The sequence below is a fragment of the Talpa europaea genome, assembly GCF_964194135.1.
Source record: "Talpa europaea genome assembly, chromosome: 9".
In the NCBI taxonomy this organism is placed as follows: Eukaryota; Metazoa; Chordata; class Mammalia; order Eulipotyphla; family Talpidae; genus Talpa; species Talpa europaea.
Window position 1 is genome coordinate 95,584,112 of NC_140076.1, and position 144,179 is coordinate 95,728,290.

At 45.8% G+C, this 144,179-nt stretch overlaps 1 protein-coding gene and 1 pseudogene across 6 annotated transcripts; one reads left to right on the forward strand and one right to left on the reverse strand.

Moving 5' to 3' along the window:
- Positions 1-8,495: 8,495 nt before the first annotated feature.
- Positions 8,496-111,941, reverse strand: BCAR3 (BCAR3 adaptor protein, NSP family member; the record flags this gene model as incomplete). 5 transcript variants are annotated; one of them, XM_084243082.1, is made up of 10 exons in its annotated part: positions 8,496-8,659; positions 10,696-10,908; positions 11,059-11,170; positions 13,263-13,434; positions 17,735-17,850; positions 21,944-22,596; positions 23,494-23,597; positions 26,391-26,833; positions 74,602-74,641; positions 111,625-111,941. In XM_084243082.1, 10 exons carry the CDS (start codon positions 111,939-111,941, stop codon positions 8,496-8,498), a joined length of 2,334 nt encoding a protein of 777 aa, XP_084099208.1. The 5 variants fall into 5 exon arrangements, with proteins under 5 accessions (XP_084099208.1, XP_084099209.1, XP_084099210.1 ...); XM_084243083.1 differs by lacking the exons at positions 74,602-74,641; positions 111,625-111,941 and adding exons at positions 29,445-29,573; positions 50,090-50,173; XM_084243084.1 differs by lacking the exons at positions 74,602-74,641; positions 111,625-111,941 and adding an exon at positions 50,090-50,173.
- LOC311177238 (glyceraldehyde-3-phosphate dehydrogenase-like) lies at positions 109,280-110,202 on the forward strand (annotated as a pseudogene). The gene has a single exon. The product of its transcript is annotated as a glyceraldehyde-3-phosphate dehydrogenase-like (transcript).
- Positions 111,942-144,179: the final 32,238 nt, after the last annotated feature.

The following is a 144,179-nucleotide window of genomic DNA, read 5'->3' on the forward strand; positions in this document are numbered from 1 at the left end:
TGGCATAATAAACACAGAAGATACTCACCACCTCAAGACAAAGGACTGTTGTCAAAAGTCAGCTGCTTCCATTCAAATGCTGCCTTAAACTAGAGTGCCTAAATCTGTTGATTGCCAACACTACCACTACAGTATCCCACAAAGGGCTTTATGTGTCAGCTCAGTGCGACCTCCTTTAACTTGGCAGTGCTGCTGCAGCTGCCGATGTAGCCTCGGTAGGTGGCTTTTAGAGCTCTACCATGTATGATGGTGCATCTTCAAATTTATGCATCAAACTATAAAGACATGTCTGAGTTCATTTTACTTCGTGTTTTTATGGGAAATTTTATGGACCCTCTCTCTTCCCCCCCACGCCTGCCATTGTCTTCTAATTTGGGGTTACCATGTTCTCATTTGATTATTACAATAGTAGTCTGTTTCCAAGTAATGCTTTTGTTTGAACCAGTTAAAATTTAGTGAAACTTTGTAATGATCTTCGTGCACTTTTACTTGTAAAATGGAAATTTCTGTATGTTTATACTTGTAAATATAATTGTCCTTAGTGCCCCTATTGCTCATGTCCTGCCTCACATTTGTGATTCTGTTAATGACTTGTATCTTAACTAATTTCTTAGTGGTGTTTAATAGGGAGAGATGGGTGGGGGGTGGGGGGAATTTGTACCATGGAATCTTCACTAATTTGGTTCTTTACTGTTTTGAGAGGAGAAAGAGAATGTGAAGTGGTCTGTGTATTATTGGATTTTAAGCAATATTTTAGCTGCCGTGTGACCGCTTGACTAAATTTTTCCCAGTGTTATTTGAATCATGCTACCATTTATACTAAAGCTGAATGACAATTGTGTGAAAGTTAATGCCTTCATAAGATCGAGTATGCCCCTGTTACACAGCTGATATGTAGTGTGTTGCCTTTGAGGCTAGTAAACTGTAAAGTTTAGGTTTTGAATCTCGTTACAGGGTTATTTATATAATGTGACATTATTCAGTACTGACAGACTACATAAAGTAGTTTTAAAATCTAGTGCTATTTTTATTTTAAAGGTTAGCAATGAGGAGGAAATGTCATCTGGCTGTGTTTGTCTTCTGTACAAAACCTGAAGTGCTTCTGTTTTTTTGGCTAACAGCCACAGACACAGAGGGCAAAGTTTAAGGCTTTCTTGTAAGGACTAACTGTTCTTTTCAAGCTACTGTTTGTTTTTCTAAAAGCAGGATTTGCTTCCGTAGGAGGCAAGTTCCTTCATGTGGAATAGTGCAACCTGTATATGGGTTATTACAATAGGAAAGACATTTGTACTTGCACAGTTTAAATCATTCTTAAATTTTGAACATGTGAATTGTCCAAAAGAAATCTTTAATTTTTCAGTAATTTTTACTCTTTGTGCACATTTGATTTCTTAATGGTAAATGCTTTGTTTAAGATAGTGTTCTCTGTTGAGAATATTTTCATGGAATAAAATAGTCTTTTCATGGTCAGTTAAGGTGTATAGTGTGTGATCTCTTACTGCTGTGTGAACTAAAGAGATATGGTGATTTTGTTCTTGAATGTGTTCAATTTCAGATAATGCAAAGTAGATGACAAAGTAGTTTCATGAGTGAAAGCATGTGTGTTGGATAACCTTTTTTGCAAAGCAATTTTGGAAATTGCATACTAATTTTCATTTCTCTGTTTTTAAAGGAAAAAAACCTTTATAGTGAATTTAAATTGAGATTAATAATTTGATTTTTTAAATCTTGTTCTACATTAGTTGTACAGATTTTGCTTTTATATCACCCATAAGAATTACTCTCGTATCATGTAGCCTGATAATCTCCATGCTAGCCAGCATTTCCTTTGCTTCTATGTTCCTTTACTTCCTGATGGTCAGAGCACCTGTGTCTGTCCGGCATTTCAAAGCATAGAAGGAGAATGTTTGCCAGAATTACATCTTTTTAGGAATTCTTTGTTCCAAAGATTTACTTTTAAAAAGGCAAGTATGAAACTATGACTAGTAATTTTTAGAAACCTGAAAAGAGACTAAAACTCAGGACTGATCCTGAACAATGAGGGGTTACAGTTGTTCAGATGAACATTTAGACCTCCATGCCAAGCTTGGAAGTAGACACGCACACAAAACAAAATAGCAGGAAAACTGTGTCAACAAAAAACTCAACACAATGAAAAGGGCTTTAACTATCTGAACTAAGATCAGGGAAGTCTAATCCTCCTTGTTAGGGAAAGATAACATACTTAATAAAATAACAAAATTAAAAGGATCTAAAAACTTGTCGAAAAGGATAGTTTTTCTTTGTGAAGAAGGTATTAGTTTGGGTGAAAATATGCTAAAATCATACCAAATCTCTTTCACTGAGCTCATGCTAGGATCTACTACATTCCTGAGTATGGCCACGGTTAGTAATCTCAGAAACTACAGAAAATACAAGAGATGCCAAAAGTGGGAAAACGTAAATTGTGGAGCGTAAATTCTGAGAATTTACTTTTATATCATTTATATGATATAAATGGTAGCTGATTTTATCAATATTTAGAAAATAATGAGCCACTGATCTAGGTCCTATTAAGTCACATCAAATATAGCCTTATTCTTACATTTAGATCAAATGGAGAATACTATAGATGTAATGGTCTTCATTTTAGCATGATTTCAGTATTTGACAAGAAATCTTAACTTTGTTTTGTAAGATGGTGATAGCATTGCTTAAAAAGAATGGGAGCTTGCAATAAATAAACTGATTGGGTTAATCGAGAATTTCAACCCTAGGAACATTTCTTGTGGACAATAAGTGATGAACCATAATAAATATAAGTATATACTCAACTTAAGGAATAGAAAATTACCAGCTCCCTCTCCTTCCCTTATGTTGAATTTTATGTATAGTTATTTCTCTTAGCTGTACCAAGTGGGTATTTTTTCCTACACCTGATTAGCCCCTCTTGTTCTTGAGCTCTGTAAAGATGGTGTTAGACTCTGTGTGAGCAGGACTGGTAACTCAGCTTTTACGCACTGATGTCATCATAGTGAGTGCTAATTGTTGAAATATTTCCATGCTGGTTGGTGAACAGTAACTTAGAAAATCAGTAAAACTCGTGAATCATTTAAGTCCACTATATGTGGTTTTCTCAGAAACCACACTTGACACTCAGACATTTCTGGTTTGTGCACTGGGGACAAAAGTGAAGTAGGCTAACTATATATTTACTATTATTTCAGGTATTGGAATCTTCAGTGGTTTCATAAGCCTTTGGGTGGGAGAGGGATCTGGACCAAGCTGGGGAAGACTTCCTCTGTTCATCCTCCAGAGAAGTGCCTCATCCTACGTAAAGGGAGAAGACACAACTAAGCTCTGGTAGCAGCTGGGGAAGACTGGAAGGGAGTATACGGGGAGACACGGGTGTTTGGGAATATAGTTCTTTGAGGTGGCTGGCTTCTTTTTAAGTTTTGTTTTATTTGACAACTCAGCCTTGGTGGAGGATGACATGGTTTGCACTGAATAGGTGTGAGGAGAGGGACTGTCCAGGACTGTTGACTATCCGGAGGAGTGTGTTCTCCTGAAAGTAATAGCACAACTCTTGCTCAGTCTCCCCTTCCCCCCCGCCCCTCAATCCCCTTTCACACGGCTGGTCGTCAAGCAGGCGTATCACTTTTGTCTGTCCTCTCCACCTCCACAAATTCACCTTTACCCTCACATGCAGAAGCCCTGGGAGACTTGTGCAGTATGTGTGTGCCTCCCTGTTTTCCCCTTCTGCCTTTCCTGGTTGGCCAACGTGGAGGACACATTGGATGTGGGATAAGACAAACATGAAATGCAGGCTCCCAGTTTTGGCAACCAAGTTATCAATCCATGCCCATTTCCCTCCACTTCTCTCTAGATGGGATCGCCTACCACTGGCTCTTTATCTATAGCCAGCACCCAGATGGTACAGTCCTGAGGTAAGATGGGGATTAGCTGTATTTTCTTGAGGTGCTAGACAGTGCTTTAGTAAATTAATGACTATTAATTGAATGAGGGAAGTCATTGTAAGGGTTTGCAGCTCTGTGTCAAATCATGGGCAGGATCTTCAGCTGGTGACAGCTTTGTCAAATAAAAAATTCAACCAGTGGTCAGCAGTTCGTTTAAACAAATGATTTGGGAATGATTAGTGCAGTTCTGTTTAATTAAAGCATTCATAAAGTTTTATTACATGGCTTGTTTAAAGAATAAAAGGGATTAAATATATGATGATTCAACTTTTTTTTGCATTGATTTATATAGTAATTTACTCGTTTGTAGATGATTTATATAGTAGCATCCCATTTGTTAAATGTCTGAAATGCATGGTATCATCTGAGACTTGCTTTTTCACTCAACATTGTTCTAAGATTGATTTATTCGTGCATAGTTCATTTTAGTGTGTATAGCATTCCATTATTTAAGTGTATATAATTTATCCACTTGCTTCTTGATGGGCATGGGGCTATTTCCTGAACTTGGCTAGTATAAACAGTGCTGCTGTGCATATTTGTGTGCATGTTTACACTGCTAGAAGAGCTTCTCTAAGGACTGTACCTGGGAGTAGGATTGTCAGGCTGTGGATTACTTCAACCTTTAGTTATGCCACATTTTCCTGAGTGACTAGCATTTTTGTACTTTTAGGTTCAACACTTATGAGGCAAACATTTTAACTTTTATCAATTCAACAGATGTACAATAACATTTTATTGTAATCTTAATTTGCTTTTCCCTGATTATTGATGAAGTTGAGTATCTTTTCATGTTTACTGTTTGGTTCCACTTCTGTGAAAAGACTATTTTGCCCATTTTTACTTTGGTTGGTTGTCTTTGGAAAAGTTGTGTTAGTTTCTTCTTGCTGTGTAACACAGCTGGTTACTGTGGCTCCTTTTCTCAGGAATTGCAGCTTAGGTATCGGCTAGGGTTGCAATCCTCTCAAGGCTTGGCTGGGGCTGGAGAGTCCACTTCCAAGATCTTTCACGATTGTTGGCAGGATGTGGTCCTTTGCCATGTCGACCTCTTCATAGGGCTGCTCGCTGCCTGGCTTCTTGCTTTCCCAAAGTGAGTGATTCAACAGAGAAAACTCCCAAGAGGGCAGTGCAGTCACTTTATGACCTAGTCTCAGATGTGACAACCATTACTGTCAACTCTGTGTACTTGGTGATGCAGACCAACCCTGGTGCCTGTGTGCAGGGGTATGAATGCCAGGTGACAGAGAACACTTGGACCATCTTGGAGTTTGTGTGCCACACTGATCCTGTCGGTTTTATGTGTTGCTAATAACATTTTTCAGTTCTTTCCAGTTTTCTAGTCTATGCTATCTTTTAATGACTAGAAATTGATTTTAATGTAGATCCATTTTTCATATTTAACCCCTTTTTGGGTCTAGTTTAAGGAATTCTTTAAGTCAAAGTAAAGAGAGATACTCTGTTTTCTTCTAAAAAGTGTTGTAGTTTTTCCTTTCACATGTAGGTTCTTCATTTAGATTTTATGCTGGTGCAAGATAAGTGAACAGTTTCCCCCCCTCCCCTTTCATTTGCTTAAGCAGTTCAAAATTTTATTTAAGAAATCATCCTTTCCCTCAATGATTGGCATTATTTCTGTCATATATCAAATTTCTAATGACAACTTCTTAATCACCATAGCTTAACAAAGAAGTTTCCTATCTGGTAGAATGTATTCCTACATCACACCCCTCCACCTTGTTTTCCTAGAATGGTCTAGACTATTCCTCGCCATGTTAAGTTTTAGGAAAAACATGACAAAAGTTAATTTGAAAAATCATGTTGGATTTTGATTGGGATTGAATTGAGATTATAGGTCAATTTAAAAACTAATCTCTGATGGAATTTTTAAATTTAGAACATGGTGCTTCTGTTTATTTTCCTTAGTGTTTTTCAGGCTTTTAAGTGTTTTAAAACATCTTCAAGTTAGAAAAATTCAGTTAGAAATATTCCTAGATGCTATATATTTAAATGTTTTAATACTTCATTGTAATCCTTCAGAAAAATGCATGAGACATAAGGGTATAGCTTAAGATACTAGAAAGTCAACATCTGAGTCAGGAAATAAAGCATTACTAGCACTCCCAAAATCCACATCCATTTACAAATTACTCCGTTTCCTCTTGAAATTATCCTGACCTTTCTTTATAGTTTTAAATTTTTTTTGTGTGTCTTAATGCTTTATCTGTTTCTTCTGAATAGTAGAAAAGTTTTATCTAGTTGGCCATCTCTGACATGTCGTCTGTTCACATTTATAATGGTTATTAAGAAGTTTGGATTACTCTGATTTTTTGTATCTATTCACTCTCCTGTCTATCTTTATAATTTTTGTTTTCTTCCACTAGTTTGAAATTTTGACTGTTTTTCTTTCTTGTAATATTCACCCTTAACATTTTATATACGCAAAGCTAATCAAGATTTCATCCAAACTCTAGCAAGGGATCCACTAGAATGAGTGTGGTCTCACAAGGTTTGTGCTAGACACTTTGATACACCTGTGAACTTACCAGTTCTGCTCACCAACCTAAGACCTTTTGTGTCAATTTCTTCCCACTTTTTCCTTCTGGAGCTCTGATGAGATGCATTGGGTCATTCTATTTTCAATCCTTTATCTTAATTTCTTGTCTTTTCCTTTCCTATATGTGCTGTATCCTGATACTGGTTTCAGGTATCTCTTCAGGCGAATTAAAACTTCAGTTGTATCTAATCTTCTGTTTATTAGTGCCCATTGAGTTTTTAGTCTCATATACTTCTAAAAGATCTCTACCTGGTTTTTGTTGAAATCTGGCCATTGTTAATACTCAAATTTGTTTTTTCTTCATACACACCAAAGTATGATTGTATTAAAAATGATCGTCCTAGTGCCTGAAGGTTTTGGGCATCTAAATATTTTGTCAGAATTTTATTCATGGTGGTGTTTCTGCTTGTTTGGTATGTTATATATATATATATATATGTGTATAATATATATATAAATTTGTGAGAATATTGGATGCTTTCCTTCAGAGAGTAAATTTCAAGATGGGCTTAGTAAATTTTATTCCAGATTTATTTGAGGACATTTTGTCAAACCCTCCCCAAAGAGAGTTGTCATTATAATTATTTCTTCTTAAAGCTATCATGAAACTACAGGCCTGTTTCCTGGTAACCACTCTTTGCTGGTTAGTGGTTTTCCCTAGCCTGTTATCAGGAACCCTTTAAGGATCCCTACTTAATGGAGGTATTTCATGTTTAGCTTCCCAAGACACTGAGCTCATGTCAGTATTGGCCTCTAGGGCCACCGAGGCTTTTAAATTCTCTTAAAGAGTTGATTTAAATTAGCTGTTCTTTTTGGAGAGTGAGGTGGGAAGGTGAGTATTGTTCCTTGGAGAGGTCCCTTTCATTCTGTGAAAGAATAACCATTAAAAGGTATGCTTGTATTACAAATCTATTCAGGGTTTAGTGTAGTGAGATGGCTTTCTGAGTGCATTGTATGAGACATAAAAAATAAACAGTGTGATGGCAGTCTCCTTTTAAAAAATGTTAATGGGCCTCATGATTCCAGGCCATGTTAATAGAGTTCAGGAACTGAAACTATTACTTCCATTTTATTAAGCAGACAGTGACAGGAAGAAAAGCAAATTGCTAAGTGATGATTGGTGACATAGTAATGAAAGTTTTAAAGTCTTGTGTTGCAAATTTCCTACAACAGTTAAAAAACCCCGAAACATGTCACATACTTACCTAGAGGTATTTTGAAATAAGTGAAACGGTGCATAAAGTATACTATATAACGTGGGTGCTCACTCTGCACACAAGACTGAGGTTAACGTGATCACAAAGTCCAAACTTCCAGTAGCATCACAGCTTGAGTTTGATCATAGGTCTTCTGGAGCCAGCCCCACCCCGTATCACTAGTCAGTTTGTCTCCTAAATTAGAAACCTTAAATTTTCCGTACCACTCATGGATTTTAGTTCACAATGAGGACATAGTGGCTGGGGAAGAGGGTGCTGGGAGGCAGACAGTGGAGTTATGACTATTCCATTCAATTGTTTAATATTAAAGAGTCTGGATGCATTTGTTTCACAAAAAGATATATTTTCATATAACTATTTACATTTCTCAAATATAAAGAATATCATACAACTGATACCTTTTGAAATGGTTCATGCTTTTAAACTTGAAAATTTACATTTATCTGACATAATTAAAAACTAAAGTGGTTAAATACTTCACTACTAGAAAACAACCAACATATCTAGGATGTCTCAAATTTGCTGATCAGCATTAGCAAGTTAACTTAATAAATTACCTTTCATTTAAAAAATCAGTAGTAATTTAAACAACTTATAAATAAGTGTGCTGTGTGCAACTTCCATGTTTAATATCCTGTGGATACTAAAAGCTTGTATGTTGTTGTATTTGCACATTATTATGTCTTTAAATGATAAGCTTTCCCAAAGAAACTGGAGAAGCTTGAAGTATATACCCTACGGTTCTCTGGAGAGTGATCAAAACTCCGCCTGTTATACAGGAAGAGGTTCCAATTTACGTGAGAGGGCAGTTAAAATCTGGTTGAATTTATCATATCTCTCTGCCTGATTGACTTGTGCACCTTTGCTGCCCCATAACAGTCGCATTTGAAATTCAGTCTTGAAAATTTCACTCATTTCTTCATCTGGTTGAAAACCTAATGAAAATAAAACAAAACGTTAACTTCAGTTCTCCCTAAAACCAAACGTTGAAAATAAGATTCAAAATGAAACTGCACTTTCTCTCATAGATGAAAAAATTTCCTCTCCAAGAAAACTATAGGATCTATTTTACATAAAGAAGGTTAGGCTTCCCTCCAAGGGCCTGAGCACCCTGGAGAAAGAACAACTCAAATACAGATTTTGGAGTAAAATTTGTATGCATAAGCTGCTGGCTATAGGAATGAGTGTTCAAAAGCACCTTGTGTGTCTGTTCATAGCTTTATTATCATTTACATGTCATGAGTCACCTGCTTTAACTGCACAATTTGATTTATAATAGTTAACTTAGTTCACTTAGTTCCTTGTAGTCATTCCCTAGTCCTACCCCTGATAGCAGCCAACTGCTGATGTACTCTATCATCATTTGGCCTTATCTGGAAATAAGATAAATTGAAACACAATGTGGACTTTATTGTGTCTAGCTTCTTTCACTAGGATGATGTTTTTGAGAATATTCCATATTGTGTGTTAGCAAGATGTCATTTTTATTGCTGAGTAGTATTCAGTTACATGGACAGTCCACGTTTTATTTATTCACATTCACCAAGTGATACGTAGATTGTTTCCAGTTTCTGGCTGTTGCCAATTTCTATGGATAATTCATTTTACTAACACATTTTCACTTCTCTAAGTGAAATTACTGGGCCGTACGGTAAATATACATTTTTAACAAAACCATCAAACTATTTTCCAAAATTGTTATATACCTCTACATGCTGCTCACTTAGTAATATTTTTCTTTAATTGTGGTATAATTGACATTTTATGTATTAGTTTCAGGTGTACATCGCTATTTCAGTGCACATCTAGCAGTGTATACAGTATTAACTATAGTCATCTACTGTACCTTACATACCGGAGATTGATTTATTGTATAACTTTGTATCTTCTGATCCCCTACCTTCCGGCAATGACTATTCCTGTATTTGAGTTTTGTTCGTTTGATTCCACAGGTAAGTAAAATCATACCGTACTTGTCCAACTTACCATATATTAGCATAACATACTCAGGTCCACCTATATTGTCAAATGGCAAGATTTCACTATTTTTACTGTGAGTGTATCCCACACTGTGCGTGTGTGTCTATATAGCACTAGCCACCAATCATCTCTCGGTGGACACTTACAATTGGTTCAGTATTTTGGCCATTGTAGATAATGTTGCAGCAAACTGTTGGGGTGCCTACATCTTCAGGTTAGCATTTTCATTTTCTTTAGATAACTATCCAGGAGTAGAATCACAGGGTAGTTCTAATTTTCAATTTTTTACACCAATTTCATCATACCATTTTACATTCTCACCAAGTGTGCACAAAGATTTCCTGTACTCTGTATCCTCACCTATACTCATTTTTGTCTTTTTGATAATAGCCATTCTAATAGGTGTGAAATAGTTACTGTGGTTTTGGATTTGCATGTCCCTGACTAGTGATGTTTGCCATTTGCATGTCATTTTTTGAAAAACGTCTATTCAGATTTTCAATCCTTTTCTAAAAATTTTTATTGTGGTAATCCAGTTTTTAATTGGATTGCTTTTCTGCTATTGAGTTCTTTGGATATTAGTCTCATATCATGGTTTGCCAAGTATTTTCTCCTGTTCAATAGGCTGCACTTTCACTTTGTTAATGTGTTTGCTTTGCAGAGCTTTTTTGTTTGATGTGGTCCTACTGGTTTTTGCTTTTGTTATATTTGGGGTCAGATAAAAAAATCACCATGGTAAGTGTCAAGGAGTCTACTGTATTTTCTTCTAGGAGTTTCGTGGTTTCGTTTTCTCTCTTTAATCCATTTGAAGTTAATTTTTGTATGTGGTGTAAGAGAGTGATCAAGCTCCATTCGTTTGCATGTGGCTCTCCTGAGGAGACTGGCCTTTCCCAGCTGGATGTTCTTGCCCACTAATATACATGGTTTGTATATGGTTTATGGGAAGGGAATGTAAGGGAGGTGAGGACCAGCTGAGAAAAGCTGCTCTTACCTTCCAGGATCCTCTCGGCGTTCCTCTGGTAGCTGTCTGCAGCCTCTGCCATGCGGCGGGCTGTGGTCAGGTGGTTCAGCGTAATCTCACAGCTTTCCTCGTTTTTTTCCCACATGTCCGTTCCTTCAAGAGTGACAGCCTGGCGCTCCATTAATGTCACAAGTGGCATCAGCAGCGGAACCGATATATTGTTTGGGGGAACACAGGTGGACTCTGAAAGTAAGGGGTAAAGTTCTTCCAAAATTATGCCTGGAATGAGCGGACTAGTAGCCCACGGCCTGTTATGAGTGGTGCTGTCATGCAATGACAGCTCCAATGGCCAACAATCCCTCCTCCCTTCCCCAGTGTGCCCACAGCCCTCACCTTTGCCCTCATGCAGCAGTTTGCTGAAGGGCTTCAGCTGCTTCTCATACAGGATGGCGCTCTGAGTGTACTGGTGCCGCAGAGCAGTCCACGTTTTTTCTAACCTTGTGATCTGGAAGAAAAAGGTATCTGTTACATTTCCTGTCTGCTTACATGTAAGTTTGGAATGGCTGATAGATGCACCTGGTTAAGAAACAATTCTAAGTAGTTGAAAGGAATGTAGCGAAAAGATGGTAACCCCTCACAACCTTTTAAAATAAATGCATATTATACATCTTTTTCTGTTCCTTGCTTAGAAATCAATATGAATATACACCTACAACCACCTTATTTTGTTGTTTCAGCATAATCCACTATACAGATAAACGCAAATTTAGTATATATGTAAGAATTTTAAACATTTTCCTCAAAGATTTTTCAAACGTACATGTGTGAAACTATCTGGTGAGTGGAACTACTGGACTGGAGTTACATGTATTTTACATTTTGATAGGTGTTGCCAACTGTCTTAAGTGCGTGTGGCTGAGACGATTACCCAGGCCGTGTGATGCCACCACTCATTCATTCTGGGACAGCTGAGTAACACCAGCAGATGCCGCTCCTCTACCCTAAGGGAAATGCTCCTATTTAGAACCAACAAGTCCAAGTATGTGATGTTTTCTACAAGGAACAAGGAAGGGCCCTAATGTTTAGGGGATGAGGGCCATGACTGCATCCGATGCGATGCCCTGCAAAGCAGGCGTTATGGCCTTGTTTTACAGATAAAACAAATTGCCCAAGGTTTCACAGCTGGTAAGGGGCAGAGTTGAGACTCCTTTCCTTGCCTGTAAGAGAGGACGCGCTCCCTATGTAGTCAGGAGAGTGGCAGCAGCAGATTTGCTGAGCAGAAAACGATGTGGGGTTGGTCGTCTTCTGCTCACTCACCATGTTCTCACTTCTCAGTCCCCCCTTCCTGAAGGGCCATCTTTTGGAAAAAAGCCCTTGTCTCTACACCTGTTTTCTGGATGTTCTCGACACTAGCAGCTGAGAAGAAAATGCAGCGTCTGTGACTGAGGTACAGAGCAGGTTTGGATGATGACATGGAAATGTGACTCTAGTCAGAACAACCACATGATCCCACAAGACAGCCCCTTTTCTAGTTGCCTGTGGAAGCTTTGGGCAAGGGGCCATACACGCAGTGGAGCCTATTGGTTAACCCCTCAAAATTATAGCGTTTTGATAAGTGGAACTAAATATGCAAATTTGAAACCTGAATGAAAAATTATAATCCCTGTTGTTATAGACATCAGTATATCATCAAGTACTTTACAAGATTCCACTGCACCTGAAGAATTTTGAAAGCCCCTGGATTATAATTGTTTCCTCCCCCTGCCCTGAAAAAAAAAAAAAAAGTTCTTTCTGGCGAAGGCAATTGTTGCCCTTCGTATTTTTAAGGTGACCTTGCTGTGACACAAGGAAATGACATCCCTAATATGCTGATTTGCTGTGTCCCTCTTCAGCAGTAATGGGGTGTCAGTGAGCACCAGGATTTCAGAGGCCAAATGACCAGTGGCTTTGATGTGACCCTGGCAGATTTGGCTTGCAGGTTTGTAACTTCCTACTCTAAGCCCTCCAAGCTCTGAGGGCTACGAAACAGAAGCAGGAAAGCAGGCTGCGCACAAAGACAACTTTGCTCTAATTTCACATACAGATTCTCAGGTTGGATAATCATCCTAAAAACAGCCCATCAAAGCAGATAAACTCATAAAGTGCCAATTCTGGAAACGAATGGCAGATGGGCCAAGATTCCAAATTTTTTAACAGGAATGTGGTGACTTGGGGAGTATACCCCGAGATAAACTAGTCTAGGAACTCTCAGATATAAGCTCCCCAAACGCCTCAGTGTCCCACTCATAACTCCAGCCTCTCATGAGCCCTGTGACCGGGCTAGAAGCAGCCTCGCTTTCACGAGAACTATCAGCCCAACTGGTTTTTCTTATTGTACATCAAAGAGAAAGTGTGGGCTATCACTAATTATGCACTGTTTTTAAAAACAGCCCAAGTACTTAGGACACTGCTTTTGGTTGCCTCCTAATCAAAGCAGCTTTCACTGAGAGTCATCTTCCTGTTCAAGCTTGCCTAAGTCTGATTTGGTAGCACAGGCTGACAAACCACTGTGCAGAGCACGAAGTACACACAAGGCTGCTCAAAGCGAGGCAATTTACCTGTGGCATCTCCAGAGCCTTCATGATGGCTGAGAAGGCATAGAGGTCCCCCATGGAGTCTTTCAGTTCCACCGCCACCTGGATGATTCTATTGAGGGTGGCTGCTCGCTCCTCCAAGGTGCCCGTGCAGCCCAGAATGTCCACTGCAATGCCGATGGCCATTGTGTGGTGTCTGCAGGGAAGGACAGCAGTGGTCAGATCAAGAGCCAACCTGACAAGGAGGACCCGAAACCAAATCGGCCAGGAAAAGACTGTGTTCACACCACTTGCTGTTGCCCTGCAACCTGCTGGCAGCTCAGTTTCATCACTTATTTCAGCAGAGACCACCCGCACCTAGACTGAGTGCAGAGGGCCTAGGGGAGAAATCAGAGGGGCAAGTGCACAGAATCAAAGCCAGATGTCCCAGAAAAGAGCCATATAGTCCTGGACCCGGGGGGCACAAAGGGCCCTCCTGGGTGAGGCTACTCAGTGCCTGTGGCTCCTTACACCTTCTACGTGGAGGGGTCCAAGAACACCAGGGCCCTCCAACGCATGCACACTAAGAAACCCCAGGCCACCTCCAGAGAGCCCCTGGGGCTGGGGAACGCAAGGAACAGGAAAATGAGACCACATGCTTGCTCCAGGAAGACGACGCGGCTGTTCAAACAAAGGGAAGGAATGAGAGGCTAAGCACGGAGAGCCCGCTCTCAAGAGGCCAGAAAGTAAATGAGACGCGGACAAAGAATGAATAGCTGACGGGGCAGGACTTCCTGTAAGGCCAGACCCTAATAAAATCGCAAACTTCTATCTGCCAACAATCCTCCTTTTTCTACTCCTGAACTACACGGTCAGCCTCACAGCCCCAGAACAGGAAGCAGAGATCTTTTCTCTCCACAATGGGACTGATGTCAACGGGGTCGCCCCGGCAGTCTAGGTGGTGGCCGGCGGCGCAGGCTGCAAGCCTTCTCTTTCCTTCGGTACATCAGGACCAGGGAGGTGCCAGACTTGGGCTAGAACTGCCTGAGTTACATTTTTTTCAGTCTAAGTGGTGGTGAAACTTCGATTCATAACCGTGGTTATTAAAATACAACATGCCTCTGGGGCCACCTCCTAAAAGGTCACAGCTTAAGGATGTTGCTCCACGGCCACGCTTCTCTCCTGCCCATGCGTGCTGGTCTCTCTCTCCATGAGCCAAGGGAGGCAGTGCCCAGCATTACCACATTCTCTGATGTTCTTTACACTGGTGAGCTCTGCTGTCTAAGATGGTTTGTACATATATATTTATGGAGCTTACTCACTGTTACCTGCTTGCACCTCCATTTCTTCATCTGTAAAATGGGAACAAGGGTTGCAACAAGGAATACGCACTATCTAGCAGTACAAAAATTAAGTGCCTGGCCGGCCCCTGGCCTATAGCAGCTCTACACCTGCCGGTGTGTGCCATCTCTCCCTCTACGTTTTAATCTATTTACCTGTTTTCTTTTTCTTCTCCATTTACCTGTTAACTATTTTTTTGGCGTTAATGGATTCTAACAGACTTAAATGTTATATTATCTGCTGTATTTATTGAATAGTGTTATGGCTCAAACATTTCAGATGTCTCTTTAACAGTAAACTAACCTCTTACGTGGTCTTCGATCAGTCCTTCATTCAGTGTCTTCTTCCTATGTTTTTTTTTTTTTTTTTTTTTTTTTTTTATAGAGGCATGCTTTATTTATTTCTTTGCTGGTTTGTTTGTTTGTTTTTTTGTTTATACATGCACTGGGTACAGTCAGAAGCACAGGAGGGTGAGAGAATTCACCAGAGCCAGAGCGGGGAGCAGAGCAGACAGAAGGACCAAAGTACACTGCTGAGGGGAGCAGCGGGCGGCAGGAGAGGTCTGCGCGCCATGTGGGACCCTCCTCCAGTGGCCGGGGAGCAGCCGGGGATCGAACCGGCGCCGCAGAGGCCGCGGGCAGCTTTGCAACCCAGCGCTCAACCGCTGCGCCACCGGGGAGGCCCTTCTTCCTATGTTTTAAAGGCCCTCAATAAAAGACAAGTCCTCTACTTCTGTGAGACCTGATGTAGAGCAACCGTCAACTGGGTTAGTGGTTTCCATTATTTCAGCCAGCATTTGCCTGAAACGTGTGTATGCAACTCCGCGTTGGAAGGTCTGCCGCAGGGGCGCTAAGTGTCATGCAGAAGGACATTACCACTCAGGCCCGGGATGGGCGAGGCAGGGAGTTAAAAATAAAGGGTGGTTTTTGCACTTGATTCTCAAATGCAAGATGACGTCACCTAACTTCAGGATAGCTGTATTTAGTAAACACATGGTAATGAAAACCACTCCCCGGGCTCTAGCAAGTAGGTCCCACAGTCGATCCCTTGGCAGGACACCAGCTGAAGAGCAACAAATCAGGAGAAAGAGAAATGGATGTAGACAAGGGAGAGTCAGAAAACAGTCTCCAGAGACTCCCAAACTTGTCCACCTCAGCCTGGGCCCAGCACACACATTCTAGAACGGAAGGCCTGGAACCTGGGGAGTTTTCAGGCTGGAAGGATCACATGAGAAACGGGGGAATGCGGTGGCGATGCGGCAGCCCAGCTCCTCTTGTTGAATCAGTGACCACTGGGCCCAGACCACACCAGAAGGGAAGTGAAAACGAGAAGCCAGCCCCGGGCTCCCGAGGAAGGAAGGGGATGCCGGGGAGAAGTTAGAATCTAGCAAAGCAGGACAATTCAGAAGTCAGACCTATCTACAGCTGCCCAAGTGCTGGAAACAGCAGCCATGCCCACCCAGAGTCAGCCCAGACCACTGCCGGGGCGCCCTCAGGCTAACATTCGGCTTCGGGCTGCTTCTATGGAGTGGCTGTGAAGCCACAGCAGCAGTGGCCAAGGAGCAGCACGGCAGCCCCTGTAGCCAGGGAACCATGGGAATAGCTGGACTGGCCTCCCCAGGCTGACGGGCCCACATGACTTTTTCGGGGCTGACATCCTGGGACTGCACTGTCCACTAGCCACATGTGGCTGTCTACACTTAATAGAGGGAATGGGAATAGAATTTTTTCCTCCTTGGTAGCTGTATTTCAGGTGCTCAACAGCCACGGGGGGGGCTAGTGACTGCAGTGGTAAGAACATTTCAGCCATCACAGAAAGCCGTATGGACAGCGCTGGACACTACTGGACAGCCGAGGTGTGAGGTGGGCACATAAAGCCATGGGCTGCTAGTCATGGTGTAACAGGGAGGTCCCCAGAGAAAGGCAAAGTTCCAGGTTCTCTGCCCCATTCAAAGAAGGGTGGAGCTGAGCAGGGAGGAGAAGCTGGAGAAGACGGGGTGAAGGAACAGAGGAGATCGAGAAGAGAACCTGGAGGAGGCACATGCAGCAGAGACATGAAAAAGCTACACTTGCTTCTCGGCCTTAGACTTTGCACCAGGGACTTGGGGGACATGGAAAGACACACCTGAAAGAGACAGAGATGTGGGGGAGGCTGACAATGGCAGCCTTTATTTTGACTTGTACTTTTGTTTTGCTCCTGTCCCCGAGGTGCCTTAGACGTGTGGCAGACTTTTAGGTCTGCTTTGGGCCAACCCTGTTTGGACATTACCCACGAGGGGCTGGGTAACGCTGGGTGTTTAACTGGGAACTCTTTTAATTATATTCTTTTCTCTTTATTACTCACTCATTGTATTAAAGTTATTTTCTATTTAATGTCTTACACGCTACAGTATGTTTTATCTTGATGCCGCGGATGGCAGAACCTATTTAGAACAGGCAGGTTGGGGAGCCCAGGGTGCCCCTCCTTCTGCCCGACAACAATGGCAACTGCAAAATCGGTTGGAAAACAGTGAACTTAAGATAACAAGAGAGTCTTGCCCAAATCAACTTGTGTGTGTGTGAGAAAGAAAAAGATCAACTTCTACAGTAATAGGAGAGTCTAATGTTTCTTACAACATGCGTCATTATTGCTACCTTTATAATTTCTGATTTATCACTATGTATCCTATATAATTTCTCAACACCCAGCACTCCCGGGTGTGAGTTTTAATGGCCCGCCAGAGCCCCAGCTTTTCATGAGAAGAGGGCAGTGATGCCGTGGAGGCTGGGGGCCGTCACCCCCTGATCTCTGACTCCCGTTTCGTCTACCCCTCAATGAAAACACTGTTCAGACTCTGATCTTACCAAACTTCCCCACAAGGCCCCACTTAATTCCAAAAGCAATCTCTGACTCCAAAGAGACAAAAGGGCCACAGCTGAATGAGGCCCTAGGTGACAGGAGGGCATCTCGCACCCCCCCTGCTCCCAGGCCGGTCAACTGCCCTCTCCTCCGGCCCCTCCAGAAGCAGGGACATGAACGGCCCTGACTTCCTCTGTCCTGTCTCCGTGCACCTCCAGGAATCCCTTGGGGACTTCTGGGAAACGCTGCATGGGGCCGTGCAAATGAGGCGGCGGCTGGGGTGAGAGTCGCCCGCGGGGAGTAGCAAGGGACGGAAAGGCAGGGACAGTGCGACTCACCTTTCAATTATGTCCAAGCGCAACTGGTGACCGTAGGGCAGGGTAATGAGCTCCAAGCCTGAGCTCACGCCCATGTTCCTCCTCATCTCGTCAGAGACTTCAAGTATCCGAGTGACCTGGCGAGAACACAACACACAACCTCAGGAGGTGGCGTGACGCAGGTGTGACCGGAGCAGGGAGGAAGAGACCCACAGAGCCAGGCGGCGTGGACGCACACTTGATGCGCGGGGCATGGCTTTCTGAGCAGCAGCATCTGAAAGTACAGCTTGTGTATTTGGAGGGTTTTCATACACACACTGGAATAGTAAAGCTGGGGGGTGGGGGACACTGAAACTGTCCTAGAGTCTACAGAGTTGGGGTTTCTTTCCCACCAGAGGGTGCTTTGGTTCTCCGAGGGGATCCCGCTGCAGCACCCTGATGCCAGCAGGTCGGTGGGCGCAGAGCTGACCGAGCCCCTAAGCGAAGGAGCAGCATCCCGCCCAAGGGCTCCTCGGCTGCGGCCTGCCATGCCCGTTCTCATTTAGCGGCAGGGCTGGCTGCTATGATCCCTCACGAAGCCTCTCCTGGCTCAGGAAATGTACCACCCGTCTGGAAACTATTAGAACTTGTATGGAGATTTAAAAACCGAGGTCTCACACCCCCACTGCTGCTCCTGAGAGGCTTCCTCAAAGGAGATCTTTCTTTGTCCCCAGTGGCTCTCCCCACTTCAGTGCTAGCATGTAATCAACAGTTCATCAGAACTAGGAATTAGTTGGCCATTTATAGTTATTACATGTTGCCTCGAAATGTTACAACTACGTCAGCGTGTCTCTAAAATGGGGCTAGTGAGGCCTCAGCCCTAGCAGAGACAGGCCCAGGAAACCCCGGACTCTCGGCAGGCACAGACAATCCCTCTCCTGGATCTGGCGACGCCATCCTCGACTGTAATTATCCAGACTCATAAACAGACCAGACGTCTCCCGAATAGGTGAAAAAATAATGAAACATCTGGAACGTTAGCTGACATGATTAATCCCGATCCTTAACTTCTGTGGTGGAGCAAAGGAACCACTGTCAACCCCAAGGAAATGAGCCTGTGGGAATTCGCTGTCCAGAGGCAGAACTCATGGGCCTCAGTTTCCCTTCTAAACACAGCCGTTAAGTTCATCTTTCTCAAGGACTTTGCAAAGGATCAGCTGCCCTTAAAAGCCCCAAAATCAATCTGAACATACAAGCTGTGACTCTTGGGCCACGTAGAGGGGGAGAATGCTGACCTGCTCTCTGCAAAGATTTACTCCTCGACCCCGGCAAGGCAGCCCACCCCCGACGCACAGCCCATCACCGTGGGCACGCACACTTTGCCTATTCAGCCACCTGCCCCGTCGGAAGCTCCAGACCCAGCTCATCTGTGGGGCGTCCCCCAATCCATGCACCCCCTATGTGATGAGATTCAGGGCTCAGCACTGGGTTTTGTTCGGAAGCGTCACCTTCAGAGTGACCCCTGTAAACGTGCAGTCCTGCGGCCGCTTCCGGCTGACTCACAGTGCAAGGGGCTCCTAACCTCACCCCGCAGGGCCCAAACCGGGGCCACACAGCTCATATGCCGGGGAGGAGGAGAAGCATTTCTAGGGCATTTACCATGAGCATGGCCCGTCAGGGCAGGCGCCCTCCGCCCTGCCATCTTCTACATCTGCATCCTCGCCCCACTGCAGTGACTGGGGGAGCCATGACGGGGCCCTGGCCCAGCTCTCCCCCCACCTGTCAAGGGATCTTTTAAGTTGCGATGCGAGTGCCATCTCTGCGGCCCTCCACAGGGCCTCGGATCTGTCTGGATCCTGTCCCCCCAGATTTGAAGGGCACAACTGGCCTCTCTCACTCCAGCCCCCCCTCCACCTGCCCCCACAAAGCGAATTCTCTGTACTCCAAAGCTCCGTCGCCATTTGCGACGTCTCAGTCTGCACATGTGCGCTGCTTGACGCCTGCAAGATGCTTTTCCGCGATCCTCCTCGGGCCCAGTCCTGCTCAGCCTTCAAGGCCCCAGACATCCTGCTCCGCTCAAGACCCTGCCCCTGAGGCCCCACGACTCTGCGCCTGCCCCCACACAGCACTGCCCACCTGCTGTGCTCCAAGCATCATCCCCTCCTCCCCCCACCAGGCAGCCGGCACTGCCACAGCAGACACCATGATACCATGATCTGGTCTCGCCTGGCACGCAGTAGGCACTCAATCAGGCTGTGTAATAATACAAATAAACACTTGTCCAGCTCACTCTGGCCAGGCCCGGTGCAGAGGCCTCCACGTGTCAACTTACTGAGTCCTCACACCGCCCGGGTAGTCAGACTCACTTCTGTTTTGCAGGTGGGGAGGATCCCCCAGAGGCTGCGCGGCAGGTGTGTGGGCAGCACTAGACTCAGAGACCTCATCCCCTAGCAGGGCTCTCAGCTGCCAGGCCTCACCTCTTGCTAGGGCCAGCACAAGCGATGGGAGGGTGGCCCTATGTGGACCAGGCGGGCTGGGTGAGGCCAAGGCGATGCTCATTTGCAGGGTGGGGGGAACCGCAGTGTCTCCTCACCCCACCCTGGCACTGAGCTCTGGGGAGGGGTCCGCAGGACCACCCAGTTGTTCTGATGGCCTTTCTGGGCGTTAGCCCCAGGCTTGCTGCTCAGGGTGGGATTCCGCATGCGGGCCCCAGATGCTGCCCGGCGCCTGCTCCCGGCTTCCGGGTGGCCCTGTCTGGCTGCCACTGCATTTGGCGAGGATGACAATGGCCCTAATTTTATTTCCTTCTTAGATATACTAGTTGTGCCTGCGTAGGTGGCAAAGCCCTGAAGTCAGTGGCTCCCGGAAGAGAGTAAGGAAATGGTGGCAGGCGCAGGAAGGGAGAAGGAGACGAAGCAGTCCTGCCCTTGGGGGCTGGGGACGGCAGAGTCCAGCCAGGTCCCCGCTCCAGGTTCTGCCTTGCTGCCTGGGGCCCAGCAGTTCCTCTTCCAGGGGTGTCTGAAGGCAGACAGGAGTGTGGGTCTCTTTGTGTGTGGATCTCACAGGAGTGTGGATCTCACAGGAGTGTGGATCTCACAGGAGTGTGGGTCTCCCCAGGAGATCCAAGTGCAGTGAGAGAAACAGCAAGAGCGAGGGGAGGCGGCCCGACCCTTTGGCGAGAACAGATTTGGGCTCTAGCTCCATGGCTGCCACGGTGGTGGGACAGGCCCTGCAGAGGTGCTCAGGCGCCTCACCTCCTGGACAGCATCAGGCCGCAGGGAGAAGTTCCAGCCCCTCCTGGGACTGCGGCTGCTCTGTGCACCCAGAGCCAGGTTTCCACAAGGAGCTTCCTACGGAGGCCCCAGATGGGGTCACCCCCAGGCTCCCGGCCTGTCGCTGTGGTTCTGGTTTTCCAGAAGGATGTTGTTCATCCCAGGACAGCCAGGGCTTGCCTTACTATCCTCGAGGTTGTTTTGGGAGGGCCCAGGCCCCTCTGTGCAGCCTCCATCAACTGAAGCCCTTCCGGGAGAGTCTTCAGAGACGAGAATTCCTGCCATGATTCATGACCCTGGGCGTTTATTTAAGAAAACCCAGTTCCTATATGAATCCTGACTCTTTGCCTCAGGACTAAACCGATGGACGGAGCTACCCGATGACACTGAGCTCCAAAAGGAACAGGGCTGTGACTCACGCAGGCCTCCCCGGCTACTCAAACACTGATCAGTCTCCTGTCACTGTGGGGGGTGGGTCGAGTCCACGTCACCCTCTAGCGACTTTACAAACATTCACCCTGAGGGCCAGTTTAGGAATAATGAAGTAAATACGTAAACGTGCACACCTGTACTATATAATGAGCTAGAAATCGCCCAGGCTCTGCGACTCCAGAGACGACATTTTCCTCTATCATTAATCTACTCTCCTTCGGGTTTTACCGGCTCTGACAGAGCGGAGGTCGGGGAGAATTTTAAAATCAGCACCAGGCAGGAGGACCCTGCAGGGGAGATGCCAGCAGGGATGGGGTGGGGTGAGCCGCGGCCCGCCAGCCCTCTGTCCAAGGTGAGTTTTACAAGCTTCCTGCCTGAGCAAAGGTTGTCCTGACCTGTGGTTCCCACCCCTTAAATAAATCAGCACCCAGGTTATCTTCAGGCTTCTGTGAGTAAAGCTCCCCAAGGGCGAGGCAGAGCAAGGCCCAGACAGATCCCCTTCCAAGGGCTCAGAAGCCAGAACAAAACCCGCTTCCCAGGCACTGACCTTGCAGTCCACGCTCAGGATGTGCTGGGCGATGACCCGGGGGTGGCTGCTGGTGAAGAGTTCTTTGGCGCGTTTCAGCATCGCTGTTTCCAAGGGCTTGTTTTCGGGGGGCAGGAGCTTCGACACAAAGTCATTGGGCCTGAAGGAGGAGGCCGTCTCCAGGAGGGGCAGCGCAAACGTGCCTTTGTCCTCCTGCCCCTTGTCCATCTGTGGGGCCAGGGGCCCCCAAGGCCTTGTCCCATCATCGTCATCAAGAATCAAGTAGTTGGTGCCAGAGTTCCGGGGCGCCGGGGCCCCGTTCTGCTTGGCTGTCAGCAGCTCCACGTAGCTGTCCTGGGCCAGGAAGGGCGGCCGTGCCCCCCGGTCACCGGCCGCGCTGCAGGACGGGTTGAGTTCACAGTAGTTGGCCTCTGAGCGGAGCCAGGCGGATGGGGATGGGGGAACCTTGAGGAAGGGTGCCTTGCAGGGCTTGGGAGGCGGCTTGGGGCACAGCTGACTGTCTGAGCCCCTCAGAGCCTCCCCGGCCCTAGTGTCCGAGGACACCCTCCGGACCACGGCCGGGCTCAGCGTGGGCTCGCTGCCCGTCCTGAAAACGGGGGAGTTTGGGCAGGGGCTTGTGTCCACACCGGGGGACTGAGGGGGTGGTTTACAGCCTGTGGGAGATAAGTGAGGGTCAGAACACACTTCGTTGTCTGGAGAACTCAAAACAAAACTACTGTAGCTCCTGGTCCTCAGGTCACGCCCTTGGGTTTTGATCTCTCCCAAAAGCAAATTCGCCCCTCCTCGAGAAGTCTCGAGCATTTCAAGGGCTAAGCCGGCCCCACCCCACTTCTGGGGGCCATTGTAAATTCCATCCAATGTCATTACATGGTCACAGGCGGTTGGTACAGTCAGAACAGGAAAACACCTTGTGCTAGGCAGGCAGTGAGTGATCTAATCGCTCCCTGGGACAGACAAGTCTTTAGCCATGTACATGAAGGGCCCTGAGTCACTCCAAGCCAGAGTGGATCCCTTCAAGGGGGGAAAAGGCATAGAGATAAGCAGTTTACAAAGGGGTTTTGCTGCTAGGTTTGCCCACACTGCACACCTTCCCGCCTCCTGGCTGTGAGGGCAATGGAGAGGATCCGCTCTCCTGGGTGCCTCAGCACCAGCCACTCACCCTCTGCCTAGGCAGGGGGCAGAGGAGCAAGCTCGCCTGCCATAAAGACGACTTGTTACAAATGGGCTTTCTGAGGACCACCAGGATCAGAAAATCTGGGTTCAAATTCTGGCTTCCCCACCTACCAGATGGATGACTGGACAGGTTACTTAACCTCTGTGCCTCAGTTTCCTCAGCTGCACAGAGGGGACAACTGTGCCCATCCTGAAGGCTGCTGTGAAGTTTGAAAGCTAAGGAAAGGCACGCAGCTCAGTGACCCCTATTCTGCGACAGACCCCGCCCCCCCCGCCCCATGTCTGCCCCAGTAGGTGACCAGATGGAGCCAGGAAAACCTTGAAGGAAATCAGAGTAACACGGTCAGCCTCCTCCCCGAAACTTCCCAAACACCTACCAATTGGCAGGAAACTTTCTGACTGGTGGGCTTTGAGGGACAAGGCTCTCCTTTCCTGCATGTGATCCAGGCAGGCGGGCTGGCTGCCACTCTTCTCTCTGTTTCTGAGGCAAAAGACAAGCGGGGCAGAAACGTGTCATTAAATCGTAAAAACCTTTATGTAGCGTCATGGAAAGTTTTAAAAGAAAAAACGCGCAGAACGGGAGTGCTGGCTGGAGCACCCCCCATCGGAACAGGAATGTCGCCTGGAGGAGGAAGTGCCTGATGGGTGAGGGCTGCAGGCAGGCCCACCACCACCCACGGCCCACGACCAGCCCTGTCCAGCCCCCCGAGGCCACCTCTGAGCCTTCCCACCCCCTGCACAGGGCAAGGGAAAGGCTCCGTGACGCCCTCAGGAAACGCTGATGAGCTGGAATGTGTACTTTTAACAGTCAAATTACTTACAGACCCAGGAGAAATGACTTGTTGAACGAACATGCGTTTTGACCACGCTTCACACTGTCCCAGGAAGGACGCAGCGGGGCAAGTTCTATTTCCGTGCAAATCTCAGCACCCCCCAAAATAAGCGCCAGGTTCACCCTGAGGCTGTCACAGTCCTCCTGGTTCCCACCCAGGTGGGCGGGGATGAGCAGGCCCCCCCCCCCCCCCAGCAGCCGGAGGCACAGCTCACAGCCACCAGGGAAAAGGTGACAGGTAACTTGCCAATTAGCTGCGTTCCTTCTGTCCCTTTCCAATTCAGACTGGGAATGTCTCTAATTAGCACCAAGGAACAGACTCTCTCTTGCTAAGAGAAAGCTCTGCACCGGCCAGGTTTTAATGCATGTTAACTGGCCCTCCCACAAGCTTATGTTACAGAAATCGAGAAGTTCTTTCCTACCTTTGCAAGCACCAAAGGACAAAATAAATAAACCAAAACCCCCAAACTCCCAGCAACAGAGAAAATTCCAGCAACTCCTCAGAGATAAGGCAGGACAGAGGGCAAATTCCGAAGGCAACGGCGTCTGTGAAGTGACATTTAAGCAGAGCTCACCAGGAGTGGCCAGACTTCATGGCCCAGAACTGGCCTGGAATGCTACCTGGCAGAGCTCACACCTCCGCTGCCAGCCAACCAGCGGGCCTGACGTCAGGGAGGTATGGGGGCCCCACAGGGCAGTGGGCTGGGCACAGTGAGCCTACCCCACCCCCACGTTTAGACTTTTCGGGACCTGATGTCTGTGCCCTGCATGGCTGGCTCACGGACTTCAGAGACATCCTCAGTTTTCACTGTAAAAAATGTATGTATTTAAAATCTGAGTTGCTGAGGGCAGACCTCCTGGCACCCTCCTATGCAGGTCAAACTCACCCTGGCCATCCATAAAATAAACTTCCCGTTCATCAGTTAAACAGCTAAACCCCATTCCCCAAAGAAACAGAAGAAAAGGCGCCCTTTGATATTTGAAAAAGGGTCTCAAGTCCAATCTTATTACCATGAAAGAGAGATTTTCTAGATATCAGTTCCTGCCTCCCTGCCTGCAACTTCCCTGGGTCCTGGGTCTACTGCCCAGTAAACCATAATAATTAACACTTCCCGGCGCTTGCTGCATGCTGGCTCCAAGACGTTGGCTTATCTCATTTACCTGCTGAATCATCACGCTCTGTTGACTCACTCACCCCCATGGCCCCATCATTCAGGTGAAAAAGCGAGGCGCAGAGAAGGAAGCCGCTTGCCCCGGGGAACCAGCCCTGGAGCCCAGGCAGGTGGTGCCGTGGCCGCGTGCTTGCTAACATCTGCCCGAGCGTCCTGGCAGCACAGCTGTGACCCGTGTTACTCAGAGTCTTGTATTTGCTTCCAAATTTTTAAAGTCTAGACATGACAGTTCAGGACATTTCCTCGTGATCCAGGGAGGAAACCAGTGAGTGGAATAAAGCAGGTTTAAGCGTGTGAGCTTAGAAGCCAGGGCGGAGGGGAGCTATGTCGCCAAGAAGCGGGGGGCTGGTCTTCCTTCTACCTGAGCCCCCTCCTCCCTGCTCGCCGCTCCTGCACAGCAGAGGACACGCACAGGGCTCTCAGCTGCCCGCGTGACGTGTACATAGCGTGTCACTGACAGTGACCATCAGGGCCCCACCCGGACACCCCACTCTCGGAACTCTGCACCCCATGCTCCAAGGTTCAGACCACAGCCCCCAGGCTCTCCTGGCTGAGAACTCTGGTCTATTTTCGCTGTGCACCCAGCCCCAATCTAAGCCGCCAGGCCTAACTTCCCTCCTGAACCCCCAAACCGTTACTGGACACTGGCACTCAGCAAGCCCACATCCCATCTGGGAACAGCAGCTGTCTTTCCTCCGAACTCTACCTTCTGTCTGACACCCAGAGTGTCTGACACTCCCCAGAGTCCTGGAACCCCGGCCCCTGGGCCACCTCTCCCCGCCCTGGTCTACCCACGTTCTTGACCTGCGAGCACTCCGTCTTCCAGCACCTCGCTCTCCTCACCCCTCCTGCCCAGCACGCCTGCATTCTGCTCTGAGGGCACCCTGTCGCCATGTCCAGCCTCCAAGGCCCCTCAGACCGTAAGCCTGGCATTAAGGCCACACTCATGTTCATGCTACACCCGCTCCCCGCACTCCCTCCCTTTGCAGCCTCTGGCCAATGTCCCCTGCCCCGCAGACCAGCCGCAGCCCCCCCTCCTTCTCAGAGCCTCTCCCGGCCTGCCAGACCTCTCTCCTACGTCACCACTTGTTTTGGGATCAACTCAATTGGGAACTGGCCCTGCGCTGCCTCGTGACAGCTGATCCACAGCACCGGGTGTTTCCAGTTACCCGTGTTCATCGTCCCCTCTGCTGCCGGGCAAGCTGCCTGAGCCTGGGCACACCCCGGGCGCCCCTCACAGCCCTGCACCCCCGGGGAGGCCCTGACTCACCTGAGGAGGTTTCCCCTGGACGAGCTCTGCTCTCGGGCCTGGGCACTGCCCATGGTGAGGCTCAGCCTCTTGGCGATGTCGGGCCTCCCCTCTGCCAGGCTGCCGTCCCAGGCCCTGCCGGGGGAGGTCCCGTAGCGCTCCTCCAAGCACCGCAGGGGCACCGTCCTGTTGATGGGCTGGAAAATGATGGCTCCGCTCTGCTGGGAGATGGGCCTGCGGTTGCCCACGTAGCAGCGCACCAGGCCGGGGATGGAGTCGAAGCTCTCCATCTCGAACTGGTACTGCACGCGGCTGTAGGCCTCGCTGAGCCGCAGGACCGTCCGGCTGATCTTGAAGTGCTGAGCGAGGTTCTTCCACTGGCAGGTCAGGACAAAGTTTCCGGGGCTGGACAGAGAGTCCCGAACCAGGAAGTCGCCGTCTCGCTGCACGAGGCTTTCTGACACCTTTGGGACAAATGGCAAATGAGGCGTGGAAAGGGCAGGTTTATGTTCCTTTCAAAAGATGCATTTCTCCCTACTTGTCTGGGCCAAGAGAAGACATGTTTCTTCTCCCCGAGTTGGCTCATTATTTTTTCAACATCAAAATCTCAGAAGACCCATTTGCTTATTTAGGAACTATTTTCTGACTGCCTACTATGTGCCAGGGGGCACCAAGCTTACAGCAGTGACAGGCAGATGAGCGTCCCTCCACCATGGAGCTTCTATTTTGAGCAGAGCGTGTCTGCCTGAGTGAGGCTGTGTAAGCAACAAACACGGTACGTCAGGCGTTGTAAAATTAAGGTAAAGTCGGGGAGGGAGATAAGAAATGCTTGAGAGGGCCTCCCTGGTGGTGCGAGGGGTTAAGCACCGCACTATGAAGCAATCTGCGGCCTCTGCAACATGAGTTCAATCCCCGGCTGCCCAGGGAGCAACCCACATGGCAGAGCAGACCTCTCTTGTCTTGCCCGCTGCTCCCCTCAGCAGTGTATTTCAGCCAATCTGCCTGTTCTGTTCCCCACTCTGTCTCTGGTGAATCCTCCCTGCATCTTCTGGCCTGTACCCCAGCTGTTGTATGCACAAATAAATCTTAAAAAAAAAGAAGTGCTTGTGACTGTCTTTTGAATAGGGCGGTTAGAGAATGTTAGGAGAAGATGGTATTTACGCAGGCCTGGAGGATAGAAACTGACAGAAAATAACAGGAAGATTTGTCTTTGGTGGGTCTGAGCCCCGCCCCCCACCTCCAGCTCGAGCAGTCACCATAGTGCTCTCCTGACCAGCAACTCTCCAGGCCTGGTGGGACGGAGGAGGGGCCCACAGCCAGGTGGAGGCCAGACACAAATGTGGGTTCTGGCACAGAGATTACTCTCCAAAGACCTGGGACCAAGTCAGCTGGGTGTCTCATCCCACCAAGTTATCAGGGGGATTAGGCGCTCGCACACATGGCTCTCCAGCGACGCTCAACTACGGCAAAAGGAGATTGTGTACGTGCAGCAGCCAGACAGCCTGGATTTGCATCCTGCTTTGCTGTGTGACTTTGGACAAGTTATATCATCTCTTTGTGGCTTGGTTACGTCATCTGTCAGCAGGGGTAATGATACTACCTACAGAGCCTGCGCTTGAGGTTTAATGGAGGAACGTGTTAGCGCTAATGAGTGTTATGACAGCGTTCAGTCACACAATCTGGGGACGACATCTAGCTGGAAATTTACCCTCATGGCAAGTGGGAAACAAACGCAACGATCACAATAAGAAGAATGGTGGTGACAAGCCATTGGTTTTATAAACTTTGACAATTTTCCCCCCAAATTCCAACATTTGATGAGATAGAACAGTATGCTAAGCATGGTTACTTTAAAATTGCATCTTTGCTTTAAAAATGTTTTCACACAGAAATTCCATTTCTTGGAATTGAGCCTGAGGAAATACTTGCAGGTAAGAACATAGTCGTTATCTTAAAGGATGTTTGTCAGAGTGTCCAAGAAATAGCGGTGTGTGCATGGAATGGACATCCACACAATGTAGGGTGGTGTAGAGGAATATTTTATAAGAGGAGAATATTATTAAGTGAAGAAAGTGGGCTACCAACAGCACATGCAGCACAGTCTCACATTTGATTTCAAAAAGGCTGGGACGGTAGATATCAAATGCTTATAGTGATTATCTCCAGGAGGGAAACTTATGGGCGAGAGTTTAATTTCCTTTTTTTTTTTTTTTTGCTCTCTGTATTTTTTATAACTAAGATTAAACTAATAAAAAGAAGGGAAAAAAAATCAGACTATGGGTTATTTCTTTTGACAGTGCTGGAACATCTGCTACATGAAAAGAAATAATTCACACTATGAAGCCCCCCCCACATCTCCTCTCCCCCCACCATGTTGTCTTGGGTGCATGTCCAGATCAGGTTACCAGAAAAATGTAAGGGAAATTCTGCACCTCCCTTCTGCACTTAGCTATCTTTCCAATTGCTAGACCATTAAATAAGAAACACAGCAGTCACCCAAATGCAATCATCCAAAGTACATTCTAGGCCACGAGCTGGGTCACTGCTTACTTCCTCCTCTTCTCCATCTCAGGCCAGAGGGCCATGGAGGGGGAGGGAAAGAGAATGAATAATCCCCCTCCCCCCAGGCACAGGTGGCCAGGTTGTTCCAGGCATCACCTGCCCTGCTGGCAGCCTCACTTCCCCTGAAATGAAGCCACGGCCTTAAAGGAGAATCAAGGGTGTGGGGCTGCAGCAGCTGGTCCCGAGTTCAGTGACCTGAACTACAGCCTCGTCCTCTGGTTGCCACCCTGCGGCGGCATCTCCTGTCCCTTCTGGGTGCTCAGACCACAACACACTTACTTTCCCTTCTTCCACTCAGTGGCACGTGGAGACATGCTTTGGATGCTTGACTGTGGCTCCTCCCAAGGTCTCCTCAGAGGTAGGCCTATAGGAGGTCACGGCCGGCTACTTGTTAGTGCTTGTTTTTGGCTCAACTAGGACTTGCTCCTATGCAGCCATGGCACGTGAGCCTGCAAGGTCACCCATCTAGGTGTCGCCTGAGAACAGCCAGGTGTGCGGGGAAGGGGCAGGTACCTGTCGGGGGATGCGGCCGTGGTACCAGGCGTGGCTGCGCAGGTCCTCGCTGCTCAGCAGCAGTTCCTCCTCCAGCTCCTTCTTCAGCCTCTCGGGGGTCCGGTCTGCAATATGCCGCTCCTTGGAGAACTGCAACAGAGAAACAGAGACAACAGTCACCTCCACCCAGGCCAGACCTGCCAGCTGGGGCGGATTGTCCTGCAGTTGGCCGCTTTGCTAATCAATCACTGTATGCCAAGACCCATCCAGGGAGGGGAGTCTGGATAATGATTATAATAGACTGTGACCTTACATTTCTCTGGCCCTAACTGTGGAGTAACAATGTCACCTGCACGCGGGAATATGATAGGAGAGTCAGCCAAGCTGCTCCTTTCTTCAGTCTACTCAGGCAGCAGCTGGAAACATGGGGATTGGACAGAAGGTGCCGCAGAGCTGTGCAGGGCAGGAGGCACAGTGAGGTCCCGGGAAGCTTCCTTGACAACTGCAGAACTGTCCTGGGAAGTGAGCATGAACCGCATAGCAGCCCCCAGCTGGGCCTAGGTCGGAGGCCTGTAGGACACTGCTGCCCAGTGCGGTCCCTGGTGGTGGTGGGCCTGGAGCTCCTTGCTACAGACAAACTCAGCCCAGGGAGCTATTTTAAAACAACCAGACAGAGAGATTTTCGGTCTCTTGAACCTGAAAGTAGAAAGTTAAGCAAGAGTATTCTGTATGTCTTTTTTTAGAGGATTTCTTTTTATTTATTTATTTATTTTATTTATTCATTCATTCATTTGTTTGTTTGTTTGTTTTTTGTTTACACATGCACTGGGTACAGTCAGAAGCGCGGGAGGGTGAGAGAATTCACCAGAGCCAGAGCGGGGAGCAGAGCAGGCAGAAGGACCGAAGTACACTGCTGAGGGGAGCAGCAGGCGGCAGGAGAGGTCTGCGCGCCATGTGGGACCCTCCTCCGGTGGCCGGGGAGCAGCCGGGGATTGAACCGGCGCCGCAGAGGCCGCGGGCAGCTTCGCAACCCAGCGCTCAACCGCTGCGCCACCAGGGAGGCCCGTGTATGTCTTTTTAATCTCATTTTTCTCAAAATACTGGTCCATCCCCTCAGGCAGTTTGAGAACCACCGAGCCAGGTCACAGCGTCGGCCAGGCCAGTTCTGGGTGGGCCATGCTGGCCCCGGGTTCAGTAGAGCCCACACCACCACACGTGACCTGAACTTGGATGCCTGCCCGCTTCCCAGCGAAACAGGCTCAGGGACCGTGGCTGAAGGTCACCTGAGCAGGAAAAGGCCCTGTTCTGTGTTTTGCCAAGTTCGCAGCTTGGCCTCAAAAGCCAGTAGGAACCACAAAATCATTCCTGATCACAGCTTTCTGATCACCACAAGGAACAAGCCTCAACTCCTTCTCTACCAAAGAAAACGCACAGATTTTGCAGCTGGAGTCTTAATCCTTGTGTCTTCGGAGATGGTGGCCCTTGCGGGAGCTGCTGCAAGGACTCAGGACTGCTTTCAAGGCGAGGTGCTGACTTTCTAATTGCTGGTTCCCTCCCCACCCCTCTTCTCCTGAGGCACGCACTGGGGAGTGTTTGATGAGCTGACTATCTATCAAAGAGATGCCTTGTTGGCTGCCCAAGATGCCTGCAGACAGTAGCAGCGCTGTCTGACACCATCTGCTCCCGTCATTAATTATGTACAGGTACGTCGGAAGACAGTTCATTGGAAAGACTTGGATAGAGAATGTAGATCGTCAACCAGGCCACATTTGCTGTTAGTATAATTGTCTGTCTTGCCTCATGCTAAATTCTAAGTTTCGTGAGAGCAGAAACCCATCTGCCTTCTTCCTTTCCCACTGTCCCCAAGCAGTGTGTGAACACACAAGTCACTCAGTTTACACCAAGTGAACAAATACCTCAAGATGAGGAATGGAACATGACATTTTTTAGTTATGGAGAGTCTCCTTTTCTCTCTCTAATTCTCCTTTTCCCTCTCAAATAGGCTTCAAATTTGAAGGCTTAGGTTAGCTTGCAACACAGCTAAAGGATGGACACACCTTAATCTCCCTCTCATCCAAGGAGAGGTAGTCACATGACTAAGTTCTGGCCAAGGTACTACAATGTTGGTGGGATGTCTTAGCTGAGATGTGATGTGATAGCTGGAGCTGCAGAATCTATTCTGGACCATGAGGCAGCAGCCACACCACCAGGAATGGGTGAATGGGAGGCCCAGAAGTGCCTGCATTTCTCATTACTGTTATTACTGCCGACACACCCGTCCTAAATTGCCCACCTCCAGGTCTTTCATGTGATCTGACTTATTTAAGCCTTAATTTTGGGTCTTCTAGTCACTGGCCACTGAGCTAAATCCTAACCAATACAGTGACTCTAGTCCCTATCTTGTTACTCTGGCAGTTAGTATACATGTAGCCTAACTCTCTCTGCTATGCCCTGGGTCATTTCTTGGTCTGACCTCTGAAACTACAGAAGTCAGCAGGCCCTATTTTCTGTCCATGGAAACTACTCACATAAATTAAATGAGTTATTCCCCTGTTTCTTTCTGCATTCTCCTTCCTCTCTGATACCCAATATTCAAGACTACTTCTACCACCCTACCTCTTTCTTATAAACTGTAAGGTTTTTTTTTAAAAAATCATTTTATATACAATAATATTTCACTCCAAGTTTGACATAATACTGTTTAGCAAAAATACAGAATCAGTTATCTTGTTACTTCTGTCCTAACTCCTCAGAGGGAAACGCACAATCACTGCTCTCCCCATGTGGACTCTGGAGAGGGGGCCGCAGAGGGAAATACCCAGAGAGGAGAGGAAAGGAGATCAGGAACACATAATATGTGGAAAGTTAGGAGCTACATAATTGCTTAGATTTCTATTTTTAAAGGCGAGAAGGGGAAGACACAGGGAGGAGAAGAAGATGAGAGGGGGCAGAGAAAGGAAGGGGGAGACAGACCCAGAGCCAGCAAGCAGTTGCCAAGTGTGCACCACGTCGAGCCTGAGAGGGCCAGGCTCTACTGCGTCAGAAACAGTTACACTAGCTGCTGGAACTCCTGTCTCAGCAAGTGAGGGGGACGGTGTGTCCCAAAGAGCTGAAGACGGCAATGTGAAAGCCATCCAACGTGTGGTTGCCCTTGTGATTAATTATCTGGGATGGAGCCTTCTAGAACGCTTTTAATGAAACATATCAACACAACTTTTATTTTTTCTTCTCAAGTGCCTGTATTTTATGAGAACTTGAGCTTGTCAACTATGATAATGCTGCTATAGATAATAACTTTAATGGGTTGTCAACCCTGTGGTTGCTGAGGGGTGACTACATAAGAAAATTTGGCAAAACATATTTCTGAGAGCCCCGGAATTGGCATCTGTGTTCCTTAGGGACCAGGAATGAAATTCCTGCTTCTAGGATGGGTCAATGCCGCTCCCATGTGGGACACTGACAGAATTCTGTTGGCTTCCCCCAAAACAACCAAACAGTGCTCACTGTGTAGCTTTCTGCTGCCACATGGGAAGAATTTGAACTCTTCCCTGAAATGCAGTCATTTCAATCACAGCCGAGGCCAGCTTTTAGGTCATGGCTATAAAATTATTTCTAGTAGTTTAAGGACATAACAGCATCTCAGCAAAGGCTTTACTCCATCTTTGCAGTCATCAGTGTCCTCTGAAATCCTGATGGATTCTACTGTTTCCCTAAGAATCCTCTTGCCTTTCCTCAGACTATACTCTGAGGAAAGGTAGAAAAATTCTTACGTAACAGTCACAGGCACTGTTATTTTTGTGCACAGCCCAGAATGAAGTACAAAAAGACACATGTGATCTGTCTTGTCCTTGCACACCCACAGATTCCAATCTTGGGAAAATGAAGAGGCTACAAGGATATCACTCAATCCATTCTAGCTCCTGCAGTCATTGCTCCTAGCTCACATTCGCCAACTCTTTTGCACTTGTTACTGTAGATATCTTCTTAAGTCAATACTCCTGAAAAACTGGCTGGACCAAGTCATTCTCAATGCCTGTGTTGGCAAAGGACAGCGGGCACCTGGGACAGCGGGCATCTGAGACAGAGGTCAGCGTGACCCCCCAAGCATGGAAAACCCACATGTGTTCTGTAAGGAAGTTTACACTGAGTGGAAGCACAGGACTCAAGGGCCCTTTGGATTTTATGTTCTTCAACAGCCAGACAGAGACAGCAAGAAAACTCAAGAATAAGTGATCTCTCACACAAATGCTATGTTAATAGTGACGTTATAGGAATACAACTTTTTCTCTGATTTCAAATTATCTATTCACCCCTGACTTTTGACTTCCTGTTTGTTTCCCAGCCTTCTGGTCTTGGATTGGGGGTGGGAGTGGGGTTGGGGGGTAGGAGAAGCAGGGAAGGCTTAAGATGGAGACAGAGTTGGGTCCGCAGCTCCAGCAGGGGCTCTAGGCTCCAGCCCTCCTGAATGCCACCCCACACAGCAGCTGGGGTGCACCCTTGGAGGAAGGAAAACTGCAAGGCTTTGGACCAAGAACATTCTGCCCACAGGTCTTGCCAGGTACATTCCAGGGACCAAATCCTCCGATGGCCACCAGAAGAGAAAGATGCAGGTAGGACCCACATCTCCTACTGCAAGTCATGAATTTGATGCACCAGAAATCCGGAAGTGGTTCTTTATTTGGGAGTGGGTATAAGGAAAGAACACAGATGTACTTGCATGAGGCAAGGAAGGGTTAGAAAGTACTATGTCATGGTTACCCATTCACGTGGCTTCCCTTCTAACACTTCATCAGCATTGACGTCTGAGATGAGAGGCAGGTAGATTGTTAACTAGGGCAAAGGTAGGGGGTGGAGGAGTCCCACACTTTTCCATCAAATTGAAGTTCAGTTAGAAAATTCATAAGTTACTAAAATTATCACTTTTCTTGAAAATCTGAGTTTAGCTACATCTTTCCTATCACCAGCATTTTAATAACCCTGACTTGTGGCTGTGCCTGAGCCAGGGCCCTGTAGGACCCCTTCCTTCCTTTCTCTTCTAGCAGTTAAGTTTAATGCATGGCCACCTGACACAGGCTGCCCAAGGCTTTAGGCGGTAATTTTGTTCCTTTTGAGGATGTTGATAGCATTAGCGGGCAGTGCCGTTTTAAAATGACAATGAAGAAGATGGCAACTATCCCAGCAAGGTCATCCTTAGCCCCGTGGCTGCCTGCCTGCCTCCTGCTTGGACCTGAGAATGAAGAAATCCACCCCATGCTCCCTGCACTTCTTTTCTAAATAATCTTCCTTTTCTCGCCACGCAGGACATGGACCTTTCGAGAGGTAACTCCTATAGTTCTCCTGAGGGGCTGCCTCTCCCTAATGAAAAGCTTCCTTTGTAAAAACAATTTTGTGGTTCAGGGTTTGGCTTTAGCATCAAGCATAGGACCTGGATAGGTCAGGAATATGATGTCAACAGACGTTAGAGCAGCGTTTAAAGAACACGGGCAGGCCACCTCCCTCGTCCGGTGCTCTGTGCCACAGGTCCCTATGCAACTGCCTAGTGGCAAGGCTGCAAAACAGGACTAATAACATGTGATGCTATTAAGGATGAAACAAATCTGTATCTGTGAAGCACTAAGAACAGACCCCGGCACACAGCACTGGCTTGTTTACTGGTTAACAGAGGCTCAGAATGCTGTTCATCTTGTTTGATAAAACAAACTTCACATTTGGGGTGTTTAAGATCTGATGCTAGGAGGCCTGGGTAGGTGTCTGGGAAGGAAGCAGTTAAGGCAAGCAGCCGGGTGCCTGTGTGGATGCCAGCTGGCCGCCTGGACAGGTTTCCTCAATCTTCTGGAGAAACCTAGCTGCCTGCCCCCATGCCTCGCACCTCTAGTCCAGTTACAAGGACAGGACCAGTCCTAGCTTGCTGAGACAGGCTCCAGAAATCACGCACCTCACTCTGAATCTGGAATGAATGTCTCTGCTGTCCCACACGCCCCTGGCAAGTCTGGTCTTGACAGGCCAGAATAGCCGGAGCCTGGGAGATGGTTGGAAAACACATTCTAGAGGTGCAGAGCCAGCAACACGGACGTGCTGGGAACCTCGATTAACACGGAAACCCACATTTCAACAGTTCTCCGAGAAAGAAAAAGCTGTTCCAGTCCGGGAGGAATGGAAGTCGGGGCCTTGTCTTGAAATGGCTGAGGCATTAAAGCCTGCATTTCAAATCAGGCATAACAATGGGCTGGACCTAAGGAGGTTAGGTTCCTAAATCCAGGGATGAGGGAGGGTGTGCACGCAGGCATCTGTGGGAAAGCCCAGAGGAGGCTGCGGACACTATTTGCATGTAGGAGACAGTAGAGAGGATTAGAAAAAGATGGCATCTGCATTATAATTAATATTTATTTTACTCTGTCCCTGCCTGTAAGAAAAGCTGCCCAGTTTGAATAGAATTTTAAATTGTATAAATCACCAGGAAAGATCTTGTCCCCAGGCCCAAGAGCTGAGGGGGGGAATAGGAGGACTTCAGAGGCGCCAGTTTGTGGCGCAGTTTGCCAACTGTGGGCTGCGAGCCAGGGATGCTGGTCCCGGCCCTAGCCTCAGTTTCCTCCGGACCACACACAGCCAGAGAGGCAGTTTAACAAGCCCCTGATCTCTGGAGACGCCCTGCCTGAGCTCATCCCTGCCTCTCCTGCGCTGTGGTCCGAGCAAGTCACCCCACCTTTGTCCTTTGGTTTTCTCCTGTGCCACGAGAAAGGTCACCATGACCCCATGTGAAGTCTGGAGGAGGAAGAAGAGAACAGGGGTCAGGGTTGGCCCTTGAGGATAGAACTTGAGAACAGGATGGGTATTTCGGGCATTTGAGTTAAGAGTCATTGGTTTGGGTTGGATGAAGGTCTGGTTGGGGAGGCAGGGGCTGAAGCATGCAAGGGTACAAAAGCGGCCTGCAATACATATGGTGTTATATCTACGTGTGTGTGCACAACGCTGCCTTGCTAACTGCTAGCAGAGACTTACAATGCTGCTGACCTGGTTTTATAAAATACACACACTCCCCCTTACCCCTCCTCCCCCAGGGACAGCTTCATCTCCCTCGAAGCACATGGATCAGACTCCACTTTCCTGGCCATTGCTGGCTGATCCAGATAATGTCCCTGACTCACATGGGCCTAATCAGTTCTCCCTGGGAGTTTTCTAGGTGGAATTGTGTGAAGAAAATATTTTGTTCGCTCCGGTGACAGTGTCATGAGACTTGGTATGGAGGCAGCTTCACCTCATGTTTCCTGCCAGGAGGATCAGAGTGGGCTGGGAGAATGAAATCAGCAAGCAAAGGGGAGATGTCAGGAGAGCAAAGTGCCTGGGGCATGCCCATCCCCAGGTGCTGTTGACGTCACCCAGTACACACCCCTGTAACCTCAGCTAGTTCGCACTAGACTCCAGTCCCCTGTGGCCCCAGGGGACCTGATCTTGGAAGGCTGGTTCTGCAGGCTCAGGGGTTAACCCTTCACACTCCAGTTAGTGAGAGTCATTGCAAGTCTCTGCCCTGGAAGGTAACAGGTACAAAAAGATGCTTTTAGACAGATCGATGTGGCTGCAGCGAGCGGAATGGATTGGATGGGGCTGGGGCTGGGGGCACCAGGCCAAGTTCAGCATCTTTTTAAAAATGTGCTGATGGTGCCCGAATCTCCATCTTGTCCTTTGGTGCCACAGTAGGGATATTTACCCGACTCCACTGCAGAGCTTGGATGTCAACACGATTAAGTTGAACTCATCTTCTCTGTGAAGCCTGGTCTTCTCCCCCTTTCTCAGTCACTGGCACCTCCTCTGCCCTCATTACCCAAACAGGAATCCTCGGAATTGGCTGTCACTGACTTAGAAAGTCCTGATTCTACCTCTTACCAATATCTATTCTGACCCCCACCTGAGGTTAACCTGGTTTTGTGTTTCCCTGACCTCTGCAAAAGCCTCTTTTTTTTTTTTTTTAAAGATTTATTTATTTATGCAAACAAGAGCTGGGGTACAGGCCAGAGATGCAGGGGTGAGAGGATTCACCAGAGACAGAGAGGGGAACAGAACAGGCAGACTGACTGAAATACACTGCTGAGGGGAGCAGCGGACAAGACAGGAGAGGTCTGCCGCGCCATGTGGGTTGCTCCCTGGCTGGCTGGGGATCAAACTCGTGCTGCAGAGGCTGTGGATTGCTTCATAGTGCGGTGCTTAAGCCCTTGCACCACCAGGGAGGCCCCTGCAAGAGCCTCTTAATGACTTCTCTATGCCCATTCTTTGGTCCTACAACCCACTACCCACAATGCCACAGACTTAACCCCCCCTGGCCCAAAGCCACTTGTCATGCCGCTGCTAGGGCAGACCTGGGATCCAGCCCCACCCCAAATGGATGGGTTCCTTATGCTTACTTTTCACTTTCAGGCATGCATCAGACCTGGTCACGGGGTGGGGGGTGGGTCCAGAACCCCATTCTGCCCTGCCTCATCCCTGAATTTTGAGCACATTCCTTTAAGTTGCAGAGAGCTGAGCCACCTGCATTGTCATACACTGACACCACCTGCAGGGATCTGGGTCTGAATCTGCCAGAAGGCCCCAATCGCACATGGGCTGTGGACCCTATGTGGGGGATGCCCTGAATCTGCAGAAACAACCTGTAGAGGCTCGGTTGTGGGGAGACAGGCAAGGCCACTGCCATCATACAAGGTGGGGCTTGAGTTCAGCAGATTTGGAGCCCTGGAGTTTCTTAGGACTTTATTTTGGTCCACAGGTAGCTAAGGCCTGGGGAAATATTGATTCTGTTCCCAAGGGCCCACAGTTACCTACAAATAAAGCCCAGACTTCTTAAGATAGGTCTTTTTCCATTGTGGTCCTAAGGCCTTCTTCCTGTACACAGATGGGGAACCTGGTCACATGGTCATGGTTCCCTGTACACAAGGTCCCTTCTGCCCCTCATCCAGGCCTCTGCTGCGTGGCCCCTCAGACAGCATGACCAGTGTGCAGAGATGCCAGACTGTGCATCCTGGCTGGGGGAGGGGGAGAGTTCTGGGAGGAGTTGCAGGAGGCAGGCAGGGGCCTTGAAGTCACGATGAATAGGTCTGATTTTATCTAGAGAGACTAGGACTCACTAATGGATTCTACACAGTGGGGCCAGGCAGTCTACCTGGCACAGGTTCTCCAAGGGCAGAGGATGCCTTATCTGCTTTGGGCTCCCAGAGCCCAGCAACCAGCAGGTACCCCGTCAGCACTAACTGGCCAGGACCAAACTTGCCTTCTTGCCATCCACGTGGTGGATTCCTTATCACTGGTGGGGAGAAGACAGTTGGGAGATTAACCTTGACCACCTTTCTAGACTTCTCCAGTTTGTGCCTGTATGTTCCTGGGGGTTAAAGTCCCACTTCCCAGGACCACCTGACCTCACGCAGGTAAAGCCCAGCGCCATGTCTGGCACACAGTAGGCACTCATTAGAAACAACGTGGGATTTGATTCCTTCTTCAAAGCTGACTTGTTGCCACAAAATGCAAAGTTACTTCACTAAGGAGTTATTTTAGAAATCCATGAGACGTTTCTAGAAATATCTTGAGAAGCTCAAATTTCAAACTACCGATTTCTACTTAAGCATAGGTTTGCTTATTCTGCTTATTTAGTTTCAAGTCAACAGTTCCTGAGGTTCTGAGTAGCGCTAAATGGTTCTACCTATGCAGGTGAAGCCGCCCACCTGACAGAGGGCCCCACCCTGGCAGCAAGCACTCATCTCGCTAATAAAAAGCACAGGCTCCCCCAGGGCCAGAGAACACAAGAAAGTTTCCTGTTTTGCACAGGCTGAGCGGTCCTCGCATAGAGATCACGTGCCCTTCAGGGTCTTGGATGCTTCATCACCTGCACTGTTTAATTTTAAAAATTGCAGTGATTTTCTAGTCCTCCATTCTATGATCAGGATGGCAATTTACATGCTTGAAATTCAAAAAGGGGGGAGGAAATGGAAAGAGGCAGCAGGAGGGAGGGAGAGAGGGTAGAGAGGGAGGGAGCATGCTTGGGGAGACTCTATCCTGGCTAGAGCTCAGGGCACCTCCCCCAGAATGCTACAGGGCTTGCAAACAAATACTTCCTTTCTTCTGCCCTGGACAGGTTTATTCAGTTGCGGGAAAGGTCAAAGCACTTCAGGCTTCTAGTCAAGCTGTGCCAAACAATTCCACAGATCACATTTTTCTAGAAATTATGATTGCAAGCAAAAATATAAGCCTGGCTGGTGTTCTGGACTATCATGTAAAGCTTGTCTAGTTTCTGAGCCAAGCCTGGGTCCTCTGATGAGGTCAGGGTGGGAAGCCTCAGGGGCTCTGCCATGATTTGCCACCAGGTGGCCCAGAAAGAAAACCTGGCATCTCAGATCCACCGTGCTGCAGCACAAAGCCCAGGGCGTCACAGACATGCGAAGACATGGACCCTCTCCCCTGGAAAAGTCATGTTCTCTAAACCAGGACATAACTGTCAAGTCTTGCTGAGGCTGCTGCTTCTAGGATCACCGTGCAAGTAATCCACCCTGCCTTCTGCTGAACTTCAAACAGTGAACAGGTTTATAAGCAAGTTCCAAAGTACATCAAGGACTTCGAGAGAACCAATTGGTAAATTTGCCATTGAAAATCTGCCTTAATGATCATGAACGCACAGAATGAATAAATCTCAGCGACTTCTGCCACTCTTACTCTGCTCACAGGTTGAAAAATAAAAATCCAGTTCCTCACAAGTTTCAAACACAAAAACTTTTAGGAAAACACTCCAATTTTCACTCTGAGACAGAAAGGAAGGAAAGGGGGTGTCACGTGTGTAAATCCTAAAGCTCTGCAATGCAGCAGGAAATGGGTTCTCTGTTCATCTTTTATTGGTACTTGCTGGCTTTGTGTGTGCCTAAAAATATTTTATTATAATCCAAAAATAAATGAAGGCAGGCTTAAAATGATTAATCCAACTTTTCTGGGAGGTGCTAGGCTAGATAAGTGCAGAGTCTTAGGCTGTAACTGTGACTAAAGTCAAAGCCTTTTCTGCAGTAAGCAGTTAGCTTTGTAACTAAAAATCCGGGGCTGGGTGGGTGGGGAATCAAATTTTATAGCTCTTGCTTGGTAGAAAAAGCAAATGGTGGCATATGGACAAGTGGGTACTTCAGCTGGGTGCAGTCAGTGGCGGGCGCACACAGGGTCTGGCCATTGGCTCCAGAATCTACAGCACAGCGGCCCTACAGCTAAGGAGTTGCCCATCACACACAGTGACAATTTCTGTATTGATTATCAGAGTTGCCCGGGGGCAGCCAGTGTGCAAAGGAGAGCGCACAGGGTCTAATTCACTCAAAGGCATGGTACGGGGCCAGAGGCCCTGACTGTTCCTGAGGCCTTGGCCTTTATGTGCTGAGCTTCTGACAAATAGGGACCTTTCAGGAAAGCAGCCTCTGAAGGCCGTTTCCTAACCCACAGTTAGCCAGAGTTCTGCAGCACTAACCAGGGGGTCGATTTAAATTCAAGAGCTTGACCCACACTAGACCATTGTGCCTTCAGCTATGCACAGGGACCCACCCAGAACCTGCTGTGCCAGGCAGCCACAGCCTCCTCCCCCATGAGATCTAAGGGGAGCAACCAGGGGATAAGAAAGATGCCGTGGCCTGATAGAGGCTGCAATCCCGCTGAGAAGACAGAAAGTCTTTCGAATGTACATGTCACAGGTTGTTTTGCTGAAGTTCTCAATCCTACCTGAGGTCAGCAAGGGTTTCTGACTCCTGAGGAAGGAATCAGTAACAGATTTCATAAAAATCCCAGTAAGTTTCAGTGTCTGAAAAACTTCCATCAGTGTGATGTTAATGCTGAAGTACCCAGATGATACAAATCTCTCTTCCAAATCCTAGAAAGAATCTCATCTTCAGCACAGATTCCACAGATGGGTTTTGATGCCATTTTGCCATTCTGTAATTAAATCTGTGTAACTTATCACACTTTATGCCAGATTCTCACTCCAGTGCCATTAAAAACTGCTTTGCAATTTGCTGTTAGATGAAGGTGCCTCTTTTTCCTGTATATGTGATTTTCCATTTCACAGACAGATGATGATACTGTACCTAGTACAGACAGGAAAATGCTATCAACCCCCTCCCCCTACTCAAATCCAAGAGATTTCATTTTACTCATTGAAATGCTTATCAACTGCTTACGAATTAAAAGAGGCTCTGAAACCATCAACAGGAAATATGAAGAGGGTTATCTGTGAAATTTTCTTGCATATCAAGGTTCTGAGAAATTCCCATTAAAATTCTGCCCTATGTGTGTGTAAATGAAAGAGACTACTTTAATTTTAATTTGTGCAGACTGGGGCCTATAGCTGCATACCCTCTAAGCAGGCAACAGTAACTTAATCCTCCATGCCAAACTAATTATATCAGAAGCATTCTGATCGGGACCCACAGCTCCCTTTGATGTTAAACTCCTGTTGCTTTTAATCCCCAATCATTTCCCAGGCAAGGTTTCCTCTACAACATCCCATCCTGCTGGATCAGGAAGCTGTTGCTTTTGAAACTCAGTTTTATTTTGATGAAACACCAGGGACTGAAAATTATTTTCACTGAAGGAGACTGCTTTCGGTCTGAAAACTGCAGGAGGAATTCTAAGTTTGGTAGAATGCAGCACCCCCAGCCCTGACAAATGTGGCTTCTCTCCTTCACAAAGGTAACCCGCATGCAGGGGAAACTGCTCAATGCACTCATTACGCCATAGTCTCCTTCCCCACCTACCTGGCCCCAATGGGTTTGCCTGTCTTGTTTCTTACCTCTGGAGAAAGCATTATTTACCGAGGGGACCACTCAGGGCTCAGCTCCAAAGGGGCCTCCCCTTTCCCTAGTAACAGAGAACTGAGACTTGATGAGATTCGCAATAGTTGTTAACATCTTGCCCTGCTCAAAGCAGGGGTAGATGGCTTCCCCTCTAGATCAAATTTAGATGAGGACTGCCTGGAGCAGCCCGCAGAGGAACAGGCATCCAAATCACCCCCACGAGGCTGCCATCTACTAGGATTCTTCCTGGCGAGAAAGCAGTTGTGCCACACTTCAGCTGAAGGCCGAAGTCACTGGCTGCATTTAATCATTTATTGGACTGGTGAGATGAAAGGCTCCGAATAAGAGCCAAGCACAAGCTTGACCTGTGATACCCCCCTTTGACCACGTCCTCAAGTGACTTCTGATAATACTGCTCTCTCACTGGACTGGAAAGCAGGCTGAAGGAGACAGTGCAAGTGAAATATTAATTGCTGGGTCTTGCAGCGAGATTCCGTTTAGTAATAATAGTGCTTTGTTAACATCTATGGAGAATGAAAAAACAGAGGCTGTCCTGGCTCAGGCAGACCCCAAAGTAAGGGTTTGAATATCAGCTGACCAAAGTTCAGAATGTGCAGAGATCCAAACCAGAAATCCTCACCACGGTAATTCAACCTTGTTTAACATCTTAATTCAAATTGTGAATTCAAATTGTGAGTGATTCCGAACACAACTGGTCACCAAAATAGATGCCCTTGTTGCTATTCAATGAGGAGGTCAGAAAATCAAAATCAACTTAATTCAAATACTATCCTTTTTTAATTCAACCTGAGTGAACAAGGCGTTTCTTAAAAAAATAAGCTGCATCAGGGACAAAAGGCCCTGGGAGATATGATTGGAAGGGAAAACAAGATATGACAAACACACAGAGGAAAATCCAGAATCAGAAAGGCTTCCAGCATGGGATGTGGAATAAATGACTTTCCAGATTCTCTTTCTCCAAAATAGTCCATGACTAACAACTATCTCAGAAATCTGCTTTGGGACAAAGTACATCATATGTCAGGCTCAACTACATAGTAGGTTCTCAGTAAAACAAAATGATTCATCACAAGATGGGTTTTGGCAAAGCATCAGCTTCGCCACTTCAGTATGCAATTCATATGTCACTTTGGAAGGTATATTTCTTCCAAAGGAGCTCAGAGCACTTGACACCCACATACCTCAAACAAGCTTTAAAACCAACCAACCAACCATGTAAGATGTCATGTAGAAACAGGGAGGCAGGAGCGGACTCAGAGGGACGACAATACACCCAATACAGCCCCGATCTCATGGGTCAGTCTGTGTGAAGTAAATACGTAGCAAGAATATTTCTATCTAGCAAGAGAAAATGACCAAGAGCCTGAATTGTCCTGATTTGCTCAGGTTTATGAAGTCAGCGACTGCTTGACATTGGTATTCAAGTCTCTCAAAGTGTATAAAGAATTGGCAATATTTAGTCTGTATTGGGGGGAAAAAGACATTAAAATAAAAAGGACCTAAGGGGAACGTGAGGGTTATGTTGAAATATCTGAAGGCTTGGGCTGTTATTGTGCTAAAACAAGGAGTCAAATGTTCTTGGTTCAACTCCCTGGGGAAACAAATCCAGAATCCTTCCTGTGTTATTTCAAGGCTTCTACTCATACCAGCCAATTTGGCCTCAAAATAGACATGTTCACCATATGGAGGGAAAAACACACGCACCTAAATTGTTGTTACGCTCCTTTAACTGCAGAAGGATGTGCACCCTGTAGGTACTATGGATGCACAGGTTTTAATTCAAGAGGAGGAGGTACCTTCTAGAAATCTGTTGTTCTAGTGTGGGAACACAGTGCCTTAAAGCACAGTACAATCCCCATCTTTGGAAATGTCAAGCACAAAGCTAATGAAATGACCGCCTCTGAAGATTTCAGAGAGGACGCTAGTGCCGAACTCCAGGTAAGAGATACTGATGAGGCCTCAGTTAGCACAGGACTGCTGTAGAGACAGGGAGAAAAAGGCCAAGGACAGAGATGCTCAAGGTGGGTCAGGAAGGTTCCAGGAGAACAAGCGGAGTACCACGTCCTCGAAGCTGACTGAGCAGACTTCCAGGAAGAAATGGCCAATGATGCCAAGCACGGCGGAGTGCCAATAAAATCAGAATTGGGCCACAGCCACTTGACTTGGCAAGGGCAGGTCTCTGGTGGGGCTTGGGGAGAAGGGGGCAGAGTGGCGAATGGGAAGTGAGGAAGTAGACTGGGTCAACCGGCTTCTGGCTGGAGGAAGGACCAGGAAGACACGTGAGTGAGGATTACTGTTAGGATGGCAGAGACTGCACGTTTACACACTAAGAGGAAAGCGTTGGTAGAGACAGGCTGAAGGAGTCCTGGAGGAGGGGGTGGTGATGAGCACAAGTGGCCGGACCAGCCTTGGTCAGGGAGGGGGACGGCTCATCCTCAGAGTCTGGAGGAAGGAAGTAAAAACCATGGAAATGGATATGGCTGTGGCTGCCGTTTGTGGGGGCGGGGGTGGGACAGAAAATATCATGCCTGATGGTCTTTATCTGCTGTGAAGTAAGGAACAATATATACAATGAGCATTTAAACACACAGCTTACAGAGAAGGTGGCAGGAGAAAACAGCAATGACCTAAGCTGATAGAGGCGTCAAAGATGCTGGTGATAGTCCCCAAACTCCTCCGACGCACAAAAGGACTAAACCCCAAACCCTCATCCGACTCCCCATTCAAGTAGTCCTTGGCTACCCGCTGGCCCTAGTACCAGGCCCGCAAGACCTGCTCCCGGCACCTCTCTGGCCTCGTCGTCCCCTCCTTGGCTTCAGCCGGATGTCCTTCCTCCCCCGCAGCGCTGTACCTGCTGTTTCTTCGGGAGCTGCCACGTGTTACCACCTCCAGGAAGCATCCTGACCAGGCTGGGGTGCACAGCTTTTCCTGGGGTCTCACTCATACCGTGGATGCCTCCTGCCTCTGCACCCGCCAGGAACCTCAGAGAGCGCACCTGTGCATCCTGTCCCCTCAACAGACACACAATGGCTCCCTCAGGGCAGAACTTGCCCTCTGTCACCCGGCACCTAGTGGGCCCTCAATACACAAGCTGGGGGTGGGGGTTTGTGGCTGGAGAGATCAACTCTGAGTGGGAGGCTGGCTCACTGATCCCTCAAATCAATTCCATCTTACTGCGACTCTAGGGCCTGGGCCGCACCTCTCTGCTGTTGTCGGAGTACGTACGTATTAGGGTGGACACCAGGCAAAGCTGCGCTCCACAAAAATGAGAAGACTGATCACAGCTCTTTCGTGAGCCAGAAAAATAAGCCGTGACATTTCTAGGCCAGAGACCACAGTAGTTCCCAGGGCTGTGGACACGCACCGGAGACCCCGTGTCCTCTCTCCTCCCCTGCCCTGTCCGCCAGCACAGCCCTCGTCTCCTCTGCTCGACTGGGCACATCCAAAATAGGCATCAGCTAAAGATGCCTTTGACCACCCAGAGCCATGGAGGTCTGGGTCCTCCAGGCATGGCTGCCCCTCTACATGGTCGAGCAGAAGCCCCCGAGCGCCTCAGCTCTCAGAGTGCCCCCAACTCCCCGCCCTGTTTGGCAGGAGCCCATCTCTGCAGTCCTGGAGATGCTGAACCCGTTAACAGAATTTTCCCAGGATCCCAGTCTCGTCTCTGCTTCCCAGCCTCGTCTCTCCAACAAAAACAAGCCTTCGGCCAGGATCCAAGCTCCGGGGTCTATGGGGAAGGGGGTGCTGGGACACAGGCCCTGTCCCTCCCTCTGGGCGTGTCCCTCCCACTGATGCTGAAACCAGAACCCCACTGCGCTCAGAGGCCAATGAATGCATTTAGGTCTTGAAAAACGCTGCCCTGGGCTTTGTTTGGAGGGCTGGAGAGGTAACTGAGCAACTAGCCGCCACAAGGAGGGGCTAGGTCACCTAGAAAGAGGTTTCCCCAAGCAGCTTTTTCCCCCTTGCACAGCCCACGCAGACAGGTGTATCTGCTCTGACACATCCCATCATGCACCAAGGAACAGGCCCCAGGAAGACACTCATTCTGACAGAAAGGCAGATTCAAATGGAAACAGGTTCCAGGACCAGCCTCCTGGACGGGCAGGTGGGACACCGCAGGCTGGGAGTGCATCAGGGGGTTCCAACTATTTCCAGGGGTCTGGGAAGTGATTTCAAGCAAAACAAAACACTACAGCAACAGCACAATAAAAACTCCTCCTACTATAGAGCATTTGTGGCTGCAAAGACAGTCAAATCTAAGTAGAAGAGTGTACAGGCTTAAAGCCATCGTCTTCGAGCCGCAACTTCTTGCTGACCAGACCCTGCCACTGGGCTCAAGGACGGTGAGCCGAGACGTGCTCACTCCTTCATCCACACACTCCATGCTCCAGTCTCTGCCAGAGTCTTTCAGAATGGTGGCTATTCTGCACTGGCAAGATAATTCCCATCTTGGAGGTGGCCCTGAAGTTACCTGAGACACTAATCTTCCTCAGAAGCAGTCACTGCTCAGGTGGCCGGTTTCAACTGCCCACATGTAAGAAAAGTCAAACATAAGGGACAGTGGTGGTGACATTTGTCCCCACAGCCAGCTCCAGCAGTGGAACCCACGGTGCGTCTCACCTAATGCCTTTGGTGGTTCACCAGGGGCATAAAGGTGGTCCTGCCACCCTCTCCCCACTCCCGTGGATGGTTCTTCCCTGCTGTGTCTGGCCCTACCCTGCCCGTGTCTGGCCATCCGAGGTCTCTATGCTTCCACGTGTGCTCCTTCCTCTACCAGAGGAAGGAGCATTATCCCTGCAAAGCATTATCCCTGCTTTGCTGGATAATGTCTAGGGATTCTTCCAGACTCTACTGGGTCTGTTCGCCACCCTCCCCCCCACTGGGTCTAGAATGCCTTCCTTACACCATCCTGTCCTTTTCCCATCCAAATGCTGCATTATTAAGAACTGTTTTAAAAGAGTTGCCTGTCCCACAAAAACCAGTCCTGAGTCCTCCCTGAAATCTTACCTGTAAGCTGAGGTTTACCCTATTTGTTCCCAACTGAGCTGCAAACCTAAGTGTTTATACAGTCATCGTGTTTCGGGTTTCAATTGTCTGGATGTGTTATTGTGGAATGGACACTGGGCTCAAGGCCAGAAAATTGATTTCTCCTCCTGGTTTCCCACTAAATGGTTCGGGGCAAGTTGTTTCTCTGAGCTTCAGTTTCTTATCTGTGGAAAGGCGTGAACTATTGCCCTGCCTGCCTCTTAGAGCTTGTTTCAAGATTCCAGTGAGACAATTTATGGAGGAACTCAGACACTGGAAAGCCTTTTGCAAATGTAATGAAATGACAGTGGGACTTTTCACTCGAGCTGCATAAGCCCCGCGCTAAGTCCTTCAAAGGCAGGACTGCACCTCAGCTGTCATTTATCACCCCATCTCCAACAGGGTGCCTAGGCAAGAAGGAGCTACGATCTTCGACAGCCAGGAACTTCTGAGTGTGAATCCACTCCACTGATGTCATGAATCTGGAATATCTGGACTGCAAACCCTTTTCCATTGGCAGAAACGAAACATCCTTTCCTTTTTTCCACCAGCTGATGTGGTGTTTGTGAAATGACCAGCTACTGTGAACCCTTCTGGGATGTTCACGTCCGGACCCTCAATGTGACTGGAGGGTCAGGGACCCCTCCATGTCTGCGATCCTCTTCTCTATCTTCCGCCTCCCATTTAATTCCTTTGCAGGGCCTTTGTTTACAAGTCCACATGGGGCCCCTAACTACATTCTAAATTCTGCAAAATCTCTGCAAATAAGATCTTATTCCCTCAAAGCACCAGTGTGATTGGTCCCCTACGTAATGAAGGAACTTTTGTATTTTTAGTTTTCTTCCCATACAACAAACACTATTAATAACATTCCACTTTCTCCAGAGATGATATGGATTAGATCAAATGGAAAGTTACCATGGCTACCACAGTGTTATTTTTGGTATGAGAAAATCATGCCAAGGGAAGCAGCATCCATGGTCAAGAACTGGAGCTTTATTTCCGCTTTTGCTATCAGGCAATCAATCCCAATTTAATTTTGAAACTCTAATTGCAGCAGAAACTAATTATGAGAGGCAAAACCTGAAGCTTCTAATTAAAGTGGGAGCCAATAAAGCAATGCAGTGTTATCATTGGGGCAACACCGGAGGGTGAGGGGTTTCAGTGCAGGCGACTGTCCTTCCCAGGTCACTAAGCAAAACAAGACCCGCAAATGCATCTTGAGGGTGTGTGGGCTGCAGGCTTCCTCTTCTGGTAAGCGAGCAGCTCAGCTCCTCTCTGCGTGATGAAGATGGACACACTGGGGTGGGGTAGGAGGCCGGAGTGGAGAGGAAGGTATTTCCACAGGCGGTCACCCACCCAGAGCGACCCCGCTGGAGGGTAGCTGAAGGCCACTGGTTCACACTAACCCACATTTCCCATTTTCAGGCAGGACTTGGGGGGGGGGGCATGACTGCGGAGCAACAGGGCTCTCCAAACAGACGTCATCGCAGACCCAGGTATTTATGGGCTATTTGCTCACATACCAAATGCTGAGTTGCCCTTTTCTGAATTAGGAGAAGTTGGCTCACAGAAGGTCTTCTTTTAGAGTGAAATCCGACTGCCAATCCCTAAAGTGCACCATTCCCTGTGGGACCGCCCTGTCTATCTTTGACAGCTTCAAAACACTGCTAATGGCATGACTTCATCTGCCCCACACTAGAACGATCCATATTTAGGCCAGAGACCACATGGTCCTCACATCACCCCACGGGGCTCCAGAACAGCAGGGGGCTCTTAAGTCAGAGAGGGACCTCTCTTAATTCTCCTACAGATGCTCAGACAGACAGACAGACAGACATGGTCTTTGCCGAATGTTCAGAAAGTTGCTTTAAACTTTCTTCACTAGGGCAGGAAAATCAAAACAGCCCAGCTTCTCATCCTGTGTATTTTTTCTATAGAGGGTTTTTTCCTCCCTTTAATAGGCAATTTCCCTGAGTTTTTCTTTCTTAAGCAGCATGTAAAAGGAGCAGATCATTAGAACCTGCTGCAGCTGTTCAAACGGCACTGAGCAAGCCCGTCCCTCAGGAGACAGCTCTGCAGTCTGGAGGGGAAGAATTCCTTGAGCGCCTTCACACTCCTGTTTCCCATGAATAAATGAGGTCCATGGGCAGGCTGGGCCACCAGGATTTTGCTGGACAAACCTCAGATCAGCGAGAGCCTCTAATTAACCTAATTCTTAGTGTTGTCACAGGCAGGCAACACAGAACACAGGCCTGTCCTCAATCAGTCCAGAGAGGCTCTGATTATTTTTATCAAAACAGTCTATTGACACATGACGCAAAACCTTTGGTATGGATGTCAGAGCAAAGGTTAAAAATGGGAGCAGTAAAGAAAAAGTTCTGAAATAATTTGGAAACTGGCTGTGACTTCAAAGGAGATATTTAGTAGTGGCCGTACATTATACACGTCGCTGATATAAGGGACAGGGAAGGGAGGGTCTCAGATGCCTCACGCTCATCACGGATAGGGCAAGTGACAGAGACAAGAGAAAGAAAGGAAACAGCTCCTTCTTACTTGGATGTAAATTTCAGACCAGGGGGACAAAGTGTCCTGAGAAACAGAGCGTCAGCCCAGAACACAGACAAGGAGCCCACTTGCGCGAGGCTGGGTCCTGCCACGGGCAGGCAGGTCCACGCGCACTTCAAGCTTATGAAGCTCCATCAAAGAAAGCACCTGTGTGTCTAGCTACAGGCTGCCAACTTTTTCTAGTGCCTTTTAGAAAACAAGCACTTTCAAGGCCCCAAACAGAATTTTAGATGTGCTGCCTCTCCAAACTGCACCTACCTTGAGCCCAAGGAAAGACTTGCGATGGTAGAAGCAGCACAGAGCTGCCGAGAGGGCGTGGAAAGCGCTGCACTCCTTCGGCATCTCTATCCCAGGACGAAGCACCTACTCCAGTGTTAAGAGAGCCCAGGTCCCCGCAGCAGCCAGGCTGCTCCCCGCTCTGGTCTGCAGTGCTGAAGGCCAGGGACTGAGGCAGCTCCCTCCCCAGGCCAGGCTGGGACTTTTTCCCTGCGCTGAAGCCAATACGATCCGCTCGCTCAGTTCTGGCAGGCTAATGTCCAGCCTGCCATGCACTCGGTGCCAGAAATTCTCATGTGACCAGACTTGCTTTCTGATGAAATTCTAGCCTCTCTGAGAAGCAGCTTCGGGCTCTAGTTGTCCCCTCACTTTAGAGACCCAGCAGAGATCATCAGTCCCCCCAGGCAGCCTTTCTGTCCCGGGGCACAGGCATCAGGCAGTCTGTTTCTAAGAGGCGCTGTGGGTTCATGGTCACCCCAGCACCTGAGAATGAGGGAAGCACACTCATGTCATCTTGTGATGAGACAGGCTCCTTGGAGATCGGACCCTAAGGTGACCAAGGGATGACTGCAACAATCCTAGGAGCCCCAAAAAACCCAGAAGAATTCTCTCCCCACCCCCATCCCAGCCCACCCACAGAGCTGTTTATTTTTGATTAGGATGCTCCTGGCAGCAAGTTTGCAGCTGATAACACTGGCACAGCCATCACTACTGGCAAAGCAATATTGCCTTTTGGTGTTTAATTAGCAAGTATGTTGGCAAACACTCCACACTCCGAGCACCCCATACCTCCCCACCTGGCCAAGCAGACTGTTGGGAGGACAGGAGACCAGCTTTGTAGCTTCTTCTGACCCAACTGTTGGCCCCGCTCCCCTCCTCCTCTTCAACTGCCCACTCAGCCTACCCCAGCCCCAACCCACCAACCTCCAGTCCAACAACACAGCCAAGCCATTCTCCCTCAGCGAGAGGCCTTTGGCCCTGGCAAGAGCTTCTTAACACCTTTAGGGGAAAGTAATTGCTTTTCTTCTTTCATTCCAGTTAGAGTGGATGCTCAACAATTCTGCTTTTTATCAAACCCACATTTCTGCCTGTAGCTCTTCCTCTCCTACTGCTCCAAATATTAACTTTCTGTGGCTTCAGCAACACAAGAGTGGAATGTGTCCTAAAGCTTTCTAAAACTTCACACAGGCAGAAACTTGTAATGAGGAAGAAACAGAACTATTCAGTCCAGAGGGGAACACCACCAGATGAGGCATGAGGGAGGTATGAGAACTATCCAACAGGATTCATATCAAATCCTAAGAGTCTTAGTCTTTGCACCAGATCAAGACAGGCTGTAAAAATAGGGGCTTGTTTGTTCAATGCCTGGTGAGCTGCTCCTGTACTTGAATAAGGGCTATGGAGGCCCCGGAGCTCACCCCGCCCGCAAGGGGCAGAGGCTCAGGGAATAAGGGATGTGGGGACGGGGCCACAAAGATCTACTACCAGCAGAACAAGGGCTGACTTCCTTCCTGTGCCCTGAGTGGGTTTCCTCCCTCGCTCCTCCCGCATGATCCTGGAAGTCACAAGCTCCTGGTCCTGGGAAGTCCACTTGAGAAGCTGAAAATAAGCACCACGGGTGGGGGACAATCTGGGAGTTTTGAGCTGGAGGGTCCCTGGGAGCTGTCCCAGCCAGTGGGTCAGCAAGGTCCATGTACTGTATCCAGGAGACGCATTTTCTCTTGCCCTCCTCTTGTTAGGTGGGGTCCAAAGGGTAAATTCACATGAGCAACCAGCAACACGGCCCCAGCAGGTTTGTGGGGATGAATCATCAACCAGCCAAGAGCCCTATCGGTAAAGGGGGCCAGTTGTCGCCACTATTCCCCTTCAGCAGGAAGTTCTGTCAAGCTAAGACACCACAAGAGGCTAGAAAAGCTCCATTCCCAGCAGGGATAATGGAGAAAAGTTGTTTCCCAAATCCCAAGCCGAAATTCTGTAAGATTAGCCAACCAGAGACCTGACTCCCAACATCCCATCATCAGAAAGCAGCAGTGCCTTCCAGAAAGAAAATATGCAAATAACCCAGACATGTAAATTACATGGAATTACCCTGTCAAGTGGTTCAGGGTCAAAGAGCCAGGGTAAAAGCAAAACATAAGGCACTTAAGTCACGATGAAATCACAGCCCTTATCACCTGAGGCTTTGCTTACTGAGACCATCTCCAGAATGCCCCAACAATTGGCTGGGTCAGGATTAAAGAATGGCTAATCTTATTAGGTAACTGTTTCCTAAGCACTTTTTTTTTGTTCCACACCAAAAATAATATCCGAAGCAGCACTCAAAGGCTTTAATCAATTTTTTCCCCCTGAAATGGCCAAGGAGAGAGACTAAAATAACGTGTTGTTATTGCAACTAAAGATGATAATTGCATGAATTCACAAAGTGCCCTTCCCTGACTTGTTATGCTTTTAAATGTCTCCCATCTCCACTGATCAATTCCCCCACATTCTCCCCACAGTGATTATTCTATTCTCGGTGCAGAGAAACAGAGGACCAGAACGGCACGTCACTCAGCAGGGAACAAAGGACCGAGGACTCCAGCCTGTGATCACAGAACCTGGTATCTGATCACATGGAAACACTAATAGGATTTTTAAACATCTTATAATTAAACCTGCTATAAACACCAACCTATGGAAAGGCAGGGGGCCCCTAATGATTTGGTGCATATGATTTAGGAGTAAATTTGGATTCAGGGTTTTCTAAACCCACACCCTTCTGGAGACAGGGTGGGGTGACTCGAGTGCAACCCCCAGGGACTGATGGCAGGAGAGAGAGCCTCAGGGAGCATAGGCAGATCTGCAAAAGGGCTTGGGGTGCTCTCCAGAGCCCCCCCTCTTGCCGAGAGGGAGGCTTGCTCTGTGCCAAGGGAAACACCTGTGATAAAAGCCAGGCAGAGCTTCCCTTGAAGGAAATCCCTGTTACCTCAGGCCAAATGTTGCCAACCCCATGTGGGAAGAAGAAAAGCAGGCTGCACCCCCCCACCCCTGGAGAAGCACTGCCCTCAATGCCATTTTTTTCTTTGACAGCCCTAATACTAACCTGCCTATTTAGTTACCATGGAAACAAGAGCTGCCTGCCAGTCGTATTCCACAGACCCATGCTTCCTGTCAGCAGCGGGCCCCAGGGCTGAGAGAGACCTAGAACTGGTAAAGAGACCCTTTCACCAAGTGCTCGTCCCCACTAGAAAACCAGGCTCTCAGGGAAGCCAACCCTTTCTCTCTCCTGTCACAGGGGGAGATGTTGCCGGAGAGGAAGTTGTTCCTACCAGGTATCTGTTTTTCACGGTTTAAGGATAAGGCGAAAATACTGCTTCCATACCCTCTCCCTCCAAAGACTGCCCAGAATCAAGGCCTCAAGCCTTACCAGCCCTGAGGTGTTCTCGATCATTGTCAAGCAGTCCTGCTTGAGGACAGCAGCGTGGACACTGCCACTGGGTGGGCAGGGGCTGTGCCTGGAGGACACTGGTCCAAGGCCACAAGACTGGCCTGGCTCTGCCCACAGGGGACACGCTCAGAACATCCACCAAGGGGTGTTCCGTCATTGTGGAAAAAACAGTTCAAACTCCTGTGGCAACCACTGAGACTCTTCAGGCCCCTGGAAAGATGGATCCTCCCTGGCCACTCAAACCAGCAATCAGGCTCTGGGTGAACAAAGACAGCGTTAAGGAGCTGGGAGTCGGGTGCTAACACCAACTCCATTTCTCCCGGTATCTGGGAAGCCTGCCTGGCCCTGTCTGGCACTAGCCTGGTAGGTCAGTGAGCAAGTAAAGGCCCAGGTTCGCCCTCTGCAGGCTCCTGGAAGTGAGGGGTGGCCTGGGAAGTCCTGGGTCACAAACAGGACCCATTTATTAGAAGCCCTGCTCCCAACACTTCCCAGGCATCTGGCCTGTCCACCTGATTCTGAACACAATGAAGTGGGGTGCGAGGTGGCAGGGAGGAGCTCGTGTGACTCAAAGCACAGAGCCTCACATAACAGCCCCAGGGCTCCAACAGAATTCTCGGGAAACCACTGAGGAAGGTGGAGAGGCCATTGGGGAAGTGATCACTTCCTCCTCACACCAGACTCAGCAGCCACACAAGTTGCCAAAGATGTTCCACACATTTTCCTATATGCAAATGCAATTTATTTATTTTTTTGTTCCAAAAGGGAACGCAAACTGGACTTAGCGGGAGGAGAATGTGAAATGCCAGTCAGCTCTGCGTGCTGCTTGGTATAGTGCTGTGGATAAGACATTCGCTTGTGCTGGCAAACACAGAGGGTACATTTATGAGATTTGCTGTCTACATCTCAGTCTGACGTTTCCCCCCAGATTCCTCAAGGGGATGAAAGAGTATGGCTGTTAACTGGTCTCTGTCCGGAAGTGGTATTGATCTGCTTAGCACAGAAACAAAGAGACTAATGACAGTGTTCACAAACAGATTTCTCTCTATTGGGTCTTAGGTTCCCCCCCGCCCCAACCCTCAGACAATTTCTGCTTCTCTAACTGGCTATTAACTGGTAACCACATTACCAATAATGCAAAGCAAAAGTAGGGGAGCACCTGACCCTGATTTTGCCTTCTTGCACCATCACATACAATTCTGTCCCGTATCTCTCTCCACCGCCACCGCTTATTTCCTTGTATCACTATATTATGCAAGCTCAATTTTCTGTTTTTAGCATTAAGGCAACATTAAAGGAAGATACACAGGGTGTAAGTTCTACCTTTCAAACAGTAGACTCTGACTTTCTGGCAATCACAGCCTTATTTGGGAGTCTATGAAAACCAGGGATCTTCCTCTCAGAACAAAAGGCACATTATTTTGATGTTTTATATATAACTTCAGGGGATTCCTATGTCCCCAGAATCCCATGCACATGACCCTGGGGATCTCACTCATCCAAGATGATCTGCCACCTGCCTCCCAGACTCCCTCCATTACACACACTCTTCAGCCTTCACCCTCAGAACAGCTCCTAGATTTGCTCTGCTGTACACTTCTCTTTCCCTTCTTCCGCTTGGTAGGTGCGAGCTATATAAGCAACTAATAGTGACCACATAAGCCCCTCAGAGGTCCCTCGTGTGCAGAGAGCTGCAGAAACGGCCAAGACCACCTGGAAGGCTCTCTGGGGCACCCGCTCCCATCTCCAACCACTTGTGCAGAACGGCACCTTTCCAACCTGAATGATGAGGTAGATACTTGCATGTCTCAAAAGTGGCGCTGGGAGGTAGGAGAGCAGAGGGTGGGTGACCTCAGGAAATTACTGAACCTCTGATTTTTTTGAGGATCAAATGAGGTAGCACATAAAGAGCAAGGTACCTGGCACACAGTAGGCACTCAGGAAATGGGTGCTTCCCTTCCCCAGCAAAGAAAGGGCCGGCACGCCTGTCTCCTGGTCCTTCCTCCAGCAGGATACACACCCAATTGCACTTAAATCTCTCCCGAACATCAGGCCACAGGAGCCACGCCCCACAGGAAGAGGGTGGATGGCCCCAGCCTGCGCCACTGACTGACCTCACCTGGTATTTAAGTGACTCTTGAGCCTTGAAAGCCAGGGATCAGGGAGGAAAAGACTGTTTTTAGCCCTAAATAGTTTTCAGCCTTTAAGTTTGAAGATCACGCATTAAAACTGCACATATGGTTTCAATCACACTTGCTCAGATGTCTCTCATGATTTTCTGCTTGAGTCTGTCATTGTAGGAGCTGTTAGTTTGAACAGGCAGCACCTAGATCCATAGCATCTACCCACTTGGCACTCACCCAGGAGGACTCTGGGATCTATCCCCAACAAGGAGATCTAGGTGTCCCACCCCATCCCAGGCAACCTGACTGGGGACCCTGGGGACCCTTGTTCCCCACTGCCCCCCACACCGAGCTGGGCTCAGAACTGGGCCTTCAGTCTATGTCCTGCCTGGTCTGATGCTCCTCCAGCCTTGCCCCCTGCCTAGTCTCCCAATTAACATCTTCTGCCTGTCGCCAGTCCCTAGGAGACCACCTCCCACATGCCTGGGTCCTTCATACAGGCCCATATTCTGGGTACTCTGATACCAACCATTTCTAGCATGGGAGCCATGCCTGGTCCAGTCCCTCTGACACTGTGCCTGCTCTGCCCAGCTACCCTCTCAAAGCCTTCTGTGTACAGATTCTGCCTTCTGCCCACACCTCTGCTTCTGGTCCTTAGTGGCAGGAATCACTAGTCACAGTGCATTCTTGCACCACCAACCCCTCTTCCCCCAACCACCTCCCACCTGGAAACGCTGCCAACTGAGTGATGAAGTAGCCAGCAAAGAATGTCTGAGAAGGTTGGGGGCGGGGCCACCCAGGTAAGACGTGGCATCCACATGCCCCCTCATCCTAGCCTTGAGAACAGGCTGAAGTCAGAGAGAAAAATGATCTTATTAATCCCTTCTTTGCTGTCACGCAAAATCCAGCCACATGAACAAAATATTTCAGTGGGAAAATAGAATTTTTCACAGTCATAAACTCAACTGGGTGACTGGCTGCATAATTCTGCATCCTGCTCAAAGAGCTATGAGAAACAGTCAGGACCAGACATTCTCCCCTGGGGGCTGTGGGGTAGGAGCTGCTTCCTCGAGCCACTAGAAATTATACACAACCTGTTGGGTGATTCTTCGTAGAGGTGAGGGGTTCATGGCTTTACCCACATCTCAATGAGTCATATGATCTAAAAATCCCCACTGGTGCAGACTTTCAGTCTCTTAAAAGGGCAGTTTCTGAAGGTCTTAACAGGGTTTTATAGCACTGAGAAGTGAGAATACCCTAGTCAGTATGGACATGAGCAAAGACAGGTACCATCCCACCCCTGCCAGGCACTTTCAACACAGCACGTCGTGGCAGGGCTGTGGCCGCAGGAGGAGACAGGTAAGCAGTGTCACTTCCCTTTCTGCTGCTGGATGAGCTTTATTTAAACACCTGTGAGAGGAGGGGAGCCCCTTCACCCAGCTGGGGTGGGAGGGACCAGATGGCGATACTTAGTGAGTACAGAACAGCTCCTGGTTGGACTCCCAGCAGTCTCCCCCCACTTCCACCCCAACCACAGACTTTAGGGATGTGTTCCCGGGAGATGTGGCAGTCACAGACATACTGCTACCTCTGGGGGTGCCTGGGGGGAGCTCCTCAAAGAAGCCCATCCCTCACCCTGTATGCCAGGCCCCCAAGAGTCAGCATCTATAAAGAAGTTTTTACCATAGGGAGGGTCTCATTTAATATTCACACTAGGAGACAGCAGTAGTAGCTCCATCTCACATGTGACAGGGGACCTAAAGTTAATCATTAAGACAGCGATGACTCAGAATGGCGGGCTCTATCACATGTGATAATGGAAGCATGGACACCACCTGGTTGCCTGGAATACCTTATCTTGGGCAAATCCAAAAGGCGGAAGTGTGGCTGTGGCAACAGCCCTGATCCTCCAATCAAGTCACAGATATTCTTGGCAACACAGATGGCCGGTCTCACCCCCGGTCAATAACCTGGGTAGAGGTCCTAGTCCACTCATAACTGATAGGAAAGGGCAGGACATACACAGATGGATGCTGAGGCCAAAATGTGGGAAGAGCCTGGAAGCAGCAAAGTCCCATGATACAGGCGATGCCAGAGGCCTAAGGGACCACCCTTGTTCTACATGGAGATGTCAGTCAACGGAGCCCATTCTGCTACAGGAAAGAGCCAGCTCAGAGAGGGTGTTCCATGAAGGATGGTACTGATTACCAGTCAGTTTCTTCACTTCCTAGCTGCCAATCATGATGCTGCCCACAAATGTGATATACACTTGTCTCTTCTGGTGCCCAAGGTGGGGGTGGTAGGTTCCCATCCCCAGTGGTCAGAGGCAAATGCATTCCCCAGCCTTCCAGTGTGTAAGCCAGAGGAGCAGGAGGGAGAGCGACCAGGGCAAGCAGCAAGAACCTACCTGCCTCTTCTCTAGGCATGCCACAGCCATCGCGGGTCAGGCTGCCATGACAACAGATTCAGGAATGGATCAAACTACAAAGCACAGGGGACGCTACAGCCCCTTGCCCTCTCCTCCCCCCCGCCCCCGCCACCTATAACTTCTTTGTGATGCTCATGGCTCTGACAAACTGGGAGACCAGGGGTATGCAGCACATAGATAAACCAGGAGGGAGACAAACCAGAGAAAGATGCTGATGGGACTTGAAAAGATCAAAAAGAAAGTAGTTTCGCAAAATCCAGCTTTCATATGCCAACACCCTGAGAAGACAGAGAACAGGAATAAAGCTCAGTGTACTCTGATCCTGAGAATTCAAGGGGGGGGGTGGGGATGATGTAAATAGCAGGTAATAGTTTTGCATTTACTCCACAGGGCCTCCCTGGTGGTGCAAGGAGTTAAGCACAGCACTATGAAGCAATCCGCAGCCACTGCAGCATGAGTTCAATCCATGGCCAGCCAGGGAGCAACCCACATGGCACAGCAGACCTCTCCTGTTTCACCTGCTGCTCCCCTCAGCAGTGTATTTCAGTCAGTCTGCCTGTTCTGTTCCCCACTCTGTCTCTGGTGAATCCTCTCACCCTCCGCATCTCTGGCCTGTACCCCAGCTGTTGTATGCATAAATAAATCTTTTTTTTTTTAAAGAGCTTTCAAAAAAAATTAAAAAAAAAAATTAAAGTTTTACCCCACAGCATGCGTATTCATACTTGTCCTGGATATATGAGCCAATCAGAACACAGAATGTTTCCGAAGTGGACAGGTGACCCAAGTTAGACCAAGCAGAATCCTTCCCTGGGGTTTTCACACTAGAGCAGCAAGAGAGGCTCCCCTTCTCCTGGGCCAAAAACTGTGAGCCAACAGCCACATCCCCCTCTACATGGAGGAGCTGGTCTCAGAGAAAGAACCAGTGTTCTGAGAGCAGCGGATCCAGCCTGGGAGTCCGAAGATGTTTTCCTTCCCCAGAGCAGTCACCCACCCAGGCCACACGAGCCCTGCCCTTCCCAGTGGTCAATTTCCTAATTCACATCATCAGTTCAAGCATTTATATTAGGTAAAACTTAAGCTCAAGACACAACACACTGTGCTGGGCTTCCCTGGAGTGCACATGTCAAAGACATGATCCTTCTATCTGAGAAATGTAAAAACAGGGCCCGACATAAACATACACATGCATGGTTATGTGAAACCATACATGCACATTATAGGACTGTACATTCACGTTTCAGCGATGGGTAAAAATGGTGTTTCAGGGCTAATTCCAAAGACAACTAAAGAACGGAGTTGTCTTGAGCTGTCTTGGATAAGGCTGACATGACAATGCCTGAAGGAAAAGAGGGGGCTTCGTGGGGCTGGAACATTCTGTGCCACTGAATGCAGGTGTGAGTTTTGCTTGCACACCAGGTAGCCCTCTCAGGCTAGCTCACTCACAAACGTCTTGCTCCCCTCCGCTTATGCAGGCAACAGCACCATCTTAAGTTCTTACAGGATATTTCCAAAGGTTATTCTGTTTAGTGGAAATGCAGAGCACTGGATTCAGAGGCACTGGCTGAGGCACTCCCTTGCTAAGACCCAGTGAACATGAGCAGGTACGACTGATTACCTGGCAGGGCAACTCTCGGGACTTCTTTCCAGGTAAAAGGAAATGAAATTTCACCCTCAAATTACTTTCAGATCTTCCCAGGCTTGTTCCGTATGTAGTCTCTTAGTTAATACGGCCTGGAAAGAGGCTCTGAACCTGGGTTCTCAGCCTGTGTGCCCCCTGGAGCTTCTCTCCTACCGTTATGGTCCTTATACCCCAGTGAGGAGCCTAAGCACCAAGCTGACTGTTGTTCAGTGACAGGACACTATGTAAACACTCATGAAAACGACCTGTGTCCTGTCTATCAGTCTCAGGACCCCTGTCGTATTCATGACCCTACCCCAATGCTCATCATAGTTGCTGAGGGGGTAAGGGCAGCTGATGAGCATCTGATGACAGTCTGAGGATTCTCAATCTGGGTCCACACACACCTTGCAATTAAGAGCAAAGTGTGGGGCCTCCCTGGTGGCACAAGGGGTTAAGCACTAGGGGTTAAGCACTGCACTATGAAGCAATTCACAGCCTCTGCAGCACGAGTTCGATCCCCAGACGGCCAGGGAGCAACCCACATGGTGCAGCAGACCTCTCCTGACTCGTCCGTTGCTCCCCTCAGCAGCAAATTTCAGTCAGTCTGCCTGTTCTGTTCCCCACTCTGTCTCTGGTGAATCCGCTCACCCCCCCCCCACATCTCTGGCCTGTACCCCAGCTGTTGTATGCATAAATAATCTTTTTTTAAAAAAGATGCAAAGTATGTTTCTGTGGAGATGGAGTTCTTAGTGTATTTGAAAAGAGGCAGGGTCTGCCCACATCAAACAGATAAGAACAATGAGACATGACCCATGACACAGGGGCATCATCCTCACCACGAGGACCAGCCTTGCAGACCCACCACTAGGCTAGTGCCAGTTCCCAGCTCAGGGCATCTCACTCTCAACTGTGAACTACCCGAGTTTCTAAAAGGGAAGAGGCTTCCATAACACACCTGGGTGACTGATCCTGGGATACTCTGCAGGAGGTTAGGGGATGCGACCCTTTTCTGCCAAGGCCCTTTTTAGTGTATGCCCATGAGGAGACTGACCACAGGGGACACAGCTGGACCACACAGACCCCTTCGAAGAACACCCACCTGGGCCTGAAAAATATAAGAAACCCCCCAGACCGGGGGCCACAGGAAACAGTCCATCAGCTTCATCATTTCTTCAGTACAAAAAGCTCTTTTCAGTGTGTGAATGGGGGCTTTATGCAGCAAGTTCTCATCCACAAACTAATAAATATGTGAAATGGCCTCTCAGACCAGGTTCCTCAGGCCTGGACACTGAGGTCATTCAAGAAACAATTAGATGCCATCTGGAGAGAGCTGGGGCTTGAAAGGAAATTGCCTCGAAGGGCCAAACAGCATGTTCTCGTTCCCAGGGTCTGACACATCCTTATCATCATTGACATAGAGGACAGAATGGAGCTCAGCCAGCTAATCCACGCCTGGAGCGCAGAACCAAGCAAATGCAGCGGCAATTAATAAAAGCTTAAGGATCAGGAGAATGCTCATTTTCAGCCCGCCCCAAGTAAGTTTATCCCTAAATGAATTTATCCCTAAATGAGTTTATCCCTGACTGCATTTTCACGTTCAAGCAGGGCCTCTTTGCCATAAAACAGACTCTGGCTGTACCAAGCCTGGGGTTTTCAAGGTTTTAATATAAAGTGATTAGAGCAGAGCAGCAACTGCCCTGGCCTGGTGCTTCACAGTATACAGTGAGCAATGACTCAGTCGTGTGAAATAGTTGGTATTTACTGAGGCTTCACAATCCACTCCATTATAAAGAGCAGGCCCGTGACTGAGAACCTTTCTAGGACAGTGGCTGTATTTTTGCCTTATATCTAAATTAAAATGTAATGTCATCAGCATCATTAAGTAGAGCAAGCGGAGTTAAAAAAAATTAAAATAGCTAGGAAAAAATATGGACTCGGATAAAGAGATGACTTGAATTTGAAGAGTTTCTGCAGCTTTATAATGGCTGCCAAGTAGCAGGAGTGGGCCCAATTCCTTGATGCTCAAAATGTGGTCTCTGGGCCCCCAGCGGCCTTTCAGGGAGTCTGTGAGGTCAAAACCATTTTCATAATAATACTGAGACCTTTTCTGCCTCTTTCATTGGGTTGACATTTACGCAGAAGTGATGGGGGGAATGCTGGCGCCTTAGCACAAAGCCAGGGAGAAAGCAGCACCTCACTGGATTAGTAGTCATGGCATTTCTTGACTTTATATCTGAAACACATTTTTTAATAAAAAATTTAACAGCCAGTTCCACTTAAGAAATCCGTGCTGAAGCAGCGAGAGATACTGACTTTATTGGATCTTGGCCCTTGAGTCCCCCTGTCTCTTTAACATTCCGTGCAGTGAGACAGCATGCCCACAAGAAGCCTGGCCTAGGGGAAGCGACTGTGCAATTAAACTGTGAGCTCAACTGGCTGCTTTTTCACAGATCACCATTTTGACTTCAAGGAATGTCTTTCTAACTCCGGTTGTTCGGATGTGGGTATTTACTTGGCAGACATTTGCTGCAAAATGAACAAAGTGAGTCCATCACTTAAAGGAAAACAACTGATAGTACTTGTTGGCAATGGAAGATTTGTGTTTGCCACCAAAAATTGGAATTTGGGGGAAGTTGTACTCTCCTCCATGAGTTTGACAGCTTTGCAATATTTTATGATTTTTCCTTATGAGTGGGGATATGAATGATTGTCAGTTTTTGATATTGTGTAGTGAAATACGTTAACATTTGGAAGATCTGCATAAGTCAGTAAATCAGTATTTTTCAAATGACCAAATGCAAAGTCTCACTTGGGGCAAAAGCCATTTGAATGGACAGACAGACCATAGGTTAAGGGAATCGAGTAAAAATCAAGTTCAATTACATTGTCTCAAGATCCTACACTGCAATTAACCTTTAAGGAACTACAAATTTTCAAGTTCTACCATAGTATCAAAAAATCTATCTGAAAAGGCTAATAAAAATACTCCTTCCTTTTGAACTATGCATCTGTGCAAGGCCAGGTTTTCTTCAGACTTCAACCAGAACAACATATCACAACAGACTGAGTGCTGAAGCAGACAGGAGCCTCAAGCTGTGTTCGATTAGGCCAGACAGTAGAGAGATTCACAGAAACATAACACAGTCCCACTTTTCTCACTGCATTTTGCAGTGAAACATTATTCATTAAACAATTCAACAGTAAATGTTCAACAATTCCTTATTAATTCATTAAACATTAAACAATGAAAATGTTTATTTTTCATAAAAATATTATTTATATTCACACTGTGTTTATCATTTTTAATTGAATTAAACACTCAAATCTCCCATATTTTAATTTCTTATGCAATATACTAACAGCTAAAGCTCACATAACAAAACACCTAAGCTTCTTGTTTTATCTAATTTTGAGGGAGCCATAAATTTTCAGTATCCTATCTATGGAGTAAATTAAGGTATACAAATAGATGGGTGTCTTTATTTTTAAAAACACCATAAAAGCAGTAATGCTTCTTATAGACAAGTTGGAAACTGAGAGAAATGTAAAAAAGTAAAAACGCCTTAGTTTCCAGAAGTTTGACCTATTACCCAGCACGCAATCATTTCACTCAGAGGCTGTTATCAGAAATTCTCACCCAGATGCACACCAAGTCACCTTGGTCGAAAGCAACACCATCTTTCTGTGACATTCTACACTCTTCCTTTCTCCATCCAACCTGTCAGGAAATCCTGAGGCTCTATCTTCATGTTATAAGCCCAGAATCCCCGACCTTCACCTCCCCTTCTGCTCTCACAGGTCCAAACCACCATCACCTCTCCTCCGGACAATACAGGGAGACTTCCAACTCATCCTTCTGTGTCCACTCTTGCCCGCTGGCACCGGCTAGCAACATGGAAGCCAGAGTGATCCAGAGATGGCACCCATCTTGCTTCCAAAAAGTGAATATGCACTCCATGTAATCTGCCTCTCCTTCTTCATCACTGTCTCACATGGGCTTCTAGCACTGTCACTCAGTTCACCCCTCCTGCTCCTCTGCCTGGCTGTGGCACCTCAAAAGGAGAGGTAAACTTGGCTCATAGCCCTGTCCTTGTGTCATCATCTCCCCCTTAGACATTACACTTGACTTGCCCCACCGCTCAAAAGTCACCTTCTAGGTTAAAATTCAACATATCACTTCCTGATGAATCTCTTCAGCTTGCAACTCATCACACACATAACATAAAGTTCACAGGGACAGGGACATTGTTTACTGCTGTATCCTTGGCTCCTTGAACAGTGACCAGTAGATGGCAGATACACAATGCATATTTGTTAAATCACTACGTACTGTTTTTAACAGGAGGGCATTAAAAAGAACACAAATTTCAATAGGGCACTGGTTAAATATAGCTGCACTTCACACAACAGAATACCAGACAGCCATTCAAAAGAAGTAAACCCGTATATTTAACATGGCATGATGTCCAACGACAAAAGGCAAGCAGCAAAGCCGTATCCAGTCCTATATTATCTTTGTCAATCATCAACTGAACAATAAATTATCCTGAAACTCAGCCTTCCTGCTCTCCTAACAGTTTGACCACCTCAGAATTTCCAAAGAATACTTTAAGTTTTCTTGCTTGCCCCATTCAAGAAATATGAGAGTAACTTCTCTTCCCCCAAGTCTCCTTCTGCTGCTGCTGCCTCCTGTTTCAGCCAGCCAGGAACATACTGTCCCACCAGTAAGGGATCCTCCCCACTAATCTCAAACATGCTGATATTTATCTTCTGCCTCACCCAATACCAACTTCCTTCCTGCCAAGCCGCCTTTTATTTTTCCAACTGTCAAATCACAATTCAAATACAACTTTTTCCCCAGGAAATTTCTTGGTTACCACAGGTAACACTTCAATCAAAGCTAATCCTCCTCCCTCAAAATCTCAGTGTCTTAAGAGGGCTTTTTTGTTCAACAATGTTACACAATTAATTCTAACATAAAAAGCCCTGACAATTTCAGCCTTTTTAATAGGAATCCAATAAAAACCACTTTCCTTTTTATATGCTTCAAGATTAGCTCTTCATTTTGAAGTTGTAATGTTATGGCACAGTATTTCATTTAATATTAAAAACTCCTAGAATGTGCAGAGATAACGCAGCCAAATGCTGCACTATTATGCCATGTGATTACCACTAGAGGGCAGAATTCAACAGCAAAGGATTCCAATGCAAAAGAGCCTGGCCTCCCAGGGTTTTGGGTATTAAAGCTACTGGGACCCTATAGCTGGTAACAAGATTCCTGAAGAACAGATAGATCTGAGCAACAGAGATTGCCAGAACTACATTTGAAAAAGTATCTATCTCTGCCTAGATGTGTGAGTATTTAAGGTGACAACAATGACCCCACAGGTTTTAGACTGTCCCAGGTAGGCAAGAGAAGGTAAAGTAAAATCATGCAGTGGGAACTCTACCCTACCACCAAATAAAAATACTAAAGATCTTCCGGGAGAATTTCTAGAGATGTGAATGTTATCTGCCATCATTCAGCCCATCAGTCATTAAATATTTACTAACAAACATCAAATTTGCCCTTCCACTTGCCCCTCCACTCAAAGGTCACCTTCTGGAGGAGGCTTTCCCTGGTTACTCATTTAAAATTCAACACCCCCTTTCCCTAGTATTGGGTTGTCGAAAAGTCATGATGTATTTTTGCTTGGAAAAAATGTCATGACTTTTCCGACAACCCCATATTTCATATTTCCTTTCCCTGATGAATCTGTCGTTTATCATAAGAAAAGGTCCTTGCTTCAGAACTCACCTCTAGTGAGAAGCTGTTTTGGGGAGGAGACAGGGCAAGTGCTATGGAGATAATATACAGAGGGCCCGACGGTGACCAGGGAGGTTACTTTTAGCGGAGAGGTCAGGGAAGGTCTCTCAGAGGCAGTGAAATTTGAGTCAAGATGAACCAACCACCCAGAAAACTAGGGTGTTAGCTACGAAACTAGCATCATCACCTCTCTTAGCTGTGGTTTACCTACAACCAACTGTCTAAACTGACTATCAGTAAGCTGCTGTGAGAGAGACCCTATTCAGACCTTTTATTATAGTTTATTGTTACAACTGTTCTACTTTGTTATTAGTTATTGTTGCTAACCTTACTGTGCCCAATTTATAAATTAAACTGTAGGTGAGGCAGGCGTATACAGAGAAACAGTTTACAGAGAGTTCTGTGCTCTGCAGTTTCAGGCATCTACTGGGGCGGGGGCAGTCTTGGAATGTATTCTTGGTGAGTTGCAGGGGGCTGCTGCATTTACAGGGTACTGTCCACATGTCAGCACTGTGCTAACAACTTTACGCATATTAACTCATTTAACCCCCACATGAGCTCATTTACTGCTAAGGAAATTGAGCCCCAGGGAATTTCAGAAATTTGCCCAGAGTCACACAACCAAGAAATGGCTAAGGTGGGTTTTGCAGCTACATGAGTTTCCCAGAGCTGCTGTAACAACTTACAAATTTGGTGGCTTTAAAATAGAAATGAATTCTCTGGCAGTTAAAAGCAAGGTGTCAGCAGGGCCATATGCTCTCTGCAGGCTCCAGGAGAATCCTTCCTGCCTCTTCCTACTCTGTGGTGGTTATGGTAATCCTGGGTGCCCTTGGCTTGTGGAAGGACCTCCCCAGCCTACTTCTGTTATCAGCTGACATCCCTGTGTCTCCATGTCCAAATTCCTCTCTTCCCATAAGGACACCAGGCACTGGATTAGGGTCCTAATCCAGTACAACTTCATCTTAATTTGATTTGATTTGTAAAGACTTTAATTCCAAATGAAGTCACGCTCATGGGGGTGGGGGATTAGGGCTTCAATGTATCTTCTGGGCTGAGGGAGAGGCAAAGACTGAGGGGAAATAGAAGTCAGCATGGAGGATACAGTGACAAGGTGTATGGCAGGAGATGAGGTGAGAGGCAGACAGGTCCCCTGGGAAGAGCTGAGTCCCATCAGAAGCCAAAGCTTTAACTGTTACTTGCATGTTCGTTTTCACATTTTTTGTCACCTTGCATTCTGACTGGGGTCTCAGGAGCCCTCTTCCTGCAGCAGCAAATACAAATGTGGATCTGGCTTTATTCTATTCAAAGGACAGATCAGGCTCCTTAACCATTTCTAGAGGTGGCTCCAGGGTTTGACCCTGACTCAAACTACACAGATCAGGAGGCCCAGGGTTAATCCACTTCTGAGTGGTTTTCTGAGCATCCAGAAGACAAAGAAAACTCACCTCAGGCTGCACTGGTGGAACAATATCTGGCCTAAAGAGTTATGCAGCCAGGTCCTAGGTAAGAACAGTCAGGTCTAACTAGGAGATGAGACGCATCCAAATCATGCAGGGTGGCAAAGTGACATCTCTATGATTGTGCAAGTTCACACATGTGCTCAAGGATGCACTGCTGTGTCATCAGGTAAGAAAGGTGATGATGGTGACACAAGGAAGTGTGTCATTATGGAAGTATCAGCATGAAAAGATGAAAATTTGTTGAAAGCCTACGACACATTATTGGGAAGCCAAACCGGGACAGTGTATGTGCAGACAGCTTACAGCAGGGGTCAGCGAATCTTCTCTGCAAAGGGATTTGCTGCCCATTATTTCACGAATATGCAATTCAACCATTTGGGGATGAGAATGGCAACATGAAAATGAATGGACATGGCTGTGCTGCAATAAAACCTTGTGCACATTGACATTTGAATTTTGTGATTTTTGTACAATTTTTTAAAACTATTACAAAATTCCATTTTTTGCTTGTAGGTGGTATGGTAACAGGTGACAGGCAAGACCTGGCTTCAGGCTGCAGCTTTCTCCCCCACCCTTGGCCCAATGCTATCCCCCAAATGCTCATGAATTAATATTATTGGGGTAACAAAGTCTCCAGTAGGAAATCTCCTTTCTCCTTTCCTCCTCTAAAATATTCACCGTCTTCTGGCAAGAGGCTAGATACTCTCTGAACTCTCAGTGGCCCCTGGCTTCTTCTGCCTCAACTCCTTCATGTAAGTCCTGCCAAGAACTATCAACTCACCCAATAAAATGACTCTTAATTCCTCTCTAAAAAGTTTCCAGCAGAGCCTGTCCTGAGTTTCCCTCCACCGCCACTATCCAGGGTAGCTCTACATCTCCCTTTCTTCCCAGCCACATGACTGGCCTGGGCAATTACTAATTAAAGGTGTATGTCCAAACCCACCTGCTGAAGGAGATAAGGCCAGCACTTTCTCCATCTGATCAGAAGTCCAGTTTCACTGATGAGACTCATCTCAAAACCAAAAATCTCCCCTATTGAGGTGACAGCACTTCTGGGCTAAAGCATGACAAGGTTTTAGCTTGCTTTTTAAAGTCAGGCTTACCGAGGTATAATTTGCAATGTGGTAAGAGTCATCCTTTCCAGTCCAGTTCTCTGAGCTTTGAAACCACCATCATCAGTTAACTACTGCCACAACCAAGGCCCTATCATCTCCCCAAGTTCCCTTTTACAGTCCACCTCTCCCCTTGCCCCTTTTAAAGTGAGTGGTCTGTTTCCTGTCACGGTAAGTTTTTATATGTATCCTGGAGTCCATTTCTTCTCAGTGAAGGTGGCTATACCATTATCCCTTTACCAGCTGAAAGACATTTGGGTTGTCTACAGTCTTTACCAATTAAAAATGCGACTATAGGGCCTCCCTGGTGGCACAAGGCGTTAAGCACTGTACTATGAAGCAATCCGCATCCTCTGCAGCAGGAGTTCAATCCCTGGCCAGCCAGGGAGAAACCCACATGGTGCAGCAGACCTCTCCTGTCTCACCTGCTGCTCCCTCAGCAGTGTACTTCGATCAATCTGCCTGTGCTGTTCCCCACTCTGTCACTGGTGAATCCTCTCACCCTCCGCATCTCTGACCTGTACCCCAGCTCTTAAATGCATAAATAAATAAATCTTAAAAAAAAATAAAAATGTGACTATATACATATGCATTCAGATTCTTAAATAGGCACATGTTACACTCTCAGAAATGACCATTGTCACAGATCTGAAGGATGAGAAGATGCTACTGATGGAGAGAGGGTCTGTCCTCCATTCCTGTTCGAACTTCTGTCTTCACACCCCTCAGCAGTTTGTTTTTTTAAAACTGTAGCAACATCCACCCCACATCCCCCACAAGAACATTACAGAAAACGTTTTGTGGTAGAGTGGGAAAAATCAGATGGGAGCCCTCGTTCCTCCGAATGCACACCCCAGCCAAGCCAAGGCTGTTTCACATTCACGCTGGCAGCCAGATCGCCTGGTCCCAGAGGGACAGCGCCCGCTCTATGGCTGTGCACACTCTCAGGCAGAAACCTGCAGAGCCAGCCAATCACGCCATTATTTGGTTCATATAACTTGTTAAAATCTCACGGAATGTACAGCATACCATTGTTTTTGTAAGTCCCTTTCATGACTTTGTTAGCTGGCTAATTCAGAGCAGACTGGCCTGTTTTCCCTGCTGGAAGAAAAGGCTTTCCCTCAAAGACAGCTATTTTAACCGTGACCATGGCTGCGGCCATCTTGAGCACAAAGGGGAGCTGCAGTCTGCCGCCCCCCTCTCCCACCGTGCTCTCCCACCGCCAGGGCACTTATTCTTGGCGCTGGAATTCGCATAATTACTCCTCTTTTAATCTGCTGGGTGACCTAATGTAGCCCCAGTTGGCTGCAGGAAACGGCCTTGCTGAGTTCTGAGTCTTGGCCAGTGTGTCATGTCTATAACACCCTCACCGAAAGCGCGTTTTCTGAGCATTAACCCCTTAAAGGACCAATTCTAAGTTGCCCTGTGCTCAAGAGCTGCCCAGGCCAGGGGCACTGTGGAGAAAGCAGTCAAAAGCTCCAGTCCTGAGCCTCCCCCTAACCTGCAAAGGGAGCTCAGAAACTGCAAGTCATTTACAAAAGCTCACAAGAGGTTTGTGCAGGGATCCACCAAGGGTGACTGCAAAAGAGGATATTCGTTTGCTGAGAAGCTGGCTAGGAACAAAAGACTGCATTCCACGGGACACTTGCTAGCTGCTCCCTGTGGTCGCCTGGAGAGCAGGCCTTTGTGCCCAGCAGGTTCTGTGAAGCCTACATCTCAGCTAATTTGTAAATCGGCCATTCCGAATTTTCAATTCACTCTTTTCCAGTTTATCTTTCTTAAGGACAACTTACTTTAAAATGGAAGATCTATAAAAACATTTCTTGTAGAAGAAAAATCACCTAGCTGTGCCCTACTCCCTCACTCTTTTACACTGCTGTCAGGAAAGATGCTTTACCAAAATGATTGTAGGGCTGTGTATGAAGAAGTTAAAAAGAATTTGAATCTTTAGTCTATTTTGGAAGATAGGTGTAAGGGGGAAAAGAGACAGGAAATAATGTTAACATTTATTGGGGGGGTGGGGTGAGGGGGATACAACTTCTGAGGATTAAAGAACTAGTCTCAGGAAACAAATGGAGTGAAAGTAGGGTTCAGAGGTTCAAAATGGGGGGTCACAAAATCAAAAGCGTAATGGATCCCGAGAGTGAATGTAGGAATACTGGGATATTTATCTCCAATCTTCTGAGCTAGTGTGGGCAGGGAGGCAATGATCATCTGTCACATCCGTGGTGATAATGTCTGAGTCACATGGTGCAGTACCTCCTCTGTTACAATGAATGTAGCAATTGTATGGTCAACAGTGATGGTAACAAAGCTCCCCTACCACTTGCTAAAAAAAAAAAAAAAAAAAACTTTCCCCTCCAACCTATCTTATACATGGGAAAGTCTAAAAATATTAAGTGAGAAGAGACACTAGCCCACCTGCTAGTGAGGAAGACATGACCCATGAGAGAAGGTGATAAGTCCAAGGTCACACTGCTAATTAGAAACGGGTGGACCAGGCTCCCCTCCCTGGAGATTCTTATGGGTAGTGTAACATGGAGTCTCCTACTGGAACGCTATCTGGGAAGGTTAACATTTAAGCACATTTTAGCACAATTTTTAAAATCAAATGTTCTAAGTAGTTATCTGACAGGTTCAAGAAACTAGACACTGAGTAAATGCATTTTAATGGGACAAAACTATGGCAAAAACCAGATGGGGCAGTAAACAGGTAGAGCAGTCCAGAAGACAAACTCTACTTCATAATTTTGCTGCCCAGGGCTATTCCCTCTGAAAGCTATTTGCTCTGTTGTACTTTTTTTTTAAAGTTGGTTTTATCCAGGGTAAGGTATGCTAAGTACGCAGAGGAAAATTCCAGAGCTATACCCCACTAACCAAATCACTAATGACTAAAAAGGTGGAGTTTTTGCTCTCCCACCTGGAAGAGGTGGTTACTTTTAGACACAGTGAAAGAGAAGCAAATAGATTAAGGGAAAGGATCTCATGATCATACAAAAAAAAAAAAAAAAATCGGACCTTCAAGACGATCAAGTTTTGAGCTAACTTAGAGGGGAAAAAAAGGAGAGGCCTAGGAAAAAAGAGAAAAGAAGAGGAAAAAACCAAAGCTTCCTCTTTAACAGTGAGAATTAAGGAGACAAACAGTGGAAGGGATTCCAAAATCCCTGGGGCTCTTTGGATCTGGTCTAATTTTTTAATTGCCTCCAAGCACGGAATTCAGCCTTTAGGGTCTGGATGCTATTGGGAGGAGGTAAAGGACCTTTCCAGAGTCCTGGGGCTTCCCAGCCCCGGGTGCACAGAAGGGCTACTTGTATCCTAGCAACTACCACAGGGTCCCCTTTCATGCCGCCCTATTAAAGAGCTGCAACCCCAAATGCCGGAGTGTTAGCAGGACACAGAGTACAAAGTGGAAAGGACTGCATTTTGGGGTCACCCTCCACTGGCTCCCTCCTGGCATGCCACTGCAGCCCCATCCTCCCACTAGCCAGTTTCAGCTTCCCCTTCCCCAGACCCAGGGAAGCAGTAGGTGGTATCATACTTGTCAGTGACAGCTGAACCTGAACAACCCCTGGGGGCTAACTCAGAGTGACCCTCTTCCTCCATGGGTTGGGCCTCCACAAATTCCACCAACCATGGGTGTCAGATGTGAATGAGGAACCTATGAAGACAAAAGAATCCCCATGGGTGGATCCACACAGCTCAAACCCCCTGCTGATCAAGATCAACTGTACACGGGCACAGGGAAGCCAGGAAGAGATTGTCAGAAAGTCTCTTTGGGAAGGAGTGCGGCATTTAAAGATAGAACTGAGTGTGCAGTGGGCACACAGCAGGAGGAGACCCAGACAGCCACCAGATCCGCTCATTCTGAGGTTACAATTAAGTCCCTAAAAATAAGGCATTTTGACTTTTTTATTATTATTAAAGATTTATTTATTTACACAAGCACTGGGGTACAGTCAGAAGCGCGGGAGGGTGAGAGAATTCACCAGAGCCAGAGCAGAGAGCAGAACAGGCAGAATGACGAAGTACACTGCTGAGGGGAGCAGCGGGCGGCAGGAGAGGTCTGCGCGCCATGTGGGACCCTCGCCCGGTGGCCGGGGATCAAACCGGCACTGCAGAGGCTGTGGGCAGCTTCGCAACCCAGCGCTCAACCACTGCGCCACCAGGGAGGCCCGACTTTTGTTTTTTAGATTGATAAGTCCTACTCTACCAGAAGGGCCCTACATGATATGACACACTTAACCTACAAGCTCTACCTTTCTCCATACCCAAGAGGTTTTAAATGTGCAGGAGCTTGTAGGGAAGAAAATACTGCAACGGGTGGGGTGAGGGAGGTGATGGTGGCTGCCAAACTGTATCCCTTTTTATCCACAACTCTCTTACCTCCCCCTGATTATCTGCAGCCACCCTCCAGTCAGCTGGTACTAGACTTAAAAGTCTTGGTGGCAGGGTCTCACCAGCCAGGCTTAACAGGGCAGCTAAGTCCTGTGCTGGCCTAAGAAGACAGACAGGTGACTCCATTCAGACCTGTAGGCCAAAGGCCTCTATGAACATGCTTTTAGAGCTTCTGTGTCCGTAGAGACAAATGCAAATACGCCACATTCCCCTAACAAATCCCGAAGCCATCCCTCTTAAATCAAGCGCAAAGTAAGAAAGGAAAAACAGTGACACACCCAGAAGGGACATATCGAGGCTTAATTTATAAAGCTCCGACCAGATTCAGACAAGGTTAGGAGCCAAGAGCACTTTCTGAACAACCCAACAAACCTCTGAAAAGGAGCACCCCGATGGGCACCAGAAGCAGTTCTATCAACTTGCCAGTGCTGGGGAAGGCGGAGAGAGCCCAGCTAAAATAAGAGCCACCTACACTGCAACATCTCTTTACTCCATAGAATTCAACCCACAATGACCCATATTCATGAATGAGATACAACTGTTTAGATCATGCTAAAACAGATCATTCCAAAAACCTGTTTAGCTTTAGAATTCATCTTTGGGCAATCTTAAAAGGTTTGGACTTTGGTAAAAGACTGAGTAACTGGAGTCTGAGGCAGGGATGTACCTGTTGAACACAGCTTTGTGAGTCTGCAACGGGAGACAGACAATTTCTGAAACACCGTACAAAGTGAATTTTAAAAGGCTGCTGTGATTCACTTGCTGTCTAATTCCAGGGCACTTTTTTTTTTTTTTTTTTTTTTTACATGACAGTCAAGTCCAAGCACAGGCTCAGTGAATGGAATCCCCTAAAGTTCTGCACAAATATACATGTGCTGCACCCAGGAAGGATTCAGACACATCACTCAAAGTTCGGACCAGATTCTGATGTGGTGCCCCTGCCGGTTTAGGGTTACACACTTGCTGTGGTTAAACTGCATTCAGACATAATCTGGGCATTAGAGGGAAAAAACATAACTGCCTCAAATGACCAACTTGAGATATGATCAATACTAGTGATTTCTTCCATCCAAAATCTTGTCTAAACAGTGAAGAAACAGCAAAAGCAGGCACAGATATACAAAAATGTTTTGGGGCCAAATATTCCCAAACTGGAACAATGAACCCTTGGAACAATGAAGACGGGTGTGGCTCCAAGGACACAGCCACCTTAAATCCCAGCATGTGCTATGATTTCTCCTAAAAAGTGTTATCCTTAGAGACCCAAGAAGAAACAAAGCATAACAAGCTTAGACTTCTCTTTTCTGTAGTATGAACCAGAGTTACAATTCTTAAAATAAAATAAAGCAAACATATACACCCAAGTAACAGGGAGGAGAGCGAAATGACAATTTTCTTTCTGCCCAGAAAGAAAATGTTATTTAGAAACATGGAGCATTTAGACGCATCAAACGCCAGATCTACCGGAGAGCAGCCTATGGCCACAGCGCAAGCTTCCAGGTGAGCCACTGAGCAAAAGAGTGGCTGCTGGAAAGGGAGGGACAGCTCAGCAAAACTCAGGTACCTTCAGGCCTCCACTGAAGAAAAACACAGGTTTGCAACTCTTCACCTACCAACCCAAAACCCCAAACCTCTGAAAATTGAAAATCTGTAAATAACTTACTTGGCAGCAAACAAATCCAAACTTACTGGGTAGCAAAACAAGTCCAAAATACATGAAATCATTTCTAGTCTATTTTATTCTACTTAGTGTGAGTATCCCCACATTCGCTACTGAGATCATGAATTTGGTTATGGGTGCCGGCCCCAGATCCCTTTGAGGGTGTTAAATATGGACCATATTACCATTCTAAAAAAATTCTGAGTTTAAAAACCCACCTGGTCCAAGAGTTTCAGATAAGGGGAAGAGATTATAGACTTACAAGAGGATGATGTCACATCCCAAGGATGATGTAAGGCCCCTTTCAAAGGCAACCAAAGGCCTAAAAGAGTCAAATTACCTTCTGGTTGTTTCATTCTAAGCAGCTTCCTCCCCCAGACTGCAGCAGTGTTTGGCAGCCTTGCCTTAGAAACAGAAAATCTATTACCCTGGCCCCCAGTGACATGTCAAACCCTGGTTTCCTACCTTCACATACTCTGGCGTCGGATCCAGAAGATGCTGATCCCTGAAAAGAGAAAATATAAATATGAGAACACCCGAAAGCAATGCATTCTTAGCAGAGTAAAATAAAACCAACATTTTTTCACCCTGTTCATTCAAATTTTTTAAGCGGGGCTTACCTCCCTCCCCCCACCAATACTCAGAGCAGACAGTTCAAAAGTTAGAACACACACAAATTCCTTGTATGGTGTATGTTGGGGAGGGGAGGCTGGCACCACAACCTTAGTCTCCACATGCTTTCCCATCACATCCAGGCTCCAACAGTTAGGACGACTTATATATGGTAATTCTAGATACACTTGAGCATAAAAATTAGCTTAGAAGTCTGAAGCAACAAGCTGAGAGGCGGCCAGAGGTGGGAGTGAGGCAGGATGGGATGCCCAAGTCAGGCAGCACTTTGGATCGGGCAGCTGCGTCTCGCCCACTTTAACCAGATACTGGAGACTTCGGTGGGTGGAGCAATTCCCCAAGGTCACCGAGCACACGGGTGAGTGGGAGAACACAGCTCTGTACCCAGTTCTGCTTTAAGCCACAACTTTCCATTTTTTGTCTGGTTCGATCGCCCATCCAGCACTGGTGTCAAGCCAGCAATTCATCCTCATTTTCTCTGGTGCCCCTCCCATGTCTATACATGCCCATCATGATACCGTGACAGGATTAACTAGACAATTAAAAGGAAACAGCAGGAGTTCCTGCTGTTTCAGGAGGTGGCACTGACGAGGCTGACTTATTATAGAAAATGGGAAGAGGGTCTGATGAAGGCAAAGGGCAGGAAGGGGGCCTGAGAGTCATGTTTTCAGTGGCTGCCGAGTTAGCGGGAGGTGCTACTCAACAGAGAATGTGAAAAGGCAGCTGCCTCCAGAGACCCAGACTTCGAAAAATCAGCATCCCCTCAAAGACAGAATAGCTCCAAAGCCTGTGGATATTAGAAATTAAAACAAAATTAAATTAAATAAAATAAAAATTTAAAAATTAAATATTAATTCAATTTAAAAAATAAACCTATTATATGTTGAAGAGGTGACATTCTTATAAAAAGTAGGAATTTTTTCAAGACAAAAATTTAGTGAGGAGAGTGACACTGTCATATATCCCTATGAACCTTTTAATGTTTGCTTTGGTAGAAACAGTGGAATTCTCATATCTGCATTCAATGTTCTGATATGTCTTGGTTGAAATAAATGAAGAAAATCCATCCTCACACAGGTATTAATTGGAAAAGGGAGGGCATTTTAATAGACTTTTCAGATAATTATAGATATTCTCCTTTGACACCATACCCAAACTCCACAAGTGGTAGTTTCTGAAAGGCTAGTTGTAGTTATAACTCGCCTTGTGACGTGGAATCTAAAGTCACATCTATTACTCTTTTGTATCTATCTTGCTCACTGAATGAACCTTTTATTCATATGTGATTTTGTAACCAGTACTCTGGAAAACAATGGTGCATTGAGTTATACAAGTCTTCTAAATTTTGACCCATTTCACTACAATATGAAAAAAAAAATCACATTTGTTAATATCATCACTGACCTCATCAGAAGTTATTAAGTATTGGGAATTATCAAGTTTATGGTAGAAAATACAAGTTTTCTAAAATTTTGATTTTCATTTGAAAGCTTGATTCGTTTCACTGGCAACTAACACTGTCAAATCTTTCCTTGTTCTTAATTTTATTACTTTTAGGGAAAATATCTGCTAAATACCAAGACTATCTAATCATAATTTGCCATTTTTTAAGTCTTTTGTCGGGGGGCAGGCTCCATTTATCATTCTTTAGGAAATTTTATTTGGAATTTTGTACAGGATCTGATCTTGCCACCATATTTAGCAATGAAATCCTTTCATCTTTTGAAATCTGAAACATTGCTCTGTCCTTTAAAATAAACAATCCTCCATGCCCATGTGTTAGCATCTGAGGATTCAATCAAATCTCACAGTTCCACTATGTAGTTAGGTCTATGATGGCCACATCTGTACTATACAGACTTTTTGCCTTGTCATTTTTTCCTAAATAATATAGCATGACCACTAACAATAGCATTTACATTCTATTAGATATTATAAATAATCTAGATCTACATACAGCATGCGGATGTCGGAGGATGTGCCACATTACATTGGGTCATCAGCATCTGGGGAGCGGGTAGATGAACCAACATAGCCAGGCCCTATGCCTGGGTGACTCCTGAGGGAGCTCAGAGACTTGGTATCTAAGAGTCTGGGGTGTTCTCCCGAGATACTCCCCATCCTTGGATGAACCCCCTGTGTTCCTGTTTGATCCTTCACCAGACACACTTCTTTTGGCAGAAGAGAAGGAAACTGAGAAGCAGTAGTTAGGGATAAAACTGAAGTCCCGTTTTGACCTCATCCCCAAATGAACTCTGCCATGCTGCCAAGGGAACCCCTTTCTTTCTGTTACAAGAGCAAAGGGGAACCCAGTGTTGTGAATTCTAGTTCAGGCTCCAAGGGGTGCCCAAGTGGATCCTCGTACCCTTCTGCCCATCCTTTTTAGAGAGGCAGGGAGTGAACCACGGAGATGACAATAAAAAGGAGCGAATGGCATCTCAAATCCAAAAGCTTTAAAAATCATTGCCTTGATCAAATTAAAATCATATTCAAATGTGGATAGCCTGCCTCCCTTCTCAGCCAGCCACCACATCCCACCTAACCAGAGAGAAGACAACTACAGCACAGAGCAGTTGCCCTGCAGGCACAGCCTCTAATTTGAAATAGAATATTCAATTATTCATACAAGGCTGTGCAGCAAACACTTCTTGGACTGCAGATTTATATTCTCCAGCAGAGATCACGAGAAAACAAACAGAGGAACTTGGAAGCATAAATGAAAAGTTTAAAATAATTTTTTTTTTTTTGCCAATTATGAATCCCCACCCATGTGATTCCATGATGAGCATCCGTCTCTCTTTACAACGGGGAGTCTGGCAGGCGCCCACAGCCCCTCCGCCAGGCCTGCTGGCCTGCGGCGCATGGCCCACAGACAGCAAGAAAGCAGGAGGGTGAAACCAGACTCTCCTGTTATTTTGTCCTTAAGTTATTAAGTTTTAAATAACAGCACTGTATTTTACTCTTGTTAAATCATTCTTTCCACTGTCCCACTTTCTTAAGTTCATACCAAGTGATGTCTAATGGGGAATCATGGAAATGCTGTGTTTACTATTTAAGCTTTTCTCATTGGTAATCAGATTAAAAATTTCCTCCATATTAAAAGGATATTTGATTCTTGATCTGTAAGTGCTTGCTATTTTGAGTTAAGGGATTCTCCATCTTGAACACACTAGCAAAATTTCACTAATGCAAGACCTTTTCTGAATGGTCGGGATACAGATAGGGAAGGAAGAGTCCTATGTCTGTCTTAAATTATAGGATGTTTTACAGCTGGGACTACATCAAATTAAAGAGGTTCTGCACAGCAAAAGAGACAATAACAAAAACAAAGAGAAACCCCACCGACTGGGAGAACATTTTTGCACACAACACTAATGATAAAGGACTGATCACAAAAATCTGCAAAGAGCTGATGAGACTCAACAACAACAAAGAAAAAAATCCTGTCAAAAAATGGGCAGAAGAGCTAAAAAGAAACTTCTCTGAAGAGGAAATGCAAATGGCCAACAGGCATATGAAAAAATGTTCAACATCACTTGTAATCAGGGAAATGCAAATCAAAATTACCATGAGATACCATCTTACACCAGTGAGAATGGCACATATTAAAAAAACTAGCAACAACAAATGTTGGCGAGGATGTGGAGAAAAAGGAACTCTCCTGCACTGTTGGTGGGAGTGCAAACTGGTCCAGCCACTATGGAGAACTGTGTGGAGATTTCTGGACCTACTAAACATAGAGCTTCCATATGATCCAGCAATTCCACTCCTAAGTATTTACCCAAAGGACACAGAAACATCAATTCCAAAGAGCACCTGCACCCCTATGTTTATAGCAGCACCGTTTACAATAGCTAAGCTTTGAAAACAACCCAAATGCCCCAAAATAGATGACTGGATCAAGAAGATGTGGTCCATATACACCATGGAATATTACTCAGCATTCAAAAAAGATAAACACATGCAATTTGCAGCAACATGGATGGCGCTGGAAGGGATCATGCTCAGTGAAATAAGGCAAAAAGAAAAAGAAAAATACCAGATGGTCTCACTCATAGCAGGAATCTAGAAAACTTAAATAAGGGACCAGGAAAATGAATAACTATAAGAAAGTGAAAATCAAAATCAACAAAAACTATGAACCAGAGACGCTCTATGGGGAGAGGGGGGCGGGGAGGGGAGGGATTGGGGTCAAAATAAGGGGATTGCAATTGTATGGGGAATATAAAAATAAAATTTATTTTAAAAAATTATAGGATGTTTTAAATGAATGTTTACTTTAAGCATCACAGAATAAATTAATAGCTAACAGTGTCACCAAACAAACATCCTTTTGGATAGAACATAAAAAGAAATAATTTCTGATAAGATGATGATTTCATGCAATGGAGGAATGTGAGAAACTAGATCCAGTTATTCCAGACGGAGGAGGATAAAGGTCCCCCCTTCAATTCCACACACACTAGTCACCTGCAGAGCTGCATACCCTGTGTTCACAGCCACGGTGTCTGTGTCCTGGCTCATGGTGCTGCATACGGCAGACCCTTGAGAAGCACTGGTTTGAACTGCGTGGGTCCACTTATACTCAGATTATTTCCAGCCCTGTTCCTCCTCGGCCTCTGTCTGTTCAATGTGGAGACTGTGAGGATGAAGACCTCTATGATAATCCACCTATGATTTTCTTAACATTTTCTTTTCTCTAGCTTACTTTATTTTAGAATATAGTATGTGATATATGAACAAAATATGTGTTAATCAGTTGTTTATTGGTGAGGCTTCTGATCAAGAGTGGACTACTAAAAGTGAAGTTTTGGAGAAGACAAAAGGTATACATGGATATCTTAATGTGTGGGCAATGAGAGTACGTCAAGATTGTATATATATGTATATACGTGTGTATATATATGTATATACGTAGATATACAAATACATATACATACATATATATCTCGACTCTCCCTCTACAAGGTGAACTCTTCCAAAGTGGTGATAGGTCTACTTCATGCCCAGCATCTCCCAAAGTTCTTACATTCATTCCACAAACATCAAGCATGTACAATATGCCATACACACCAATGCCAGCGCACACCAATGACAAATCAATAGACCCAACACAAGTTAGTGAGAGAGTCACTGAAAGGGAAACACCAGAGGTCCTTTCAGGCAACCAGCTGCGTATTTAGGGCCAAGTGGGCCCTGTCCTGGTGAAGGAGCTGTGCGTAGGTGGGGATGAGTTAATAAACAAGGGCCCAGACAATGAGAGAAACATGCAAACACATGGGGACATGAGAGAACAGGGTACATCTGAGGAGCTCAAGTATTCACAAGTTAATTCTAATCTAGGCTACCACTGTCTCTAGCCTGGACCCCTGCAATCCCCCCCAAGTTCTACTCCAACTTCACAATCTCCGCACAATAGTAAGAGACCCTTAATCAGATGACCCTGCTGCTCAGAATCTAATAGCTCCATCTCATCAGGATAAAATCCTGACGGCCTCGGGACTCCCTGGTGGCTCAAGGGGTTGAGCATGGCGCTGTGAAGCTGTCCGCTGCTTCTGTAGCACAGGGTCAATCCCTGGCCGGCCAAGGGGCTGCCCATATGGTGCAGCAGACCTCTCCTGACTTGACTGCTGCTCCCCTCAGCAGAGTATTTCAGTCAATCTGCCTGTTCTGTTCCCCACTGTGTCTCTGGTGAATCCTCTTACCCCCCACACCTCTGGCCTGTACCCCAGTTCTTTTATGCATAAATAAATAAACATTAAAAAAAAAGAAATCTTGACGTCCTCACTCCCTGTGGCCTTTGAGGGCCTGGTTGATGGAACCCAGCCAGTGCTACAACCTCATTGTGGTAGGGAGAATTCTTAAGATGCCCCGTTCCCAAGATCCCCTTCCTCAGGAGCAGGAAGGGCAGGAGGCTGGGAGATCAGGATGCAGAAGAGGCAGGGCCAGTTCATAAGAGGCTTGGATACCATGTGAACACATTTAGATTTTGTTATGAAATCCAATGGGATTTGTTAAAGGATTTTAAGCTGGTGTATAATCTGAGATGTGTGCTTTAGAAACACCAACCTGCAGCACTGTGGAAAGCAGACAGTGGCAGGGCAGTGGGGTGGAAAAAATGGATTTAGGAAGACCAAAGGCAAGGGTGCTCAAGTGGGTTGAGTGAGAGATGACAAGACATGAACTAGACAGAGGCAGTGGTGGACAGGGTACATTTAGGAGATTCTTAGAAGTGAGTATAGATAGATCTTGATAAATAACTGGATTGGGTGGGTGAAAAAAGAGAGAGGTAAAGGCATTCACTGAATTCTTTCTAGGGGAACTAAGTTTAATGGTGCCCAGCACATGGTTAGGACTCAATATATTTGTGAGGAATAAGCTCTCTCTGCCACGAGAGCTGTACTATAGTCATGTGTAAGACTGTGGGAATCTGAATTAAAGACATGACCACACATCCACCCATTTCCCAGGGTTAGCAGTGCACGTGATTGTAGCCATTCATCTTCTGGCAGTCTCAGTAAGCTCCCCTTCCTTCTCAACTGGTAAATAAGTCGCTTTTAGGTGGATCTTTCATATTCCTCAAATTATGACCTGTAAATCTTCCCATCAATTTGATAAAACACAACATTTAGGGAATTCCCTTCACACCAGAAAAAACAGTTAACTCAGGAGATGCACGAGATAGCACAATAAAGTGGCTATGCAGACACTGGCCAAGACTGCTCAAGTTTATATCAGCCTCTGCCCTTCTGTCACCCATCCAGAGAGCTGCCCCCTCGTTAGTTTGGCTTTTCCAGTGGACTATAAGCTCCCTTAGGGCAGGGGCTACTTCTGTCTAGCTCATCAATGTATGCTCAGTTTTTTTGAACAAAGCTTATCACATAGCAGCTAGTTAATAAACAAGGGCAATAACAGATGAGTAAAAACATAAACCACAAATAACTACCTTTATCTCATAACTGTATAATCCAAATAAGGTCTCAAAAAAATTAGACATTTCACTCTGGCACTTTCATTTGCTTCATACATAAGACCATATAGTCTAAAAACTAAATGATAACTCAATTTTCAAAGGCATCATTGAAATCACAAGACAAGGAATTCTCAAAGAACACACACACATACATACAAGACAGAAACAGAAACAGAGCAAATATAGAACATAAAACACACAGTAGCAAAAAAAAAAAAAAAAAAAAAAAAGGTAAGGGATCAGACTTGGGTGCATAAAAGTGAGCACAGAGCCCTGGATCCCTACATGAGCTGGGTCCTTAGGGCAAGTAAGGCCCCTGGGGTCCCCTAAAGAATGAATGTCCTAAAAAACATGTTGTATGCTCTAACAAAGGGAACCAGGAAGGAAACCTACTGCCTCCATGACACATTCTGATGAAAAGTGGCAGAAATAACAGCCTCTCCCAAGAATTTGTAGTGACAGTTCAGCTTTCAGGTTGGCCAGGGATGTGAATGTGTCAACCTGCCACTTCAACAGAGAAATTCAAAACTGAGAAATTGAAGTTGGTACTGCCCGTTTGTAAGGGAACAGTGTAAATTTCTTCTGTTGGAAACCTTTGCCAGTAGACCACTACTCAGGATATCCACAAATTTGGTTAAATTTTTCAGAAATAACCATATATAGGAAATAAACCCCAGTGATGGAAAGTCAGCAGAAATAGTAAGATTGAGATTCTTAAGACATCAGATATTGTAATATCAGATATACACAATAAAGTGTGATAATTTAATAGAAAAGCAGTAAATGAATAAAAATAAATCAATAGTAAATGAATTAATAAATCATGATAAAAATGCATTTAAATTTATTAACTAAAAAGCAAAAGATGGAAAATAAGTGGACAGATATAAAAATAACCTATTTCTAGAAATAATATACAGATACAAGTAAAAATATGAATTAAAGATAAATACCTGCTAAATAATAGACACGACCAAATATTTATGATTAAAAAATATATATAAAGAAATTGTATAAAACTTAACACAAAAAGAAACGGTGACAGAAAATGTAGAAGAGACATTAAAGGTATAATAAAAAGTCCTAATTAAATTTAACCAGACTGCCAGAAAGACAGAATGGAGACAAAGGGAAAAAGCAATCATCAAAGAAATAATGTTGGAAAATCTTCAAAATTAATGAAAGATACCAGTCCTCAGATTCAGGCATCCCAAGCAGTATGCCGCCTCTTAAGCGGTATAAACAAAAATACACCCTAACCTAGACACCATGGACTCAAAGTACAGACCAAACACAAAGGGTAGGTCTTAAAAGTACTCAAAGTATAAAGGTTTCCGCAGAGCATGACCTGTAGCAGATTTCATCAGTCAAAAGGGAAAGTGTGGAGCTCAAAGTTTTTTCCCGGCAAAAAAACTACCAAAAATGAGGATGATAAAGACATTTTTGGACACCCCCCCAAAAAAAATCCCCAAAACAATGAAACAGAATACCCTTCAGGGAGAAGAAAACAAATATCAGAAGTAAAGCTTTGGAGTGAATGATATGCAAGGAAACTAAGCACACAGGTAACTCCAAACCAGACAGGTGGTATTAAACAAGATAAATATCTATGTGGAGGGTTAAAAACAGTGTTGGAAAGGATGTGGAGAAACTGGAAACCTTGTGTTCTGTTGGTGGGATAATAAAATGGCACAGCCACTTTGAAGTCCTCACTATGGAGCTCCCACTAAGGGAGGGCCTCAAAACATTAAAAAAGGAAATAAAAAATAAAAAAGTTACCACGTTCCAGCAATCTCACTGCTGAGTATATACCCAAAGAAATGGAAGTACCATTTCGCAAAGATACTTGTGTATGCATGTTCATAGCTACCCGTGGTGGAAGCCACACCAGTATTCACCAAAAGGCAACTGATAAGCCATGGCACTTATGTATAATAGAGTACGATTTGGTCTCTAAAAGGAGGAAATGCTGACACATGCTACAACATGGTAGCATTGAACCTTGAGGGCTCTATGCTAAGTGAAATAAGCCAGTCCCAAAAGGACAAATACTGTATAATTCCACTTATATGAGGCAACTAGAGTAGTCAGATTCATAGAGACAGAAAGCAGAATGGTGGTTTCCGGGGGTTGGGGAGAAGACAGGAGAGGGCATTGTTTAAAGGTTATGGAGTTTGATTTTTGCAAGATGAAAAGAGTTCTGGAGATTGATTGCATAATAATGTGAATATAGTTAACATTACCGAATCATACACTTAAAAATGGTTAAGATGTCAAATTTTAGGTTATACGTCTTTTTCCAAATTAAAAGATAAACTAAAATAAATATAGGACGAAAATGACAAGTAAGTCAAACAGAAGACCAGAGTCTCCTCGGATTCTAAGACCCTGTATTGTTTAGAAAGTAAAGGTATTATTCTACTTCGTGTTTTGTAAATACAGAAGTATTTATAAACTAAACGTTAAATGAGCATTTTAAAAAGGTAATTCAAAATAAGCAATTTTTAAAAACCACATTTTAAGAAAATTGTGTGAAGGATACAGAGTAAGAAGTTACTACAAACCAAAATGTATCACTAAATGATGCAAGTGTGACAAAATTCACAAGACAGATATTTAGAATGTAGGATACAGTCCACATAGGCTGACTTAAAAGTGGTGTTTTGAAGGAAATACACAGCCTTAAGTGCTTACTTTTATAAAAGAAGGACTGAATCTAATTAGGTGTACAATTTAAGAGAACAGAACAAGCATAAGGAAAAGAGAACAACAGTGATAAAAGGGACAAACATTTAAAAATAATGACACAACAGGGAAGCAAAAATAAAACCTGTTTCTTTGGAAAGCCCAATAAAATAAACCTCTGACAAATATAATTAAGAGTAGGGAAAAGAGAGAAGGCACAAAACAGAAATGAAGGGGAACATCCTCATAAGCAGAAGAGAGCACAGTAACAGAACACTATGAATATCTTTATGCCAGTAAGATTTAAAACATAGGAAAAATGAACAAATTCCTAGAAAAAGAACACTAAAATAGACTAAAAATGAAACAGAAAATCTCAATAGTCCTATAACAATAAAACTGAATAGGCCTAGCTCAATGTCTCTGCATAGGCCTAGAAGGTTTTACTACCTCACAAGTGATAGTAAAATTGTTCCTTGAAAATTATATATATTCAAGAACCTTGACTCCAGGAATAGTCAGTTTAAAATGAAGAAACCTATTAATACAATTTACCATATTAACATATTCAAAGAGAAAAATAATTTTGGGTTTCTATTTGTTGGGGGGAATATTTTTAAAAAATCATTATCTTTTCATGATTTTAGCTGAGTAAAAGCTAACTTCACAAACTGGAAATAGAACTTTCTTATTCTGACAAAGGATATCTACCAGAAAGCTCAGCAAGCCTGACTCTTAATGATGAAGTACCAGGATAATTACTAAAGTTGATCAACTAGCAACAAGACAAGGATGTTCACTATTACTGTTTTGGGGACCACTGACCTGGAGGTCTAAGTCAGTAGAGCTAAATAAGCAAAATAGATAGAAGGAATAAGAAATGGAAAAGGCGGCCTCCCTGGTGGCGCAGTGGTTGAGCACCACACTGTGAAGCTGTCCGCAGCCTCTGCAGCGTGGGTTTGACCCTGGCTGGCAGGGGAGAAACCCACATGCTGCAAACCTCTCCTGTCTCGCCTGCTGCTCCCCTCAGCAGTGTATTTCGTCAGTCTGTCTGTTCTGTTTCCCACTGTCTCTGGTGAATCCTCTCACCCTCCCACATATCTGGCCTGTACCCTGGGTTTTTTTTTTTTTTTTTTCAAAGATTTATTTATTTATTTATACAAGAACTGGGTACAATCAGAAGCGCAAGAGGGTGAGAGAATTCACCAGAGCCAGAGCGGGGAGCAGAGCAGGCAGAAGGACCAAAGTACACTGCTGAGGGGAGCAGCGGGCGGCAGGAGAGGTCTGCGTGCCATATGAGACCCTCCTCCAGTGGCCGGGGAGCAGCCGGGGATCGAACTGGCGCTGCAGAGGCTGCAGGCAGCTTCGCAACCCAGAGCTCAACCGCTGCGCCATTGTACCCCGGTTTTTGTATAAATAAATCTTTAAAAAGAAAAAAGAAATGGAAAAGGGACAACAAAACCATCACAATTTGCAAATGATGACTGTCTACACAGATCACACAAAGAAACCTACCTAGAGCTTATAAGGAAGCAGAGTAAGGTTTCTGGCTATGAAAGCACTGGAGAAAGTCTTAGATAAAAAACTGGGGGCTGGGTCCAGAAAGCTTATATGTATATGTATATATTTAAAATATAAATACTTACATGTATTTAAATATATACTTACATGCAAATATTTATATAATATATATCAATATTTACATATAAATAAAATGGATGGCGTTCTTGCTTGTGGGTGTTCATCACAATGAGTTCTAGGAACTCATTCTTAAAACGCTTAATTGAAAAGCAATACAAAAAGACTTGAGATGAGTGAGACCAACAGGCTGCGTCTGTTTACCTAAAATAGTAAGGTCAAGGAAGAGCAAGCACTACTGTCTTGGGGTCAATTGGTTTATCCCGCTTAACTGTACCATGAACATCACACACACAAGGAAGGTAAATGCAAGGACCAAAGCAAGCTTGCTCCACACTGATTTCTGCCCATTTGCATATGGATATGGCCTTGGCACAGAACACCATTACTGTTAATTCTCCAGCATGAAGTTCCATCAAATCTCTCAATCTTGGTTTAAGAAAAGTGGGGATGGAGGGTTGAGGGAAAGATTAGATAGCAGCAGGCTTGAATCTACTAAAATTTTGCATACATTAGACAATATTTCTTCTTTTAAGTAAGTTTAATGTATGGGACAGTCGAGCATTCTCACTTTATATTTTATTAGATGATACCAAGGCTTAAAGCCTTGCCCATCTCAACTTGCTTTCATGCAGTATGAAACTATAATAATTACACTTCAATGTAGTATGTATACACCCACCCATCTCTAACATCACTATGTTCTTATAGAGAAAGAAGCCATAGAGTGAGTGAGAGAGAGAGAGAGAGAGAGAGAGAGAGAGAGAGAGAGAGAGTGTGTATTGTGTGTGTCTCCTCTTCACTGTGTGGAAGACTTAGATCCCAGCCCTTCCCTCCCACCACACTCCATGCGTTCAACAAGAGAATAACAACACTGGAGGGAGAGCAGGAACAGGACGGAAATACTGATTTTGGACTGATGGGCCTTCTCTTTAAGGAGATAATGTAGCCATAGGCCTGTGCCTGAAGTGTGATGGTCTCAGACAGAGCTCCTGCAGAGCCTCACTCCACAGTGCGACTGAGCCAAATGTTTTCAAAGTGACATTAAGATGCCGGCTGCTTCTGCTGAAAATGATTGCTCTGGACAGGTCTGAATTGCTGGGGAGGAAACTAATCAAGGAGATAAGGAAGAGGACAGAGTTTACCAGAGGGCTATTTCAATCTGTTTATGGGAAAATGAAAAGAAATGGATTGTTAAAACAGAGCTGGCCTGTGTTGAAGTGGAGAAATGTGAGTGGAGAGTGAAGTGGAGAAATGACATCTCCAAAAAAAGTATGAGTGTGCGATTAGATGCAAGGTTTTTTTGTTTGTTTACTGATAGTGGGAATCACATTCAAGTCCCAATACAGCATTACGCTCTCGTTCTATGTGGGGCATACTATGTGAATGGCCTTTGCTAATTTAAAAAGAGAAGTAGCTTTTAAAAGCGAACTATAGAGAGAGAGGGGCGGAGCAACATGGCGGCGAGGAGACGCTGTGAGTAAGATCTCCCATTAAAAAAAGTTAATAGGGAGGAAAAGCGGCAGGTCCCAGTGAGAACTGGGACACGGAAGATAAACGGACGACTCCAGCAAACTGCCCAAAGAAGAAAGTTGCCATAAAAGAGGACCAGAAGGGAGGGAAGCGCAGAACCCTGCTCCCCTCCCCCGCCCACAAAGTCGGCACTCTCCGACGGGCAGAGAGGAGGGAAACAACAAACCAAAACGGCCAACAAGAAAAACGGACGCAGCAAGTGGGACTGTGAGTGGAAAGGAACTATTTCAGCCACCACACCCCGTGAACGGGAGCTGTGGAGAACCCTGCAGGACCCGCCGCGGAGGTGAGCTCCAGGCGCCATTAAAGAGAGCCCCGCCCCCCAGGAGGAGACCAGCACCAGCACACAGCCCCGGCCACCCGGTAAGCTTGCGCAGAAAGTGGCGCGCTGATCCAGATCGGATCGCAGCTGCCCAGGTCCCCGCGCCTGCGACCTAGGCTTGCGGGGAGACCGACCTAGGCTTGCGGGGAGACCGCGGAGGCCCTCCCTGAGTGAGCAGGAACAAGGCGCCCAGGCAGGGAAGAGGGATTCAAAAGGCGCCATTCCCGCGCCACTGATCTGGGCTACAGCCCGCGTCATGGAACTGAGGGCTTTGGAACTGAGACCCGGGGCACGAAATTAGGAGCGTGGGTTCCCCACAACGGTGGGGCACAAGGCAGACACAGCACCCCAAAGCCGTTGAGGTGTACCCTACCATCCCCGCTCTGCTCCCTGTCCCACGGGGTGGAAAATCAGCTCCCCCAAGGGCTCTAGGAGAGATCTCTGGCACCACCTAGCGACTTGAAGCCAGCAGAGGCTCCTGAAGGAGCTAGTGGCCAGCTGGGGAGTTAGCCCACACTGGGCCCCTTCCGAACAAGTAGTCTGAGCCCACAGGGAGAGCGAGCACCCACAGCCGGGGCAGACCAGGCGCGCAGAAGAGTGTGCCTGAGACCAGACGCGCAGGGAGTGTGTCCCACATCACCATTTTAGAACAGGGACATTTCTTCAGTAAAGACTACCTGCAGAAGGCTTCCTCAGGAGCCAGAGGTGAGCGGGGTTAGTTCGCCCACGCCAGACCCCCTCTGGCCTGCAGTCCAAGTCCAGAGGGGGAGCAGGAACCCACCGCCGGGGCAGACCAGGCGCACAGGGGAGTGTGTCCCCACATCGGCATTTTAGAACAGGGACCTTTCTCCAGTAAAGACTGCTTGAAAACTGACAGATGACTCCTGGAGGAACCAGAGGGGAGCAGAGAAGCCCACCCAAGATGCCGGCCAGTCCCAACAACACAGTGTCCCAACGCATACGGCAAATTAGAAAACAGACAGTAGGGAGGAGAAGAACCACACGCAACCTAGCAACTCTCCAGAGAAAAAGCACACCACAAAAAAAAAACCAGCCCCCAGATTGCAACGACAATAACTTGGAAGAATTTCTGAGCCTTCCAGAAAGAGAATTTAAAATTGCCGTGATTAAAAAACTGACAGAAGTCATAAAGGAAAACAATGATAAGGGAAAAATAATCAACGATCAGAAGAATGCAATTGAGTCCCTAGAGAGGGAAAACAATGGTCAGAAGAAAGAAATTGAGTCCCTAAAGAGGGAAGTAAAAGAAATGCAGGAGATCAAAGAATTAATGGAAGAACTAAAGAATTCTGGGAAAAGCAATGAAAGCAAAATAGATGAAATGGAAGAACGAATAAGTAATCTTGAAGACACAGAAATAAAAAGAACCAAAACAGAAAAGGAAAGAGAAGTACCAAGGAAAAAGAACGAGGAAAGACTTCGGGAACTATCTGACTCCATGAGGAAAGGAAATATAAGAGTTATAGGAATACCAGAAGGAGAGGAGAGAGATGTAGGAACAGAGAAAATATTCAAAGAGATAATTGAAGAGAACTTCCCAAATGTGAAGGAGGAGCTGAAAATTGATATACAAGAAGCAAGAAGAACACCAAACTTCCACGACGAAAGGAAAAATACAGCAAGACACATAATAGTAAAGCTCCCAAGAATCCAGGACAAGGAAAAAATAATGAAGCTGGCAAGAGGGAAGAAACAGATAACATTCAAAGGAAAACCAATCAGGCTGACATCAGACTTCTCCAAAGAAACACTACGGGCAAGGAGAGAGTGGAGGGACATAGTCAACAGACTCCAAGAAAACAGATGCCAACCAAGAATACTCTATCCCGCAAAGCTCTCCTTCCTCTTTGAAGAAAGAATATGGACCTTCCCAGACAAACAGAAACTCCGGAATTTCATTGCAACTAAACCCCCACTCCAAAAAATACTACAAGGAGTCCTAAAGCCAGAACCTCAGAGGGACGAATAACAATGAAAGAAGGCCAAAAAAAAAAAAAGTTATTAAAAGAATAAATAAATAAAATCAAAGGAAAGACAAACACAATGGCAAATACAGATGTTAACATATCAATATTAACTCTAAATGTAAATGGACTAAACTCTTCAATAAAAAGACATAGAGTTGCAGCCTGGATTAAGAAACAAAACCCAACCTTTTGCTGTCTCCAGGAAACACATTTAGCTACAAAAGATAAAAATAGGCTCAAAGTTAAAGGATGGAAAACAATCCTACAAGCAAATGGACCAAAAAAGAAAGCAGGAACAGCTATACTTATATCAGATAAAACAGATTTCAAACTCAAAAAAATAAAAAGAGACCCCAATGGTCACTACATTATGATCAAGGGGACAATACTTCAAGAAGAAATAACACTCATTAACATATACTCACCAAACGAAGGAGCACCAAAATATATCAGACAACTGTTGTCCTCTCTGAAAACAGACATCAGAGAAAACACATACGTAGTGGGAGACTTCAACACACCACTATCAACAATGGATAGATCAACAAGACAAAAAATAAGTAAAGAAACCAAAGCTCTAAATAAGGACCTAGAGCAATTGGGCTTAATAGACATCTATAGAACACTAAACCCCAAAAAAACGGAGTACACATTTTTCTCAAGCGCACACAGATCATTCTCCAGGATCGATCACATACTGGGGCACAAGACAAACATCAACAGATACACCAAGATTGAAATCATATCAACCATCTTTTCTGACCATGAAGGCATCAAACTAGAAATAAACCATAAAAAGAAGGCAAGGAACTTTCCTACCTCATGGAGATTAAAAACCACACTACTGGAAGACCATTGGACTAATGAGGAGATCAAAGAAGAAATTAAAAAATTTTTTGAATTGAACGACAAGGAGGACACCAATATCCTAAATGTATGGGATGCAGCAAAAGCAGTAATAAGAGGAAAATATATAGCAATAGAAGCTCACATCAAGAAACAAGAAAGAACGCAAAGAAACAACCTAATCTCGAAGCTCAAAGATCTAGAAAAAGAACAACAAAAAAACCCCAAAACCAGTAGAAGAAAAGAAATAATAAAAACCAAAGTAGAAATAAATGAAATTGAAACTAAAAAAACAATCCAAAAGATCAATGAAACCAAGAGCTGGTTCTTTGAAAAAATCAATAAAATAGACAAACCCCTAGCCAGGCTCACAAAGGAAAAAAGGGAGAAAGCACAAATAAACAGGATCATCAATGAAAGAGGAGAAATCACAACGGACACAGCAGAAATCAAAAGAATAATCAGTAACTACTATGAACAGTTATATGGAAACAAGTTTAACAATCTAGAGGAGATGGACAAATTCCTACAACTCTACAATCACCCAAAGCTAGGTAAAGAAGAAATAGAACACCTAAACAGACCAATTACAATTAGCGAAATTGAAATGGTAATCAAAAACCTCCCCAAAAACAAAAGCCCAGGACCTGATGGATTTACAAATGAATTCTACCAAACATTTAGAGACGAATTAGTGCCTATCCTTCACAAACTCTTCCAAAAAATTGAGAAGGAAGGGACAATACCAAACACGTTCTATGAAGCCAACATTACACTAATACCAAAACCGAACAAGGACAACACAAAAAAGGAAAACTACAGGCCGATCTCCTTAATGAACACTGATGCAAAAATCCTCAATAAAATTTTAGCTATCAGAATCCAACAATGTATCCATAAGATAATTCACCACGACCAAGTAGGATTCATTCCAGGGACACAAGGATGGTTTAACATCCGAAAATCAATCAACGTTATCCAACACATCAACAAAAAGAAATATAAAAACCATATGATAATATCAATAGATGCTGAGAAAGCTTTCGACAAAGTGCAACACCCATTCATGATAAAAGCCCTTGAAATTCTTGGGATACAAGGAACATACCTCAACATCATAAAGGCCATCTATGACAAGCCAACAGCCAGTATCATTCTCAATGGTGAAAAGCTGAAAGCAATTCCATTAAGATCTGGAACAAGACAAGGATGTCCACTCTCACCACTGCTTTTCAATATAATACTGGAAGTCCTAGCCAGGGCAATAAGACAAGAGAAAGACATCCAAGGAATCCAAATAGGAAAAGAAGAAGTCAAACTATCACTATTTGCAGACGATATGATATTATACATAGAGAACCCCAAAAACTCCACAGAAAAGCTAATTCAACTCATCAATCAGTTCAATAAAGTGGCAGGATACAAAATCAACACGCAAAAGTCAGTAGCCTTCCTATACACAAACAATAAATCTGAAGAAGAAGAAATCAAAAAAACCATCCCTTTTGTTATTGAAACAAAAAAAATCAAATATTTGGGAATAAATCTAACAAAAGAGGTAAAGGACCTATACAAAGAAAACTATAAAACACTGTTAAAAGAAATAGAAGAAGACACAAAGAAATGGAGAGACATCCCCTGCTCATGGATTGGAAGAATAAACATTATTAAAATGGCCATCCTTCCAAAAGCAATATACAGATTCAATGCTATTCCAATCAAAATTTCAATGTCATTCTTCAAAGAAATAGAACAATTATTGATGAAATTCATATGGAATCACAAAAAACCCCGAATAGCCAAAGCTCTCCTGAAAAAAAAAGAAGGGAATGGAGGCATCACACTCCCAGACTTCAAACTATACTACAAAGCCATAATCATCAAAACTGCATGGTATTGGAACAAGAACAGACATACAGACCAATGGAATCGAATAGAAAATCCAGAAATAAACCCACTGATTTATGGTCAACTAATCTTTGACAAAGGAGCAAAGAATATGCATTGGAGCAAAGAAAGTTTGTTCAATAAATGGTGCTGGGAAAACTGGGTCGCTACATGCAAAAGAATGAAGCTTGACCACTACCTCACACCATACACAAAAATCAACTCAAAATGGATTAAAGAACTAGACATAAGACCTGAAACCATAAAATATATAGAAGGAAATATAGGCAAAACACTACATGATTTGCACATCAAAGACATCTTTACAGACACATCACCCAAAGCAGTGATAGTGAAGGCAAAGATAAACAGCTGGGACTACATCAAATTAAAGAGCTTTTGCACAGCAAAAGAGACAATAACAAAAACAAAGAGAAACCCCACCTACTAGGAGAACATTTTTGCACACAACACTAATGATAAAGGACTGATCACAAAAATCTGCAAAGAGCTGATGAGACTCAACAACAACAAAGAAAATAATCCTGTCAAAAAATGGGCAGAAGAGCTAAAAAGAAACTTCTCTGAAGAGGAAATCCAAATGGCCAACAGGCATATGAAAAAATGTTCAACATCACTTGTCATCAGGGAAATGCAAATCAAAACTACCATGAGATACCATCTTACACCAGTGAGAATGGCACATATTAAAAAAACTAGCAACAACAAATGTTGGCGAGGGTGTGGAGAAAAAGGAACTCTTCTGCACTGTTGGTGGGAGTGCAAACTGGTCCAACCACCGTGGAAAGCTGTGTGGAGATTTCTGGACCTACTAAACATAGAGCTTCCATATGATCCAGCAATTCCACTCCTAGGTATTTACCCAAAGGACACAGAAACATCAATTCCAAAGAACACCTGCACCCCTATGTTTATAGCAGCACTGTTTACAATAGCTAAGCTTTGGAAACAACCCAAATGCCCAAAAATAGATGACTGGATCAAGAAGATGTGGTACATATATACCATGGAATATTACTCAGCATTCAAAAAAGATAAACACATGCAATTTGCAGCAACATGGATGGCGCTGGAAGGGATCATGCTCAGCGAAATAAGCCAAAAAGAAAAAGAAAAATACCGGATGGTCTCACTCATAGCAGGAATCTAGAAAACTTCAATAAGGGACCAGGAAAATGAATATAAGAAAGTGAAAATCAAAATCAACAAAAAACTATGAACCAGAGACACTTTTAGGGGGGCGGGGGCAGGAGGGGAGGGATTGGGGTCAGAATGGGGGGGCTGCAATTTTATGGGGAATATAACAATAAAATTTATTAAAAATAAATAAATAAATAAATAAATCTTAAAAAAAAAAAAAAAGCGAACTATAGAGAAGTGGTTCAAGATGGTGTCAAAGGAGATCCCTGGTTCACCTCTCCCAGGTCTACAGACCAAATACACTACTCTGTAGCACAACTCTCTATAAAAAAGATCCAAGAATGAGATGAATGGCTCCTCCACAAAGAGGGACAAAATGACCACATCAAAGAGGGTAAGAGAGGCAGAGGTGTGGTCTCAACCCAGACCAGAGAGATAGGTCCCCCCAAAAATCTAGTTTTGAAGATGAATTTGGCTTGTAACCAGGAGACACAAGAAGGGTGGGGAATGAAGAGTCTGCTCTGGAAGGGCAAACAGGTAGACTTACTAGTCCAGAACCCAGAGTGAAAAAAATAATTTGGAAAGCTCCTAAATCGTACAGGAAAGAGACTTATCAGCTAATCATCAAGTGGGGCAAGGGTCTGTTGGAACTTTCACTGGGGACAGAGACCCAGGCAGGTATAATATTCGCTTTTAAATGATAACCTTGAACCAGAGCTGGAGGGCTCCATTGTGGTATTCTCCCTATTTTGCTAAAGCTGGCATACCTACCATAATCACCCCAACTCCCCCATGCTGGCCTGCCATAGCAACACCAAGGCTGGGGGAGCTCTTGGGGAAATTAGAGTTTCTCACCTTTGGCCTTGCTACAACTCCCTGATACTAGGAGATTAAACACTATCTAGAACCACATTCTTGCTGGTATCCCCAACAAAACACCTCCATATCACTAGGTCTGGCCAGCAGGGTTAATGGTTGCATTCCAATAGGACTGTACATATCTGCATAGTTCAGAAGTTGTCCCTGATGTTCTCACTTCCAACTAAAGTAAGTGCTAACTAAGGTACCTTCCTTTGGAATTCAGAATACCTTAACAACTGGGGCAAATTAAGACACAACTACAGAAATTTGGAAATAATAATAATAAAAAGAACAAAGTTGAAGGATAAGATTTAAGACCTACAAAGCCACGCCTTCAAGACTAGGAGAGGCAGCTGTTTCACCTGACACAGAGAAACAGTCTCAGGCAAAATGATGAAACAGAGAAACATATTCCAAATGAAAGGACAAGAGAAAAGCACAAATCAAATGGAGATCAACAATCTATCAGATAAAGAATTCAAAGTAGTGGGCATAAAGATGCTCACCAGACTTGAAACAATAGATGAACGGTGACAATTTCAACAACGAGATAGAAAATATAAGTCAATATCAAACAGAAATCACAGAGTTCATGAATGTAACTGAACTGAAAAATATGATAGAGGCATTCAACAGAATTCACAAAGAGAGAAAATGGATTTGCAAGCCCAGAGACTGCTCATCTAAACACAGCAACAACAAAAAAAGAATTTAAAATTATTAGATTATGGGAAAGCATCAAGCAGAACAACACCTGCATTAAAGGGGTTTAAAGAAGAGACTACAGAAAGGGATTGAAAACCTGTAAGAAAAAAATATGGCTGAATATTTTCCTAATCTGGGGAAGGAAACAGATACCCAAATAGAGGAAACACTGAGTTTCAAATAACATGGACCCAGAGAGATTCACACCAAGACACATAATAATCAAAATGTCAAAACAAAAAGATAAAGAATTTTAAAAGCAGCAAGAAAAAAAAGTTACCTATAAGGAAACTCCTAAAGACTACTGTAGACTTTTCATGAGAAATTCTGATACCAGAAAGGCAATGATCTATTCAAACTGCTGAAAGGAAAAAACTTCCAACCAAAAATACTCTACCCAACAAGGTTATCACAGAGTTGAAGGCAATCAAGTGCTTTACAGACAAGCAAAAGTGAAAGGAATTCACCACTAAACCAGCTTAACAAATCTTAAAGGATCTTGAAGCTGAAAATAACTGGCACTAAGTTGAAATAACACAAGAAGGAAAGACCTCTATCTACAGTAAAGGCAGTGGATTAACCACTGAAAGGCTAGTATGAAAATTAAGACCAAAAAAAATTAAATGAAACAAATTAGCTAAGGAAATGGAATTAGTTTACAAAAGGAAGTAAAATGTGACAATAAAAACAAAATGTGGGGAGTAAAAATGTAGAGTTTTACTATGAGTTCAAAATTCAATTGTTATAAATTTAAAATACACACACAGAACAATGTTCACTACAGCATTATTTACAATAGTCAAGACATGGAAACAACCTAGGTGTCTGTCAATGGATGAATGTATAAAGATGATGAAGTGTACACACACACACACACACACACACAGAGTAGTGTGTTACTTAACAATTTTCTTTTAATTTATTATTTTATACATTTTTACATCATTTTTCATTTTTGTGCAATGTATGAATTTTCATCTTGCTTACAGTCCCCGTAAAATTCCCACAATCCTTGCTTTGATCCTACTTCCTTCTTCCCCCCTGTAGTGTGTCTCTGGTTTATAGGTGCCTATTGATTTTGATTTTTACTTTATTATAATTAATCTTTTCCTGATCCCTTATTTAGGTTTTCTAAATTCCTGTTATGAGTGAGACCATCCGGTATTTTTCTTTTTCAACCCAAATGCCCAAAAATAGGTTACTGGATCAAGAAGATGTGGTACATATACACAATGGACTATTACTCAGCAATCAAAACAGATAAACTCATGCCATTTGCAGCAACATCGATGGAGCTGGAAGGGATCATGCTCAGTGAAATAAGCCAGAAAGAAAAAGAAAAATGTTTAACAACGTTTCTATCAACAATAGACTTGTAATGGCCCCAAGAGAGTACAGGATATAGGCTACATATGTAATAGAATATACTATTAACTTTGTCTAATTACACTCTGACAATTATACCAGGATGAAATACCCTAATGATAAATTTATCTCTAGTGGAATATTACACATCCATGAAAAAGAACTAAATCCTGCCATTTATGACAGCATGAATGGAACTTGAGGGTATGATGTAAAATGAAATACATGAGATTGAGAGAGATAAATTCTGTATTATTTCACTTATATATGGAACCTAAAAATTGACAAAACAATAAAAATAAATACAACACTAAACTAAAATCATACACAGAAAATGGATTGATGGTTACCAGAAGGGAAGAGAGTTTGGGGGTGGACAAAATGGGTGAAGGGGATCAAGAGGTATAAACTTCCAGTTATAAAATAAATAAGTCAAGGACATGTAATGTACAGCATGGGGACTATAACCAATACTATGGTCTTGCAAAATTGAAAGTTCCTAACAATAGATGTAACTGTGAAGATCATTTTGCAATATATACAAATGCCTAATAATATATACAACCTGAAATTAAAATAAAGTTTTATGTCAACTATAATAACCACAAGACTCCCCCCACCAAATCCAGAACTATACCACACTTCTAGATGTACACTCCTTTCTCATCTTGCAAAATAGGTGAGATTTACTCTCCCACATCTCACAGAATATGTATTGACCTTATTTGTTAACAAAATAAGCTTCACTAGTAGCTTGGTGGTTTTTTGTATTTTCTTCCCACAGTTAACACATGACATGAGAAGTTCCTTTTCACTAATACAAAAAAAAAAAAAAAAAAAAAAAAAAACCTTAGGGATTTTCTTTAATGATTAAACCAACAGATCTGCTTTAAAGCACAAGAGTGGTCTAGACAGAAGCTCTGTCGTGGGGGAATTCATTTTCTACTTCAGGTCTCTAGAGCTAAAAACAACTCACCACACATGATTTAAGCAGTCAAGTGTGACCACTTCCCTTTGGTCTGAATATTAAACTTCAATTAATGCTTCTAAAATCACATTACCTTCTGTGACAACCATAGCACACCACTGACTCATTCTCAGGCTGAGTTTCTCAAATCCTGGAATAATTTTTTCACATGCGGCTATTACAACAAATGCCATGCTTTTTTTTTTTTTTTTTTTTTTTTTAACTCAAGTGCAAATCCTTCTCTCTCACTACAGTCTTGTCCAGTTAGAGTTGTTCTATCATTTTAAAATGCCAAGATCTTTGTGGGATTTTATTTCTATAATGTGGACCAATTAATTACTCTTCCAAGATTCATATCATATACCAATGTGATCTGTATGTCAACATTAATATCTAACTGCTTTTTATAAATTGGCTAGATGGGGATAAGGACCACAACAAGCTTCACATATCATCTGGCCTGAACCCCTCACAGCATGACGCCACCAAAGACTGCCTGCTCACCTTCTCATCAGCCTGCTAATCTACCACCAAAGTAACCCCAGGAAGGGAAGTTAATTTGAAAGTTAATCTGCATCCTTGCTTTTGGGGAAGCCCTGCTAATTACTAACGGTTGTTGCATCCTTCACCAAGTATTTAAAAGTCATAATCCTTACCTTTTTTAGAATATTCCTCAAGATGGAGATCAAGCTTACAATTTGATCTCTCCTTAAGATTAGATCAATCTTACAATTTGATCTCTCCTGCCCTTTTTTTTTTTCTTTTTTTTGAAAATTGAGATATCTATCTATCTGCATCTCTCCTGGAGCTCTTGGTTATGGCAACATTTCTCCAGAGCTGCAGGCTGATGATCTTAGACTCAATCATCCTCTTCTTAGGCCTGGGGGCTTCACCTCATTGCTGCCATTAGAGCCTGTTGTCATGGTCTTATCTAAGCCACACCGGTAATTCACTTCCTTCGCCTTTATCCTACCCTTTGCAATCAGAGAAGTCATTTCCTTGATAGAAAAGAAAAAGCAAGGAGAACAAAAGCTAAGTGGTTTGGTCGCCCTCACTCCCCACCTCCCCTGCTCTGTTTGGTGTTCTTGTTCCAAACATAGCTGCTGAAAGTCCTTTTTGTTACCCTTAGCATTTTTCACGATCCTCTGCTCATTCTGCACAGCTTCTTTTACAGCGCAGAGCCATACTGATGTGGCTCTTGGTTGCATGGTCTGAGCTTTCCTGGGTCTGGTCCAGGGCCATGACGGCAGAGAAAGTACTGGCACAGAGGTGGCAGACCCAGAGGGAGGGGTCTGCTAGGAGGACAGCTTGTACTCGCCCAGGCAAGGACAAATGCAATGAGATTCCCAGAAGGATGTTCAGGCAGAGGTTAAGAAAAGTAGCATTAGTAGTAGTAGCAGGACACAAAGGTTACAATTAGGGTGGCAAGTTAGCTCAGAAGCCAAGGAGATGAACAGGTGAGATCAAGGGGTTCCAAATGGGTACCCCCTTGTCCTAGGACTCCTCAAATAGAGCCCCTGGCTGCCTTTGACTCTAGTACCTGGCACAACATCTAGCACAGAGTAGGTGGTCAACATACCTGTGAGTGGATACAACCAAAAGCCGTGGCTCATCACAGGACATGGGAGGAGCCTGGGAACAAGTCCGTCAGGCTGGCGACAGCGCTTCCCGATGGCCCGAAACACAGGCGAGCTGGATGGTCATATAGCTCCCACTCCTCCTAACACGGTTTCAGTTTCCTGACCTGCCTCAGGCCAGGGGGTCATCTTAATCATACCCCTCAATGCTGGGGATCTTTCCTCTAACAGCCCAGAGTACTGAGCAGAGAAAGCCACCTTTCCCTTCCTGGCCAACCAAGATGTCACGGCTTGGTTACTTTTAAAACTTTGGCTTTGTTCATTTTAATAGTCAATTCCTGCTGCTCTGAGTCAGTTTCTATCTCTTTTGAAAACACAGCAATAGCTGATGAATGTGTTCATGACATATATTAAAAGAATGGCAATTAAACCTCCTCCTCGGGCGGATTCCCTAATCATGTCAAAACAGCACTGCGTAAATATCCTCCGTATTACACAGTGTTGAGTCTACCTAGCAATCTGAGACGAATACAAAGTGGTGCTGGTTGATACAATTTGACACGGCCATGGGTTAACCTGTGCTCAGCAGAATTCCAGGGTCAGGCATTAAGCTAAAACCACTGTTGAAATCTCAACTTGGCAGCAGTCAGTCAAACTGCACAGAGAAGAACAAGAAAAACGGTCTCAAGGCCAGTCTGTCTCTTGGCAGGCTCAGAAGGTCTGGCATCAGTGAGTCATCATGCTGCAGGCTAAGACCCAACACAGCACTTTCGATAAAAGCAGATGCTTTGTTTGGCTGGGATCTATTTGCCCTCCCCTTCACTCCCACTGGTCTCATCCACCCGGCCCCCAACATTTCCCACCCCCAGCAAAGGAGTGTGTTGGGAAAGGTCTCTTCTCACCTAATTCACACACGGACTAAAAATTGGACAGTTCTGAGATAACATCCTCAAGGCCTCTAAAAGGAAAGATTTCACCCAGCCAAACAGATATAAGATAGAACACATGTTCTCCACCTGCCTTCCAAGACAGGCACCCTCAAAGTGGCTGCTTTCCAAAACCTTGGAAAAGCAGTCACCCATCCTTTTGGCAAAAACAAAAATGCAAGCACAGTCATCCACGTAACTCCTCTACCTGTGGCGCTGTCAGGGAAGGCTGGGACCACAGGGAAGGACCCCTGAGCTTGCAATCACCGTGCTGCTCAGCAGGTCCACAGGGAGGTGGCTCTAGGAATGTGTCTGCTTTAATCAAATCAAAATTTGTTTTATAAAAAAATTGAGTCATGAAGAAATGTGCTTTGCTTTATTAAAAGATTACATTTTTTCCTAGTGAATTTTGTCTGTTATCTAAAAAAAATAATCTTTTTTTTTTTTTTTTTTGGAACATCTTTCTCTGCTCCCACCAGACCAAAGGCTCAGTGTCCTCTGCCAACTCCCTGGAATGAAGTGCTGGGATTCCCTAGCACTGGGTTCTTCTCTTTTAGGCTTCACACAGACTTCTCTCTCCGTGAGGCATCCATTTCCATGGCTATAATATCATTTCTGTGCAGACTCCTAGCTTTATAACCTTTAATTCAGACCACTTTTTTTTTTTTAAAGATTTATTTATTTATTTATACAAGCACTAGGCACAGTCAGAAGCACAGGAGGGTGAGAGAATTCACCAGAGCAGGGAGAAGAACAGGCAGACTGATGAAGTACACTGCTGAGGGGAGCAGTGGGAGCAGCAGGAGAGGTCTGCGCAACATGTGGGACCCTTGCCAGCGGCCGGGGATTGAACCGGCACTACAGAGGCTGCGGGCAGCTTTGCAGTCCAGCACCCAACTGCTGCGCCACCACGGGAGGCCCCAGACCACTTCTTCAGAGCTCCAGGTTGAGGTAGTTGTTAATACCTCCACTTACACACACACGTGTCGCAAACCAAACCCAAAACTCAAGTCTCCATTCTCTGCCCTCTACCATCACTCCTCCCCCAAGAGAAAGAAGCCAAACCAACGTAGTCTTGCTCCTGTCCCAATCTGCCCCATCTCAGTAACCCCAGACACCCAGCTGCCCAAGCCATGTTGGACCGTCTCTCTGCCTCATCCCACCACATCCAACCCTCCCTACATCTGGCAGACTCTAACTGCAAGGCATGACACAAAGGCTACAATTAGGATGACAAGTTAGGTTAGCAGCCAAGGAGATGAACAGGTGAGATCAAATGGTTCCAAATGGGCACCCCTTTCTCCTACGACTCATCAAATAGAGCCCCTGGCTGCCTTTGACTCTCTAGTACCTGGCACAAACGTCTTAGCACATGCCTTTCCATCTCCTCCACCACCACCCTAGAGCAGACTCCAGCTGCTCCCCTTCTACTTTTGCAAATGTCACCCACCTCTACCAACAGCCCTTCTTCCCCATCAGTCACAACCAATCATCTACAAACCAAATCAGAACATGCAATTCCCTTTAAAGGTTTCCCTTTGCCTGAGGGAGAAAATCTAAACTCCTTACAAAGGTCTAGACGGGTGCTATCCAATAGGAAAAAAACGAAAAACACATCATCTTAAATTTTCTAGTATTTCTAGACATAGGTGAAATTATTTTGAGTTGCACTGAACTGAGTATTTAATATCATTTCAACACATAGTAACATAACAGTCAGCAATGAATTATTTCATATTATGCTTTTACATTATATCTGAGTATTCTTGCCCCCAAAGAGACCTTTACCTTCTACCTGATTCAAAGGATTCCGGCTGTCTGAACTACACTCCTCACTCCTACTTCTGCTTATGACTTGCTGGTGTATTTGTCTGCATGCTTGGTAAGAACTGGGCCCATTATCTCCTTCCTTTTCCACTGGGTGCCCGGTACCCAGTGCCATGCCTGGCATAAAGCAAGCTGAATTAATATTCACTGAAGAATAAATAGCAAAGACACTGATCTTATGTACAAAGATAAGCAGGCAGAGGCTGGGGAAGTGCATAGAGGAGAGGCCGCACTCTGTGTCTTCATACAATGGTGTGATCTTTCAGTTCACTATTGTTACACCTGTAACCATGCGTGGTGACCAAGACACACTGCAACAGGGCAGCTTAGGGCAGACCCAGAGAGAGGGATGCCAGCCAGACTGTCAACACGTGGGAAACTTTCTCCCACAGAAGCCACGGGCATAGAACGTGATCTCAGGTTACACATGAGGATTAGAAGCCTCCCAGCTCCACCCTTCCAAGAGGAAGGAAGGCCGGAAACTGACATCTGAGCCCCTTTTCCATGCCAGGTACTGTGCTGGGGCCCTCACGTGGACTTGTACTCAACCTTCCAGCTACCCTTTGAGGATGTCAGAGAGGTAAAGAAACTTATCCAAGGTCACCAAGATACTAGGTCTGTTTTGAGAACCAGCGTCAAGGTCACTGGCTGCTTTCTGTGCTATCCCAGCCTACATCAAAGTCCCAGCGAAAAGTCCGTGGCCTTCAGGGTCAGGCGTCACACAGCAGGGCTGGGGCTGAAAAGTAAACTGCTGGTGACGTCAGAACTGAGCAGGGCTGGGACGCCTCCATGCCGACGCCCAGGTGCAAGTTGGAAAGTCAGCAGGGCACAGGTTTCACAGCAGTCTTGAGACAGGGAGGGTTATTTTTCACCCATTTTATAGTTTAGATCTTGCCCTTGTTCCCATGTCTAATAAGTGGAAAAACTAGATCTAAACTGCAACTTCTGAGTTACAGGTCTGGCTTTTTCCACAGCAGGGGCTATCCTACCTTTTGTTACTATGTTTGCAGGTAAATCTCAAAACACAGATATTCCAGGCTACACAGTGGCTGGGTCAATTAGGGAAGGTTGTACAGATTTCTATGATTTATAACTAATAGCAAATCTTTAAAATGAGATCACAATTACCTATGTTTAGCGCCTCTAAGGAGAGAGACCTTGATTCTGCTTTCACTCTTCCACTGGCCTCTTACTGACTAGTGACGGACTAAGCGCTAGAAGCAAGCGGAAGCTGGGCACGCAGGGTGGAGGTGGCCTGAGGGCTTATCAGTCACCCAGGAAGGAGGTCTCCTTCCAATTAACAGCAGCAACTACAGCATCTCCAGTTTGCGTCTTCCAGGCAGGCTGGATGGCTCCCAAATCGACGTGTGATAAGGACATGAGTAATCTGTAACTGCTGTCTGTTTACAGTATGTTTTAACATTTAAGGAGGGAGGTGAGAAACGACTAGTTTCTGATCTGGGAAGCAGAAAAACCCGACCTTTCCAAAACAGAACACAGGAGACCTGAAAAAACACGATTGAGAGCAAGTCTGTCCTGGGTGGGGGCGGGCCAGAAGAGCTGGGGAGCTGCTCCACTAAACAAGGACTTCTTTTGTGTAATTCTCTGATCATGTTCTTGGTTGCGGTTTGCAATCAGTTAAACAAATATCCTTCAGTTTTCCCCAGAACAGCTGAGAATGCACAGATCCCAGCCTTTAGGTTCAAATCATCTCTGTCAGTAGAGGATTTAGGCCTGCTATCAGGCAGCTGGCAGACCTGCGGGCATTTCTCCTGCTCCCTCATCCCAGGGGGGTGCAAGATGCCCAGCAGGGACTGAGCTCACCTCTTACCCAGCTGCTCCTGGCCACAGCACACCAGGGCCCACTGGGGCCTAGACATGCACTGTCCTTTGGAATTCACCAACCCATCCACAACAGCTGCATTTAAAGACCAGGGGGCATTTCAAAATGCCAGTAGAACTCAACTGAAAAGTTTTTTTTCAACGCATGGACTACGACCTTCTAGTGACATTTCTGGCTATTAACCCTTTGCACTCCAAACCATTCTGGACATTGGCTACCAGGTACTCGACGCTACTTTGCGGCGGAAACGTGCATTTACAGACCCTCGTATTATTTAGTATAATTTTGGAACCAAGTAACGTATTATGATATTGGACTTATATGAATTGGGTGACATCGAGGAATGTATATTTGCAAAAAAACCAATATTTTATTGTTTATAATTTTGTACAGTATGGTAAGTTTTGTAACACTCCCCAATATGCATTGCAGGCTGATTAGTGCATGTTTGACATGTCTGTTTAGAGGTCTATCTGGAGCTCATCTTCACTACCACTTGTGTCATGAGACTCATTCGTGGTTGGACGCTTTGCCATTGTTCTAATAAAAAATATGAATAAATGCATGTGTTGAAAATTTCTAATTGTTATTACTAACTGACAAGATGATATTTACCAAAATAGCTTTCACCAAACAATTTATTCACTAAGAAAAGAATCACTTTTCCGATTTTCTCCTCGTTAGATCTATGTGCACTGCTCCAAGCTTCAAACCAAAATGAGCTCAGCTTTGAAAATCTTTTCCTCCAGATGTAGACTTGTTTATTTGTAATTATATATCTCACTACACAGTGCGCGCTATGTTCGAAAACGGACCTTTCTTCTACAAACTCCCCTTATCGCTCTTTTCAAGTGGCGTCGCGAAGTGCTCGGACCGTCGTGAGCACGCATCTCACGTTCTCGTCCGACACAAAACCCGCTGACATTTCTTGTATATATCTTAGTAATTTTACGATATTTTGATTTAATTTCTTGTGCCATTTCAAGATAAAACTTCAGGGAAACATGCATATCTCAAAAAGTTACGTTGAAATAACTCAATTCCCCGTAATCACTAATAAATTGCAATGTCCCCTGAGAGGGGACATCCGAGTGATATGCTAGAATTCCAGTGTCCCCTGAGAGGGGCAGCGGAGTGCAAAGGGTTAAATCATTATTGCTTTATGACTAGAATCGATTAATCTATTTAGATTTTTTTTAATTCTAAACCCAACTTTTCCTCTGTGCACCAAAATCTTCCAATTTGCAGACAGCAGATACGCCCATGTATAAATAAAACGCAGATGTTTGTGTGTGGACCTTCACATGATAGATTCTTCTGATTAACTTTGAGCTATAGGCTGATTTATGTGACTATCTGGGAGAACATCTCACTTTCTTAAGGAGAAAAGTAGCAGTTACAGAACTTTGCAGTTCTGAAGGACAAATGAAACATTTTTCAGATGAGGGCACTGGCATAGCACAGAGTGGGGTCTTCAAATCTGTTTAGATAAGAGTCTGTGTGGATCTCATGCTTTTCTCTTCTGCTTCAATTCTGAAAAGCTGACACTGACTCGGGGTTACTTAATTCCTGGGAAAGTATACCAGATTTTCACTTGGGCTAACCCTGCAGACTTTCTGGCCTCTGTCAGTTAAAACACTTGTGACTAGTCAGTCAGTTCAACTCATGCAAAGTAATGAAACATCACATTGTCCTGCCACATGCTCCCACAACACAAGGGCAGAAAGAATTAGGGCCTCAGCAGCTGTTCCCAGGAATGCACCCCTCCACGCACCCACAGGCAGGAAAAGGACCCAGAAGGGTCTCCCAGTGCCAATCCTTCGAACATCTCAACTACAGGACTGGCCCAAGGAAGGTCCCAGATTCAAATAAACACTCATCCTTGAAGATAAATGAATCAAAGGGACACTAGCTGAACAATGCTGAGGTCAAGAGGAAATCCTGTCTGCAGACCTCTCAGAGAAGTAGAGCTCCACTGGCAGAACAAAGGCTCCTTCTGTGACACCAAGCATCAGGTTTAAAAGTGAGCTGCTTCTCTCTCTGGCCACCTTTCAGAATCACAAGTACATCCAAGGGCAGCGAAGACAACAACAAAGCCAAGAGGTACCGTCTTCAGACAAGAGGACTAACTCCCTTCCAGTCCAGCCTTCTGCCTAGCCCCCTTGGCATCACGCGTGTGAGTGCCAAGGAGCCATGAACAACATCGGGCACAGGCGTGAATCTCTAGTTACTGTTCATCAGCAGGCTGCCTGCTCACTTTCTGAACTGAGCGGTCCCTCACTTCGGTTTTGTGGAGCAGGTCCAAGACTTTTGACCCCCAGGAACCTTCTGGTCTGAAGTCAGAAACATTTCAGGTTCCTAGCTCTTGGAGGCCATGCTCCATTCTCCCCAAGGTGGAGGCAGTGTCAGGGGCAATGGATTCAGACTCTGGGGATTCAGACTCTTGCTTTCCATGCAAGAAGACCCATCAGATGATGTCAGTTACAACTGGACGAAAATTCTCAGGCGGCTGTGGAGCAGAGTGTCTAGGGACAGCCCTACAGCCCTCTCTGGGTTCTAATCCTCCCTCAGTCACCCTCTAGGGTCTCATCTCAGCTGCTTCAAAATCCCTGACCCATTTTCTGAGCTGTATGTGATGACAACGATGCTGCTCATGATGACATCGGCCATGTGTCTCACACGGGGTTAGGAAGGCTAAGCGAGAGAACTTATCAGCATGTCCTTTAAGTTATTTTAAAACTATAAAATGGAAGCGATAATGCACAGATATGACACATATTTATATGACAGCTTAATCGTGCAAATTGGTATGCCAAAGCCATGGGATAGCTAGTCAATTAATACTCAATGATAATGAAGGTGACTTTTTAATAATTTGTTGGGAGAACAGCCAACTTGTAATTATTGGGGTCCTAAACCAGACAAAGAAGTCTGCCCAGGGTCTGGAGTGGATGTAGGGTACACATGAAGAGTAGGTCACTGCTTTCAACATCTTGAAGATGTTGTTATCTCCCTACTATCATGTCAACAAAACTGGGACCAAATGGAAGGTTTGCAGACTTGACATCTGTAAGTTAGTTTAAATTAACTGTTAGTTGAAATTACTTCCTAAATTCACTATGAAAAGAACAAAGGAAGGGCTCCCTCGTGGTGCAGGGGGTTAAGACGCAACCTACGAAGCCGAAGCCGTCCGCAGCCTCTGCAGCACGAGTTTGAATCCCTGGCCGGCCATGGAGCAACCCACATGGCACAGCAGACCTCTCCTGACTCGCCCACTGCTCCCCTCAGCAGTGTACTTTGGTCATTCTGCCTATTCCGTTCCCCACTCTGTCTCTGGTGAATCCTCTAACCCCCCACACCTCTGGCCTGTGCCCAAGCTCTTGTATGCATAAATAATCTTTTAAAAAAAAAAAAAAGAAGACAAAAAAAGGTTACCTAAAATAAACCCAAAAGAAAGTCAGTAATTTTGTTACAGGCAGACCTAACTAGTCCTAACTAGTTGGTGTTTCCACAGCTCCTTTAAGCTGTAAGTGCCGAGTCAGGAATAGAAACACTGTGTTTCCTGTAGGTCTGCTGTGGTACCTCAGGAATCTCCCCTCCTCTGGACCCTCAGGTTCTCATTCGTACTGCTTATTCCTTGCTTTACACACACACTTACACACACACACACACACACTCTTTATTTGTTGATATTGTAGTTTGTTCCAAAAAATATTCAGGGCAGCTCATAATCATACCATGAATACTTAACAAGATCAGATAGGATAAAATATTTACATACACACACACACACACACACACACAATTTTGAACTCCTTAAAATTAGAAACAGATCAGGATATTACTTTAAAAGTGGTAGGTAAATAAAATTAATAAGACCGAGGAGCAAGGGACCAGGACTTTGATTCTTTGACACACAAACAACCATGTGCCTTCTCACTCGACATAATTTTGAAGGCAAGGCATTCATTACTTCCTGTATTCATCTTTAACAAAAAGCTATTTTAAGGGGAAAAAGGGATGTGAACTTGGATTAGTATAGCTCCAAATCATAAACCGAAGTCAGCAGAGCTTGTTAAGTCTTCTACAGCCTGGACTTCAAACTCAGGACTTGTGTCCACCTTCTGATAAGATCTTTCCAGAGCTCTGACCTCTGTCCAAGTCAGTTTTCAAATCAAAAGGCTTTGAACTCCTGGCACGTTGACAGTTTGGACCTTGGGTGTTTATCAAGAACTTCCTCAAGATAGAAGGGTGACTATGACCACGCCAACCCCCCAGAGTTTCCCCTTGTAGCAGCCGGCACCCAGCCAGGACCTCAGAACTTCAAGGAAGGAATGAGTCTGAACTGTCTGTGTGTGGTACATAGCAGGCATGTAGCTCAATACAGAGTTTAAGTTAATAAATGAAAAGAGGCCCAGTGAGCCAGGTTTCAGTTGATTCTGACTCCAAATTGTGCAGCCTGGAATTTATTTGTGTTTATAATAAGAGGGAGCAATGATTGCCCCCTTGGCATCGCGTGTGTGAGTGCCAAGGAGGAGACATTAACAATACCGGGCACAGGCATGAATCTCTACTTACTGTTCATCAGCAGGCTGCCTGCCTGCTTTCTGAACTGAGCAGTCCCTCACCTCGGTTTTGTGGAGCAGGTCTAAGACTTTTGACCCCCAGGAACCTTCTGGTCTGAAGTCAGAAACATTTCAGAGTTCTCCAACGCTTTCTACAGAAAATAGCTGGGCCTCCATGCGCTGTCTCCTTATAACTGCAATCATGCAACTAAACCTAATTTTGAATTTTTGCCTGCTTTGCTCTCTCCCAGCACCTATACTCTTTTCCCCTATCAATTTGCTATGTTCCAGCTCCAGTCACACCAGGTTCTTTAGGGTTTTTCAAACACATCAAATTTCTTCCCACCCCCAGTCTGCGCACTGCTTTCTCTGTGGCTATAACTGCCTTCCACTGGCTGTTCCCAAGGCCTCCTCTCATTAAGCAGGTCTTAAATCAAATATTATCTCCTCATAGACATGTCCACCCTATAAAAGAGACACATCTCCAGTAAATCTCCAGCCTATCTATTTTTTCTGTACCACTTACTGTAAGTTGTAACTGTCTTCTTTATTTACTGATATTATCTGGGTCCCTCCCTAGAATATTAGTTCTAGGAGGACTCAGTTTCAGATGCTTCATATCCTGTTATAGAGCACATATTTCCCCCACCCTGCAAAAGGGCAAGAGCAGATATTGTAATGATTTGGCAGTTAGGACATTTTCAGTGTCAGAGAAGTCCTTCAATTAAGACACTCAGAGGAGGTTCTCTGTGCCTCCTAGTTCTGCAGACAGCCACCTTGTCTCATGCAGTGCCTAGTGTCCCTGAAATACCAGCTGAAGGTCAGAGTGAGAAGACTTGGCCGGATGGGGCACTGGTCACTAGGATTCCTTTTAACTCTAGCTAAGTGGATACTGTTGGCATCAAAGACCCCTTCATCGACCTCAACTACATGGTCTACATGCTCAAATATATTCTACCCATGGCAAGTTCAATACCACAGTCAAGGCTGAGAATAGGAAGTTTTTCATCAATGGAAAATCCATCTCCATCTTCCAGGAGTGAGATCCCATTAACATCAAATGGGGTGATCCTAGTGCCGAATATATTGTGGACCCACAGGTGTCTTCACTACCTTGGAGAAGGCTGGGACTCACCTGAAGGCTGAGGCCACAAGGGTCATGATCTTTGCCCTTTCTGCTCATGCTCCCACAATTGTGATGGGCGTGAGAAGTACAACTCCTTCAAGACTGTCAGCAACGCCTGCTCTACCACCGACCTTTGGCTCCACAGCCAAGAACATCTGTGATAACTTCGGCATCATGGAGGGACTCATGACCACAGTATGTGCTATCACTGCCCTCCAAAAAGTTTTGGAGGTCCCCTCTGAGAAGCTGGGCATGGCGGCCACAGAGCTGCCCACAACGTCATCCCTGCTTCTACTGATACCGCCAAGGCTGTGAGCAAGGTCATTCCTGAGCAGAATGGAAAGCTAACTGGCATGACCTTCTGGGTCCCCACCCCAATGTACCACCTGGAGAAAGCGGCCAAATACGATGACATCAAGAAAGTGGCAACGCAGGTGTCACAAGGCCCCCTCAAGGGCATTCTCCACGACACTGAGGACCAGGTTGCCTCCTGCAATTTTAACAGCGATGCCCACTCCTGCACCTTCAGTGCTGGGACTGGCACTGCCCTCAGTGACCACTCTGTCAAGCTCATTTCCTGGTATGAGAATGAATTTGGTTATAGCAACAGGGTGGTGGACCTCATGGTCTCCAAGGAGTAAGAACCTCCTGTGCCACGAGCCCCAGTGAGTACAAAAGGAAGAGGGGCGCCCTCAGCACTGGGGAGCCCTTGCCCCGCTCATCCACACAGCGTCCCCTGACCTGTCACAGCTCCATCCCGGACCCCCTGCAGAAGGGGAGGGCCTGAGGGTGCCATCAATAAAGTATACTGTACCGAGCCAAAAACAGAGATACTCAGAGAAAATGGGTAGAATTTTCCTCTCAATGTACTTAATATATAGACATTGAGCAAATAAGCTAGGATCAGAGTGGCTTTCTTTGCTACAAAATTGGACAAAGAGCTACTAGGAGATACAAAAGAAGAAACAACTTCCATTTCCTGCTTTGCCTGATGGTGTCAGGGTTGTTGATCTTCCCCCAGAGGGGAAGGAGTGCAGTTTCTAAACCAGCCCCAACAAACAGAAACCAATCCAGTCAGATCCATCACAAACCCAGAGCAGCTTTGACATTCTTAAGGCTATTTACCCAGATCCCTGGTGGATAGAAATAGAAATCAATTCTTGCTTCAAAGTATTCTGCAGCTGACCTGATGACGAAGCAACACAAAATTTTATTTTAGCATGTTGACAACCAAATTCAAGTAAATTTAGGTCCAAATTTATAGAACTGGATGGATGAGGTTCACAATCTGATGTTATGATTAATGCTTATACTCATGCTTCCTTTTGGGCAACTTGATACAGGAAGTCGGTTTTTAAAATAATTATTTTCGGGCCTCCCCAGTGGCTCAGCGGTTGAGTGCTGGGTTGCGAAGCTGCCCGCGGCCTCTGCGGCGCCAGTTCGATCCCTGGCTGCTCCCTGGCCACCGGAGGAGGGTCCCACATGGCGCGCAGACCTCTCCTGCCGCCCGCTGCTCCCCTCAGCAGTGTGCTTCGGTCCTTCTGCCTGCTCTGCCTCCCGCTCTGGCTCTGGTGAATTCTCTCACCCTCCCGCGCTTCTGACTGTACCCAGTACATGTATAAACAAACAAACAAATAAATAAATAAAACATGCCTCTATAAAAAAAATTTTTTAAATAAATAAATAAAATAATTATTTTCTAATATTTGAGGATAAGAAACAGTTCATTTGGGGGGGTGTGCCCTTTTTTAATAAATTGTGGCTGTATTTTGAAAAAATAAAAGTTCTTATCTTTAAAAGACGCATATCAAAACATGTATGGACGAGAAAAAAGGAGGTCTGATATTTACTTCAAAATAATGCCAGGGAAAGGGACAAGGTGGGAGCACAGAAAAAGCAGCGGTGCCCTGAGCTGATCAAGCCAGGAAGTTGGGACATGGGTCCATGGGGTAATTAAACCACTTGCTCTACCTTGCACATGTTTGACATTTCCTCTAACAACAAGACATTTTCAAGGAGCACTTTAAACTGCTCATCTTCACTCGTGAAATTTCAAAAGTTACCTGAAGGTGAAGATCTCGCCTTTCAAGTCCTGCACCGGGTTCTCCTGGATGACGTCCTGGGTCAGGGGTGAGTGGTGGCGCAGGGATTTGGAGTGGGGCAGGGTCCCCATGTGACTGTAGCTGTCACACGACCGAATGGGAGGAGGGCCCTTCTTCTTGCGCGGAAGGGTGCCGTGTATGGACACGTCTTGATAGGCATCTGCACGGTGCTCAGCGAGAGGGGACTTGCTGCTCAGAAGGTCCATGGACGAGGCCAGGGGGAACTGGTGATTCACGGGCATGTTTCTGGGAAGGCTGGCAAACTTTCCAGCAGCCATGCCTCCCAACTCTAAGGGGGGAAAGAAAAGAGTGATGGTGTAAATCTAAGATAATCCTAAAAAGTGACTTCCGACCCACAAAATGAAACAGACTGCAGAACAAAGGGGTGTTTCACGGAGCATTAAAAGACAAACATTCAATGGCATCCCTAGTGAAATTTACTATGAATGGGAAGTTTACTCATTTCCCCCTCCCTTTTTTTTTTAAAGGAGCTACAGAGGCATTCTCCAGGGCAAGCAGCTGATCTTTCAATAGAAAAGAGCAAACCAAAAAAAAAATAAAATAAAATAAAGAAAGAAAAGAGCAAACACACCTCAGAGCCCTAGAAGACTATGAGCTACTTTATATTATTTCAGATGACTGAGGCTGCTGAGAAAACATGACTAACAAAAACAGATGACTGAGGTTGTACTCAAGGTTGTAGTCACAAATGCCATATAAAAAATGTTCTAAATATATTAAATAATTAGTTCACATATTCCCACCCCCACCCCCCGTCAATGATAAGAACAGGCGGAGATGGTTAGAATTCCTTAGCTCCTGGGACAGTCACTTGTGTTACCCAGAGTGACAGGGCTGGATTTTTCTGGCAAAGACCTGATGCTTATTAATAAATTAATGTTCTCTAATTAACGAAGATGGCCAGGGTCAGGAGGTGGGTCATTCCTCCATACATCAGTGGGCTCAGCTGCAGGGAAAAGATTGGGGATGGGGCTCCACGGACATTATCTCCCACTGGGATCTGGAACGTGCCTGCCAGCAGCAGTGCACACGGGAGCCTGGGTAGTCAGAGAAGAGTGGGAAGGGAGGAAAAGAAAGAAAAGGAAATAAAAGGATGGGAATGAGCAGGGAAAGAAAGGGAAAATAGCACATGAGGTCATATACAAAAGTAGCCCAACAATTGTTCCCAGCTGCAATCATTAGTAGAAATATTCACCCTGAGCATGGGTGAACATTTTGGGGGTCACTCCCATGACTCCCACAAGCAAACCTTGGTTTTGATGTAAGCCAAATTATGTAAGATATTTTAAAGGGCCAACCTATAAAGAAACAGGAGCCTGAATAAAAGCATTGCAAGTCCCTGGAGACAGGAAGGATCCAGAATCTGCACCACTAGTCATGCATCAGACGGGTGTGGACAACACAGCAGTGTAACTAAGCACCATGCACTGACCTTCCTGGAGGCTGGTGAGAACACTGCTCTGCTCTGTTGTCTGTTCTCAAGCTTTGCAACCCCCTTCCTGACAGAACACGCTTCCACTGCAGAATGAACATCTGAGAGAAAACCATCAAGCTGCAATACTACTGCAGAGTCAGTTCCACAACAGACTGGGGGGCTTGGGATGTGGCCTGAAGACAAACAAGGCGCTGTGCAGAGTTAGAGTAAGTGGGCCTGCAAAGGAAACAAGTGGCAACAAAAACACACCCCATCCTCCAGCTGCCATCTGCAACAGAGAGAAACCAAAAGTACTGGCATCTGGGAGGAAGGAGACCCTCAGCTTCTGGAATACAAGCCCAGCCCTGTCCTCAGGACTTTGCCCAACTTGGGTGCTGACTGTGCTCATGCTGAGCATTTCTCCTAATGCTAATTCCACTTCTAACGGGACCACACAGAAGGCCTGGCTCATAGCGGGTGAAGAACAATAGGACTGAGTCCCCATGCCGCCCCTCCCAGGTCTGGCCAGTACCTGGCACACTGTCAGCACTTGCTTAACATTAATCATGGTTATTTAAAAAAAAAAAAAAAACAACCAAACTCCCTGGCCCTCCCTACCTGACCACCAGTGACATAAGATGACTAGGATTTCCTCATCCTACAAGCACACACTCATACCTCCCCTCCCCACCAAAGGCTGTGAACATTCGCCTGCTCAAACCATCAATACCATGTTTCTTCCCAAGCAGACCTGGATCATTTCAACGAATCTCATGGGGAGGCCTAGACCACCCCACAGAGCCTTCACTGCAAGGGCCACATTGCCGCCTGAGACTAGTTCCAGGCTGCTATGATGGACAAAAGCTACCCTGGCTCCTATGTCTCCAGCAGCCTGTTGCCTCCATGCTTATCCCGGATCTACCTAGATTTCAAGATCGAGCAAAAATGCTCTAGAATGTCCTTTGGCAAGTTATCCATACATCAGTCAATTCCCTAGCATTAAGGGAACATTAATACCTGCACTTCCTACCGTCAATCCAACCAAGATGTAAGTGCCTACTCCAACTAAGATACTTGGAGAAACAGAGATGCCTAAGCCCATGCCCCAACCATGAATTCTAACAGCAGATAACTGATCCACAGACACCCTTGACATGCTAGAGGAAAGACCAATTAATTCTGACAAAGGATAAGGGGAGGATCTCAGAGAGGGCATCACCACAGATGAGGGTTTTGAAAGGCTCACAAGTATAGGAAGAGCCTTCTGAGAGGATGTGCTATCAACAGCATGGGAGTGCCCCACAGGCTCGGGAAACAGTAAGTCACGTGGAACGGCCCAAATTGAGAAGTTCAGAAGCATTTCCAGGAAGAAGCACAGCTTAGGACCAGATCATGAAGTTCTTCAAGGCTGTGCCAAGGTGTCTGGACTTGACTTAAAGTGCTAGAGAAGATGAGGAGAGATAGAATCCAGTGTGTGCCCAGGCAGGTTGCTCTGGTAATTCTGCAGGTGAGAGAGGGAGGTGGGAAGATCATCAGGCTGATGGCAACAAGCCTACAGCAAGGTCTGGTAAGGAACTCTAACCCCAGCAGCAGCCAGGGAAGGGGAGAAGAGTGAAGGGCTAGGAGCCTGGAGCCTCTGGCTGGAGAATGGGGCAATGCTGTAATTTGGCAAGTCAAGTGACAGGACCCCTGGGGAGGGCGGGTAACAAGCTCCCCACTGGAGCTTTAAGCATGAAGTACCGGGGGTACAGCTTGGTCTAGGGGGTTAACTATCAATGTGTGCAATGAGGAGCCAGGACACGACATAGTTTTAAGACTCATCAACCTAAAGGGAATATTTAAACCAGAGAGTAGATTCCTTAACTTGTTATTATCAGATATGATAACAGATGTGAAAGTACCTCTTAAACTGTCAAGAAGCATACAATATCCACGAATTATATTCCTGCTCTCTCTCTCACCATGCCCGTGTCAAGTCTATGAGGACCAAAGCAAGCAATGAGTTCTGAAAACTTACAGTGGTGGTTCTCAGCCAGGCCGAACATAAGGATCCTCTGGGAAACTTAAAATTCCAACACCCACGCTGACCCAGACCAATGAAATCAGAATTTCAGTGTGTAGGGTCCTGGCATTGGTTTTTGTTTTTAAAGCTACCCAGTACTGCCCAATGTAGAACGCGGGTTGAGAGCCAGTGGCTAGGTGAGTGTCTTTGGTACAGAGTAACTGATGCTCAGATTTGTCTACCCAGGCAACAAAATGGAATGATAAGGAAGATGTGTCACTTGGTTAATAAAAGCATTCATTCATTCTGCTATTCAACACACATTTACGGAGAGCCTCCAATATAGTGAGTGCGGTGTTGGGGACCATGTCAAACTGTCCTCAGGAGGTTAACACGATACAACAGAAGCACAGAGTAACAAATGGCCCGAAGTGTTGGCGATTCCCAGACTGCGGGAGCACACAACAGCACAGCCTTTTCAATGTAGTCAACCCTCCCCTGAGGAAGGGCTACTGACCTGAAGAATAGAAAGCAGAGTCTAGTAACTGGAGGGAGATCATGCAAGCTGAAATTTCCAGAGAGATTTCAGCTATAGATAAATCGGGGTTCCGCTGCAGTTCACTGCCTCTAACTTGGGACTCTCCCCCATTACAATGCTGCCTTGCCCTGGGTTTCAGCTCTTGGAAAGGTTGGCTCAGTCCTGGGCCCTGGGTCAAGCCTGAGTGGGTCCAACATCAGGGCAGTGGGCCCGGGCCAGACACGTTACTTCAAAAGACAAAACAAACTAAAGGTGAAGTTAAGAGAAGGGGGACTAGGGGTAGAAGGTGCTCATTTGCAACTGCTGGGGTCATACCGACTCCAAGTGCTTGGAGGAAATCCAAGAGGTGGAAGTACATGCTGTATAGCCACCTGCCCTATGTGATGGCTAGCATGGTAAGACAGGATCTCATGGGCCTCCATGGGGTTAAGCAACACACTATGAAGCAATCCGCAGCCTCTGCAGCCCGAGTTCGATCCCCTGCCGGACAGGAAAATACCCACATGGCACAGCAGACCTCTCTGGTCTCGCCGGCTGCTCCCCTCAGCATTGTGTTCTAGTCAGCCTGCCTATTCTGTTCCTCACTCTGTTTCTGGTGAATCCTCTCACCCATCCCCACCCCAGGCATCTCTGGCCTGTACCCGATCTCTTGGAGGCATAAATAATCTTTAAAAAACAAAAATTAAAAAAGAGAACCTCAGATTCAAATGCCTTCATTATTCCAGATAAAGAAAATCAATAGTCATTCACATAAATATATTCTCTGAGGGCTTACAGTGTACCAAGGCTAAGGATATAATGAACTAGACAAGGCCCTACTCTCATGGAACCTACTCTGGGATGGAAGTTCAACCATAGACAAGAACACAAACTAGGGAGTAGCTCAGCTGCAAATGTACTGAAGAACATAAAACAGAATGAAAAGCTAGACCATGGGGATGAGGATGTAGGGCTATTTTAGAGCAGAGTGATCGGGATGGCCTCTTTGAAGAGGTAACAATGACGTGAGACTCCACTCCCCCACCAACCCCCACCCCCAGAATAAACTTGCAGTGGGAAAACACTGTTGGAAGAGCAGGGCCCAAACCCAAGTCTCCAGTGTCTGGCTCTCATTTTTCCTCCATTTGGAGATGTCTGTCTCCACACCCCTAATCATATTCTTTTTTTTAAGATTTATTTTTATTTAGTTATGCATACGAGATCTGGAGTGTAGGTCAGAGGTGTGGAGTGAGAGGATTCACCAGAGATGGAGTGGGGAGCAGAACCGGTGGATCTACTGAAATACACTGCTGAGGGGAGCAGCAGGGGAGACTGGAGAGGTCTGCTGCGCCATGTGGGTAGCTCCCTGGCCAGGGTTGCAACTCATGCTGCAGTGGCTGGTGATGTATCACTTGATTCCATAAAATCAAAGCAGATATGTTTCAGAGTCAGATCCCTCTCTGCCACTGACTTAACTAGTTGTATGGCAGGGAACAAGTAACTCAAACTCTCTGACCATCAGCTCCTCAATTAACAGTACCTATTGCGTTGCGGTAGTTGTGAAAATATATGTGATCCATGTATGGAAAGCCCTTGACACACAGCAAGTACTCAGTCTATAGCTTGTTTTTTTTTTTTTTGTTTTTTTTTTAAACTGTAAAATTGGAGGAACTTTTTCTCTTTTTTCAATTTAATAATGTACTATTTAACCAATCTATCCAAAATATTCTTTTCAACAGAAATCAAAATGAAAATTATTGAGCTGTTTTACATTTTTTCTCATGTTAAGTCTTTGGAATCTGGTGAGTACTCCACTTACAGCACATCTCAACTCAAACTTTCCACATCGCTTTTAATGGTGTTAGATCTTTGCTCTCCCATATAACCATCCGTGCCAATACCCCCCTGATACCCTTCTCGCCCCCCTCCTCTCTGGTCCCTTCTAAGCAGGGCAGGGACCTGTCTTCTTGCTTGTCATTGTGTTCCTATTACAAGGAGCATTCACTAACGAAATCATTGTTTCTTGGGCCTCCCTGGTGGCACAAGGGGTCAAGTCAGCATTATGAAGCTATCGTCAGCCACTGCAGCACAAGTTCGATCCCTGGCCAGGGAGCTGACCCACATGGCACAGCAGACCTCTCCTGTCTCGTCCGCTGCTCCCCTCAGCAGTGTATTTCGGTCAATCTTCTTGTTCTGTTCCTCACTCTGTCTCTGGTGGGTCTTCTCACACACACCCTCTACCCCCCACACCTTTGGCCTGTACCCCAGCTCTTGTATGCGTAAATTAATAAATCTTTAAAAAAGAAATCATTGCTTCTGAGGATGACTGCAGTCAGAAAAGATGAGGGAAACATTTTAACCTACAGCAACAGAAATAAACACGCCAAACCAAGCAGGACACAGACACAGATGTCAGCTTTCAAAGAAAAGCTCAGGTGAGACTTTGGCCATCTGACTTCCCTTCTCTCTACTGCGCAGGTAAAGATGTCCTTTCTTGGTCTAATACCACATTCTCAAATGCATACAAAGGTCAAAGACTCTGTATCTTGATGTGAAAATATGAGACTCATGTGAACGTTCAGAGTTGAAATCATTATCAGGGTCAAGGAGCCTAACAAGCTTCAAATCAAGGAGCAACCTTCCTGACCTGGCCAGTGGCTGTGATTTGAAATACCCATAAAAAAGGCAAAACACTTACTATACAAAGACAGTAATGACGTCCGCTAAAGTAGAGGCAGAGATAAGCAGCCCACTATTTTTACTTCTGAAATAAGACACACCTGACCCTTGAACAAGGGGGGTGAGTGAAGCTAACCCTCCCAGTTGAAGATCTGGTATAACTTGTGAGTCTCCCAAAACAGACCCACAGTAGTCACTTGCTATTCACAGGGAACAGGTTTCAGGAACCACCTCCCTATCCCAAAGTCCAGGGATACTTACGTCTCCCACATTCTGCCCTCTGTATTTGGGTTTCCTCATTACCCAGCAGCCAGTGATTGAACCCTTGAATTCAGACTCCAGCAGTTCAACCCCATGTTGTTCAAGGATTAAACTGTATTCGTCATCTGATAAGGGTTTTAAGAACTTTCTAGCATATTTTAAACACTGGCAATGTCATTGCCTCCACTGCCTCATTATGACCATGACAGAGAATTTACAGTGTGGATCTGTAATTTCATATCTTCTCTGCAGTCCAACTGGGAGAGGAAATGAAACAATAGCACATATAAAATTGGCGAATCCACTTAGAATTAAGTTTTGCTTGGGTTTAGGAATTAAGAATATCCCTTTATTTTTGAAGCAACCTTATGAAGTCTAGCCAAATGACTGAAGTATGAATAATTCTTCCACGGATTGTATTTCAAGCAACCCAGCACAGGATTTACATGATAAGGTTCTAAAGATTAGCATGTATTTGACAAGCAGCCCTTTCTAAACGAAAAGAAGATTGAGATCTTGGTGAGTCATCCTGGAAATGTCAGATTTCTCAGCCACAGTTGTAGAGAAAGTTGGAGTGAGGGGTGAGGGAAGCCCTGGCACAGGACACCTGTCAGGTTATATATATTCCATCCGCCCCTCGTACAACCTCTTGGCCTGTGGCTTCCACGTTAACTTAACAGCCCCTTCTTACTGAGAACTTCGCTCAGTCTCCCAGTGCGCTCCGAGCACCAAGGCGCAGTCCTTGGCAACTAGCAGGGAGATTATCCTCTCAAACTGACCTTCTCTCCCGCCCAAATATTTCTCTTGCAGAGATCTGGACAGCTTTGATAGATAAGAGCCAAGATTTGAAAGAGACTCTGCACCCTTGGCTCTGTGGTCTATCTCAGCTAACAGCTTTGGGGAAAAAGCAGGGGGATTGGGAAAAAACGGTCTTCCCTTCGCACCTGGCTTCAAGTGAATTAACACCCAAATCAGACTTTTCCACCCCCAATACCGAGGCACGACCCATGGTGTGATCACAGAACACAACGCCTTGCCAGCTGCTTCGGAGCCCACTCGACCTCCCCCCACGAGTGCCTACACCTGGTCCAACTTCAAAGCGGGGGCAGCCTCAGCTGGTAGAAAACAGGGGGCCGAGGTCGAACCTCTTTCCGTAGCGCCCATCACCCCTCCTTCCCAGGCTCTCACCTCCCCTTCTCAGCCCGCCCGATGCAGAGGGCGCACACAACACTATTCACTCTTCCTCAACAAAAGGAGGGGAGAGATGTTGTCAACAATTGCAGGGGAGCCTCCTTCGCGTTCTTCGCAAACTTTTAAGAGCCAGACCACCGGAGAAACTCCCCTCCTCCGAGCCCAGCGCTACCAGCCCAGCCCCTGGACCCGCGCGCCCCCGACTCCCACCGGCCTCCAGGCAGAGCTGGACCGAGCCGGAGCGGGGGAGGGGGCAGAGCCGCCCGAACCCCCAAGGGGGGTCGCGAGAGCCAGTGCCGGGGAAGTTGCCGCTCCAGAGCCCGGAGAAAGATGCTCGCGCTAGTCGCCGAGCGCCGCCCGCCAGGGGCCACGTCTGGGGAACCCTAGTCGTCCCGCAGCCGCGAGGGCGCAAATCCCGTCCCCCCTTAAGCCACTCCCGCCCCAAACGCCAATTCTGCTGGGGGTTGGGGGTGCGCGATTCAAGGGGTTGGGGGTGCGCGCCGGTTCAAGGTTCCCCAGAGCCCAGCAATCTCCAGCAAACTTCTCAGCGGGCCCTCCACGCGGAGGCGCCGCACCCCCCGCGGGACGCTGGGCGCGCGGCCGAAACTCACCACGCGCTGCGCCCGACGCCGGGGCGCTCCCGCGGGGGTTCAGGGGCGCTACACCGTCCACCCCGCGCCGCGCCGGCTCCCGGGGCAGAGGCAGCTCATGGTCGGCGGGGCGCGCCGAGAAGCCCGCGTGCGGCTCCCGCTCTGGCTCCGGCGCCGGCAGCTGCTGGCGCGGCTCTGAGCGAGCGGCGCGCACTCGGGCCCTCAACTGGTGATTTGCGGCTTGGCGGCCCCACCCCGGCGAGCCGATTCGCGAGGCTTCGCGGAACCCCCCCTCGATATTTACATGCGCTGACCTCGCCTGGCCCTCCTCTGACCCGACTTCAGAATTTCGCTCTCCTGGAGAATCCTGCCCGTCTTAAAAGACAAACCCCCCTCAATCCACTCCTCCCCCTTCCCCAGCGTTATTTAATTACCCAGTGGATCTGCTTTGCTCCCCTGCAGACACCTGGTTGGTTTTCCGTTTAATTGACTTTGATGGGACAAAGACCCAGGTACGGCAAAAGACTAAGCCATGGAAAGGCAAATCAGTCACACCTGCCTGGACGTACTGAAAGCAAAGTGCGACGTGGATTTGCTTTGCAGTGCTAGGTGGCTAGGTGAGGTGAAAAACTGCAGCCTACTATCAGATGTCACCTTAGATAGCTATAGAAATAGTAACTGGCAACAAGGATAGACAAACTAACCACCAGAATAAAGTCCAGACACAGAGCAACAGTATACGGGCACTTGATTTATGTGCAAGATGGTGATGTGATGCACTGGGAAAGAGCAGTCTGTCTTTCAAGAAATAATGGTGCATCAACTGAATACCCACAGAGACAAAAGAAGGGCCTGGATCCCCTACCTCATAGGATACCAGAAAATGATAAAGCAAAACTATCCAAAGTAAATATAAAAAATGTATTCATTATCACGAGGTAGGTAAAGCCCTCTTAAACACAAATAGTAGTAACTATTTGTTAAGATTAAGAACACCTGTTCATCAAGAGCACCATTATTGAGAAGGCAAAGCACAGAGTGAGAAACCATGATTGGAGCAGATATATCCAAAAAAGGGCTTGTAATGGCAACATATAAAAAGCACGTAGAAATCAGCATGAAAAAAGCAGAAAATCCAATTGAAAATAGGCAGAAGATTTCAACAGGCATTTTTCAAGAGGGAATAGTCATGTCTCCAAAAAGCCAATGAACCCATGTAAAGGTTCTCAATTTATGAATCATTCCGGAACTGCAAATTGAAATACAATGTGAGCTCACCTCACATCCACCAGAATGGTTAAAATTAGGAAACGATAACACTTTAGAAACCTCTTTGGCATTTTATAATAAAACTAAATGAACATGTAGCCTGGGATCCAGAAATACCATCCCTCGGAGGGGGTGTGTGTGTGTGTGTGTGTGTGTGTGTGTGTGCGCGCGCGCGCGCGCGTGTGCGTGTGTGTGTGTGTGTGTGTGTGTGTAGGGTAAGTGAAAAATTATCAAGCTTTCCGCCCTCCCACCATTAGCATTAATGATGGATCCTTGCTGTCCTGCGTGCATGCCTGATGGCGGACTCCTGGAGTAGGGTGAGGGCATGCATAGGTGGGAACATCTGGGCTGAGACACTGGGCATCTCAGGGAAGCCAGGAGTAGAATGAGAACAGCAGAATGAGAGAAGAACCAGCAGAGCAGCAAAGGAAAAACAGAGGCCATGAGAGCACACCAGAGAGCCCAGAAAGAGTGAGGACTAGTGGAGGGCTGGGAGACCTGTCAGCCTCTGGGCCTCCCAGTCTCCTAGCACCCCTGCCTTGTAAAAAGCTCAATAAATGCCTGAAAAGCCACCGAGGGCTCTGGAACTCTCCTTTTTTTTTTTTAATTTTTTTTTTTAATAGAGGCATGTTTTATTTATTTATTTATTTATTTATTTATTCATTTGTTTGTTTTGTTTATACATGCACTGGGTACAGTCAGAAGCGCGGGAGGGTAAGAGAACCCACCAGAGCCAGAGCGGGGAGCAGAGCAGGCAGAAGGACCGAAGTACACTGCTGAGGGGAGCAGCGGGCGGCAGGAGAGGTCTGCGCGCCATGTGGGACCCTCCTCCGGTGGCCAGGGAGCAGCCGGGGATCGAACCGGCGCTGTAGAGGCTGCTGGCAGCTTCGCAACCCAGCGCTCAACTGCTGCGCCACCGGGGAGGCCCTGGAACTCTCCTTTACGCATCTGCCCAGATCATAGAAATCATACTCTGTGCCTTCCTGGCATTACAGAGAGAGAGAGAGAGAGAGAGAGAGAGAGAGAGAGAATCTCCAAATAGAAGTGTATGTACATATTCCACAAAAAAGTGTAAAAATGTTTATAACATCTCTCTTTATAACAGCCCCAAGAAACAACTCAAATGCCCATCAGTGGAAAAGAGAGAAACTGTGTGGAAAACCATATAGTAATAAGAATGAATGAATCACATTACACTTAATAGGATGTTTGACTGTCACAAATTTGATGCTGAGTGAAAGGTGGACACAATGGTTCCACTGACAAAAACTTCATAAGCAGTCAAAACAGATCTGTGATATTTGATGAATACAGTGGTTATCTTGAGGGTCTTAAGACACAAAGTGGTAGAAAGAGTCCAGATATTGTTCTGGGTGCTGGTAATAATCTAGTTCTTGATCCAGATGTTGGTTACATAGATGTGTCCTATTTCATAAAATTTAACTTTCTTTCAATTAATGAAAACTAACTTGTGCACTGCTCTGAAGATAAGTTTTATTCCAATAAAATTTTTTTAGTTGTGCCATGTTGGGTATATTTCACATCATTTTCATCCCCCTAAGGAAGAACTATTGGCAAGTACATAAGATAACTATTGGCAAGTATATAAGAATGAATCTCTACATTTTTTAATGGGTGTTTTATGGGTTGGTCTTTATCTTTTTACATTATTTTTTTTGTTGGCTTTCCCCAACTTTTTTTTTTTTAAAAAAGGAACCTTCCTATTTTATTTACCTGTACATTCACTCATTTGTTTTATTTTTTTTTATATAGAGAGGCATGTTTATTTATTTATTTGTTTGTTTGTTTGTTTTGCTCATACATGCACTGGGTACAGTCAGAAGCGCGGGAGGGTGAGAGAACCCACCAGAGCCAGAGTGGGGAGCAGAGCAGGCAGAAGGACCGAAGTACACTGCTGAGGGGAGCAGCGGGCGGCAGGAGAGGTCTGCGCGCCATGTGGGACCCACCTCCGGTGGCCGGGGAGCAGCCGGGGATCGAACCGGCGCTCCAGAGGCTGCGGGCAGCTTCGCAACTCAGCGCTCAACTGCTGCGCCACCGGGGAGGCCCGGCTTTCCCCAACTTATTGCAGTGAATGTCAAACAGACACCCACTTAGTATATTATATTTCAAAGTGAATTATTTAGAAATGCATTTACTCGCTTCCTGCTGCTGTAAAGTATCACTGAGGACAGTAGTAAAAGTAATTTTGTCTTTTCTTGATTTTCAAAATGCCCTGAGCAACTCTGTTGTTCTGTTGTGTAGCCATCTCAAGCCCGGCAGATTCACTGTTGATTCAAACAGAGGGAAAAAGAATCTTGGAGCCTCAGGTATATGTGACACGCCTTTAATGCTGAACTACGGGACAGGACACATAGGCAGGCAGGCAGGCAGCCAGCTAACCAGAGAAAAACAGAGAGAAAGATAGGAACTGTTATGTGCCCATTGTCACATAGCTGATACACTGTTGCCCATGCAAGGCACTTTCAAAGTTACCAACCATCTGTTGTTTGCAGAATGGGAAAGGTGGAAAACACAACGGATTCATTTCAAGGTTACTGGTTGTTTATAGTTTGGAAGGGGGGGAAAGGGCCTGAGTTAGTCTGTTTTCTTATAATCTCTTATATGTGAGGTGTTCGCTGTTTGGAGCATCATGGGAGGTAGCAATAAAGAAAGATCACCAGACAACTGACAACCAGAAAGACCTTGGGCAAGTGGCTGTTCCATCCTTCCCCTCCATTTCCTTATGAGTGACTGACTAAAGAAAACAATGAATGTCAAAGTGCCTACCATATGGTAGATAACATTAACTATTAGAATTGATGACACAGTCTATCATTTGTCTTCACAATATCCAGTGAGATAGGAGGCATCTCTATCCCCATTTATATAGGAGAAACCACTCAGAAAAGTCTAATGACTTCATCCATACATTTATTCAAAGAAAAATTTGTTGTATGCCTACTATGTGCCAAGATCCATAATTTGTGGGAAGCAGAGGCAGAATTTGAATCAGGCATTTTAATTTCAAATTCTTCCACCACATGACTTTATATCCCTAGTGCCTAATATATTGTAAGCGCTTCATACACTAATGTATGAGCATCAGGAGTTTTTTTAAGTCTTTGGATATAAGCCTTTGGATAGAGAAAAACAGAGACAGAAAGATAGAACAACTGAGCCTCCTAACCCTCTTTATACTGTTAAGTGCCCATAGTGCTATTTACATGGTTCACAAATTGAGTATATATTTAAAAATTGTATACAGTAAAAAGTCCTCCTCTTTACTCTGTCTCCCATCAGCTCAGTCCCATTCCCACAGTAGGTAACAACTACTGTAAATGTTATGTGTGCCTACCAGAGTTTTATATGTATATATGTTACCCTCATCCCTATACAGAAAGTAACATACTACACACATAGTTCTACACTTTGCCTTTTTCACTCAACAATATATCTTGGAGATTTCCCCAGTACATGGTATCCCTTTATAGAGATGTATCATATTTATTCAATCAGTGCCCTATGGATGGACATGTAGGTTGTTTCCAGTCCTTTCATTTTACAAACAGCGTTGCAATGAATAACCTTGCCCATACATCATCATTATGTGCAAGTGTATCTATCTGTAAGATAGATTTCCGGAGGTAACATTGTCGAGTCAAATAGCACTAGCTTTTATAACTTTGATAAGCAATGCCAAACTACCTTCCATGGGGATTGTACCCACATCTATTACCCAGCAATGTAAGGAAATACCTATTTTCCACATCCTGGACAGATGGTGTTATTAAATTTTGAGTTTTTATCAATCTGATAACTAAAATATATTTTTTGGCAATTTTAATTGTATTTCTCTTATAATGAGTGAGCTTGCCAAGTTTTTAGTTTAGTGGCCATTTGTTTGCCTTTTTGGAATGCATACTGCCATTATTTCAATCCATTTAGAGGTCACTTTATTACTAACTTTCTAGGACCTTCTCCAATGTAAGGAAGCTTAGTGCTTTATGATGTAAGCTGAATTTTTTTTTCAATAGTAACATTTTTTAAACGGTGGATATGCAGTGCCTCCCTGGTGGCACAAGGGGTTAAGGCGCAGCACTATGAAACTATCTGCAGCCACTGCAGCACGAGTTCAACCCCCAGCCAGAGAGTTGACCCACATGGCACAGCAGACCTTTCCTGTCTTGCCTGCTGCTCTCCTCATCAGTGTACTTCAATAGATCCACCTGTTCTGTTCCCCACTCTTGTCTCTGGTGAATCCTCTCACCCACCACACCTCTGGCCTGTACCTCAGTTCTTGTATGCATAAATAAATAAATCTTAAAAAAAAAAAGATGGAGATGCAAAGCATTGTTATATAAGGAAGCCCATTGTGAAAGGACATAGAATGAACTAGAGAAGAGAGAGCCAAAGCGGGACACTGATTAGAAGGCTAGGGCCTTATTGTCACATGACAAAGGGTTTGACTAGACTGTTGGTAGTGGGAATGGAAGTGAAAGACCAAAGTCATTACCAAGAAATGATCAGCAAGAGTTAATGATTAGCAATGATAACCACAATGGTTTGGGAGTAACGACAAGCAAATCCTATGCTAAGTGCTTTATAAGCTTTAAGCCATGAGTTGGTACTATTATTGCTGGTACTAAAGTGAGTTTATGCAGTTAAGTAACTTACCCAATTCACACTGGATGTAAATAACAGAACCAAGGCTAATGTCAGCTCTATCTGACCACAGCTGCCTAGTAGAGTGAAGGGAAATGATCAAAGGTCTGCAGTCTGAGTGCCTGAGTAATAACTGGTTTGGTGACAAATGGAGAAGTCAGAGAACAGCTGCCACTGGCTGGAGAGCCATATGATCACTTTAAGGTGCAGTGAGCATTTCTAAAAGTCTTTCATATACATGATCATTCTTCCCACAATGTCTCTGTGATGTGCCTCTGATGTCCATTACACTGATGAGAAGCCTGAGGCACCATGAATCTAAACAATCAATCCCAGTTCAGATGTTCAGTTCTCCCAGCAACCTTCCCTGAAACCCAGAAGAAGGCAGATTCCTTCCTTATGTGGCATTAGCCTCCTTCCTTCCTGGAATTTGTCACCATTCAAATTACACACTTATTTCTGTTACTCTACAGACTCTAAAACTCAAGACTGGTTTTGCTTTAGTTTTGTGTCTAGTTTGGGGTGTGACTGTTGTTGACAGTCAGGACATATTTATTGAATGAATGAATGAGTTCCAGGTCTCTGTTTTTCTTTTTATCTTTTCACTTTTGTACTACATTGTAAGGCTCGTTGTAAACTAAATAAATAGAATACCATGGATGTGGGCTGTTCCTGTAAACACTTTTAGGATTAAAATTTTTTCAAGTATACAGTCATCCTCCACACTAATGTTTAAACATCAAAACCCTGGGTCACTTCAGTCAAAAAGACATATGGAAGGACAACATAACATGTGATAAGGACTTCTGGGCAAGAGGTGTTGTCAGGGAACACTTAACCTGGAGTGCTACAAAAGCACGACCACAGAGCAATTTGTTGTGCTCCATCCAATGATATCATGAGTTAGCAGGCTGATGGGATATGACATGTGTTAACAGGCTGCTAGGGTAATACATCATGAGTTAACAGGCAGTTGGAATATGACATCATGAGTTAGCAGGCTGTTTGGATAGGCATTGGGCAAAAAGCACTTTGAGGAGGAATAACTCCTAAAATTCCAACTCTGCCCAACTCTAAATGGTAATAAGTAAGCAACAAGAGCATTTAAGCCATAATCAGTGAAGACCAAATGGAAAATCTGAACTTGAACAATGACAGAGGAACTGACAATTCTCTAAAGTTAATATACAATTAACCACTGACACAAAGAACTGGCAATTCTGGGCCTCCCTGGTGGCGCAAAGGGCTAAGCACAGCACTATGACGCTATCTGCAGCCTCTGCAGCACAAGTTCGATCCCCGGCCTGCCAGGGAGCTACTCACATGGCACAGCAGACCTCTCCTGTTGCACCTGCTGCTCCCCTCAGCAGTGTATTTCAGTAGATATGCCTGTTCTGTTCCCTGCTCTGTCTCTGGCAAATCCTCTCACCCCTGGCCTGTACTCCAGTTCTTGTATGCATAAATAAATAAATCTTAAAAAAAAAAAAAAAAGAACTGGCAATTCTGAGATGAACCAAAGATACAAATGTGAAATATCAGAAGCTCCCCTCTTAGGTTCCTGAAGAGTTAGCCATGGACTTGGTGTCATGGAAATCCCCAGTCTACCAAGTGGGGATGTCAGCTTACAAAAGACCCGTATGATAGTTGCAAACTCACCATCATACTGGTTAGGGAAGCCACTGGATAAAGGCTGTGACTGAACAGAGTTCAATAAACACTTACTGGATGGATGAGTGAGTGAGTGAGTAAAAAAGAGATGCAGTTCTTGACTAAACAGTTTTATCTTCCACACAAGGTGAACCTAGACCAGATGGTCCATGTCTGAAACCTCCTATTTGGGATGTTTCTTCAACACGGAACCCTAAACCCTGGTCTCCAGTTACTTCATTAATCTGATGACCAGCTCTGCATTAATTAGCTTCTTTTTTTTTAATTAGCTTCTTAATTTACTCAGCATTTAGAAAGAAATACTCCCAAATGTCTCTAGATAATTAAGAATTATCTAGAATAATTCTGGAATTTTGGAATTCCAGATGATTTGAATTTCCTTATTTACTCAGTTCTCCTTTTCAGCTTTTTTAGTATTATTTTTATAATTAAAAATCTCACTTAAAAAAACAAATTCATTGAGGCCCTACTATATAGAAGGCATTGCTAGCCCTGGGGAGAGATGAAGAAGGCAAGCATGTCATCAAGAACAGGGCTGAGAGAAGGACCAGCTGTGGCAGAGGTCCACTGTGCTGTGGGAATTCAAAGAAGGGAGCTATTTAAAAGGACTGAGTGGATGGAGTGTTGATGCTGGTGAAAATAAAGGAGAGAGAAGAGGTGTGTGTTGGGGGGAGTCCTTTGCTATAAAAGTGAAAAGGGAGGAAATAAATGTATGTAAAACCTACTGCAATGGCCACTTGGCAGCTTGCTTGAGTTATGACAGGAAAGGTTGGGTGTGATGCTGCAGGTTGCCCCAGTTCAGCAAGGGCAGAGAGCGCCCTGCCAGGGCTCTTGTAGTGCAGGAGGAACTTGGATAAATTGGAGGAAATAAAAGGAACTTAAAGTCTACCAGCTCGCCTATCCAGAGAAACAGATCGACAAGAGAAAACCAGATTCCATGGATATACTAATTCAATCTTTGAGAGCAAAGTTGGTCTTCCAGACGAAGTGGCTTCAAACTGAGAGACTGGGAGAGAAAGGTGGGTGGAATTCACCTTCCATCTTAAAAAAAAAAAAACAAAAAAAAACTAGCTAACAATGTTATCACTTAAATTCCATCATTAGCTGCCTGGTTCCATGAGGTAGGTACTGGCTTCTTGTAAAACAATGTTAATCCTTAATGGATGATCTAATAGAAAGGCTCTGAATGTGCCCTTTACCCAGGAACTGGACTTGCAGGAATTTGTCCTATAGGAACACTCACATGTAAACACTAGAACATTCGTGGCAGTATTGTTTTTAAAAAAGTTTATCTACAAAGGGATGACTACATGTCTATACTATGGAACACATTCTGCAGCTGATAAGAATGATGTAATATTGTAGATGTTGACAAAGAAAGATATCTGGGAAATATTGTTAAGTAAGAAAAAGCAAATTGCCCCATGAATGCAAAAATAATAAGCATGCATTTGTGTGGATGATGTGTCCACATGTACAAACTGCCTGGAAGAATTTCCTCCCTTCAAATTGTTTATTTGAGAGTTGAAATTGACAAGTGAACCAAAGGGAACTTTTCTCCTTGATGTTATTCTAAACTCTGAATTTTTTCCAGAGAGCACTGATTGCTTTCATAATTTAAAATAATTTACATTGTGTTTCCTACGTGCTGGGTATCAGTCCAAGAGCTTTGTGTATATTCACTACTTTAGTTCTGACAACACTTGCATGAGATGGCACTGTTCTTATTCCCCGTGAGAGATAAAGACACAGACCCTGCCCCGCTTACACAGCCGTAAGTAAAGGTGCTGAGCTTTGAACCCAGGCCATCTGGCTCAGACTTCAAGCTCTTAATCACTAGGTTATTGTACCTCAAAAAAAGATTACATCAATAAACAAATAGTGCTACTTTTAGAATCAGACACATCTGCATTTTAATCCTACTTTTTGCTGATTATCTGTGTGATTCTTAGCAAGTGTCTTACTTGCTTCTAGGTCAGTTTCCTGATCTGTAAAATGGGGATGATCAACACATACCTCATGAGACCATTGTACGGACAACACAAAATACACTCAATGCCAGGAGCTCAGCATATTAATTAAATTAACCTAATTTAATTAGATTAAATTACTAGTCCTTTATGAATATTAATTTAATAGGCTGCTTTCTTGATTGATGGTCTGACAGGGTAATTAAAAAGGGGCTTGGGATGGAGGGGAATTGGCTCAGACTGAGAAAATTCAGTATTGAATTAACACTTCACCTTTTTCAGTTTGGCCTGTGAAAGCCACTCCAGTTTAGAAAACACAAATAATATTTTTTTAATAGTTTTTAAAAAGATTTATTTATTTATTTGTACAAGCACTGGGTACAGTCAGAAGCGGGGGAGGGTGAGAGAATTCACCAGAGCCAGAGCGGGGAACAGAACAGGCAGACTGACTGAAATACACTGCTGAGGGGAGCAGCGGGTGCAGCAGGAGAGGTCTGTGGTGCTATGTGGGACCCTCGCCAGTGGCCAGGGATCGAACCGGCGCTGCAGAGATTGAGGGCAGCTTTGTAGCCCAGTGCTGAACCGCTGCGCCACCAGGTGAGGCCGACAAATAATATTTATATGTGTTTAAAATCATTCTGGAGTAAAGTGTCCTCATCCCCACTTTTAGCATGAGGCTTCTGAGGTTCAGTGTTTGAGGTTTGGTCAACAGAATCAATACTGGAATTTAGATTTTCTCTTTTTTTAAAGATTGATTTATTTATGCATACAAGAACTGGGGTACAGGCCAGAGGTGGGGGGGAGGTGAGAGGATTCTCCAGAGACAGAGTGGGGAACAGAACAGGCAGACTGACAAATACACTGCTGAGGGGAGCAGCGGGAGGGAAAGGAAAGGTCTGCTGTGCCATGTGGGTAGCTCCCTGGCAGGCCAGGGATCTGAATTTGTGCTGCGAAGGCTGCAGATAGCTTCACAATGCTGTGCTTAACCCCTTGCGCCACCAGTGAGGCCCTGGAATTTAGATTTTCTAATGCCATTCTCCCCTTCCCCCCTTTTCCACAACAGCCTGAGTGGGTGCTGGGATACTGGGACATCATGGTTGGGGAGTGGTGAGCATGGCCTCTCAGAAGAAATGATAAGAGCGAGCAGTAAGTACGGGCCTGTGGGGGAAGTGTCTGCTCAACCTACAAGCTGCTGTTGCTGAGTGAGGAACATGGCCTCCCAGGTACTCCAAGCTGAACAAATTCACAGGGGGTGTGCACAGCCCAGGGTCAGATTACACTGTCCCTTTCTCTCTGCTGTTTATGGTGCTTATCTTTAGAGCATTCATTGTTGTCGTTCTACTAGACAGGACACAATCCTTCCTGGAGGAGACAGGTGGCCTCAGTTGGCAGGTGGCTGCAGGAAGCCAGTGGGAGGGTCCAAACTGGAGCCTAGCTCCTGGCTCCCAAACCCCAGACCCCAGCTTCCAACCTCCAGCCCCAGCCCCCAGCTCCCAGCCAAGCAGCCTCCTGCCTCTGCCTGATCCTCATTTTTGACTCAAGAACACAGGAAGTCAACAAGAACCTAGGAAGAACTATCTATTTATGAAGCTCTGACCATGATACCCATTTTTAGGTTCAATCAACACCTGCGAGTTAGGGGTCATCACCACTCTCCAGAGAGAAGAGACAGTAACTGGAAATGGATCAGAAAGACCTGGTGTCTTCAATCTTTTTTCCAACAAGACACGAATATTATACAACTCACAATAGCCAGGTGACACTTGTGAGTGCCAGGGTGTGATCCCAGGGCATGAAGTGTGATCCCACAACTTTCCTTTCTCTCAAGTCATCCTTTGACTACTAAAATATAGGTAATTATTAAAGCAAGGGTTTAATCATTACACTATTCTCTGCTGTTGTGTATGCTCGAAAATGCCATGATGAAATGTTAAAATAAAATCTTTTAAAATTCCTTTGGGATGCAAGTGTGTGAAATCAGCATGAGTGAGTTGATATGTGTCTGTCAGTTTATTTTAATTTTTTAAAAGATCAAAAAAAATTATTTATGCGTACAAGAACTGGGGTGTAGGCCAGGGTTGGGGTGAGGATTGTGTGTGTGAGAGAGGATTCACAGAGACAGAGCAGGGAGCAGAACAGGCAGATCGACTGAGACACTGCTGAGGGGAGCAAGCACTGGGGTGAGACAGGAGAGGTCTGCTGTGCCACATGGGTTATCTCCCTGGGCGGGGACCAACTCGTGCTGCAGTCACTGGTGATAGCTTGATAGCACTGAGACTTTAACCCCTGCACCACCAGGGAGGCCCCAGTTTATTTCTAAAATAAGTTCTTTACAGTCTGTGCTATTGCACAGTCAACAAGAGCAGCTGGGGCAGCAACTTGAGACCTGAGGGAGGCCATCAATTTGGTCCTTTCCTCTCTGATTCCTTCCTCACATGAGCCTCTCCTTCCCCCTCCTCTCTCCCCCATCCCCCATGGATGGTATGGGTGGTTGGTATGGGGCACTCCTCTGGGTGGTGATGGTTTGGAACTCTTCTGAATGGCCCTGTTGACAATACTGAGGTTATCAAATAGTAAGAACACAGTCAAGCACACTTAACATTGCTGTAGGTGTCCGCACCACTGGCAAAGCACCAGAGGTTGTGGGAGGAAACAGCCTAAATTTGAATAATAACAGCTATGTTTACCAACACCAGGCTAAGCTTTACACAAAGCCAGTCTCAGCTAATCCTTTCAGCAACCCGGAGAGGGGGTTATTTAGCTATATTTACTTTAGGGGGGAAGAAAACAGAAGCTGAACAACCAAGTTCACATAACTAAGTTCACATAACTAAGGGAGGCCCCTTGACCAGATTCCCAGGCTGCTGCTCACATCACTTCCTGGTGTGAACCCCTCTTTCCAAGTGAGCAGGACAGTTGGGGGTTGAATGGCTAGGTGATTCTTAAAAGAAGCATGCTAACTTGGGGAGGAGAGGGGGAAAACCTTAGCCTGGCACTTGGGAGACTGTCAATAGGTATTTGTGAACTGGCCTCTTGAACAGCATGGAGAGGTGGGGGAGGAGAAGTAGGGACGGAGCGAGTCTCTAGTGGATTGTCCAGGCTTTCACGTACCATTGAATTTCCCCAAGGGTTTCACAGAACCCGAGTCCAGGGTGTGAGTCTCACAGCCCCAACACCTTCCCACCCCAGAGAGGTCTGGGTGCATCATACCTAGGGGCTTGTCAGAAATGCCCACCCTCAGCTCCACCCCAGACCGTTGACTCAGAAGGGCATTTAACTATCTTCCAAGGTGACTGGTGCCGAGGCCCTGTCCTGGCTCAGCCCCCCTCCCATGGGTAGTGTGGAGGAGTCATCCTCACAGGGGCAGCAGAGGAAATGTCTCTTTCCTCTGAGAGCTGAGACCAGGTGCTAACCCCCAGCCCCACCCCAGTCCCTCAAAGAACCCTCCAAATGGGAGCGGGGAGGGAGTGGGAGGCTGACTTCTCAGTTGTCAGGATTTCCAGGAAGTTTGAACCCCTGTGAGTTCCCCATGTGACCTCTGTCTCAGGGTGCACCAACTTGAGGGTGTGAAAGGAGCTCTCCTCAGCGCATGACCAGGCAGTGACAAATGCGCCACGTGAAGGAAATAAATGTACAATTCTCGTACATTCTGAAGTGAGTCATACTGACCTTTCTTGGGGACTGTGTGCATATCAGATGATTAGACTTATGGTTTCTAGTTCTTAATTCAAAATATTCTATTAACAATCACCTAGGGAGTGTCTCCAACATAAAAGGTGCTGGGGACCTTAGGTCAGGTGGTCCCTGACCTTGAGGCACTTGATACAAAAATGAGATTATGTTGTTACCACTTCAGGTAACAAAGTTAAAATAAAATAGAAATCAGATGCCTTTGTAAACATGGGCTGCTGTCATTTTGGGAAATATTGGCAGGCAGAAACTAGCTCCAGAGACCTTTACCCTTCCTCTTCCCCTGCCCATTCCATTCCTATGGGTTCTGCGGTCTCACGATGGAGTGTAGCCAATAGTGACCAATAGGGATCAGCCCTCTCTTTTGCTCCAGTACCTGTTTCTTTCTTTCTTTTTTTTTATTTGATGAGCCATTTTTATGTTTTTTTAAGTACACATGAAAATTAATATGCAATTATCATAATAAAACACCGGACTGTCTCTTAATCCCTGCCCGAGTGTGTATGCATGTACCCCTGCTATTTTCCGAGGGTGAGTCTCCCTTCTTGTTACTCCCTGAATCAGGTCCTCACCCCTGCACCATGCTAGTAGCAGAAGTAGCCAATTCAAACACAAGTTCTGTGTTCACGTCCATGACACTACTTCTGGTAAAGCCTATGCTCCAGCATCCACACTCTCCTCACCAGAGAGAGTAAGTAGCCTGACACATTGCTCAAGCACCTACTCCAACTGTGGGCTTTGCAATACCCCAAGGTAGGTATTATTATCCCCATTTCACAGATGAGAAAATTGAGGCTCAGGGAGGTTATATTCCCCAAGGTCATTTGTATAGAAAGTATCAGAGGACTAGAATACAGATCTGTCGCGGATTTTTAACTCCCAGTCTCTCTCTCCATACCTGACTGTTTTAATCTCACCTGGCTTGTTTTGGAATTTCAGTTGAGGAATAGGGGACAGGAGGGCATCCTTGGTACCTCAAAATCTATCACATCACCTCTGTGACTATGGATTCTACTTACATATCCATTTAGTGCCAGCTTCAGAATCTGGAGATGCCTTTATGAATCACCAAGGGACAAAAGGAGGAAACTCCCAGTTCTGGGAGCATTACCTAAGCCCCAAACGTCAGTGGAGATGGTGAAAACTCCTTCTTAGCTGGACTTTTAGCTTGTTATTGGTTCTCTGTGGAAACAGAGATAAGGCAACCTAACAAACCACCTCTGCATTTGAAACCAAGGCAAGAGCTGGCCATTTTCTCTGTGGAAATGCCAGGATGACAGCCAGCCAATAGGGATACAGAAAGATGAACAGGATCCAGACAATGGAAAGAAAGGCCGAGGAGTTGATCCAAGTTTCAACCATTCTACTATTTATAGGTGAGACAACTTCTCAGAGGAGAGAAGACCCAAACCCAGACCCACAAATGATTCCACACTCAGTTATTCCAGAGCACACTATTCTATCTTCCCCAGCAGGACACCAGAAGTTGAGTCTCCTATTATGAACTCACAGTAGAGCTCTCCAGAAGCAGCCCTAGCTCTCTGTCGGAAAGGTGAACCTCACCCCTGTCCAGGCCCTCTTCTTACATGGGCCAAACTCTCCCTGATCTCACCTCAAGGTGACTTCCAAATTTTACCTTAATCCATTCTTCCCTGCAGTACCCTTCTCTACCCGTGCAGGCTTACATCCTTCTGATGTCAATAGCCTCACATTTGCCTGATCATAAGAATCATCCTAGAAAACTTGAACACACAGATTCCAAGGCTCCTCTCCTCTGGATTGAAAAGCTTCAGGTGGTGACCTGGAGACCCCATGTTTAACAAGATCTGCATGGCCTCATGATCATATATGTTTGGGAAATACTGGACAGGACTTACCCTGTTGTTAGACAGTCGTCCTAACTCACTGGAGCTGGGTACAGTCCTCAAAGCCACACACAGCTCTCCTGTTGCAATATGTTCCAAGCTCCAGTTGCAAAGTCCGTTGACCTCTCAACTCCAGCGACCTGCACTGTGCTCCACTTCTTCCGTCATCTTCTATCACCCAATCTCTCTTCTTCCTTTCGCCAAAGACTCTGCAATTCTCTGCAATCGCCCAGTGCCACCACCCTGCCATTGAAACTGCTCTCCCTGGGGTTAATGCTGACTTTTTTTTTTTAAAGATTTATTTATTTATTTGTTTGTTTGTTTGTTTGTTTATTTATTTATTTATACAAGCACTGGGTACAGTCAGAAGCGTGGGAGAGTGAGAGAATTCACCAGAGCCAGAGCGGAGAAGAGAACAGGCAGACTGATGAGGTATACTGCTGAGGGGGGCAGTGGGCGGCAGGAAAGGTCTGCGTGCCATGTGCCATCTCCCGGCGGCCGGGGATCAAACTGGCGCTGCAGAGGCTGCGGCAAGTTTGCAACCCAGCGCTCAACTGCTGTGCCACCGGGGAGGCCCTAATGCTGACTTTTGCAATGCATAAACTAGTGGGCATGATTCAGACCTTATGTTATTGGCCTTTCTGCTACATTTGACATTAATGACCACTTGTTCCTTCATGAATCTTTCTACCCCCTTGACTCCTGAAACACCATTTCCCAACTCTCCTCCTATTATTTGGACAGTTTCCAGTCCATTCTCTTTGTGGGTCCTTTTCTCCAACCACCTTGATAGTGGCAATATCTAGGGTCTGAACTCAGTTCACTCTCCCTGGCCATCATACACATCTCCATAGTTGAAATGCAACTTGCTCTTGAAGCTTTAGTTTTATATTCAAAATGATCTGCTGAATGTTGATAATGACATGGATAGTTCAAAATGAGCTCACCCCAAAGTCAGGTCTCCCTCCCTCCTATTTCCATATGTCAGGATGGTATCACCATCTAACTGGTTGTCCAAGCTGAAATTCTGGGAGCCACCCTAGGTTCCAGTCATTCTCCATCACAGCCTCCACACAAATACACACACCACCAACATTCACCAAGACTAGGGACCTTATGCCTAAAAGAGTCTTCAAATGCATGCCCTCCTCACCACTCCCTCCGCTCCAGTCAAGGACCTCATCCTCCCTGACTGGACTGTCCATGGCCTCCAAGCTGGTCTGCTCCTTCCCATTCTGTCATTCTCCAATCTGTCTCTACACAGTCACTTGAGTGATTTTCTAAAATCAAGCCTGACCCCATCTCTCCACCACTAAAGTCCCTCAAGAACTTGCCACCCACAAGTTAAAGTCCCAACTCCTCAGGATGGCTCCCTAAATGTATCACTTCATACATGCCTGTGTGCCATTGCTCTCTGTTTCCTCCCTCCTTTCTCTAATCAACGGTCTCAGCTTTGTCAGCCCAGGATCTTGTCCCCCCGGGTCTTTCCAGGCTCTATAAAGCTGAGTCAGGGCCTCTTGAAAGAGTTCCTCTAACACCCTACACATACCAGATTACATCGACAAATTTGGACATTAACTGTGGAAAGAAAGAATGTTTGAGGATTATTTTACAGATGTATAGTCTCCCTCCACCCCTCGTTGTTGCCATAGTGACTGCACTGGCTCTTCCAGGTACCTGTGAATGTGTCTGAAGCCAACTCTCCCCTCCCTCTGCCTCTCACAGTGAAGAACAAGGACCACCCAAGGATCAATCCACCTCTATCTCTGCTCCTCAAAGGGAGTGGCCTCTCCTTTGGCAAAGCTACCAGAAACTTGGCTTCAAACTATTCATGTCTAACAGGTGGTCCAGATAGTCTGGCAGGGCTATGGGTTTAAAGAGGGGAAGAGATGGAATCATCAAATGCATATTTTTGGACCACCCTGAACCCCAAGGGCCAGATCACCCCAGGGGATATTGTTTGTGTGGATGTCCAGGTAGGAGGGAGGATGCTAATCCACATACCTTTCCCTGTCAGGAACCCCCAGAAATGAGAGAGCAGACTTTCAGGAGGGCTATTTACAAGCTAATAGCCTGTTAGCCCTTCTGGAAGGAAAAGTGAAGAGAAGGAATGCTTGAATCCTCAGCACTCCAAGGTGAACAATTTTGAACACAGTGGAGGGGGCATGATGCCCTTAGCATCTGCAGGAGTTCCTTGGACTAGCAGGGCATTCACACTACCATGGAAGACAGGGAAGAAGTTCATCTGGGCAGTGAGTGCTGAATGTAAGAAAGAAAAGTGTTGAATTAGATTTTTGTAGAGCCCTTCAAATGTCTTGTGACCCAATCATAATGAAAATTGGTCACAAGCTCCTCTAAGTTCCACAAACTGGAAAAACTGACAGTGACAAGCTATCCTGTGTAACCTATTGAAAGCTGGTGATGCGATGGGAAGGGTTACAAGGGCAACAGCCAAAGTTTGGAGGCGAAATCATGACTAATCCAGACCATTGAATCTGAGAAGGGAAAACAGGGCTCTCATGCACAGTTGTGCAGGTTGTTCACTGCACAAATTTGCTCAGCTGAAGGAATGCAAGGGGGCTGAAATCTAGGGTGAGCACCCACTGGCCAAACTGTGTGTCCTGCTACCTGTTTCTAATTTGCAAAAAGGCATCATTTGGAATTGTCACAACTTTGATGGAGATAATGTTGGCAGCAGCAATAAGAAAACTTGGGTAGATGCAAGAGAAACCAAGAGTTTAGGGAGTCCCACAGAACCAGCTGGGTGGGGGCTCAGAATTTGAGCCTATTGAGATGTTGCCCAGGTCCAGGATGTGTTCTAATCCCTGTCACTCTCCCTTTCTACCAGCCCACTTCCTCCTAGCCCATGCCCAGACTTCCAAGTACTCCACAGCCAGGGGAATGGCCAGCATAGTCATTACTGTAGCCCAATTCTTGAGTGGGGTGGAAGTCACCTGAGCAACAGAGGAGGTCTCCCCAAACCTGCCTTGTGAGTACTGCTAAGCTCCGACAGCTGTTAGCAGAGAGCTTGGGTGGAGAGCAAGGACACCAGCTTTCCTCCCCACCTTACCAAGGATTTTTATACAAGTGAAACCATTCCATCGAAGTTGCACCTTGTTGTAACAGGGTGGTCCCCAGGAAAGGGGGAAGTTCCAGGTTCCCTGCCCCACCCAAGGGAGGGTGGAGCTGAGCAGGAAGAGGAGAAGCTGCAGAAGAGACTGAGGAAGGAAGCAGGATGGAGCCAGGAGACCTGGAGGAGGCGCATGGAGCCTAGAGACACGTGAAGAAACTGCGCTTGCCTTTTGGTCGTGGACTGGGTGACATAGATGTGGGTGAGACCCGTGGGGAGGTGACAATGGCAGCTTTTATCTTGATGTTGATTTTGCTCTTTTCCTTCCGGGCTTGTCTGGTTGTTTCTGACCCTTTTCTGTGGGTCCCCACTGGAAGATGCTTTAGACTTGTGGCAGGCTTTGGGGCCTTGTTCTGGGCCAATCCCATTTGGGTGGATTTTTACCCACGAGGGGACGGGTAACTTTGGGTGCTTCATTTAGAAACTAGACTCTTTGCCTTACCTGTATTGTTTCCTAGTTTTATTAAAGTTCCTTCCCATTAAAGTCTCCTATGTTTTGTGTTGATGCGGTGGATGGCAGAACCCATGTAGAATGGGCAGGTTTGCGGGGCTTGGGCTGCCCCTCTCCCTGTCCTATAACATTGTGAGAGTGGGTAGAAGTGTAGCAGGGTAAATTCTCTGCCCACCCTAAGGAAGAGTAGGGCAGGGAAGTGAAGGTAATAAGGACTGGGGAGAAAGGACTGAAAAAAGGAGCAGCTGCAGAAGAATCTGCGTGAGATGGAGGAAGACTGGAGGAGGCACACGAAGCAGAAAGACAAATGAAGAAGAAGATGCATTTGCTTCTCGGCCTTGGACTTGTTCCATGAACCTGGGGGACATGGAAGGAGACACTTGAAACCAGCATGGGTGAGAGCCGTGTGGGAGGCTGACGATGGCAGACTTGATCATGATTTTGATTTTGCTCTTTTCCTTCCACGCTTGCCTGCCCCTTTGCCCCTTTCCTGTAGGTCTCCACCAGAAGGTGCCTTAGACTTGTGCAAGCTTTTGGGTCTCAGCTGCCCTTTTTTGGGCCATTCTGTTTGGCTGGGCATTTACCTATGAGGGGACGATGGTAACTTAGGGTGCCTGATTTGGAAACTACATTTTTTCTCTTTCTCTTCTCTCTATTGCACGCTAATTGTATTAAAATTCTTTTCTCTTGAAGGTCTTACACACAAGAGTATGTTTTGTCTTGATCTGACAGACATTAGAACCCATTTAGAGTGGGAAGGTTTCGGGGTCCTGGGTGCTCCTCATTCTGCCTGTTAGCAGAAGGACTCATGAGTTTACTACACATGAACCACGAGGAAGAATCTCACTTACCGCCAGCCAGCTTTTCAACCCACCCACCGCTCAACCAAAGCGTCATCCATCAGAGAAAGACCCACAGTTTAGTTAATAAAATGAGGTAACAGGAAGGGGCTAAAACAATAATAGTAATGTTTACTGAGTGCCTGTTATGTAACAGCTAAGCACTGTTCCAGGACATTACATAGAGACCAATTAAATCCACACACACACACACACATGCACGCAGGCACGCACACACGCACGCACACACTTCAACTGAGGAAACCGAGACCAGAATGCTGACGGAACTTGAAATCAACTCATACAGCCTGGCTCGAGGGGCTGCCCTGCCTCTCAAAGATGGACTCTCCTTGCTGCCCCCACCCCATTTTATGGGTGACAGAAGAAGCCCAGAATGTGGGATCAGGGGGCAGTGGACCTACCCAGCTAGCCAAGGCCAGCGGCAGGCAGATGTCCAGCCTTCCGACTGGAACCCTGGCTTCAGTCACCACCCAGGGGCTTCGGCACACCAAGAGCCCAGGAGTGTGCTAAGCACTAAGTGCACTGCACCAGGCTCAGATTCCAGATGCCCCCTAACAGTTTGATCTAGAAAATTTCTTAAATACCTATTTATTTGTCTGACACCTGCACTCTACTTTCACAACCTTAATGGGTTCCTGGAAATTAAATCTAGTTTCCATGAGATTCCTCACCTCCCCCACTCCTCAGCAGATGGAGACAAACAGAAGCCAGGAGGCACCGAGCACCTCACATGTCCAGTCGTGCTTGGCAACGAGTCCAAGCATACCCCGCAAGGCCAGCAAATATTTTGATAATCTTTCCCCTACAGGAGTCTCCCGTGGAGAACAAATGGACACAGTTGGGAGTGATGTTTCAGCAGATTCCACAGGAAGAACCATTATCTCAGTGAAGGGGATTTTGATGGTTGGAACTTTTGGGAAGGGAAGCAGTTTGGGGGGTCGTAGCCCTGATATCTGCAGGGTGGGGTTGGGGAGCCCTCAGTGGACAGCATCGAGCAGAAGGCAGGTGGGTGGTAAGGGAAAGCACAACCTCTAGAGTCAGCCAAATGTGAACCTGAGGACCAGCTCCGCCACTTGAGGCTATGTGTCCTCAGGCAAACGGCTTTGCTGCTCTCCATTCCTCAGTTCCCCGCCATAAAACAGGGATTATAAGAGGGCTGATCTTTTGGACTGACTCCCCCTGAAACATAGAAGGGAGCACAGAGTACAGCACCTGGATGGTGCAACATCCAACATTCCCTGGTGCTGGATAACCACAAACACTTTGCTTTCCCTGAAATGAGCCCTGGGGAGGGGGTGGTATGTGTTGTCCATGGTCACTGATCCTATTGAACTTCCTAAGGGGCCTAAGGCCCTCACCTGACCCCAGATGTGCCTTTGGGAGCCCTGGGTACAGGATCACCCTGTGGCTAAGGTTCTGCAGCTGTAATAGAAGTTCAAGGTCCATCCTGAACTCCACGCACATATCATGTCTGCGGGGCAGTGGAAAAAGCCCCACAGATCCTTGGATATTTCCTCAAAAAGGCATATTATTTTGAAAAACAAAGCAAAATTAACAGACATTTTTTTAAAAAAAGTGAATCAAGACCATTATCACAGTGCGGACTGAGCACACGTGGTGGTGAGGGCACTGCCCCCAGGAAGCCAGATTGACAGGGTGACCTTCGGTGCCCTCCCTGTGTCCACTTTCTGGCCCCACCCCCAGGACCACTTTCCAAAGATGCATCTGCCTCTATTTTGGTGTCTACAGGCCCACAGGACACAGAAGTTACCCTGGGGCCCAACATTCCCTGGTGACTCATCGGTTAAGCAGGGGGTGCCTGGGGCAGAAGAGCCACTTCCTGTGTGCTTGAACCACCCGTCATCCTACCGATACCTGTGAGAGATGGTGACTACCCTCTCCTTGAAGAGCATGTGAATCACATTCAAGGCAGGGCAGGACCCAGCCAAGAGAAGGCCCTGGGTGAACCCGCGAACCATGTCAAGCTGAACCTGAGGTTCGGGGTGGGGCAAGGAGCAGACACACTGCTTTATCCACAGAGGAACCTCACCTTCCTAGTGGTAATGACCGTCCCACCTGTATTTCTGGAGAGAAATGCTCATAGCCAACACCCCCACCCCCCACCCCTGTACACATCCCATGCCCATGTATCTGGGTATATCCACAGCACTGCAGGATACCCCTTCCTGAAGCCTCCCCACTCCCACACTTCCTTTACATGGATCAAGAATCCTATCTGATATGGAAGGAAATGTGTGTCTAGGAGGAGGTTGGGTGGGGAGGTGACAGAAAGGCAGGATGCATGGAAGGAGGGAGAATGTTGACAAGAAATCCAAGCACAAGGTCCAGGAAGGAGATTTAAAAACAACTATAGTTCAACAGTCTCATCTCAGTGCCCCCAACTTTATCAGCTCAGGGGAAGGGGAAGGAGAGGGGCATGGTCATCTTTGCAGGCTGATCTGGCTCCCCCGAGACCAGCACTTGACTGAGCCTGCAAGCAGCTGCTAGGCCCTGCAGTGAATGCTGACCAGTAGGCCCTGCACGTCAGGCACAAGTAGGGCCATTACCTGCTCTGTCCCTGATTTGACTCTGCTGTTCCAGTCACAGAGCTCTCTCAGAGGCGGACAGATGGGCAGTCAAAACACTTCATTAATACTGGAGGTCAGATAACAGCCTCAGTCCGTGCTGGAAACCACACACCAGCCAGTGGCACGGAACTGACCGGGGTCCAGCCTCCCCGGGGTCGTGGGCATCATGTTTCTGCACACTCCTGCTTCAGCTACTCCCGCAGGAAGGAGGGGGCTTGCTCCCACCTTGTTTTAAATTTCAAGACGACTGCACTCTCCTTAGGAATACCTGCTTTCATTACAGCCAGTGTGGCAGCTACCCAGGCCCTTCAGAGGCTTCAGAGACTTGATCCCAGTCGAGCTCAGAGCTGAGATTTCTGGAGGCAGATGAGCAGGCCTGGAGGCCAGCAGAGAGGTCCTGCTCTCTGTGGTCCAGGGCAGCCACAGAAGCTGCACTGGGAGAGGAGCTCACAGGTGCCCCCAGCTCTTGCACAAAGACAGGAGGTTAGAAGTCAGAGGAAATGGGATTTTTTCAGATGGAGCCTCCTGTAGTTACCAGAGGGAAGTAGATTCTACATACAAGCTGGGTGTTGACGGATCTCATTTGGAGAAATGAAGAGACCATTCATAAAGAGAAGTATGTTTAAAAAATTATTCGTGTTTAAAGAATAATAGCTATATGTGTGCATGTGTTAATGTGCATGCGAGGGAATTTTATAAAGTAAAACGAATGTGTAGGCTTTCCAATTTTATATATATGTAAATATTTACATATATAAATATATAAAGTGATATAAATATATAAAGTGATAACATATATTACATATATACAAAGCATTATGGCTTACAAAGCACTCTTATATGCCCATTCATTCAATAAATAACTCTTCATAAGCCTCTACAAAGGTCCAGACACTTTCCTAAACAAGGAGGAACGCAGAGGGGGAAGAAGGCAGCAGACACCTTCCTTCCACTGAGCTCACTTTTTACTTGGGGAGACAGACCATCAACAGCAGATGGTGAATCAGTAAGATATTTTCGGGGAGCAAGTATCTTACAATCAGATAAGGGCTGGAGCTGCCTGTCCTATACGGTGGCCACTAGTCACACATGGTTACTTAAATTTAACTCTAAATTTACTAAAATTAAACATTCAGTTCTTCAGCTCATACCAGCCAATTTTCAAGTTCTGAATAACCACATGTGGCTACTGGTATAGATAGAAAGCATTCCCAGCCTCACAGAGATTTCTACGCGCTAGCACTAACCTAGATTGAGTAGCCAGGGAGTCCTACCTAAGGAGATAGGCGGAGCCTTGCAGTGAAACCCTAACAGCTCACAGACCAGGGTGGGGTTGGGGGAGGGGGTAGACGTCTAGGCATGCTAGGTCCAAACATAGGCATGAGTGTGGGCAAAATTGAGGAACAGAAAGAAGGTTGGTGTGATGGCAAAGGAATGAACTAGAGGATGAGGAGAATGGAGAACTGTAAGGTCAAAAATAATAATAAAAGAGTTGGTGGCTACTGAATGCTCACTATGTGCCAGGCATCTTCTGTCATCTTCCTTTTATGGATGCGAACACTGAGACACAGAGAAGCAGGTACACTTCGCCAGAGGCACACAGTTGGCAAGAGGGCAGAGCCAGCTTCCCACCAGGTGGCATGGCTGGGCTCAGCCACTGTGTTGCACTGTTCTCCAGAGTCAGGGGC